The following is a 144,179-nucleotide window of genomic DNA, read 5'->3' as shown; positions in this document are numbered from 1 at the left end:
GAATGAGGTCGCCACCTCTTCTGGGGCAGGGGTTTCTGTACAAAAGTGACGGGTTACACTTGAATCAAAATGAGGTCGCCACCTCTTCTGGGGCAGGGGGTTCAGTACAAAAGTGACGGGTTACACTTGAATCAAAATGAGGTCGCCACCTCTTCTGGGGCAGGGGTTTCTGTACAAAAGTGCCGGGTTACACTTGAATCAAAATGAGGTCGCCACCTCTTCTGGGGCAGGGGGTTTTGTACAAAAGTGACGGGTTACACTTGAATCAAAATGAGGTCGCCACCTCTTCTGGGGCAGGCGGTTCTGTACAAAAGTGACGGGTTACATTTGAACCAAAATGAGGTCGTCACCTCTTCTGGGGCAGGGGGTTCTGTACAAAAGTGACGGGTTACACTTGAATCAAAATGAGGTCGCCACCTCTTCTGGGGCAGGGGGTTCTGTACAAAAGTGACGGGTTACATTTGAATCAAAATGAGGTCGCCACCTCTTCTGGGGCAGAAGGTTCTGTACAAAAGTGACGGCTTACAGTTGAATCAGAATGAGGTCGCTACCTCTTCTGGGGTAGGGGATTCTGTACATAAGTGACGGGTTATACTTGAATCAGAATGAGGTCGCCACCTCTTCTGGGGCAGGGGGTTCTGTACAAAAGTGACGGGTTACACCTGAATCAAAATGAGGTCGCCACCTCTTCTGGGGCAGGGGGTTCTGTTCAAAAGTGACGGGTTACACTTGAATCAGAATGAGGTCGCCATCTCTTCTGGGGCAGGGGGTTCTGTACAAAAGTGACGGGTTACACTTGAATCAGAATGAGGTCGCCACCTCTTCTGGGGCAGGGGGTTCTGTACAAAAGTGACGGGTTACACTTGAATCAAAATGAGGTCGCCACCTCTTCTGGGGCAGGGGGTTCTGTGCAAAAGTGACGGGTTATACTTGAATCAAATTGAGGTCGCCACCTCACCTGGGGCAGGGGGTTCTGTACAAAAGTGACGGGTTACACTTGAATCAAAATGAGGTCGCCACCTCTTCTGGGGCAGGGGGTTCTGTACAAAAGTGACGGGTTACACTTGAATCAAAATGAGGTCGCCACCTCTTCTGGGGCAGGGGGTTCTGTACAAAAGTGACGGGTTACACTTGAATCAAAATGAGGACGCCACCTCTTCTGGAGCAGAGGGTTCTGTACAAAAGTGACGGGTTACACTTGAATCAGAATGAGGTCGCCACCTCTTCTGGGGTAGGGGATTCTGTACAAAAGTGACGTTTACATTTGAATCAGAATGAGGTCGCCAGCTCTTCTGGGGCAGGGGGTTCTGTACAAAAGTGACGGGTTACACTTGAATCAAAATGAGGTCGCAACCTCTTCTGGGGCAGAGGGTTCTGTACAAAAGTGACGGGTTATACTTGAATCAGAATGAGGTCGCCACCTCTTCTGGGGTAGGGGGTTCTGTACAAAAGTGACGGGTTACACTTGAATCAGAATGAGGTCGCCACCTCTTCTGGGGTAGGTGGTTCTGTACAAAAGTGACGGATTACACTTGAATCAGAATGAGGTCGCCACCTCTTCTGGGGTAGGGGGTTCTGTACTAAAGTGACGTGTTACACTTGAATCAAAATGAGGTCGCCACCTCTTCTGGGGTTGGGGGTTCTGTACAAAAGTGACGGGTTATACTTGATTCAGAATGAGGTCGCCACCTCTTCTGGGGCAGGGGTTTCTGTACAAAAGTGACGGGTTACACTTGAATCAGAATGAGGTCGCCACCTCTTCTGGGGTAGGGGATTCTGTACAAAAGTGACGTTTACACTTGAATCAGAATGAGGTCGCCAGCTCTTCTGGGGCAGGGGGTTCTGTACAAAAGTGACGGGTTACACTTGAATCAAAATGAGGTCGCAACCTCTTCTGGGGCAGAGGGTTCTGTACAAAAGTGACGGGTTATACTTGAATCAGAATGAGGTCGCCACCTCTTCTGGGGTAGGGGGTTCTGTACAAAAGTGACGGGTTACACTTGAATCAGAATGAGGTCGCCACCTCTTCTGGGGTAGGTGGTTCTGTACAAAAGTGACGGATTACACTTGAATCAGAATGAGGTCGCCACCTCTTCTGGGGTAGGGGGTTCTGTACTAAAGTGACGTGTTACACTTGAATCAAAATGAGGTCGCCACCTCTTCTGGGGTTGGGGGTTCTGTACAAAAGTGACGGGTTATACTTGATTCAGAATGAGGTCGCCACCTCTTCTGGGGCAGGGGTTTCTGTACAAAAGTGACGGGTTACACTTGAATCAGAATGAGGTCGCCACCTCTTTTGGGGCAGTGGGTTCTGTACAAAAGTGACGGGTTACACTTGAATCAGAATGAGGTTGCCACCTCTTCTGGGGCAGAGGGTTCTGTCCAAAATGACGGGTTACACTTGAATCAGAATGAGATCGCCACCTCTTCTGGGGTAGGGGGTTCTGTACAAAAGTGACGGGTTATACTTGAATCAGAATGAGGTCGCCACCTCTTCTGGGGCAGGGGGTTCTGTACAAAAGTGACGGGTTACACTTGAATCAAAATGAGGTCGCCACCTCTTCTGGGGCAGGGGGTTCTATACAAAAGTGACGGGTTACACTTGAATCAGAATGAGGTCGCCACCTCTTCTGGGGCAGAGGGTTCTGTACAAAAGTGACGGGTTACACTTGAATCAGAATGAGATCGCCACCTCTTCTGGGGTAGGGGGTTCTGTACAAAAGTGACGGGTTACACTTGAATCAGAATGAGGTCGCCACCTCTTCTGGGGTAGGTGGTTCTGTACAAAAGTGACGGATTACACTTGAATCAGAATGAGGTCGCCACCTCTTCTGGGGTAGGGGGTTCTGTACTAAAGTGACGTGTTACACTTGAATCAAAATGAGGTCGCCACCTCTTCTGGGGTTGGGGGTTCTGTACAAAAGTGACGGGTTATACTTGATTCAGAATGAGGTCGCCACCTCTTCTGGGGCAGGGGTTTCTGTACAAAAGTGACGGGTTACACTTGAATCAGAATGAGGTCGCCACCTCTTTTGGGGCAGTGGGTTCTGTACAAAAGTGACGGGTTACACTTGAATCAGAATGAGGTTGCCACCTCTTCTGGGGCAGAGGGTTCTGTCCAAAATGACGGGTTACACTTGAATCAGAATGAGATCGCCACCTCTTCTGGGGTAGGGGGTTCTGTACAAAAGTGACGGGTTATACTTGAATCAGAATGAGGTCGCCACCTCTTCTGGGGCAGGGGGTTCTGTACAAAAGTGACGGGTTACACTTGAATCAAAATGAGGTCGCCACCTCTTCTGGGGCAGGGGGTTCTATACAAAAGTGACGGGTTACACTTGAATCAGAATGAGGTCGCCACCTCTTCTGGGGCAGAGGGTTCTGTACAAAAGTGACGGGTTACACTTGAATCAGAATGAGATCGCCACCTCTTCTGGGGTAGGGGGTTCTGTACAAAAGTGACGGGTTACACTTGAATCAGAATTAGGTCGCCACCTCTTCTGGGGTAGGGGGTTCTGTACAAAAGTGACGGGTTACACCTGAATCAGAATGAGGTCGCCACCTCTTCTGGGGTAGGGGGTTCTGTACAAAAGTGACGGGTTACACTTGAATCAGAATGAGGTCGCCACCTCTTCTGGGGCAGGTTGTTCTGTACAAAAGTGAAGGGTTACACCTGAATCAGAATGAGGTCGCCACCTCTTCTGGGGCAGGGGGTTCTGTACAAAAGTGACGGGTTACATTTGAATCAGAATGAGGTCGCCACTTCTTCTGGGGCAGGGGGTTCTGTACAAAAGTGACGGGTTACATTTGAATCAGAATGAGGTCGCCACCTCTTCTGGGGCAGGGGGTTCTGTACAAAAGTGACGGGTTACACTTGAATCAGAATGAGGTCGCCACCTCTTCTGGGGCAGGGGGTTCTGTACAAAAGTGACGGGTTACACTTGAATCACAATGAGGTCGCCACCTCTTCTGGGGCAGGGGGTTCTGTACAAAGTGACGGGTTACACTTGAATCAAAATGAGGTCGCCACCTCTTCTGGGGCAGGGGGTTCTGTGCAAAAGTGACGGGTTACACTTGAATCAGAATGAGGTCGCCACCTCTTCTGGGGCAGGGGGTTCTGTACAAAAGTGACGGGTTACACCTGAATCAGAATGAGGTCGCCACCTCTTCTGGGGCAGGGGGTTCTGTACAAAAGTGACGGGTTACACTTGAATCATAATGAGGTCGCCACCTCTTCTGGGGCAGGGGTTTCTGTACAAAAGTGACGGGTTACACTTGAATCAGAATGAGGTCGCCACCTCTTCTGGGGCAGGGGGTTCTGTACAAAAGTGACGGGTTACACTTGAATCATAATGAGGTCGCCACCTCTTCTGGGGCAGGGGTTTCTGTACAAAAGTGACGGGTTACACTTGAATCAGAATGAGGTCGCCACCTCTTCTGGGGCAGGGGGTTCTGTACAAAAGTGACGTGTTACACTTGAATCAAAATGAGGTCGCCACCTCTTCTGGGGCAGGGGGTTCTGTACAAAAGTGACGGGTTACACTTGAATCAAAATGAGGTCGCCACCTCTTCTGGGGCAGGGGGTTCTGTGCAAAAGTGACGGGTTACACTTGAATCAGAATGAGGTCGCCACCTCTTCTGGGGCAGGGGGTTCTGTACAAAAGTGACGGGTTACACCTGAATCAGAATGAGGTCGCCACCTCTTCTGGGGCAGGGGGTTCTGTACAAAAGTGACGGGTTACACTTGAATCATAATGAGGTCGCCACCTCTTCTGGGGCAGGGGTTTCTGTACAAAAGTGACGGGTTACACTAGAATCAGAATGAGGTCGCCACCTCTTCTGGGGTAGGGGGTTCTGTACAAAAGTGACGGGTTACAATTGAATCAGAATGAGGTCGCCACCTCTTCTGGGGCAGGGGTTTCAGTACAAAAGTGACGGGTTACACTTGAATCAAAATGAGGTCGCCACCTCTTCTGGGGTAGTGGGTTCTGTACAAAAGTGACGGCTTACACTTGAATCAAAATGAGGTCGCCACCTCTTCTGGGGCAGGGGGTTCTGTGCAAAAGTGACGGGTTACACTTGAATCAAATTGAGGTCGCCACCTCTTCTGGGGCAGGGGGTTCTGTACAAAAGTGACGGGTTACACTTGAATCAAAATGAGGTCGCCACCTCTTCTGGGGCAGGGGGTTCTGTACAAAAGTGACGGGTTACACTTGAATCAAAATGAGGTCGCCACCTCTTCTGGGGCAGGGGGTTCTGTACAAAAGTGACGGGTTACACTTGAATCAAAATGAGGACGCCACCTCTTCTGGAGCAGAGGGTTCTGTACAAAAGTGACGGGTTACACTTGAATCAGAATGAGGTCGCCACCTCTTCTGGGGTAGGGGATTCTGTACAAAAGTGACGGGTTACACTTGAATCAGAATGAGGTCGCCACCTCTTCTGGGGCAGGGGGTTCTGTACAAAAGTGACGGGTTACACTTGAATCAAAATGAGGTCGCAACCTCTTCTGGGGCAGAGGGTTCTGTACAAAAGTGACGGGTTATACTTGAAACAGAATGAGGTCGCCACCTCTTCTGGGGTAGGGGGTTCTGTACAAAAGTGACGGGTTACACTTGAATCAGAATGAGGTCGCCACCTCTTCTGGGGTAGGGGGTTCTGTACAAAAGTGACGGATTACACTTGAATCAGAATGAGGTCGCCACCTCTTCTGGGGTAGGGGGTTCTGTACTAAAGTGACGGGTTACACTTGAATCAAAATGAGGTCGCCACCTCTTCTGGGGTTGGGGGTTCTGTACAAAAGTGACGGGTTACATTTGAATCATAATGAGGTCGCCACCTCTTCTGGGGCAGGGGTTTCTGTACAAAAGTGACGGGTTACATTTGAATCATAATGAGGTCGCCACCTCTTCTGGGGCAGGGGTTTCTGTACAAAAGTGACGGGTTACACTTGAATCAGAATGAGGTCGCCACCTCTTTTGGGGCAGGGGGTTCTGTACAAAAGTGACGGGTTACACTTGAATCAGAATGAGGTTGCCACCTCTTCTGGGGCAGAGGGTTCTGTCCAAAATGACGGGTTACACTTGAATCAGAATGAGATCGCCACCTCTTCTGGGGTAGGGGGTTCTGTACAAAAGTGACGGGTTATACTTGAATCAAAATGAGGTCGCCACCTCTTCTGGGGCAGGGGGTTCTGTACAAAAGTGACGGGTTACACTTGAATCAAAATGAGGTCGCCACCTCTTCTGGGGCAGGGGGTTCTGTACAAAAGTGACGGGTTACACTTGAATCAGAATGAGGTCGCCACCTCTTCTGGGGCAGAGGGTTCTGTACAAAAGTGACGGGTTACACTTGAATCAGAATGAGATCGCCACCTCTTCTGGGGTAGGGGGTTCTGTACAAAAGTGACGTGTTATACTTGAATCAGAATGAGGTCGCCACCTCTTCTGGGGCAGGGGGTTCTGTACAAAAGTGACGGGTTACACTTGAATCAAAATAAGGTCGCCACCTCTTCTGGGGCAGGGGGTTCTGTAGAAAAGTGACGGGTTACACTTGAATCAGAATTAGGTCGCCACCTCTTCTGGGGTAGGGGGTTCTGTACAAAAGTGACGGGTTACACTTGAATCAGAATGAGGTCGCCACCTCTTCTGGGGTAGGGGGTTCTGTACAAAAGTGACGGGTTACACTTGAATCAGAATGAGGTCGCCACCTCTTCTCGGGCAGGTTGTTCTGTACAAAAGTGACGGGTTACACCTGAATCAGAATGAGGTCGCCACCTCTTCTGGGGCAGGGGGTTCTGTACAAAAGTGACGGGTTACATTTGAATCAGAATTTGGTCGACACCTCTTCTGGGGCAGGGGGTTCTGTACAAAATGACGGGTTACATTTGAATCAGAATGAGGTCGCCAGCTCTTCTGGGGCAGGGGGTTCTGTACAAAAGTGGCGGGTTACACTTGAATCAGAATGAGGTCGCCACCTCTTCTTGGGCAGGGGGTTCTGTGCAAAAGTGACGGGTTAAACTTGAATCAAAATGAGGTCGCCACCTCTTCTGGGGCAGGGGGTTCTGTACAAAAGTGACGGGTTACACTTGAATCAAAATGAGGTCGCCACCTCTTCTGGGGCAGGGGGTTCTGTACAAAAGTGACGGGTTACATATGAATCAAAATGAGGTCGCCACCTCTTCTGGGGCAGAGGGTTCTGTACAAAAGTGACGGGTTACACTTGAATCAAAATGAGGTCGCCACCTCTTCTGGGGCAGGGGGTTCTGTACAAAAGTGACGGGTTACACTTGAATCAGAATGAGGTCGCCACCTCTTTTGGGGCAGGGGGTTCTGTACAAAAGTGACGGGTTACACTTGAATCAGAATGAGGTTGCCACCTCTTCTGGGGCAGAGGGTTCTGTCCAAAATGACGGGTTACACTTGAATCAGAATGAGATCGCCACCTCTTCTGGGGTAGGGGGTTCTGTACAAAAGTGACGGGTTATACTTGAATCAGAATGAGGTCGCCACCTCTTCTGGGGCAGGGGGTTCTGTACAAAAGTGACGGGTTACACTTGAATCAAAATGAGGTCGCCACCTCTTCTGGGGCAGGGGGTTCTGTACAAAAGTGACGGGTTACACTTGAATCAGAATGAGGTCGCCACCTCTTCTGGGGCAGAGGGTTCTGTACAAAAGTGACGGGTTACACTTGAATCAGAATGAGATCGCCACCTCTTCTGGGGTAGGGGGTTCTGTACAAAAGTGACGTGTTATACTTGAATCAGAATGAGGTCGCCACCTCTTCTGGGGCAGGGGGTTCTGTACAAAAGTGACGGGTTACACTTGAATCAGAATGACGTCGCCACCTCTTCTGGGGCAGAGGGTTCTGTACAAAAGTGACGGGTTACACTTGAATCAGAATGAGATCGCCACCTCTTCTGGGGTAGGGGGTTCTGTACAAAAGTGACGGGTTACATTTGAATCAGAATTTGGTCGACACCTCTTCTGGGGCAGGGGGTTCTGTACAAAAGTGACGGGTTACACTTGAATCAGAATGAGGTCGCCACCTCTTCTGGGGCAGAGGGTTCTGTACAAAAGTGACGGGTTACACTTGAATCAGAATGAGATCGCCACCTCTTCTGGGGTAGGGGGTTCTGTACAAAAGTGACGTGTTATACTTGAATCAGAATGAGGTCGCCACCTCTTCTGGGGCAGGCGGTTCTGTACAAAAGTGACGGGTTACACTTGAATCAGAATGAGGTCGCCACCTCTTCTGGGGCAGAGGGTTCTGTACAAAAGTGACGGGTTACACTTGAATCAGAATGAGATCGCCACCTCTTCTGGGGTAGGGGGTTCTGTACAAAAGTGACGGGTTACATTTGAATCAGAATTTGGTCGACACCTCTTCTGGGGCAGGGGGTTCTGTACAAAATGACGGGTTACATTTGAATCAGAATGAGGTCGCCAGCTCTTCTGGGGCAGGGGGTTCTGTACAAAAGTGGCGGGTTACACTTGAATCAGAATGAGGTCGCCACCTCTTCTGGGGCAGGGGGTTCTGTACAAAAGTGACGGGTTACACTTGTATCAAAATGAGGTCGCCACCTCTTCTGGGGCAGGGGGTTCTGTACAAAAGTGACGGGTTACACTTGAATCAGAATGAGGTCGCCACCTCTTCTGGGGCAGGGGGTTCTGTACAAAAGTGACGGGTTACACTTGAATCATAATGAGGTCGCCACCTCTTCTTGGGCAGGGGGTTCTGTGCAAAAGTGACGGGTTAAACTTGAATCAAAATGAGGTCGCCACCTCTTCTGGGGCAGGGGGTTCTGTACAAAAGTGACGGGTTACACTTGAATCAGAATGAGGTCGCCACCTCTTCTGGGGCAGGGGGTTCTGTACAAAAGTGACGGGTTACATATGAATCAAAATGAGGTCGCCACCTCTTCTGGGGCAGAGGGTTCTGTACAAAAGTGACGGGTTACACTTGAATCAAAATGAGGTCGCCACCTCTTCTGGGGCAGGGGGTTCTGTACAAAAGTGACGGGTTACACTTGAATCAGAATGAGGTCGCCACCTCTTTTGGGGCAGGGGGTTCTGTACAAAAGTGACGGGTTACACTTGAAACAGAATGAGGTTGCCACCTCTTCTGGGGCAGAGGGTTCTGTCCAAAATGACGGGTTACACTTGAATCAGAATGAGATCGCCACCTCTTCTGGGGTAGGGGGTTCTGTACAAAAGTGACGGGTTATACTTGAATCAGAATGAGGTCGCCACCTCTTCTGGGGCAGGGGGTTCTGTACAAAAGTGACGGGTTACACTTGAATCAAAATGAGGTCGCCACCTCTTCTGGGGCAGGGGGTTCTGTACAAAAGTCACGGGTTACACTTGAATCAGAATGAGGTCGCCACCTCTTCTGGGGCAGAGGGTTCTGTACAAAAGTGACGGGTTACACTTGAATCAGAATGAGATCGCCACCTCTTCTGGGGTAGGGGGTTCTGTACAAAAGTGACGTGTTATACTTGAATCAGAATGAGGTCGCCACCTCTTCTGGGGCAGGGGGTTCTGTACAAAAGTGACGGGTTACACTTGAATCAAAATGAGGTCGCCACCTCTTCTGGGGCAGGGGGTTCTGTACAAAAGTGACGGGTTACACTTGAATCAGAATTAGGTCGCAACCTCTTCTGGGGTAGGGGGTTCTGTACAAAAGTGACGGGTTACACTTGAATCAGAATGAGGTCGCCACCTCTTCTGGGGTAGGGGGTTCTGTACAAAAGTGACGGGTTACTCTTGAATCAGAATGAGGTCGCCACCTCTTCTGGGGCAGGTTGTTCTGTACAAAAGTGACGGGTTACACCTGAATCAGAATGAGGTCGCCACCTCTTCTGGGGCAGGGGGTTCTGTACAAAAGTGAAGGGTTACATTTGAATCAGAATTAGGTCGCCACCTCTTCTGGGGCAGGGGGTTCTGTACAAAAGTGACGGGTTCCATTTGAATCAGAATGAGGTCGCCACCTTTTCTGGGGCAGGGGGTTCTGTACAAAAGTGACGGGTTACACTTGAATCAGAATGAGGTCGCCACCTCTTCTGGGGCAGGGTGTTCTGTACAAAAGTGACGTGTTACACTTGAATCAAAATGAGGTCGCCACCTCTTCTGGGGCAGGGGGTTCTGTACAAAAGTGACGGGTTACACTTGAATCAAAATGAGGTCGCCACCTCTTCTGGGGCAGGGGATTCTGTGCAAAAGTGACGGGTTACACTTGAATCAGAATGAGGTCGCCACCTCTTCTGGGGCAGGGGGTTCTGTACAAAAGTGACGGGTTACACCTGAATCAGAATCAGGTCGCCACCTCTTCTGGGGCAGGGGGTTCTGTACAAAAGTGACGGGTTACACTGGAATCATAATGAGGTCGCCACCTCTTCTTGGGCAGGGGGTTCTGTGCAAAAGTGACGGGTTACACTGGAATCAAAATGAGGTCGCCACTTCTTCTGGGGCAGGGGGTTCTGTACAAAAGTGACGGGTTACACTTGAATCAAAATGAGGTCGCCACCTCTTCTGGGGCAGGGGGTTCTGTACAAAAGTGACGGGTTACATATGAATCAAAATGAGGTCGCCACCTCTTCTGGGGCAGAGGGTCCTGTACAAAAGTGACGGGTTACACTTGAATCAAAATGAGGTCGCCACCTCTTCTGGGGCAGGGGGTTCTGTACAAAAGTGACGGGTTACACTTGAATCAAAATGAGGTCGCCACCTCTTCTGGGGCAGGGGGTTCTGTACAAAAGTGACGGGTTACATTTGAATCAGAATGAGGTCGCCACCTCTTCTGGGGCAGGGGGTTCTGTACAAAAGTGACGGTTTACACTTGAATCAGAATGAGGTCGCCACCTCTTCTGGGGCAGGGGGTTCTGTACAAAAGTGACGGGTTACACTTGAATCACAATGAGGTCGCCACCTCTTCTGGGGCAGGGGGTTCTGTACAAAGTGACGGGTTACACTTGAATCAAAATGAGGTCGCCACCTCTTCTGGGGCAGGGGGTTCTGTGCAAAAGTGACGGGTTACACTTGAATCAGAATGAGGTCGCCACCTCTTCTGGGGCAGGGGGTTCTGTACAAAAGTGACGGGTTACACCTGAATCAGAATGAGGTCGCCACCTCTTCTGGGGCAGGGGGTTCTGTACAAAAGTGACGGGTTACACTTGAATCATAATGAGGTCGCCACCTCTTCTGGGGCAGGGGTTTCTGTACAAAAGTGACGGGTTACACTTGAATCAGAATGAGGTCGCCACCTCTTCTGGGGCAGGGGGTTCTGTGCAAAAGTGACGGGTTACACTTGAATCAGAATGAGGTCGCCACCTCTTCTGGGGCAGGGGGTTCTGTACAAAAGTGACGGGTTACACCTGAATCAGAATGAGGTCGCCACCTCTTCTGGGGCAGGGGGTTCTGTACAAAAGTGACGGGTTACACTTGAATCATAATGAGGTCGCCACCTCTTCTGGGGCAGGGGTTTCTGTACAAAAGTGACGGGTTACACTTGAATCAGAATGAGGTCGCCACCTCTTCTGGGGCAGGGAGTTCTGTACAAAAGTGACGGGTTACAATTGAATCAGAATGAGGTCGCCACCTCTTCTGGGGCAGGGGTTTCAGTACAAAAGTGACGGGTTACACTTGAATCAGAATGAGGTCGCCACCTCTTCTGGGGTAGTGGGTTCTGTACAAAAGTGACGGCTTACACTTGAATCAAAATGAGGTCGCCACCTCTTCTGGGGCAGGGGGTTCTGTGCAAAAGTGACGGGTTACACTTGAATCAAATTGAGGTCGCCACCTCTTCTGGGGCAGGGGGTTCTGTACAAAAGTGACGGGTTACACTTGAATCAAAATGAGGTCGCCACCTCTTCTGGGGCAGGGGGTTCTGTACAAAAGTGACGGGTTACACTTGAATCAAAATGAGGTCGCCACCTCTTCTGGGGCAGGGGGTTCTGTACAAAAGTGACGTGTTATACTTGAATCAGAATGAGGTCGCCACCTCTTCTGGGGCAGGGGGTTCTGTACAAAAGTGACGGGTTACACTTGAATCAGAATGACGTCGCCACCTCTTCTGGGGCAGAGGGTTCTGTACAAAAGTGACGGGTTACACTTGAATCAGAATGAGATCGCCACCTCTTCTGGGGTAGGGGGTTCTGTACAAAAGTGACGGGTTACATTTGAATCAGAATTTGGTCGACACCTCTTCTGGGGCAGGGGGTTCTGTACAAAAGTGACGGGTTACACTTGAATCAGAATGAGGTCGCCACCTCTTCTGGGGCAGAGGGTTCTGTACAAAAGTGACGGGTTACACTTGAATCAGAATGAGATCGCCACCTCTTCTGGGGTAGGGGGTTCTGTACAAAAGTGACGTGTTATACTTGAATCAGAATGAGGTCGCCACCTCTTCTGGGGCAGGCGGTTCTGTACAAAAGTGACGGGTTACACTTGAATCAGAATGAGGTCGCCACCTCTTCTGGGGCAGAGGGTTCTGTACAAAAGTGACGGGTTACACTTGAATCAGAATGAGATCGCCACCTCTTCTGGGGTAGGGGGTTCTGTACAAAAGTGACGGGTTACATTTGAATCAGAATTTGGTCGACACCTCTTCTGGGGCAGGGGGTTCTGTACAAAATGACGGGTTACATTTGAATCAGAATGAGGTCGCCAGCTCTTCTGGGGCAGGGGGTTCTGTACAAAAGTGGCGGGTTACACTTGAATCAGAATGAGGTCGCCACCTCTTCTGGGGCAGGGGGTTCTGTACAAAAGTGACGGGTTACACTTGTATCAAAATGAGGTCGCCACCTCTTCTGGGGCAGGGGGTTCTGTACAAAAGTGACGGGTTACACTTGAATCAGAATGAGGTCGCCACCTCTTCTGGGGCAGGGGGTTCTGTACAAAAGTGACGGGTTACACTTGAATCATAATGAGGTCGCCACCTCTTCTTGGGCAGGGGGTTCTGTGCAAAAGTGACGGGTTAAACTTGAATCAAAATGAGGTCGCCACCTCTTCTGGGGCAGGGGGTTCTGTACAAAAGTGACGGGTTACACTTGAATCAGAATGAGGTCGCCACCTCTTCTGGGGCAGGGGGTTCTGTACAAAAGTGACGGGTTACATATGAATCAAAATGAGGTCGCCACCTCTTCTGGGGCAGAGGGTTCTGTACAAAAGTGACGGGTTACACTTGAATCAAAATGAGGTCGCCACCTCTTCTGGGGCAGGGGGTTCTGTACAAAAGTGACGGGTTACACTTGAATCAGAATGAGGTCGCCACCTCTTTTGGGGCAGGGGGTTCTGTACAAAAGTGACGGGTTACACTTGAAACAGAATGAGGTTGCCACCTCTTCTGGGGCAGAGGGTTCTGTCCAAAATGACGGGTTACACTTGAATCAGAATGAGATCGCCACCTCTTCTGGGGTAGGGGGTTCTGTACAAAAGTGACGGGTTATACTTGAATCAGAATGAGGTCGCCACCTCTTCTGGGGCAGGGGGTTCTGTACAAAAGTGACGGGTTACACTTGAATCAAAATGAGGTCGCCACCTCTTCTGGGGCAGGGGGTTCTGTACAAAAGTCACGGGTTACACTTGAATCAGAATGAGGTCGCCACCTCTTCTGGGGCAGAGGGTTCTGTACAAAAGTGACGGGTTACACTTGAATCAGAATGAGATCGCCACCTCTTCTGGGGTAGGGGGTTCTGTACAAAAGTGACGTGTTATACTTGAATCAGAATGAGGTCGCCACCTCTTCTGGGGCAGGGGGTTCTGTACAAAAGTGACGGGTTACACTTGAATCAAAATGAGGTCGCCACCTCTTCTGGGGCAGGGGGTTCTGTACAAAAGTGACGGGTTACACTTGAATCAGAATTAGGTCGCAACCTCTTCTGGGGTAGGGGGTTCTGTACAAAAGTGACGGGTTACACTTGAATCAGAATGAGGTCGCCACCTCTTCTGGGGTAGGGGGTTCTGTACAAAAGTGACGGGTTACTCTTGAATCAGAATGAGGTCGCCACCTCTTCTGGGGCAGGTTGTTCTGTACAAAAGTGACGGGTTACACCTGAATCAGAATGAGGTCGCCACCTCTTCTGGGGCAGGGGGTTCTGTACAAAAGTGAAGGGTTACATTTGAATCAGAATTAGGTCGCCACCTCTTCTGGGGCAGGGGGTTCTGTACAAAAGTGACGGGTTCCATTTGAATCAGAATGAGGTCGCCACCTTTTCTGGGGCAGGGGGTTCTGTACAAAAGTGACGGGTTACACTTGAATCAGAATGAGGTCGCCACCTCTTCTGGGGCAGGGTGTTCTGTACAAAAGTGACGTGTTACACTTGAATCAAAATGAGGTCGCCACCTCTTCTGGGGCAGGGGGTTCTGTACAAAAGTGACGGGTTACACTTGAATCAAAATGAGGTCGCCACCTCTTCTGGGGCAGGGGATTCTGTGCAAAAGTGACGGGTTACACTTGAATCAGAATGAGGTCGCCACCTCTTCTGGGGCAGGGGGTTCTGTACAAAAGTGACGGGTTACACCTGAATCAGAATCAGGTCGCCACCTCTTCTGGGGCAGGGGGTTCTGTACAAAAGTGACGGGTTACACTGGAATCATAATGAGGTCGCCACCTCTTCTTGGGCAGGGGGTTCTGTGCAAAAGTGACGGGTTACACTGGAATCAAAATGAGGTCGCCACTTCTTCTGGGGCAGGGGGTTCTGTACAAAAGTGACGGGTTACACTTGAATCAAAATGAGGTCGCCACCTCTTCTGGGGCAGGGGGTTCTGTACAAAAGTGACGGGTTACATATGAATCAAAATGAGGTCGCCACCTCTTCTGGGGCAGAGGGTCCTGTACAAAAGTGACGGGTTACACTTGAATCAAAATGAGGTCGCCACCTCTTCTGGGGCAGGGGGTTCTGTACAAAAGTGACGGGTTACACTTGAATCAAAATGAGGTCGCCACCTCTTCTGGGGCAGGGGGTTCTGTACAAAAGTGACGGGTTACATTTGAATCAGAATGAGGTCGCCACCTCTTCTGGGGCAGGGGGTTCTGTACAAAAGTGACGGTTTACACTTGAATCAGAATGAGGTCGCCACCTCTTCTGGGGCAGGGGGTTCTGTACAAAAGTGACGGGTTACACTTGAATCACAATGAGGTCGCCACCTCTTCTGGGGCAGGGGGTTCTGTACAAAGTGACGGGTTACACTTGAATCAAAATGAGGTCGCCACCTCTTCTGGGGCAGGGGGTTCTGTGCAAAAGTGACGGGTTACACTTGAATCAGAATGAGGTCGCCACCTCTTCTGGGGCAGGGGGTTCTGTACAAAAGTGACGGGTTACACCTGAATCAGAATGAGGTCGCCACCTCTTCTGGGGCAGGGGGTTCTGTACAAAAGTGACGGGTTACACTTGAATCATAATGAGGTCGCCACCTCTTCTGGGGCAGGGGTTTCTGTACAAAAGTGACGGGTTACACTTGAATCAGAATGAGGTCGCCACCTCTTCTGGGGCAGGGGGTTCTGTGCAAAAGTGACGGGTTACACTTGAATCAGAATGAGGTCGCCACCTCTTCTGGGGCAGGGGGTACTGTACAAAAGTGACGGGTTACACCTGAATCAGAATGAGGTCGCCACCTCTTCTGGGGCAGGGGGTTCTGTACAAAAGTGACGGGTTACACTTGAATCATAATGAGGTCGCCACCTCTTCTGGGGCAGGGGTTTCTGTACAAAAGTGACGGGTTACACTTGAATCAGAATGAGGTCGCCACCTCTTCTGGGGCAGGGAGTTCTGTACAAAAGTGACGGGTTACAATTGAATCAGAATGAGGTCGCCACCTCTTCTGGGGCAGGGGTTTCAGTACAAAAGTGACGGGTTACACTTGAATCAGAATGAGGTCGCCACCTCTTCTGGGGTAGTGGGTTCTGTACAAAAGTGACGGCTTACACTTGAATCAAAATGAGGTCGCCACCTCTTCTGGGGCAGGGGGTTCTGTGCAAAAGTGACGGGTTACACTTGAATCAAATTGAGGTCGCCACCTCTTCTGGGGCAGGGGGTTCTGTACAAAAGTGACGGGTTACACTTGAATCAAAATGAGGTCGCCACCTCTTCTGGGGCAGGGGGTTCTGTACAAAAGTGACGGGTTACACTTGAATCAAAATGAGGTCGCCACCTCTTCTGGGGCAGGGGGTTCTGTACAAAAGTGACGGGTTACACTTGAATCAAAATGAGGACGCCACCTCTTCTGGAGCAGAGGGTTCTGTACAAAAGTGACGGGTTACACTTGAATCAGAATGAGGTCGCCACCTCTTCTGGGGTAGGGGATTCTGTACAAAAGTGACGGGTTACACTTGAATCAGAATGAGGTCGCCACCTCTTCTGGGGCAGGGGTTTCTGTACAAAAGTGACGGGTTACACTTGAATCAGAATGAGGTCGCCACCTCTTTTGGGGCAGGGGGTTCTGTACAAAAGTGACGGGTTACACTTGAATCAGAATGAGGTTGCCACCTCTTCTGGGGCAGAGGGTTCTGTCCAAAATGACGGGTTACACTTGAATCAGAATGAGATCGCCACCTCTTCTGGGGTAGGGGGTTCTGTACAAAAGTGACGGGTTATACTTGAATCAGAATGAGGTCGCCACCTCTTCTGGGGCAGGGGGTTCTGTACAAAAGTGACGGGTTACACTTGAATCAAAATGAGGTCGCCACCTCTTCTGGGGCAGGGGGTTCTGTACAAAAGTGACGGGTTACACTTGAATCAGAATGAGGTCGCCACCTCTTCTGGGGCAGAGGGTTCTGTACAAAAGTGACGGGTTACACTTGAATCAGAATGAGATCGCCACCTCTTCTGGGGTAGGGGGTTCTGTACAAAAGTGACGTGTTATACTTGAATCAGAATGAGGTCGCCACCTCTTCTGGGGCAGGGGGTTCTGTACAAAAGTGACGGGTTACACTTGAATCAAAATAAGGTCGCCACCTCTTCTGGGGCAGGGGGTTCTGTAGAAAAGTGACGGGTTACACTTGAATCAGAATTAGGTCGCCACCTCTTCTGGGGTAGGGGGTTCTGTACAAAAGTGACGGGTTACACTTGAATCAGAATGAGGTCGCCACCTCTTCTGGGGTAGGGGGTTCTGTACAAAAGTGACGGGTTACACTTGAATCAGAATGAGGTCGCCACCTCTTCTCGGGCAGGTTGTTCTGTACAAAAGTGACGGGTTACACCTGAATCAGAATGAGGTCGCCACCTCTTCTGGGGCAGGGGGTTCTGTACAAAAGTGACGGGTTACATTTGAATCAGAATTTGGTCGACACCTCTTCTGGGGCAGGGGGTTCTGTACAAAATGACGGGTTACATTTGAATCAGAATGAGGTCGCCAGCTCTTCTGGGGCAGGGGGTTCTGTACAAAAGTGGCGGGTTACACTTGAATCAGAATGAGGTCGCCACCTCTTCTGGGGCAGGGGGTTCTGTACAAAAGTGACGGGTTACACTTGTATCAAAATGAGGTCGCCACCTCTTCTGGGGCAGGGGGTTCTGTACAAAAGTGACGGGTTACACTTGAATCAGAATGAGGTCGCCACCTCTTCTGGGGCAGGGGGTTCTGTACAAAAGTGACGGGTTACACTTGAATCATAATGAGGTCGCCACCTCTTCTGGGGCAGGGGGTTCTGTACAAAAGTGACGGGTTACACTTGAATCAAAATGAGGTCGCCACCTCTTCTGGGGCAGGGGGTTCTGTACAAAAGTGACGGGTTACACTTGAATCAGAATGAGGTCGCCAGCTCTTCTGGGGCAGAGGGTTCTGTACAAAAGTGACGGGTTACACTTGAATCAGAATGAGGTCGCCACCTCTTCTGGGGTAGGGGGTTCTGTACAAAAGTGACGTGTTATACTTGAATCAGAATCTGGTCGCCACCTCTTCTGGGGTAGGGGGTTCTGTACAAAATTGACGGGTTACACTTGAATCAGAATGAGGTCGCCACCTCTTCTGGGGCAGGGTGTTCTGTACAAAAGGGACGGGTTGCACCTGAATCAGAATGAGGTCGCCACCTCTTCTGGTGCAGGGGGTTCTGTACAAAAGTGACGGGTTACATTTGAATCAGAATGAGGTCGCCACCTCTTCTGGGGCAGGGGGTTCTGTACAAAAGTGACGGGTTACACTTGAATCAAAATGAGGTCGCCACCTCTTCTGGGGCAGGGGGTTCTGTACAAAAGTGACGGGTTACACTTGAATCAAAATGAGGTCGCCACCTCTTCTGGGGCAGGGGGTTCTGTACAAAAGTGACGGGTTACATTTGAATCAAAATGAGGTCGCCACCTCTTCTGGGGCAGGGGGTTCTGTACAAAAGTGACGGGTTACATTTGAATCAAAATCAGGTCGCCACCTCTTCTGGGGCAGAGGGTTCTGTACAAAAGTGACGGGTTACACTTGAATCAGAATGAGATCGCCTCCTCTTCTGGGGTAGGGGGTTCTGTACAAAAGTGACGGGTTATACTTGAATCAGAATGAGGTCGCCAACTCTTCTGGGGCAGGGGGTTCTGTACAAAAGTGACGGGTTACACCTGAATCAAAATGAGGTCGCCACCTCTTCTGGGGCAGGGGGTTCTGTTCAAAAGTGACGGGTTACACTTGAATCAGAATGAGGTCGCCACCTATTCTGGGACAGGGGGTTCCGTACAAAAGTGACGGGTTACACTTGAATCAGAATGAGGTCGCCACCTCTTCTGGGGCAGGGGGTTCTGTACAAAAGTGACGGGTTACACTTGAATCAGAATGAGGTCGCCACCTCTTCTGGGGCAGGTGGTTCTGTACAAAAGTGACGGGTTACACTTGAATCAAAATGAGGTCGCCACCTCTTCTGGGGCAGGGGGTTCTGTACAAAAGTGACGGGTTTCATTTGAATCAAAATGAGGTCGCCACCTCTTCTGGGGTAGGGGATTCTGTACAAAAGTGACGGGTTACACTTGAATCAGAATGAGGTCGCCACCTCTTCTGGGGCAGGGGTTTCTGTACAAAAGTGACGGGTTACACTTGAATCAGAATGAGGTTGCCACCTCTTCTGGGGCAGGGGGTTCTGTGCAAATGTGACGGGTTACACTTGAATCAAAATGAGGTCGCCACCTCTTCTGGGGCAGGGGGTTCTGTACAAAAGTGACGGGTTACACTTGAATCAAAATGAGGTCGCCACCTCTTCTGGGGCAGGGGGTTCTGTACAAAAGTGACGGGTTACACTTGAATCAGAATGAGGTCGCCACCTCTTCTGGGGTAGGGGGTTCTGTACAAAAGTGACGGGTTACACTTGAATCAGAATCTGGTCGCCACCTCTTCTGGGGTAGGGGGTTCTGTACAAAATTGACGGGTTACACTTGAATCAGAATGAGGTCGCCACCTCTTCTGGGGCAGGGTGTTCTGTACAAAAGAGACGGGTTGCACCTGAATCAGAATGAGGTCGCCACCTCTTCTGGGGCAGGGGGTTCTGTACAAAAGTGACGGGTTACATTTGAATCAGAATGAGGTCGCCACCTCTTCTGGGGCAGGGGGTTCTGTACAAAAGTGACGGGTTGCACTTGAATCAAAATGAGGTCGCCACCTCTTCTGGGGCAGGGGGTTCTGTACAAAAGTGACGGGTTACATTTGAATCAAAATGAGGTCGCCACCTCTTCTGGGGCAGGGGGTTCTGTACAAAAGTGACGGGTTACACTTGAATCAAAATGAGGTCGCCACCTCTTCTGGGGCAGGGGGTTCTGTACAAAAGTGACGGGTTACATTTGAATCAAAATGAGGTCGCCACCTCTCCTGGGGCAGGGGTTTCTGTACAAAAGTGACGGGTTACACTTGAATCAGAATGAGGTCGCCACCTCTTCTGGGGCAGGGGGTTCTGTACAAAAGTGACGGGTTACACTTGAATCAAAATCAGGTCGCCACCTCTTCTGGGGCAGAGGGTTCTGTACAAAAGTGACGGGTTACACTTGAATCAGAATGAGATCGCCTCCTCTTCTGGGGTAGGGGGTTCTGTACAAAAGTGACGGGTTATACTTGAATCAGAATGAGGTCGCCAACTCTTCTGGGGCAGGGGGTTCTGTACAAAAGTGACGGGTTACACCTGAATCAAAATGAGGTCGCCACCTCTTCTGGGGCAGGGGGTTCTGTTCAAAAGTGACGGGTTACACTTGAATCAGAATGAGGTCGCCACCTATTCTGGGACAGGGGGTTCCGTACAAAAGTGACGGGTTACACTTGAATCAGAATGAGGTCGCCACCTCTTCTGGGGCAGGGGGTTCTGTACAAAAGTGACGGGTTACACTTGAATCAGAATGAGGTCGCCACCTCTTCTGGGGCAGGTCGTTCTGTACAAAAGTGACGGGTTACACTTGAATCAAAATGAGGTCGCCACCTCTTCTGGGGCAGGGGGTTCTGTACAAAAGTGACGGGTTTCATTTGAATCAAAATGAGGTCGCCACCTCTTCTGGGGTAGGGGATTCTGTACAAAAGTGACGGGTTACACTTGAATCAGAATGAGGTCGCCACCTCTTCTGGGGCAGGGGTTTCTGTACAAAAGTGACGGGTTACACTTGAATCAGAATGAGGTTGCCACCTCTTCTGGGGCAGGGGGTTCTGTGCAAATGTGACGGGTTACACTTGAATCAAAATGAGGTCGCCACCTCTTCTGGGGCAGGGGGTTCTGTACAAAAGTGACGGGTTACACTTGAATCAAAATGAGGTCGCCACCTCTTCTGGGGCAGGGGGTTCTGTACAAAAGTGACGGGTTACACTTGAATCAGAATGAGGTCGCCACCTCTTCTGGGGTAGGGGGTTCTGTACAAAAGTGACGGGTTACACTTGAATCAGAATCTGGTCGCCACCTCTTCTGGGGTAGGGGGTTCTGTACAAAATTGACGGGTTACACTTGAATCAGAATGAGGTCGCCACCTCTTCTGGGGCAGGGTGTTCTGTACAAAAGGGACGGGTTGCACCTGAATCAGAATGAGGTCGCCACCTCTTCTGGGGCAGGGGGTTCTGTACAAAAGTGACGGGTTACATTTGAATCAGAATGAGGTCGCCACCTCTTCTGGGGCAGGGGGTTCTGTACAAAAGTGACGGGTTGCACTTGAATCAAAATGAGGTCGCCACCTCTTCTGGGGCAGGGGGTTCTGTACAAAAGTGACGGGTTACATTTGAATCAAAATGAGGTCGCCACCTCTTCTGGGGCAGGGGGTTCTGTACAAAAGTGACGGGTTACACTTGAATCAAAATGAGGTCGCCACCTCTTCTGGGGCAGGGGGTTCTGTACAAAAGTGACGGGTTACATTTGAATCAAAATGAGGTCGCCACCTCTCCTGGGGCAGGGGTTTCTGTACAAAAGTGACGGGTTACACTTGAATCAGAATGAGGTCGCCACCTCTTCTGGGGCAGGGGGTTCTGTACAAAAGTGACGGGTTACACTTGAATCAGAATGAGGTCGCCACCTCTTCTGGGGCAGGTGGTTCTGTACAAAAGTGACGGGTTACACTTGAATCAAAATGAGGTCGCCACCTCTTCTGGGGCAGGGGGTTCTGTACAAAAGTGACGGGTTACACTTGAATCAAAATGAGGTCGCCACCTCTTCTGGGGCAGGGGGTTCTGTACAAAAGTGACGGGTTTCATTTGAATCAAAATGAGGTCGCCACCTCTTCTGGGGTAGGGGATTCTGTACAAAAGTGACGGGTTACACTTGAATCAAAATGAGGTCGCCACCTCTTCTGGGGCAGGGGGTTCTGTACAAAAGTGACGGGTTACACTTGAATCAAAATGAGGTCGCCACCTCTTCTGGGGCAGGGGGTTCTGTACAAAAGTGACGGGTTTCATTTGAATCAAAATGAGGTCGCCACCTCTTCTGGGGTAGGGGATTCTGTACAAAAGTGACGGGTTACACTTGAATCAGAATGAGGTCGCCACCTCTTCTGGGGCAGGGGTTTCTGTACAAAAGTGACGGGTTACACTTGAATCAGAATGAGGTTGCCACCTCTTCTGGGGCAGGGGGTTCTGTGCAAAAGTGACGGGTTACCCTTGAATCAAAATGAGGTCGCCACCTCTTCTGGGGCAGGGGGTTCTGTACAAAAGTGACGGGTTACACTTGAATCAGAATGAGGTCGCCACCTCTTCTGGGGTAGGGGGTTCTGTACAAAAGTGACGGGTTACACTTGAATCAGAATCTGGTCGCCACCTCTTCTTGGGTAGGGGGTTCTGTACAAAATTGACGGGTTACACTTGAATCAGAATGAGGTCGCCACCTCTTCTGGGGCAGGGGGTTCTGTACAAAAGTGACGGGTTGCACTTGAATCAAAATGAGGTCGCCACCTATTCTGGGGCAGGGGGTTCTGTACAAAAGTGACGGGTTACATTTGAATCAAAATGAGGTCGCCACCTCTTCTGGGGCAGGGGGTTCTGTACAAAAGTGACGGGTTACACTTGAATCAAAATGAGGTCGCCACCTCTTCTGGGGCAGGGGGTTCTGTACAAAATTGACGGGTTACATTTGAATCAAAATGAGGTCGCCACCTCTTCTGGGGCAGAGGGTTCTGTACAAAAGTGACGGGTTACACTTGAATCAGAATGAGATCGCCTCCTCTTCTGGGGTAGGGGGTTCTGTACAAAAGTGACGGGTTATACTTGAATCAGAATGAGGTCGCAAACTCTTCTGGGGCAGGGGGTTCTGTACAAAACTGACGGGTTACACCTGAATCAAAATGAGGTCGCCACCTCTTCTGGGGCAGGGGGTTCTGTTCAAAAGTGACGGGTTACACTTGAATCAGAATGAGGTCGCCACCTCTTCTGGGGCAGGGGGTTCTGTACAAAAGTGACGGGTTACACTTGAATCAGAATGAGGTCGCCACCTCTCCTGGGGCAGGGGTTTCTGTACAAAAGTGACGGGTTACACTTGAATCAGAATGAGGTCGCCACCTCTTCTGGGGCAGGGGGTTCTGTACAAAAGTGACGGGTTACACTTGAATCAGAATGAGGTCGCCACCTCTTCTGGGGCAGGTGGTTCTGTACAAAAGTGACGGGTTACACTTGAATCAAAATGAGGTCGCCACCTCTTCTGGGGCAGGGGGTTCTGTTCAAAAGTGACGGGTTACACTTGAATCAAAATGAGGTCGCCACCTCTTCTGGGGCAGGGGGTTCTGTACAAAAGTGACGGGTTACACTTGAATCAAAATGAGGTCGCCACCTCTTCTGGGGCAGGGGGTTCTGTACAAAAGTGACGGGTTTCATTTGAATCAAAATGAGGTCGCCACCTCTTCTGGGGTAGGGGATTCTGTACAAAAGTGACGGGTTACACTTGAATCAAAATGAGGTCGCCACCTCTTCTGGGGCAGGGGGTTCTGTACAAAAGTGACGGGTTACACTTGAATCAAAATGAGGTCGCCACCTCTTCTGGGGCAGGGGGTTCTGTACAAAAGTGACGGGTTTCATTTGAATCAAAATGAGGTCGCCACCTCTTCTGGGGTAGGGGATTCTGTACAAAAGTGACGGGTTACACTTGAATCAGAATGAGGTCGCCACCTCTTCTGGGGCAGGGGTTTCTGTACAAAAGTGACGGGTTACACGTGAATCAGAATGAGGTTGCCACCTCTTCTGGGGCAGGGGGTTCTGTGCAAAAGTGACGGGTTACACTTGAATCAAAATGAGGTCGCCACCTCTTCTGGGGCAGGGGGTTCTGTACAAAAGTGACGGGTTACACTTGAATCAGAATGAGGTCGCCACCTCTTCTGGGGTTGGGGGTTCTGTACAAAAGTGACGGGTTACACTTGAATCAGAATCTGGTCGCCACCTCTTCTTGGGTAGGGGGTTCTGTACAAAATTGACGGGTTACACTTGAATCAGAATGAGGTCGCCACCTCTTCTGGGGCAGGGTGTTCTGTACAAAAGGGACGGGTTGCACCTGAATCAGAATGAGGTCGCCACCTCTTCTGGGGCAGGGGGTTCTGTACAAAACTGACGGGTTACATTTGAATCAGAATGAGGTCGCCACCTCTTCTGGGGCAGGGGGTTCTGTACAAAAGTGACGGGTTACATTTGAATCAGAATGAGGTCGCCACCTCTTCTGGGGCAGGGTGTTCTGTACAAAAGTGACGGGTTACACTTGAATCAGAATGAGGTCGCCACCTCTTCTGGGGCATGGGTTTCTGTACAAAAGTGACCGGTTACACTTGAATCAAAATGAGGTCGCCACCTCTTCTGGGGCAGGGGGTTCTGTACAAAACTGACGGGTTACACTTGAATCAAAATGAGGTCGCCACCTCTTCTGGTGCAGGGGGTTCTGTACAAAAGTGATGGGTTACACCTGAATCAAAATGAGGTCGCCACCTCTTCTGGGGCAGGGGGTTCTGTACAAAAGTGACGGGTTACATTTGAACCAAAATGAGGTCGCCACCTCTTCTGGGGCAGAGGGTTCTGTACAAAAGTGACGGGTTACACTTGAATCAAAATGAGGTCGCCACCTCTTCTGGGGCAGGGGGTTCTGTACAAAAGTGACGGGTTACATTTGAATCAAAATGAGGTCGCCACCTCTTCTGGGGCAGAGGGTTCTGTACAAAAGTGACGGGTTACACTTGAATCAGAATGAGGTCGCTACCTCTTCTGGGGTAGGGGATTCTGTACAAAAGTGACGGGTTACACTTGAATCAGAATGAGGTCGCCACCTCTTCTGGGGTAGGGGATTCTGTACAAAAGTGACGGGTTATACTTGAATCAGAATGAGGTCGCCACCTCTTCTGGGGCAGGGGGTTCTGTACAAAAGTGACGGGTTACACCTGAATCAAAATGAGGTCGCCACCTCTTCTGGGGCAGGGGTTTCTGTTCAAAATTGACGGGTTACACTTGAATCAGAATGAGGTCGCCACCTCTTCTGGGGCAGGGGGTTCTGTACAAAAGTGACGGGTTACACTTGAATCAGAATGAGGTCGCCACCTCTTCTGGGGTAGGGGGTTCTGTACAAAAGTGACGGGTTACACCTGAATCAAAATGAGGTCGACACCTCTTCTGGGGCAGGGGGTTCTGTTCAAAAGTGACGGGTTACACTTGAATCAGAATGAGGTCGCCACCTCTTCTGGGGCAGGGGGTTCTGTACAAAAGTGACGGGTTACACTTGAATCAGAATGAGGTCGCCACCTCTTCTGGGGCAGGTGGTTCTGTACAAAAGTGACGGGTTACACTTGAATCAAAATGAGGTCGCCACCTCTTCTGGGGCAGGGGGTTCTGTACTAAAGTGACGGGTTACACTTGAATCAAAATGAGGTCGCCACCTCTTCTGGGGCAGGGGGTTCTGTACAAAAGTGACGGGTTACACTTGAATCAAAATGAGGTCGCCACCTCTTCTGGGGCAGGGGGTTCTGTACAAAAGTGACGGGTTACATTTGAATCAAAATGAGGTCGCCACCTCTTCTGGGGCAGAGGGTTCTGTACATATTGACGGGTTACACTTGAATCAGAATGAGGTCGCCACCTCTTCTGGTGTAGGGGATTCTGTACAAAAGTGACGGGTTACACTTGAATCAGAATGAGGACGCCACCTCTTCTGGGGCAGGGGGTTCTGTACAAAAGTGACGGGTTACACTTGAATCAGAATGAGGTCGCCACCTCTTCTGGGGCAGGTGGTTCTGTACAAAAGTGACGGGTTACACTTGAATCAAAATGAGGTCGCCACCTCTTCTGGGGCAGGGGGTTCTGTACAAAAGTGACGGGTTACACTTGAATCAAAATGAGGTCGCCACCTCTTCTGGGGCAGGGGGTTCTGTACAAAAGTGACGGGTTACACTTGAATCAAAATGAGGTCGCCACCTCTTCTGGGGCAGGGGGTTCTGTACAAAAGTGACGGGTTACATTTGAATCAAAATGAGGTCGCCACCTCTTCTGGGGCAGAGGGTTCTGTACAAAAGTGACGGGTTACACTTGAATCAGAATGAGGTCGCCACCTCTTCTGGTGTAGGGGATTCTGTACAAAAGTGACGGGTTACACTTGAATCAGAATGAGGACGCCACCTCTTCAGGGGCAGGGGGTTCTGTACAAAAGTGACGGTTTACACCTGAATCAGAATGAGGTCGCCACCTCTTCTGGGGCAGGGGGTTCTGTTCAAAAGTGACGGGTTACACTTGAATCAAAATGAGGTCGCCACCTCTTCTGGGGCATGTGGTTCTGTACAAAAGTGACGGGTTACACTTGAATCAGAATGAGGACGCCACCTCTTCTGGGGCAGGGGGTTCTCTACAAAAGTGACGGGTTACACTTGAATCAGAATGAGGTCGCCACCTCTTCTGCGGCAGGGGGTTCTGTACAAAAGTGACGGGTTACACTTGAATCAGAATGTGGTCGCCACCTCTTCTGGGGCAGGGACTTCTGTACAAAAGTGACGGGTTACACTTGAATCAGAATGAGGTCGCCACCTCTTCTGCGGCAGGGGGTTCTGTACAAAAGTGACGGGTTACACTTGAATCAGAATGTGGTCGCCACCTCTTCTGGGGTAGGGGGTTCTGTACAAAAGTGACGGGTTACACTTGAATCAGAATGAGGTCGCCACCTCTTCTGGGGCAGGGGGTTCTGTACAAAAGTGACGGGTTACACCTGAATCAGAATGAGGTCGCCACCTCTTCTGGGGCAGGGGGTTCTGTACAAAAGTGACGGGTTACAATTGAATCAAAATGAGGTCGCCACCTCTTCTGGGGCAGGGGGTTCTGTACAAAAGTGACGGGTTACACTTGAATCAAAATAAGGTCGCCACCTCTTCTGGGGCAGGGGGTTTTGTACAAAAGTGACGGGTTACATTTGAATCAAAATGAGGTCGCCACCTCTTCTGGGGCAGAGGGTTCTGTACAAAAGTGTCGGGTTACACTTGAATCATAATGAGGTCGCCACCTCTTCTTGGGCAGGGGGTTCTGTACAAAAGTGACGGGTTACACTTGAATCAGAAAGAGGTCGCCACATCCTCTGGGGCAGAGAGTTCTGTACAAAAGTGACAGGTTACACTTGAATCAGAATGAGGTCGCCACCTCTTCTGGGGCAGGGGGTTCTGTGCAAAAGTGACGGGTTACACTTGAATCAGAATGAGGTCGCCACCTCTTCTGGGGCAGGGGGTTCTGTACAAAAGTGACCGGTTACACTTGAATGAGGTCGCCACCTCTTCTGGGGCAAGGGGTTCTGTACTAAAGTGACGGGTTACACTTGAATCAAAATGAGGTCGCCACCTCTTCTGGGGCAGGGGGTTCTGTACAAAAGTGACGGGTTACACTTGAATCAAAATGAGGTCGCCACCTCTTCTGGGGCAGGGGGTTCTGTACAAAAGTGACGGGTTACACTTGAATCAAAATGAGGTCGCCACCTCTTCTGGGGCAGGGGGTTCTGTACAAAAGTCACGGGTTACACTTGAATCAGAATGAGGTCGCCACGTCTTCTGGGGCAGGGGGTTCTGTACAAAAGTGACGGGTTACACTTGAATCAAAATGAGGTCGCCACCTCTTCTGGGGCAGGGGGTTCTGTACAAAAGTGACGGGTTACACTTGAATCAGAATGAGGTCGCCACGTCTTCTGGGGCAGGGGGTTCTGTACAAAAGTGACGGGTTACACTTGAATCAGAATGAGGTCGCCACCTCTTCTGGGGCAGGGGGTTCTGTACAAAAGTGACGGGGTACACTTGAATCAGAATGAGGTCGCCACCTCTTCTGGGGCAGGGGGTTCTGTACAAAAGTGACGGGGTACACTTGAATCAGAATGAGGTCGCCACCTCTTCTGGGGCAGGGGGTTCTGTACAAAAGTGACGGGTTATACTTGAATCAGAGGTGGACGAATATTCCTGGGGGCAGATGTTTCTGGAGCTGCTCGGAGTGGTTTAAACTAATATGGCACGGCGACGGGAACCAGTATAACAGAGCTGAGGATGTGTCAGCAAGTGGATGACGGGTGTCACGTGAATGTCAGGAAGGACAAGCCAATGGTTGGGCACAAATGCAGATCGAGCAAACTGTTCAATTGGACCACAGAGACAAAACTCAAACGGGCGGAGAATGCAGGACTGAAGGTGCTGTATTTAAACGCGCGCAGCAATCCCATTCAGGAGCACGAACTCGTGGCTCAATTAATATTGCTCGATGTGACATTGTGGGCATCACGGAGCCGTGGCCGAAAAAAAAGGCCCTAGTTGGGAGCTTAACATCAAGGGATAGACTTTTGTATCGAAAGTACAAGCGGGACAGCACAGGCAGTGATGTGATTCTGTTGGTTAAAGGTAGAATTATATCTTTGAAAAGTGGCGATATAAGATCAGAGAATGCTGTCTCTTTGTGGGCGGAGATATGAAACTGCAAAGCTGAAAAACCATTATGGGATCATATATATAGGCCTTCAAATAGTAGCCTGGATATGGGATTGAGACTGTAAATGGTGCTGGAAAGGACATGTAATGTGGGAAATGACACAGTTGTAATGGGTGACTGCAATCTGGAAGGCGACTGGGAAAATCCAGTTGGTGTCGGAACGGAAGAGGGGGAGTTTGCTGAATGCCTACGTGGTGGCTTTTGAGAGTAGCTTCTTTCTGAGCCTACTCAGGGAAAGGCTATCTCAGATTGTGTAGTGACCCAGATTTGATTAGTCCGCTTAATGCAAAGACACCCTGAGGGGGCAGTGGTCATAATATGATGGAATTCATACTGAGAGGGAGAGGCATAACTCACATGTATCGGCATCGCAATGGAATAGAGGGAATTACAGAGGCATGAGAGAGGCGCTTGCCCAGGTGAATGAGAGGGGAAGAGTGGCCGGGATGACGGCGGAACAGGGATGGCAGAAGTTTCTGGAAATCGTTCACGAGGCGCAGGATCGAGATGTCCCACAGAAGCAGCAGTTCTCAAGGGGCAGGGGTAGGCAACCGTGGCTGACAGGGGGAGGCTAACGACTGGATACAAGCCAGGGAAAGGGCATTCAAGGTGGCAAACGTGAGTGGGAAGCTGGATGATTGGGAAGCATTTAAAATCCAACAAAAGGCAACTGAAAAAAACTACATGAAAGGAAAAGATGAAATACGAGGGCGGACTAGACAATTACATAAAGCAAGATATCAGGTTTTTTTCAGATATATAAGGAGTAAAAGAGAGGTGAGGGTTGACGTATTATCATTGGAAAATGATGCTGGTGAAGCAGTAATGGGGTGCAAAGAAATGGAAGATGAACTGCATAGGCACTTTGTGTCAGTCTTCACTGGGGAGGCCTCCAGCTGCCAGTGGTCGGTCAGTATCAGGGACCAGGGCAGGAAGTGCCATTGCTATTACGAAGGAGAACCTGTGACGCAAACCGAAAGGTCTTCCGGCGGGTAAGTCACCTGGACCAGTCGGACTGCATCCCAGAGTCCGGGGAGTGGTTGCAATGACGCGATAACTGATACATTGTTCGTGACCATTCAAGAATTACTTGATACCGTCATGGTCCAGGAGAAGTGGAAGTTTGCAAATCTCAGTCCACACTTCAAGAAGGGGGGAAAGAGAAAAGAGAGGAAATTATCGCCCAGTTAGCCTATCCTCAGTGGTTGGGGACGTGTTGGAGTTCATTATCGAGGACGACGTTTCGGGCTACCTGGACACGAAAGATCAATGAAGACAAAGTCAGCCTGCTTTCTGAATATGGAAACCTGTTAGAATTCCTCGAGGAAATAACAAGGATGGGCAAAGGAGAGCCGGAGGATGTCATTTATTTCAGTTTAATAAAACATGCGAGAAGCTGCCTCAGATGAGGCTGCTTAACAGGAATAAAGTCCATGGTGTAACAGCAAATGTGCTGGACGGATAGAGGATTGGCTGATAGGCAGCGAGTGGGTAGAAAGGGGGCTTTTTGTGTTTGGCTGCCGGTGTCTCGTGGTGTTCCTCAGGGGTCAGCATTGAGACCGCTACTCTTTATGTTGCTTGTCGATGATTTAGATGGGGGATTGACGGCTTTGTGGCAAAGTTTGCGAAATAATACCGTTGCAGCGGGACAAATTGGTAGAAAGGGCAAAAAAAAGTGGCAGATGGAATAGTGTTGGGAAATTTATGGTAATGCATCTTGGTAAAAGGCAGAGTAGAGCAGATTATTGTCTGAATGGGAAGAGAATTCAAACATCACAGGTACAAAACGTCTTCGGAGTCCTCGTGCCAGACTCGCAGAGGGTTAATTCACGGGCTGAGTCTGTGGTGAAGCAGGCAAATGAAATGTTGGCATTGATTTCAAGTGGAACAGAAGGTCAGAGCCCGGAGGTAACGCTGAACCTTCATGAGACATTAGTCAGGCCGCCCTTGGAGTATTGTCAACAGTTTCGGGCCCCACACCTCAGAGAGGGAGTGTGGTCTTTGGGCTGAGTCACACACCTCAAGGAAAAGTTAATCACCAACATAATTTCCAAGAAAAACACATTCGTTTGAAACGGGTTGACCGGAGCGTGGGCCAGGCTGCAGTTACACTGAATTTCCATTCATGAGATCGACAGGCACAAGAGGGATGATTAAAACGTTAACCCCGGCATAATTCCGAGCCATGGTTCTTCGTCACGGACTAGCTGAGCCAAATGACCCATTTCTATTCAGTAGTGTTCTCCGCCTGAATGATTAAAACTATTTAGCACGAAAGAAATGGGACAACAAGGAATGAGAAGTTTAAAGATAGGCTGGAAATGCGGAACACAACCGATGCCAGGATCTGCACCCACGCAGAACAGATAGGTTAATGATGAACGTCGATTCCAAGAAAATCAGGCACCGTTGAAGTAGTTTGCAGAAAGATGTGGGCATTTCGAGACATACACAATTCTGAAACAATAACCCGTCCCAATCTCATGGTGCATACTATTTATTATAAATTACTACAAATTGCACATTGCACATTTAGACGGAAACGTAACGTGAAGATTTTTACACCACAGTATGTGAAGGATCAGGGTAATAAAGTCAATTCAATTTACTTCTCGCCCTCCACAAGCCTATGACAACAAATGCCAGCCCTCACACACTTCATAAGATCAATGATTAGTAATGACAAATACCAAGAAAGTTTTTAAAAATGTTATAAGTTTTCAACTTTACATCCTTGCTTTCATATCCTGGACATCTTGTCATGAATGCTAACATCACATTTGCCTTCATCCGCCTGCAAATTGACCTTTTGGGAATCCCGCAAAAGGACTCCAAAGTCCGTTTGCACCTCAGTATTTTGTTTAAAATATCTTCACTCCATTCAGAAAATCGTCAGCACAAGGGGACCGAATTTTCTCCAGTTGCGGCCAAACACAATTTTTCTGAAGGAGCAACATTACTTTCTGACCTTTGAACTCAACGCATCGACTGATAAAGAGAAGGATCGGTTCTTAACCACACTGTCGGCGGGTGTCGGCTGTCTTTTAAGTTCTGCAAACACTGTCGGGAATGAGGACTTTAGCCCAGGTGAGCAATTAGCGGACTGGTCTTGTGCCAGAGCGTTGAGGTTCAGGAAAACTTCAGCCACACAGATACGATATGCAGAAACAGACATTCCCAGAAAGACAAACGATTAATCAAACACGTGAATGAAGGTGTGGAGCATTCCAGTGTGGAGTGGTGCGATGACACTGAATTTCCACTGAACAGGTCGACAAAGACAAAACGGATAATTCCGCCGCTGCCCACGTACTGACGCTTTAACCCTATCTATGATCCCAAACACCACCACACAAAACAATTCTCAATTGCAAGCTCCAGTACGGCCAGCAAACCAGCGAACCAAATACCCTCTGACCCTCAGCAACACCCCACGGACTACAAAACCTCCCCGCGCCACGTATCCTCGGACACGTAGACAATTCTAAAGCAATACCCCATCCCGATGTCTCACCCCACCCCCGCCTTGCATTCGCAAATCGCTGCCGACACCTGGCACAACTCATCCTCCTAATAAATCGGGAATGAACAAAGTTAGACACCGAGATCAGGAATGAATAAAGATAGATGCTGGAAAAGGCAGCTGGATTTGATCTGTGCAGTGAGATGGACTGAATCAAGACGGATAATTTCCCCACTGACCATCAGTGATACGCTTCACGCTATCTCGAGCACAAAATACTTACTGGGGAAAAATGTCTATATATATTTATACATGCCACAGACAGAGAGGAGATGGTGAACTCTGCTTAGCTGGAGGGATTTTTGAAAAGAGGATAGCGAAGGGGCAATAGGGGCATTCTGAGGGCCGCACATCGCGGGGTATAATTCAGATAACGGTAGTAGAATCATTTCATGTATGTATAAGGATTTGTCAAATGTTAACACACATTCGACTTCATACATTAAAACAAAATGGGAGAAGGGAGGAGGGATAATTATATCTGAGGAAGAATGGACAATAATATGGAGATATCAATGGAAGTGTATCAGTTCACAGAAATGGAGGGAGTTCGGATGGAAAAACTTGATATCTTATTTAATTAAGATATGTTATTACACATTCTCAGAACTCCCATTATGATTGTAACCTCCCTGTTTGCTGGAGAAATTGTGGAAATCAAAATGCAAATCATTATCATATTTTTTGGGACAGCCCTGATATCAAAGACTATTGGAGGGGAATACACAATGCCCTACAAGACATCTTTAATACCCTTAGAGAGTAAGACCATATATTTTGGGTATATACCTCAAGAATGTTTGAAAAGAGATAAATACTTAATGAATATCCTTTAGGTGGCTGGTAAAAAGACTTTTACTAGGAAATGGTTAGCACAGGAGAGCCTAACTTTAAATACATGGATGGAAATTACAATGGACATTTCCAAAATGAAGAAGATAACAGCACCTGTTAATTATAAGCTGGAACAATTTGATTCATACTGGGAAAAATGGTTTAACTACATAATGCCTCATATGACTGATTATATTCTCACACATTAATGAACATATTGTAAAAAAAAGATTATTCCATACTTGTATGAAGTTTTGTTTTCATTTTTCTAGTTTTTTCTTTCCACTCTTTTCCATAAGTGTATACCTCAGATAATACAATGTGGAGATTTGTGATATATATGATTATATGATATAAATGTACAATGTCTGAAATACATCTTATGGACATGTTTGATGATGAACTTCAATAAAAAAATAAATTACAAAAGAAAAGAAAGAGATTTGGATTAAAAGCATCATCTGCCGTTAGAATACACTTTGGCATGGTCGGTTAGGGTGACTGTGACAATCTAAGGACTTGAAACGGGCGATAATAATTGCCTTCCTCATTTGAAATAACCTGTGAGAATCGGTGGTTTTCACAGCTTCTTTACTACACAACCAACACGGGTTCAACTCCGACCGCTGATTGCAAGGAGCATGTACGTTCCCCGGCGACCGCGTCGTTCTCCCAACGGTTGGTAGGTTACTAGAACATAAAACATAGAATAGTACAGCACATTACAGACCCTTCGGCCCACAGTGTTGTGCCGACCCTCAAACCCTGCCTCCCATATAACCACCCCCCACTTTAAATTCCTCCATATACCTGTCTAGTATTCTCTTAAACTTCACTAGTGTATCTGCCTCCACCACTGACTCAGGCAGTGCATTCCACGCACCAAACACACACTGAGTGAAAAACATGCCTCTAATATCCCCCTTGAACTTCCCTCCCCTTAAGGTAAGGGGCCATATTCTCTTGTACTGAGCAGTGGTGCCCTGGGGAAGAGGCGCTGGCTGTCCACTCTGTCTCTTCCTCGTAATATCTTCTACACCTCTGTCATGTCTCCGCTCATCCGCCTTCTCTCCAAAGAATAAAGTCCTAGCTCCCTTCATCTCTGATCATAATCCATACACCAAACAAGGCAGCATCTTGTTAATCCATACACCAAACAAGGCAGCATCTTGTTAAGTCCCCTTTCCAATGCTTCCACATCCTTCCTATAGCGAGGCAATCAGAACTCGAAACAGTACTCCAAGTGTAGCGTAACCAGAGTTTAAGACAGCTGCATCATTACACCGCGTCATCTAAACTCTATCCCTCGACTTATGAAAGCTAACACCCCATAAGCTTTCTTAACTACTCTATCTACCTGTGAGGCAACTTTCAGTGATCTGTGGACATGTACACCCAGATCCCTCTGCTCCTCCAAACTACCAAGTATCCTGCCATTTTTTTTTTACTCTGCCTTGGAGTTTGTTCTTCCAAAGTGTACCACCTCACACTTTCCCGGGTTGAACTCCATCTGCCACTTCTCAGCCCACTTCTGCATCCTATCAATGTCTCTCTGCAATCTTCGACAATCCTCTACACTATCTACAACAACACCAAAATTTGTGCCGTCTGCAAATTGCCAGCCCACCCTTCTACCCCCACATCCAGGTCGTTAATAAAAATCACAAAAAGTAGAGGTCCCAGAACAGATCCTTGCGGGACACCACTGAATCCACCTGGCCAAACTTCCCTGGATCCCATGGCCTTCTGACTTTCTGAATAAGCCTCACGAGTGGAACCTTGTCAAATTCCTTATTAAAATCCAAATAGATCACATCCACTGCACTATCCTCATCTTTATGCCTGGTCACCTCCTCAAAGAACTCTATCAGGCTTGTTCGACACGATCTGCCCTTCACAAAGCCATGCTGACTGTCCCTGATCAGACCATGATACTCTAAATGCCCATAGATCCTATCTGAGTACGAGATCGCGGTAAACGTAATAAAATCAGTTAAAAATAAGATCGAATTAAAACAATAACCAAATCTGTGAAACGTACTAAGAGCTCCCACCTGAATAAATCATTTTCATTTTTAGAATCTTTTCATTGGTACATGATCTTCTACAGCTGTAAAATGTTACAAAACATCAAAAGATTAATATGTATACAATTAATAAAGCTGAAGAAAAATAAAAGCTGATCGTAGTATATAAAAATGGAATATATACATTTCGGAAAAAGATTGAAAAAAAGAACCCCGTCTCGCCATCGTCTCAGTTTTATAAAATTAATGAAAGCATCAGACAGAAATGCCGCCATTGTAAGGTGATTGAGAATAGGCTGAAATCCAGAGAATTCCTGAGGGTGAGTGAAAACCGGGAATATGTAATTTGGAGATAAGACCGTGAGGTCAGTTTCATCAACAGTGGGCAGATGAAAAGGCGAGTACAGACGTTTACTGATCGGTTGGGAAAGAAACGCAAAAGCCCACGACGCGCTGCAAAACCAGCAGCATTGAGCCAGTACAGAGCCCAGAGAGCAGGTCGCTGCATTCACCGAACGAGCAAAAGACAAACATTATGATTACAATTCAATCGAAGTGAACTGTGCGGAGCTCCGAAGCAAACTGAATGATTATGAAAAGAAAACTAAGCAGGGACTTCAAAGCGGCGGGGGCCTGCATCACAGGTACAAACCGTCTTCGGAGTCCTCGTGCCAGACTCGCAGAGGGTTAATTCACGGGCTGAGTCTGTGGTGAAGCAGGCAAATGAAATGTTGGCATTGATTTCAAGTGGAACAGAAGGTCAGAGCCCGGAGGTAACGCTGAACCTTCATGAGACATTAGTCAGGCCGCCCTTGGAGTATTGTCAACAGTTTCGGGCCCCACACCTCAGAGAGGGAGTGTGGTCTTTGGGCTGAGTCACACACCTCAAGGAAAAGTTAATTACCAACATAATTTCCAAGAAAAACACATTCGTTTGAAACAGGTTGACCGGAGCGTGGGCCAGGCTGCAGTTACACTGAACTTCCATTCATGAGATCGACAGGCACAAGAGGGATGATTAAAACGTTAACCCCGGCATAATTCCGAGCCATGGTTCTTCGTCACGGTCTAGCTGAGCCAAATGACCCATTTCTATTCAGTAGTGTTCTCCGCCTGAATGATTAAAACTATTTAGCACGAAAGAAATGGGACAACAAGGAATGAGAAGTTTAAAGATAGGCTGGAAATGCGGAACATAACCGATGCCAGGATCTGCACCCACGCAGAACAGATAGGTTAATGATGAACGTCGATTCCAAGAAAATCAGGCACCGTTGAAGCAGTTTGCAGAAAGATGTGGGCATTTCGAGACATACACAATTCTAAAACAATAACCCGTCCCAATCTCATGCTGCATACTATTTATTATAAATTACTACAAATTGCACATTGCACATTTAGACGGAAACGTAACGTGAAGATTTTTACACCACAGTATGTGAAGGATCAGGGTAATAAAGTCAATTCAATTTACTTCTCGCCCTCCACAAGCCTATGACAACAAATGCCAGCCCTCAAACACTTCATAAGATCAATGATTAATAATGACAAATACCAAGAAAGTTTTTAAAAATGTTATAAGTTTTCAACTTTACATCCTTGCTTTTATATCCTGGACATCTTGTCATGAATGCTAACATCACATTTGCCTTCATCCGCCTGCAAATTGACCTTTTGGGAATCCCGCAAAAGGACTCCAAAGTCCGCTTGCACCTCAGTATTTTGTTTAAAATATCTTCACTCCATTCAGAAAATCGTCAGCACAAGGGGACCGAATTTTCTCCAGTTGCGGCCAAACTCAATTTTTCTGAAGGTGCAACATTACTTTCTGACCTTTGAACTCAACGCATCGACTGATAAAGAGAAGGATCCGTTCTTAACCACACTGTCGGCGGGTGTCGGCTGTCTTTTAAGTTCTGCAAACACTGTCGGGAATGAGGACTTTAGCCCAGGTGAGCAATTAGCGGACTGGTCTTGTGCCAGAGAGTTGAGGTTCAGGAAAACTTCACCCACACAGATACGATATGCAGAAACAGACATTCCCAGAAAGACAAACGATTAATCAAACACGTGAATGAAGGTGTGGAGCATTCCAGTGTGGAGTGGTGCGATGACACTGAATTTCCACTGAACAGGTCGACAAAGACAAAACGGATTATTCCGCCGCTGCCCACGTACTGACGCTTTAACCCTATCTGTAATCCCAAACACAACCACAGAAAACAAGTCTCAATTGCAAGCTCCAGTACGGCCAGCAAACCAGCGAACCAAATACCCTCTGACCCTCAGCAACACCCCACGGACTACAAAACCTCCCCGCGCCACGTATCCTCGGACACGTAGACAATTCTAAAGCAATACCCCATCCCGATGTCTCACCCCACCCCCGCCTTGCATTCGCAAATCGCTGCCGACACCTGGCACAACTCATCCTCCTAATAAATCGGGAATGAACAAAGTTAGACACCGAGATCAGGAATGAATAAAGATAGATGCTGGAAAAGGCAGCTGGATTTGATCTGTGCAGTGAGATCGACTGAATCAAGACGGATAATTTCCCCACTGACCATCAGTAATACGCTTCACGCTATCTCGAGCACAAAATACTTACTGGGAAACAATGTCTATATATATATATACATGCCACAGACAGAGAGGAGATGGTGAACTCTGCTCAGCTGGAGGGATTTTTGAAAAGAAGATAGCGAAGGGGCAATAGGGGCATTCTGAGGGCCGCACATCGCGGGGTATAATTCAGATAACGGTAGTAGAATCATTTCATGCATGTATAAGGATTTGTCAAATGTTAACACACATTCGACTTCATACATTAAAACAAAATGGGAGAAGGAAGGAGGGATAATTATATCTGCATCCTATCAATGTCTCTCTGCAATCTTCGACAATCCTCTACACTATCTACAACAACACCAACATTTGTGCCGTCTGCAAATTGCCAGCCCACCCTTCTACCCCCACATCCAGGTCGTTAATAAAAATCACAAAAAGTAGAGGTCCCAGAACAGATCCTTGCGGGACACCACTGAATCCACCTGGTCAAACTTTCCTGGATCCCATGGCCTTCTGACTTTCTGAATAAGCCTCACGAGTGGAACCTTGTCAAATTCCTTATTAAAATCCAAATAGATCACATCCACTGCACTATCCTCATCTTTATGCCTGGTCACCTTCTCAAAGAACTCTATCAGGCTTGTTCGACACGATCTGCCCTTCACAAAGCCATGCTGACTGTCCCTGATCAGACCATGATACTCTAAATGCCCATAGATCCTATCTCAGTACGAGATCGCGGTAAACGTAATAAAATCAGTTAAAAATAAGATCGAATTAAAACAATAACCAAATCTGTGAAACGTACTAAGAGCTCCCACCTGAATAAATCATTTTCATTTTTAGAATCTTTTCATTGGTACATGATCTTCTACAGCTGTAAAATGTTACAAAACATCAACAGATTAATATGTAGACAATTAATAAAGCTGAAGAAAAAGAAAATCTGATCGTAGTACATACAAATGGAATATATATTTTTCGGAAAAAGATTGAAAAAAAGAACCCCGTATAACCATCGTCTCAGTTTTATAAAAATTAATGAAAGCAGAAGACAGAAATGCCGCCATTGTAAGGTTATTAAGAATAGGCTGAAATCCAGAGAATTCCTGAGGGTGAGTGAAAACCGGGAATATGTAATTTGGAGATAAGACCGTGAGGTCAGTTTCATCAACAGTGGGCAGATGAAGAGGCGAGTGAAGAGACTGATCAGTTGGGAAAGAAGCGCAAAAGCCTGCGACGCGCTGCAAAACCAGCAGCATTGAGCCAGTACAGAGCCCAGAGAGCAGGTCGCTGCATTCACCGAACGAGCGAAAGACAAACATTATGATTACAATTCAATCGAAGTGAACTGTGCTGAGCTCCGAAGCAAACTGAATGATTATGAAAAGAAAACTAAGCAGGGACTTCAAAGGGGCGGGGTCCTGCCGGTGACGCTTATAGTGACGCCACTTTGAAGCTCCAGCCTGGGAATCACCCGACCCCGCCCCCCCCCCCCCGACCCCACCGTCGCCGGTCCCGTCCGAAATTCCGAATTATTTCAGCCCACACTTGGGCAGTCTCCCGAGACAGTGACACCATCCGAACTCAGAGGAATTGCAGTCCAGACATGACGTGGGCACTACAGCGACCCCTAGCGCGTCAGGTGAGGAGGACAGCGATAATACAATAAGACTAACAAACGTGACACAGCTTGCTTGAATACAGACCAAGAGAGAGAACACGCCCAGGATTGAAGGTGAAACTATTGTCAATCAATGTATTAACAAGCTAACACCAGTGGTGGCAGTTCTAACAGCAATTGGCTAGATGATTGGCAATCTCCTGAGAGACTTTCAGTGCTCAGCCGACTCTGTGGCTGTAAATGAAGAACTGAAAGTGTTTCAAACATCAAAACTGTCATTGTCTGCACCTGAATTAAGTTTCGCTGCTACAAATAAACTATTTATCCGAGATGTTAACGATAAACACATGATGGAAGTCACGCATGAAAATATAGTCTAAGACCCTGTGTCTATGTATGTTGCAGAAATCTACAGTCTAACACAATATCACTTGCTCTCTCCCTGAACGAACAGTAGGGGGCAGCATCAACCCGTCCTTTGACGGCGCATCTCAGATTCTCCCGGGGTTGCGGACCAAACCTATGGCAGTTTCTTCTTCTGCCAGGGATTTGATTCTGCAAAGCTGATGGTCCCTCAATGATTGGAAAGGCAATTCCGATGGCTGGAGTGGGCTGTTGTTCCCGGACGTGAAATACTGACATCAGGAAGCGTGGTTCCCGTTACCTCAGCGAAACGGGCAGAACTAAAGACTCGGTAGGAACCCCAATCAAGAACGGCCAAGCGGGACAAGAACTCATAAGTGACACAAAACTGCCGTCAGAAATTGACAGTCAAAAGCCACTCCAAAAAGAATAATGCGGAGTGGCGTGGGAATGCCTCCGCGGGTAAGGGTGAGAAACGTGTAGCACGGGGAGGGGTAAACGATGGTAGGGTCCTCTTTATTAACTGCATGTTAACTGCATATATAAAATGGCTTCTCTGCAGGGTTATAATGAAGTGTTTTTTTTTGTGGGTAACTGATGAGGTAATGCTCTGTTTAGTTGGAATGCTTGGGTTATATTTCTTGATAATAGAGCAACGAACCGACGGTAACAAAGTTGTTCCATTGCCAACACCCCATAAGCTTTCTTAACTACCCTGTCTACCTGGGAGGTAACTTTCAAGGATCTGTGGGCATGTACACTCCCGGTCCTCCACACTACCTGGTAGCCCGCCATTTACGTTGCACTCTGCCTTGGAGTTTGTCCTTCCGAACTGCACACCTCACACTTCCCCGGGTTGAACTCGGGTCCCCCTTTGATCAACTACTGTTGGTGAAGCTGCGTGCGAGGATTCGCAGGGCAGCGGGAAGATCGACGACACCTGTTTACTGGCGTTCCCCCTGTCGTGGATTTCGCCTTGGGTTACAAATATCTCCCTCAACACAACAGAATCAGCTCTGCATTGGAACTGAACCGAACTTTCTAACATCCCATCGTCAGACTGTAACTATTACCAGCTGAGCTTGTCTTTGTTTGGCGAACTTTATCTGTACTCCTATGTCCGCATAATGCTGCTAACCTTTGATTACCTGGTTAATTTACTATATTTAGCAGTTACTAATAAAATAGTGACTGTTAACCGCAAAATAAAGTGCGTCCTATTGCTGCTGATAGTTTTACAGGGTTGCGAGCATGTAACAGGTACTCTCCCCAGGGTTGCGTGTACCTAACACCACGCAAACCACCGCCGCCGCGCTTGGCACAGCCTTCCTTTAACTTGCTCCAGCTAACCAATCCCAGAGGCCGGCTGATCGCTGGTCGGAGCTCTTCTTCGTGAATTGCCCCGAAAATCTGCCTTTGAAAATCTCGATCGCCGCCCCGATTGAAAAGTGTCCCTCTTACGCGCTCCCTGCCGCAGATTGTACAACACGAACCGCTCTCTCCACTCGCCCCCTCTCTCCACTGACTGCGACCTCTCCTCCCGCAAACTCCGCCCCTCGTCCCTAACGCGCCCCCTCCTCCCACGAACCCCGCCCTCTATTTCCTCTCATCCCGCCCACCTCACACACCCCGCCCTCTCATCCCACTGACACCATCCACACCTCGCAGTGATTCCCCTCCACACGCCACCTCGAACCGCGCCCCCTCCCCTTGTCTCCGTGACCGCCTCCCTCCGATTGGATCTCCGTCAGACTGTAGTTCAGCGGCCCGCGGACTTCCGAAATTATACATTCCCCCTCCGACATCCGCACTAGCTGCCCCGCAGCGTTGCCCCCGCCCCCAGCATCCGAAAGAGGGGATGGTTATAGACGACCAGACGACCAATCGGATCAACGCGTTTTATTAGCGAAAAGCTTGTGCGTCGAACAGCTGACGGTTCAGGTGGCCTCAGCGAGCTGGAGAGGTGGGTCTGCTGGTATTCCGGGAGCGCGGGACGTGTCGGTGAGTTGGCGGGGGGGAGGTGGGTGTGTAGGGTCTGGGGGAGGTGGGAGTGTGTCTGGGATCTGTGGACAGGAAGAACCAAACCCCGCATTAAACTGTGGGTTGCTGAAGGGTGTCCCAACTACCCCGTGTGACGAGCTTTGTAGGGAGGGATGGGAATATTCCCGAGGGGTGGGCCGCAAGCACAGCGAGGGGTTGGCATCGGTCAGGAAACTCTCGTTTCTCAGACCAAGGGTTCCAGCGGAGCGCAGTTACTGAAGTTTTCCTGGATCGCCACCAGAACTGGCAGTTTGTTACTGGGTACGAACACCTCCATGTGGACGAAGTTGTTGGGGTTTCCAATATCGACCTGTGGGCAGGGTCACTCGGTTAGTCATGGGAGTCCCGTCCGCTAACCCCCTTCCCACTGCCACCTCCGTGACCCGCGCTCTCGCGAGACTTCCCTCCACATCCCCGCCACTTCATCCCTCGCAGCTCCCCTCTCCGACTCCTTCAAGCCCTCCTCCACTACACACCTCCCCGACTCCACCGCTTCCTCCCCTACACCCCTCCCCGTCTCTATCACCCCTCCCTACCCTACACTACCGCCCCGTTTTAATCGTCCCTTCCTCCTCCACATCCCTCACCGTCTTTGATAATCCTAACCTCCCTTACACCTCTCCCCGTCTCCGTCACCCCCTCCCTCCCATAAACCCCTCTCCGACACCGACACACGCTCCGTCCCCTGCACTTCTCCCCGTCTCTGACCCACCCCGTCCACTTCACTGTCATCCCGTCTCTCCCCTCTAACCCTCCCGGTCTCCGTCACCCCCTCCCTCCCCTAAACCACTGCTCGTCTCCGTCACCCTCTCCCTCCCCTAAACCCCTCTCCGACACCGTCACACGCTCCGTCCCCTGCACTTCGCCCCGTCTCTGACCCACCCCGTCCACTTCACTGTCATCCCCATCACTCCCCTCTAACCCTCCCGGTCTCCGTCACCTCCTACCTCCCCTGAACCACTGCTCGTCTCCGTCATCCCCTCCCTCCCCTAAACCCCTCTCCGACACCGTCACACGCTCCGTCCCCTGCAATTCTCCCCGTCTCTGACCCACCCCGTCCACTTCACTGTCATCCCCCTCTCTCCCCTCTAACCCTCCCGGTCTCCGTCACCTCCTACCTCCCCTGAACCTCTCCTCGTCTCGTCACCCACTCCAGCTCCTACATCTCCTGAAATCTCCGTCATGCACTCGCTCCCCTACGTCCGTCCCCATCTCCATCTTACTCTCATTCCCCATCCCCATCTACGTCCCTGGCAGACCTCCTGGTCTCCATTCCCCTCCCACACCCTCCTGGTCTCCATTCCCTTCCCACCCATCCCCGTCTCCATTCCCCTCCCACACCCTCCTGGTCTCCATTCCCCTCCCACCCCTCCCCGTCTCCATTCCCCTGCCACACCCTCCTGGTCTCCATACCCCTCCCACCCATCCCCGTCTCCATTCCCCTCCCACACCCTCCTGGTCTCCATTCTCCTCCCACCCCTCCCCGTCTCTTATCCCCTCCTAGACCCTTCCGATTTCTATTCCCCTCCCACCCCTCCCCGTCTCCATTCCCCTCCCACCCCTCCCGTCTCCATTCCCCTGCCAGAGCTGCTCCCTTCCCGTCTCTGTTAATCCTAACCTGCCCTACACCTCTCCCCTCCCTCCCCCTCCCGGACTCCATTCCTCTCCCAGCTCCTCCGGGCCTCCATTTCCCTCCCAACCCCTCCTGTCTTCATTCCCCTCCCACCCTCTCCCGGTCTCCATTCCCCTCCCACCCTCTCCCGGTCTCCTTTCCCCTCCCAACCCCTCCCGGTCTCCTTTCCCCTCCCACCCTCTCCCGGTCTCCATTCCCCTCCCACTGTCTGCCGGTCTGCTTTCCCCTCCCACACCCTCCCGGTCTCCTTTCCCCTCCCAGCCTCTCCCGGACTCCATTCCCCTCCCACACTCTCCCGGTCTCCATTCCCCTCCCAACCTCTCCCGGTCTCCTTTCCCCTCCCACCCCCTCCTGGTCTCCTTTCCCCTCCCACCGTCTCCCGGTCTCCTTTCCCCTCACACCCTCTCCCAGTCTCCTTTCCCCTCCCACCCTCTCCCGGTCTCCATTCCCCTCCCACTGTCTCCCGGTCTGCTTTCCCCTCCCACACCCTCCCGGTCTCCTTTCCCCTCCCAGCCTCTCCCGGACTCCATTCCCCTCCCACACTCTCCCGGTCTCCATTCCCCTCCCAACCTCTCCCGGTCTCCATTCCCCTCCCACCGTCTCCCGGTCTCCATCCCCCTCCCACCCTCTCCCGGTCTCCATTCCCCTCCGACCCTCTCCCGGACTCCATTCCCCTCCCACCCTCTCCCGGTCTCTATTCCCCTCCCACCGTCTCCCGGTCTCCTTTCCCCTCACACCCTCTCCCAGTCTCCATTCCCCTCCCACCCTCTCCCGGTCAGCATTCCCCTCCCACCCTCTCCCGGTCTCCTTTCCCCTCCCAACCCCTCCCGGTCTCCATTCCCCTCCCACCGTCTCCCGGTATCCATTCCCCTCGCACTCTCTTCTGGTCTCCATTCCCCTCCCACCCTCTCCCGGTCTCCTTTCCCCTCCGACCCCCTCCCGGTCTCCATTCCCCTCCCACCCTCTCCCGGTCTCCATTCCCCTCCCACCCCCTCCCGGTCTCCATTCCCCTCCCACCCTCTCCCGGTCTCCTTTCCCCTCCAACCCACTCCCGGTCTCCATTCCCCTCGCACTCTCTCCCGGTCTCCTTTCCCCTCCCACCCCCTCCAGGTCTCAATTCCCCTCCCACCCCCTCCCGGTCTCCATTCCCCTCCCACCCTCTCCCGGTCTCCTTTCCCCTCCCACCCCCTCCCGGTCTCCATTCCCCTCCCACCCTCTCCCGGTCTCCTTTCCCCTCCAACCCACTCCCGGTCTCCATTCCCCTCCCATCCTCTCCCGGTCTCCATTCCCCTCGCACTCTCTCCCGGTCTCCATTCCCCTCCCACCCTCTCCCGGTCTCTATTCCCCTCCCACCGTCTCCCGGTCTCCTTTCCCCTCACACCCTCTCCCAGTCTCCATTCCCCTCCCACCCCCTCCCGGTCTCCTTTCCCCTCCCACCCGGTCTCTATTCCCCTCCCAGCCTCTCCCGGTCTCCATTCCCCTCCCACCCTCTCCCGGTCTCTATTCCCCTCCGACCCTCTCCCGGTCTCCATCCCCCTCCCACCCCCTCCCGGTCTCCTTTCCCCTCCCACCCCCTCCCGGTCTCCATTCCCCTCCCACCCCTGCTCCCTTCCGGCTTCTGTGTGAATACTCGACCTTGATCAGCAGAAGTTTCCCCAGCATGATGGTCTGGTCCTGCTCACGGTACGTTTTCGCGACGAATATCTGCTCTAAGGCGTGGATGTGACTCTCCGCGTCGGATTTCACCTGGACAGGAACAACACAAACTTCTGTATCTCCCGGGGAGGACAGAGCGGGACGAGGAAGGGTGTCCGGAAGCAAGGGGCGGTACCATTTCTTTTTTACTTCTCCCCACTCCATTTCTCCGCTTTTCCTCGTTCCGTCTCTCGCCTTTCCCCACCTCGTACCCGTACTCCCCACTCTTCCTCGTCTCTCTCTGATCTATCATTTTATCCTCACTCCGTCTCCCTCTTCCCCCTCTCAGCCTCCCCTGCTCTCTCACCCCCCTCACCGTCTCCCTCTTCCTCCTCTCTCCACCTCCCCTGCTCTCTCACCCCCCTCACCGTCTCTCTCTCCTACCGCTCTCTCCCCCACCCCTGCTCTTTCCCCCTCTTTCTGTGTGCCTCTATAATCTTTACCCTGGCCAGGCTTTTCTACATCTCTGTCGCTTCGTCACTAATCTTTCTCCCCTTCTCCTGCCCTGTCCTTCGCCTCACTCTCTGCTCCCTCATTCCACATTCCCTGCTCGTTCTCATACTTTTCCCGTCTCGCTCTCACTCTTCTCCCTCTCCCCGTCTGTATCCCTCTACAATCTCTCCAATTCCCCTGCTGGAACTCTCACCTTTCATCCGTGTCTCTACCTTCTTTCTCTCCCTCTCACTCTCCCTCTCTCGCTCGCGCACTCTACTTCTCGCTCTTTCCTTCTCTCTCCCTCTCCGTGCTCGAAAATTCCTCTGCCCTCCTTCCCCTATCTCGCCTGGAGATATATATATATCACTATTTTATTCACTTTCTCACCCCGCCTCTCTCTTCCTTCCCCCCGAGGAGGGCAGTTTAAGGGGTGTGGGAGTGGGGAGGACTGCGCTCCTGGTTCTGGAAGAGTTTGGAACAAACCTCATCTGCGACCTTATGGACCTCTGTCGTGGCCGGCTGTTCTTTTGTCCACACTGGTGCCATCTCTCTCTCTCTGTTGTACTTGTTCGTTCGCTGACACTCTCTCTCTCTCTCTCTCGCCACTTGTCACGGCCGCTTTTAAAGATCTGGCCCCTCCCCCACCCCTCCGACATGCCCCTCCTCCCTCTCAGCTATTCCCCCGCCCCGTTTTGCCCTCTCTCGGGCTCTTGCCCTCCGCTTGGGGCATGGAACCTGACCCCGGCCCCTTACGGATGTGACCTACTTACGGGAAAGGTGCACAGAGCATAGGGAACATTCACAGAGATGCTCCTGGGTCTGCGGGGCCTCTGGTTTCAGGAAACATTGAATGGGACAGGATTCTAATGAACGTAGAAGATTGAGAGGGGATTTGATGGAGGTTCACTGGCTTTATCCGCTGTGGTTGGGTGGGACTGCAAACAGTGATCAAAGGTTAAGGGTGAAAGGTGAGAAGTTTAAGGGAATTATGAGGGGGAACGCCTTCACTCAGAAGGTCGTGAGAGTGTGGAATGATCTGCGAGCACGACTGGTCCGTGCGAGCTCGATTCCAACGTTTAGGCGATGTTTGCACGGGTACACGGATAGGGGGCTTCTGGGGGTCTATGATCCAGCTGCAGCGGGCTGGGATAATGCAGCTAAAATGGTTTCCGCATGGGCTAGATGGGCCGAAGGGCGCCCCTGTAAGTCGTGTTTCTCTGTGACTCTATGAGTAGAGTCCCAGAGCCACCAAGCGCCTCTCCTCTGCAAACTTTGCATCAAAGCCATCGATCCCATCATCCAAATCACTGGCATTATGACGTGAAACAAATCGGTCCCAACAGAGACCCCCCTGGAACAACCCGAGTCACCGGCAGCCAACCAGAAGAAGTTCCCTTTCTCCCCCACACTCTGCCTCCTGCCAATCAGCCAGTATTTGTCCCGTGCCGGTACCTTTCCTGTAAAACCACCGGGTCTTAACTTGTTATGCAGCCTCCTGTGCGGCACCTTGTCAAGGGCCTTCTGAAAATTCAACCACACAACATCCGCCGACTCCCCAGTGTCTATCATGCTTGTTATTTCTTCAAATAATTCCAAAAGATACGTCAGGCAGGGTTTTCCCTCGAGGAAACCATGCTGACAGAGACCTATTATATCACGCGCCCCCAAGTACACGGAGACCAGCTACTCCGAAACCACCTACTTAACAACGGAGTCATAGAACATAGAACACAGAATAGTACAGCACATTACAATGGTGCCCACTCTCAAACCCTGCCTCCCATATAACCAACCGCCTTAAATTCTTCCAGATACCTGTCCAGTAGTCTCTTAAACTTCACTAGTGTATCTGCCTCCACCACTGTCTCAAGCAGTGCATTCCACGTACCAACCACTCTCTGAGTGAAAAACCTTCCTCTAATATCCCCCTTGAAATTCCCTCCCCTTACCTTAAAGCCACGTCCTCTTGTACTGAGCAGTGGTGCCCCGGGGAAGAGGCGCCGGCTGTCCACTCTGTGTATTCCTCATAATATCTTGTACACCTCTATCATGTCTCCTCTCATCCTCCTTCTCTCCAAAGAGTAAAGCGGTAGTGAGGCGACCAGAACTGGACACAGTACTCCACGTGTGGCCTAACCATAGTTTTATGGAGCTGCAATATTACAGCGCGTCTCTTAAACTCTATCCCTTGACTTATGAAAGCTAACACCCCATCAGCTTTCTTAACAGGTCCTTCGGCCCACAATGTTGTGCCGACCCTCAAACCCTGCCTCCCATATAAACCCTCACCTTAAGTTCCTCCAGATACCTGTCCAGTAGTCCAAACACTGAGGTCAAACTAAATAGCCTGTAATTTTCTTTCTTCAATATCACCAAAGTGTGCTCACCGAAGGAGGGTGCAGAGGGTGTAGATAGATGCCTGAAGGTTTTTATTCTCCACTCGGTGTGGGTCAGCCCAGAAGCAGAGGAAAGGGCTAAAGGGGAAGATTGGAAGATATACGGGCAACGTGACGTGGGAATTCCCCATTAAAAGGGCAGGACGGGCTGCCAGGGCGAAGTGGTGACTCTGGGCTCGGTGTCGATCGTTCACGGACACGGATGGTTCAGCCGAAGAATCTTTGATATCCTTTTTTTTAATAAAAAAAAAAGGTAACCGAAACTGAAACTAGGAATACGTTGGTTCATCACAAGCTGGAATGCAGAACACGATATCTGCCAGAAAGATAAGTGCAGGTGAAACAGTTTGAAGAAGTTGCGGGTCATTCCACAGTGGGATGCTAAAGGGGGCACTGAATTTCCGTTTTACAGACCGACAAACACAAGGCGGATAATTTTACCACTGACCACCTATTAACGCCGCCACTCTATCATAGCCCCAAACCGAACTACACATCGACAATTCCCAACCTCATGCCCCTACACCGCCCCCCACCCCAATTCCGGGCAACGCACCCGGTTATACTGAACTTCCCCGCCCCTGACCCTCAGCAACACCGAATGATCTTCAGGACCCTGACCCACTCCGCAAATGTTCCAACACATATGTGTAAAGAGGGTTTCTTCTTTTTTGTTAACTAGCAGGAATGCTAATTTGCTGATAACGAGAATGGTATTCCTTTGTAAACCAAATGGGGATTAATGTTCTTTCTTCTGAGTCTGTAAGCTTTTGTTGACGGGCTTTTGGGCAGATCGGCGCGAGGGGGTCGAGAGAGAGGACGCAATGCTCTAAGCTGGGCGAGGATCGGACCCCAAAGGGGGGTCCGAGGCCGGGAGATTCTCCGAGGGGGGGGGGGGGGTTGAAGCTAGATGTGCTTGGTTGACCACTCGGAGGGTCCTGAGCTGTTTGGAGAGTCGAGGAGTTCGGAGGGTCCTGAGCTGTTTGGAGAGTCGAGGAATTCGGAGGGTCCTGAGCTGCGAGTCGAGGAGTTCGGAGGGGATCGAATGGTGGCCAGAAGACTTCAGTAATTGAGCTCCAACGGTTGTGCACGAAGTGGTTTGGACTTTGATAAGTTTGGCGCCTTTTCTTTAATTTTCTCTTCATATATACTGTATCGTTATTAATCACTTAGTTATAGTAACCTTTATAAATTGTACTCATTTAATCGCATATGGTGTGCTGTCTGTTTTTGGGCGAGGCGGGGACATCACACAGCATCCACACCAGCTGATTACCCAGTTTGGCGGGGCTGAAGGCTGCTCCCCCTAGACGAAACGAGCTGAGCGAGCCTGAGGCGACCCAGGGAGTTACATTGTGGGGGCTCGTCCGGGATTGATTTCTGTGGAAGCTGTGTGATCACCCTCTTTAAATTGTGTCTGCGGCGAAGAGCTGGTGTGCCTTTGTGGGTGTGCGATTGCTGGTTATCGCGGTGTGTGTGTTGGGTGGGGTGGTTGCTTTTGGCTGACGAAATGGTGGTGGGACCATGGGCTGTCCGTACTGTTTGGAGATTGAGGAGTGACAGGTTGGGATGTTTCAGCAGTGGTGAGCTCCGCCCGGTTATTGGAATAATGTCCAACCCTAAAGGGGCGGAAGCGTGGGCGGAGCGGACCCCTCAGTTATTGGGTGAGTGGCAGTGCTTGGCTGAGGAAAAGCGACAGGGACAGGTTGAAAGTTTGAGTAGGCGGGCTGGTGACTTTGTTAGAACTGTCGGGCGCAATTACCTCGAAGTGACCGCTGCCAGTTCTGGGAAAGTGTGGGAAAATGCGTGTGGTTCGACTGGAAGTCAAATGCCGCAGCTGGGGGGCTTATCATATCCGTGGCAGGAGATTGGTGGGAAGTTTTTAGGGTATCCTTTTTTGCCTAGGGGGCAGATAAATTGCTTGTGGTGCCAAGGGGATCTGTCAAGGGGATCAGTTGTTCCGTTGATTCGAGAGGTGTCGGGAAACTTAGAGGAGGCCCAGTGGGGGAACGGCTTGGGGTCTCTGGGGGAGCACGTTCCCAGCAATGTACCAAGGAACTCCCGAAAGGAGCAGACTCTATTCCTGAAGGCTTAGAGGGGCCATGCGCACAGGTGTTGTTACGGATGGATGGAAGTCAAGTTAAAGCCATCCTCAGCACCGGGGCGCCGGTGAAGTTGCTGTACAGTTTGTTTCATAACCGTTATTGGAAGCATTTACCCTTGACAACATTGAGGACACTGGAGATTCGGGGTACCAGTGTCGGTGATTATCCAGACAACGGTTGTTGGTCAGTGAAAATGGAGTTCTTAGAGGCAAATGTGGAGGAGACTGAGGTTCATGAATCGTTAATGCTGATGTGTCCGGACCCTGTTGAGACGGGCAGCGTTTCTGTTCTAGAGAGAACCAATATCCTGCTGGTGCGCTTGGGAGCCTGCCCGGAGGAGGCGGGTGAGCGCTGTTTGGAGGCATTGTCGATGCACCCAGGGTTTCGAGCTGCTTGTGCGGACGTGTGTAGCAGCATTGGGCTGATAACGAATTCAAACAAGAGCCAGTGGTGGTACGGCCTGGGGGAAGTATCTGATGGTGAGACCCTCTTCGTGGACGCTGCGAAATACCACAAGGGAGGGGAGTTGACTGCTGAAGACACCTCGGAGAGAGAGAGGTTGCGGCGACTGGCCCCTGAAGCCGTGGAAGACGTAGGCAGCGTGTGTGTGGATTATATTGCGTTGAAGAGGCGCACTGTCAGTGACCAGAATATGGCCCTAGAAGAGGCGATGGCCTGTCTGAGTGGTGCGAAGTGGTTTAAGGTGCTGGATCTGAGGAGTGGATGTTGCCAGATCCCGATGAGTGAGGCCGACAAGGAGAAGACGGCCGTTATAAATTCCCTAGGAGTCTTCGGGTCCGAAAAGATGCCACAGGGCATATCTGGAGCCCTTGCAACCTTCCTGCTGGGCAGGTGGAAGACCATAGGGGATGTGGAGGCGTTTGGAGTTTTGGTGTATGTGGATGATCTCTTGGTGTTTGGATTTGCCTCAGGAGAATATGAAGTGAGGTCGTTGCAGGAGCAGCTGAGAACTACCGAGTTAAAGTGTTTTCGGGACACGTGCCAGGGCTGGCGAAGGTCGCAGCTCGTGAGTGACTGTCTCTACGGAATCAAGTTTGAAATGAAGACGGAGAGACTGGAGAAAGTGATCTGGAACCATTCGGAAGACTTACAAGTTGGAGAGAATGAAGAAAGTTGTCTGACTGAGGGTAATAGCAAACTGAGAACCCGGAGAGGGGAGTTTGCGGAGGTGAAGAAATTACAGACGAATCTCAGCAGAGAGAAGCGGAAGCTTGAAGGGAACCTGAAGATGACCATCGACAGTTCAAAAGAAGTGCAAAACCTGAAAGTTGATCTGGAATAAGTCATGAGGAAGAAAAAGCTGGAGAGAAGTGCAGTGAATACTGAACAGGAGGCTGAAGAGACTGCAGGAGCAGTGCAGGCCACGTGTTTCCGTTTGGAGAAGATCAAACAGCAGCTACCGATCACAGGAATGAGGAAGAATACAGATTCGATGGATGATGTGCTGGATGTGTGGTACATGCTGCCTTTTGCTGACTTTCCCTCGATTGAGGAAGAGACCTTTGGCCCTTCTCCCATTGAGTCAGGTGTAGCGGGGAGGGTTAGCTGTGTGCAGTGTGGGGCATGAGTGAGAGGTTGAGAGAGGAGTTGGTAGTGGGCCCAAGGTATCCCCAGTTGTGTCCGAGCCTGAAGGGTTTAGGTGAGGGGGTACGGAGGCCTCAGAAGGGTTAGGGAACTCCAGATAGTTGGCCTAAGTAGCGCCTGAGGAACAGGGCGTGAGGGTTACTGTGTGGGGAGGAGATGTCACTGCTTGTGCTTGGGTTACGGTGTGTTGGCAGGAAAGGTGGCGAGTTATTTAGTAGTCATGAGGACATGACTTTTATTTGGTGGAGGGAGAGTGTAAAGAGGGTTTCTTCTTTTTTGTTAACTAGCAGGAATGCTAATTTGCTGATAACGAGAATGGTATTCCTTTGTAAACCAAATGGGGATTAATGTTCTTTCTTCTGAGTCTGTAAGCTTTTGTTGACGGGCTTTTGGGCAGATCGGCGCGAGGGGGTCGAGAGAGAGGACGCAATGCTCTAAGCTGGGCGAGGATCGGACCCCAAAGGGGGGTCCGAGGCCGGGAGATTCTCCGAGGGGGGGGGGGTTGAAGCTAGATGTGCTTGGTTGACCACTCGGAGGGTCCTGAGCTGTTTGGAGAGTCGAGGAGTTCGGAGGGTCCTGAGCTGTTTGGAGAGTCGAGGAATTCGGAGGGTCCTGAGCTGCGAGTCGAGGAGTTCGGAGGGGATCGAATGGTGGCCAGAAGACTTCAGTAATTGAGCTCCAACGGTTGTGCACGAAGTGGTTTGGACTTTGATAAGTTTGGCGCCTTTTCTTTAATTTTCTCTTCATATATACTGTATCGTTATTAATCACTTAGTTATAGTAACCTTTATAAATTGTACTCATTTAATCGCATATGGTGTGCTGTCTGTTTTTGGGCGAGGCGGGGACATCACACAGCATCCACACCAGCTGATTACCCAGTTTGGCGGGGCTGAAGGCTGCTCCCCCTAGACGAAACGAGCTGAGCGAGCCTGAGGCGACCCAGGGAGTTACATATGTAATTCCAACACAAAGCCAGACCCGATCCCTCCCCCACCCTCGCCTTGTACACACAAGCCTATGACGGCACCTGGCACCCCGCACACTCTTAATCATTTTAAGAATTAATGAGGAGAGGTCACAGGAAAGGCAAATGGGTTTGAACTATGTACTCAGATCGACACGCACGCGAGGGCTAATTTCCCCCACTGACCAGGAAACAGAAATGTCCAGAATTGACCCAGTGTACAAAAATGCGTATGGAAAAAGATCCACACACAACGGGTAGAGCGGAGCGTTACATTCTGCGTAGCGGGAATGATATTCCGAAGGAACATTTCATTCCGTGCACCGGAGATCGCGGCGTAATAAGGCAATTGGCAAGGGACAAGAAGGAGAAGTTCGGTTCAAAGTTCAAAGTACATTTTGGTATCAGAGTGCATACATGACATCACAGGCAAGCTTAAGATTCTCTCCTCTTGGGCATATAACCATATAACAATTACAGCTCAGAAACAAGCCATCTCGGCCCTTCTAGTCCGTGCCGAACGCTTACTCTCACCTAGTCCCACCGACCTGCACTCAGACAATAACCTCCATTCCTTTCCTGTCCATATGCCTATCCAATTTTACTTAAAATGACAATACCGAACCTGCCTCTACCACTTCTACTGGAAGCTCATTCCACACAGCTACCACTCTCTGAGTAAAGAAGTTCCACCTCGTGTTACCCTTAAACTTTTGCCCCCTAACTTTCAACACATGTCCTCTTGTTTGAATCTCCCCTACGCTCAAAGGAAAAAACCCTATCCATCCAACTCTATCTATCACGCTCATAATTTTAAATATCTCTATCAAATCCCCCCTCAACCTTCTGCGTTCCAAAGAATAAAGACCTAACTTGTTCAACCTTTCCCAATAACTTCGGTGCTGAAACCCAGGTAACATTCTAGTAAATATTCGCTGTACTCTGTCTATTTTGTTGACATCTTTCCTATATTTCGGTGACCAGAACTGTACACAATTCTCCAAATCCGGCCTTACCAATGCCTTCTAGAATTTCTCTCCCTCTCTCCCTCTCTCCCTCTCTCTCTCTCTCTCTCTCTCTCTCTCTCTCTCTCTCTCTCTCTCTCTCTCTCTCTCTCTCTCTCTCTCTCTCTCTCTCTCTCTCTCTCTCTCTCTCTCTCTCTCTCTCTCTCGCTCTCTCCCCCCTCTCCCTCTCTCCCTCTCCCCCTCCCTCTCTCTCTCCCAACGGTGGTGTCATCAGCGATCTTGTCTCTGGTGTTGGTGTTGTACTTAGCCGCACAGTTGTTGTTTCCTGGCAAACGTGCTCTTGATAACTGAGGAACTTTCGAAAGCAGGAACAGACCATAAGACCGTAACACAAAGGAGCAGAAGTCGGCCATTCGGCCCATCGACTCTGCTTCGCCATTTGACTATGCGCTGATCCAATCTCCCCTTCAGTCCCATTCTCCCCGCCATCTCACCATAACCTTTGATGCCCTAGAGCGTGTACATGTTTATCTCAGAATAAATACGAAGGGTAGCGGGTTCAGAGAACCGTGGTCTTCGACGGGCGTTTAGGGCTCAGGTGAGGACGATGAAGGAGGCGCAGAGGAATCATGGGTAGAAAGAAGTGGAAGAGGCGCTTCGGCTGGAGTAGTGAGAGCGGTTTGGAGCCTCTTATACAAGAAAGGTTGTATCGACACTGGACAGGGTTCAAAGGGCGTCTCCGAAATTGATTCAGGGTTTGTCAGGCTTAAGATATGATGGCAGTTGTTTTTTTTTTGTTGTGGGCCTGTACTTACTGGAATACAGAAGGAGGGCGGCGTCTCATTGAAACACATCGGATGTTGAAAGACAAAAAAAAGAGTAGAACAGTTGAGGATGTGGGGACAGCACATGCCTGATCTGCAACTGCTCTCAAAATTTCACATTTGAATGCCTCTCTCCCACAAAGCACAACTTTGCTAAGGAACAGCACACCCCATTCCACACACCAGCCAGGTCCTTACTGACCTGAAATGAGATGAGTCGAGGGATAGCTTTTCAGAGTCGCGGGGTAATGATGCTGCTCAATAAAACTCTGGTCAGGCCACACTTGGAGTAATGTGTCCAGTTCTGGTCGCCTCACTAGAGGAAGAACGTGGAAGCATTGGAAAGGGTACAGAGGAGATTTACCAGGATGCTACCTGGTTCAGAGAGTATGGATTATGATCAGAGATTAAGGGAGCTAGGGTTTTACTCTTTGGAGAGAAGGAGGCTGAGAGGAGACATGATTGAGGTGTACAAGATATTAAGAGGAATAGACAGAGTGGACACCCAGCGCCTCTTCCCCAGGGCACCACTGCTCAGTACAAGAGGACATGGCTTTCAGGTAACGGGAGGGAAGTTCAAGGGGGATATGAGAGGAAGGTTTTTCACTCAGAGAGTGGTTGGTGCGTGGAATGGACAGCCTCAGTCAGTGATGGAGGCAGACACACTAGTGAAGTTTAAGAGACTACAAGACAGGTATATGGAGGAATTTACGATGGAGTGTTATATGGGAGGCCGGGTTTGAGGGTCGGCACAACATTGTGGGCCGAAGGGCCTGTAATGTGCTGTACTATTCTATGTTCTATGTTCTATGACCCCCATCAAAACTGGCCTTTGTCCTAATTGGAATCTCAATCCGAGGACTAGACCTGCCTTTTTCGCATATTATTATTATTGCAACTAATGGTATCGTAATTACTGGATGCAAGGAGTCCCTCTGCATCAACTTCCGTCACCAGCCCTGTCGTATTACCGAAAAGCAGATCAAGTCAGCACGCTCCCTCCTTGGAACTTCTGTGTTCTAATTAAGAAAGTTTCCCTAAATTCATCTGACAAACTCTGTCCCAGCTAGGTAGTTTACAAGTTGGGAGTCCCAATCAATTTGAGGAAAGTCAAAATCATCCGCTACCACGAACTTATTTTTTTCCGGAACACTCTGAGATCCCTCCCCCTAATTGTTCTCCTAAATAAAGCGGACTGCCGGTTGACGGAATGTGTGATGGGACGGTGAGGAGGGAGCTTCACTCTGTGTCTGACCCCGGGAGTGTGTGATCGGACGGTGGGGAGGGAGATTCACTCTGTGTCTGACCCCGGGAGTGTGTGATGGGACCGTGTGGAGGGAGGTTCACTCTGTGTCTGACCCCGGGAGTGTGTGATTGGACGGTGTGGAGGGAGATTCACTCGGTGTCTGAACCCGGGAGTGTGTGATGGGTCGATGTGGAGGGAGATTCACTCTGGGTCTGACCCCGGGAGTGTATGATGGGACGGTGTGGAGGGAGATTCACTCTATGTCTGACCCCGGGAGTGTGTGATGGGACGTTGTGGAGGGAGATTCACTCTGTGTCTGACCCCGGGAGTGTGTGATGGGACGGTGTGGAGGGAGATTCACTCTGTGTCTGACCCCGGGAGTGTGTGATGGGACGGTGCGGAGGGAGATTCACTCTGTGTCTGACCCCGGGAGTGTGTGATGGGACGGTGTGGAGGGAGGTTCACTCTGTGTCTGACCCGGGGAGTGTGTGATGGGAGGTGAGGAGGGAGATTCACTCTGTGTCTGACCTCGGGAGTGTGTGATAGGACGATGTGGAGGGAGATTCACTCTGTGTCTGACTCAGGGAGTGTGTGATGGGACAGTGTGGAGGGAGATTCACTCTGTGACTGACCCCGGGAGTGTGTGATGGGACGGTGTGGAGGGAGATTCACTCTGTGTCTGACCCCGGGAGTGTGTGATGGGTCGGTGTGGAGGGAGATTCACTCTGTGTCTGACCCCGGGAGTGTGTGATGTGACGGTGAGGAGGGACATTCACTCTGTGTCTGACCCCGGGAGTGTGTGATCCGACGGTGTGGTGGGAGATTCACTCTGTGTCTGACCCCGGGAGTGTGTAATGGGACGGTGAGGAGGGAGATTCACTCTGTGTCTGACCCCGGGAGTGTGTGATCGGACGGTGAGGAGGGAGATTCACTCTCTGTCTGACCCCGGGAGTGTGTGATGGGACGGTGTGGAGGGAGGTTCACTCTGTGTCTGACCCCGGGAGTGTGTGATAGGACGGTGAGGAGGGAGATTCACTCTGTGTCTGACCTCGGGAGTGTGTGATGGGACGAAGTGGAGGGAGGTTCACTCTGTGTCTGACCCCGGGAGAGTATGATGGGACGGTGTGGATGGAGATTCACTCTGTGTCTGACCCCGGGAGTGTGTGATCTGACGGTGTGGAGGGAGATTCACTCTGTGTCTGACCCAGGGAGTGTGTGATGGGACGGTGAGGAGGGAGCTTCACTCTGTGTCTGACCCAGGGAGAGTGTGATGGGACGGTGTATAGGGAGATTCACTCTGTGTCTGACCCCGGGAGTGTGTGATGGGACGGTGTGGAGGGAGATTCACTCTGTGTCTGACCCCGGGAGTGTGTGATGGGACGGTGCGGAGGGAGATTCACTCTGTGTCTGACCCCGGGAGTGTGTGATGGGACGGTGCGCAGGGAGATTCACTCCGTGTCTGACCCCGGGAGTGTGTGATTGGACGGTGTGGAGGGAGATTCACTCGGTGTCTGAACCCGGGAGTGTGTGATGGGTCGATGTGGAGGGAGATTCACTCTGGGTCTGACCCCGGGAGTGTGTGATGGGACGGTGTGGAGGGAGATTCACTCTGTGTCTGACCCCGGGAGTGTGTGATGGGACGTTGTGGAGGGAGATTCACTCTGTGTCTGACCCCGGCAGTGTGTGATGGGACGGAGTGGAGGGAGATTCACTCTGTGTCTGACCCCGGGAATGTGTGATGGGACGGTGCGGAGGGAGATTCACTCCGTGTCTGACCCCAGGAGTGTATGATTGGACGGTGTGGAGGGAGATTCACTCGGTGTCTGACCCCGGCAGTGTGTGATGGGACGGTGTGGAGGGAGATTCACTCTGTGTCCGACCCCGGGAGTGTGTGATGGGACGGTGTGGAGGGAGGTTCACACTGTGTCTGACCCCTTCATTTTTCCTGACCCTTTTTTTTATTGCAAAATCCTTTATTACAAATATCGGTGCTATACAATATATACAAAACAGTGGGAAACACAACTACTGCACTACAAATGGACAATAGACATTACACCAGAATGTTGCCCGGGGAGATCTTCCCGCCACCCCTTTCCAAGTCCCTCGGATGGCGGATTTCGCCAGCCCCAGGAGCAAGTTGACTAGGACATCCTCATCCCTCCATGCCCCCTTCCTTACTGGATGACCATATATAAACAGGGTGGGACTAAAATGCAGCTAGAAGGCGAGAGGCAGCCCACGCAAATATGCAAAAAGAGGCTGCAGCCTCTCACACTCCATGTACATGTGGTATACAGTCTCTTCCAGCCCGCAGAAGTGGCATGCGGGTCGGAGATCCATGTACAAACTGAAAATCTTATTGCAGGGCACCGCTCAATGCAGCACCCTCCATCCGAGATGCCCCTTGTGCATGGGAAGAACCCCCTTGTAAGGGGACTTCCAGTGGGGACCCTCCTCATCTCCGGGTGGAAAGACCGACGGCCATGGCGTGTCGGGACGGTGGACAAGGGCAAGGAAGTGGAGGATGTGGAGTAGCAGCCCATACAGATACCTCCTACTTGCATCCCTGAATGGGACTGTGGGTATCGAGGCGAGACGGCTCAAGTTGTGTGGACACGGCTCCCGGAGAAGATTGCGGGGTCTGGGCCCGACCAGCAGCTCGGCCTGAGTCGCACCGACAGCCACTGAGGTAGGGCAGGGCCGGCCAGGACCCCGCCCTCCGCCGGAGGAGGGGATTCCCGGCCTGAGGCGACCATGTTCCAGACTCTCAGTAGGTCCTGATAGAAGCCGGGCAGACTCCGCAAAGCAGTACGGCTGACACCCGCCGGTGGTAGCCGCATGTCTTCATGAAGACAGCAGCCCCTCCTGAGGAAGAAAGTCGCCAACACGTGCCACCTGGGAAGGTACTCGGCGTACAGGAATCTCTGCAGAGTCCTGAGGTGGAGAGCCGCCAGCTGCGTTCGGACGCACACCAGCGACTGTCCGCCCTCTCCCACTGGGAGACTCAAGACCGCTGCAGAGACCCAGTGTTTCCTGTTGCCCCAGAAGAAGTCCACTAACTTCCTCTGTAGTCTAGCAATAAACGGGCAGGAGGGGCCAAGGTGACCATCCGATACCACAACATGGAGGCCACCAGCTGGTTTATGACCACCAACCTGCCTCGATAGGAAAGCACCCTGAGAAGGCCTGACCAGCGCCCCAGCCGGGCCACGACTTTCATCTCCAGGTCCTGCCAGTTCGCCAGCCAGGTCTCCCCAGAAGGACTCAGGTAGACTCCCAGATAGAGGAGACGCCGAGTACTCCACTCAAAAGCTCTCATCTCCTCCGGCAGGGAGCCCACCTGCCACTGACCAACTAAGTGTCCGGAACATTTCGCCCAGTTGATCCTGGCGGAGGATGCTGCCGAGAAAATGTCTTGGCACTCGCGCATCCTCCGCAGGTCATTGGGATCTGTGATCATGAGGAGTACATCATCGGCGTAGGCCGAGAGGACGACCTCCATGTCCGGTTCACGCAGAACCAGACCTGTCAGTCTTCGCCGTAGGAGGCTCAGGAATGGCTCGACACAGATCGCATACAATTGACCGGACATGGGGCATCCCTGACGTAATCCTCTCCTGAAGGGAATGGGTGCTGCCAGTGATCCATTGACCTTAACAAGGCACTCTGCGGCAGAGTAGAGGAGCCGAACTCGGGCCACAAAGTGTGGTCCGAGCCCAAAGGCCTGCAGAGTGCCCACCAGGAAACTGTGGTCTACCCGGTCAAACGCCTTCTCCTGGTCAAGAGAAAGAAACGCTGCCGGGGTCCCAGTCTTCTGGTGCAGGTGGATCAGGTCCCATACTAGGTGGACATTGTCCTGGATGGAGCGGCCCGGGACTGTGTAAGATTGGTCAGGATGAATCACCTGTCTCAGTACTGAACCAAGACGGTTGGCCATTGCCCGGGCGAAGATTTTGTAGTCCGCGCACAAGAGGGAGACCGGGCGTCAGTTCTTTAGCAGGCGAAGGTCTCCCTTCTTGGGCAGCAGGACCACGACAGCTCTCCGCCATGAGAGGGGCATTTCCCCGGTGGCTAGGCTCTCCCCTAGAACAAGGCTGTAATCGACCCCCAGGACATCCCAAAAAGCCTGATAAAACTCCACACTCAGACCATCTAAGCCAGGGGATTTACCCCTCCGGAGTTGCCGAAGGGCAGCAGACAGCTCCTCCCCAGTCAGGGAGGCGTCCAGACGCGCTGCGTCATCAGGGCTGACCTTTGGCAAATCTCCCCAGACCTCACTGCACGCCCCCGCATTTGACGGATCCGGTGAGAATAAGGACCGATAGAAAGTGCGGACTTCTTCGATAATTTCGTCAGGATCCGTGATGGAGGAGCCATCAGCAGCCAATAGCTCCACCAGCTGCTTTTGAACTCCCCGCCACTTCTCCAACGAGTAGAAGAAGGGTGAGCCGCGGTCCAAATCTTGCAGCATTCGGATCCGCGACCTCACATATGCACCTCGGGACTGCTGAAGCTGCAGATTCCTGAGTGCGTCCTTCTTCTCCTGGTGTTCCTGCCACGTTTGATGGTCTCCACCGGTCGAACCAAGACGGGTCTCCAGGTCAAGCAACGCTCTCTCAAGCCGCTCAATCTCAGAGTCCCGCCTCTTTGTCGACCCCCTAGTGTACTCCCGACATAAAAACCGGATGTGGGCCTTGCCCACATCCCACCACAGCCGTAGGGAGCAGAACTCTCTCCGTCTCTCTCTCCAGGCGGCCCAGAACGCTCGGAATGAATCATGGAATCGGCTGTCCTCCAGCAGCCGGTTGTTAAAGTGCCAATACCCGGATCCCACCCGAGGGTGCAGAGGAGTAAATTCCATCCACACAAGGTGATGATCCGAGCACGACACCGGCCGCATGGAGGAAGCCGACACGCGGGAGACATAAGCCCGAGAGATATACAGGCGGTCTATCCGAGAACCCCCCTCTCTAGATCTTCTGGAGAAGGCGCTAGAGTCAGGGTGAAGATTCCGCCAGCTGTCCACCAAGTCAAAGGAGCTGATGCCGGGTCGCGTTGGAGGCCCGAGCGGTCCTCCACCTCGAGGGTACAGTTGAAGTCTCCCCCGAGGACGACGCAGTCCCCCGGGTCGATGGAACTCAGCAAGGTGGACAGCTGACAGAATAGGCGCGTCTGCATCACCCCGCGCCTCGGAGCGTACACGTTGATAAAATGTAACGGTACTCCATCCAGGCGCACAGCCAGGTGGAGCAGACGGCCGGGCACAACATCTTGGACTCCTACCATTTCTGGCCGAAAGGTTGGGGCCAACAGGATCGCCACCCCACTAGAGTTGGAGCTAAGGTGACTCATGTAGACCCCGCCCTGCCACTCCAGGAGCCAAGCGGACTCGTCCCTCGGGGTGGTATGGCTTTCCTGCAGGAAACTCACCGCGTATCTCCCGTCCCTGAGGACTGAGAGATTGTTATACCTGCGGAGAGAGCCCCTGCTACCGTTTACTTTGAGACTAGCTATGGTAAGCTTCATGTTGGAAGCACACTAGGCCTCAGCACCAGTACCCTTCCCATTGAGAGCGATGGCGCCCTCAGCCGCACTCTCCCGAAGAAAACCGAGAATATCCTTTGCTTTCCGGGCCCGACTGCTACCATCGCTACCCTGTGACCCACCATCTCCCGAAGGAGCGAGGCTGCTTTTCATCCTGATGTCCCGCACCAGGTCATCCAGGAAGGATTTCAGCTGCCGCCTGTCATTCCCTGACACAGCATTCCTCTTCCCCTTCCCCTTCCGTCTGAGGATGACCCTCAGGGACTTCACCAGCCTCGGCATGCTAGGCCAGCGAAGCGAGGCTAGTTTAGGCCGATGCTTTGCACCAACGGAGGAGTGTATAAACTCTCTGATCTCCTCCACAGGTATCAATGGGGACTTCACTGGAGGGGTGAGGATGTCCATTGTCTCGCTGTCAAATGAATCCCCCTCCAACCCCTCACTGCAGACAGATCCCCCACCGTCCTCCTCAGGTGGAGTATAAGGTGGCTGCCCCTGTAACCTACACTGCACAGTGGGTACCTCCCCCATACCTTCCCGCTCCACCGTCGCAGCAGTCTTACCCACAGTTGCGACGATGGAGGGAAAATCCCAAGGGACTCCCTGCAGGCCATTAGTTGATGGGGTCGGCATGCAGGTTACATCACCCTCCCCAGGAGACAGGCATGAAGGGGACCCCAGGAGCTCTGGCCCAATGGATTCACTGGCAGCCTGATGCTGACTGTGAGAGAGCCTGGTCTCCTCTCCACCTGTACTACTTAATACATTTGCCTCCAGGGAGGCGCTGACTGCTAAGTCCTGGGTGGAGGGCTCCAGGTCTGTTTTAGGCGTGCAAACAGGCCCAGCACTAGCTTCATGCATAACCACACCACCCACCCCAGGACTGGTGTCTACATCTGGGGATTCAGGGTTAGACACAACTCCCACCTGGATACCCACCCCTTTCTGGGACTCCCCCTCATCTGCATTCTCTGCTCTCTTGGGGGAACAATCCCATCTCCTCTTCAAGCCGGAGGAGCATACAGGTGCGGAATTCACCGACAGCGCGGTACTCTCCGCTCCTATCGCCCCGTCCAACCGTACGCTTCCCCGAGCCTCCCTCTCCACCTCAGGGCAAATGGGCGTGAGCTCTGCGGTCTCGGGGGCCGACTTCTTCACGTGTTTCGACTTCTTCCTCGCTTTCTTGCCCCGCCCGGACTCCACCCCGTCCCTCGCCTGAACCTCCCCACACGTAGCCCCAGGATCACCCGCCTGAACCACAGGGGTAGGAGCAGACGTAGGAATAGGGGCAGGGTTAGAGACAGGGTCAGGGGCAGGAGCAGGGGTCGGCACAGGTGTTGGCGCAGGGATGGGATCAGGGGCAGAGGTAGCTGGGGCACAAGTTCCTGAAGTGGACTCCCTGGGTTTTCGGGTGCTAGGACAGTCCCTCCGAAAGTGCCCCACCTCCCCGCACGCATGGCACCGTGGGCGCTCAGAGCTCCAATACACCTGATAATCTACCCCCTCGTGCCGGAGAGTAAACAGGTCCTCAACTTCATCCTCCCTTTCCAGTTTCATGAATACCTGTCGCCGGAAAGAGATTACGGTCCGGAAGCTGCGCCTCCTGAATTTGTGCCTGATGGCAGTTATCTCTGACCGTACTTGCCCCAAGCGGGCCAATGCGTCCTCGTTGGGGATGAAAGGCTGTACGTGACCGAGGACGATGCGTTGTGTGGGAGCTGTCACTAGCTCCATCTGTAAAAAGGTGTTCTCCACCGTGATCCCACTACAGAGGGCCCGATGCACCAACTCATCATTCCTCAGGTAAAACACCGCCTTCCCGAATTCCTTCTCAGCGGCCAAAACACCATCTCTCCCCAACAAGTCCTCCATGGCCTCCGCGCACTTTTCCAGGGTAGTTCCAGTTCGCAAAATACATTGCACCCCGCGTTCAACTTTCACCGTCCGAAACAGGGCGTTGTCCGAGGCCGGAGAGGCATAACTCCCCGCAGGCCTGCGACTCCCTGTAGACTGGTCCGGCATGTTACTTGTGTGTCCGAACCGAGAATGATACGGTGGTGCTGGTTTTAAAGTCGGAGTGAGTTGAGTAACTGGCGGGAAAAGTTTGTACTCGACGGTACCTTGCTGGCCCAATGCCAGAAATTCCAACGCCAGGAAAGGCTCTGTTAGTCCTGTAGAAACTTCCAGGCCGTGAGAGGTCGAGACGTCCCAAATGACGGTTCGGCTCCAACACCGAACGAGAATCCTGACGACAGAGGAGAAAGGAGGTTGCCCCGATGTCAGTGGGGACAAACAACGTCGTTTGCCTCCGGTTTTGGGAGCGAACCTGCTTCACGGCGAGTTGCCAGCCGCCACAGCAGAGTGCTACGCAGTTCGAAGCCGTCAACGAACCCGGTCCAAACTGGCAGAAAAACTCCAAACGAAGCTTCCACTCTAAACCAGCCGCTCACTTAGAAGTTCAAGGGACGATGGAAACCAATTTCCAAGCAATTCAAGACCTTCATAAAGTAGATCTCCCCGATTTCTCCCAGCGCAATCAGAACAGCTCCACTCTGTGTCTGACCCCGGGAGAGTGTGATCGGACGGTGAGGAGGGAGATTCACTCTGTGTCCGACCCCGGGAGTGTGTGATAGGATGGTGTGGAGGGAGATTCACTCTGTGTCTGAACCCGGGAGTGTGTGATGGGACGGTGCGGAGGGAGATTCACTCTGTGTCCGACCCCGGGAGTGTGTGATAGGATGGAGTGGAGAAAGATTCACTCTGTGTCTGACCCCGGAGTATGTGATGGGACGGTGAGGAGGGAGATTCACTCTGTGACCGACCCCGGGAGAGTGTGATGGGACGGTGTGGAGGGAGATTCACTCTGTGTCTGACCCCGGGAGTGTGTGATGGGACGGTGTGGAGGGAGATTCACTCTGTGTCTGACCCCGGGAGTGTGTGATGGGACGGTGTGGAGGCAGATTCACTCTGTGTCTGACCCCGGGAGTGTCTGATGGGACAGTGTGGAGGGAGATTCACTCTGTGTCCGACCCGGGAGAGTGTGATGGGACGGTGTGGAGGGAGATTCACTCTGTGTCTGACCCCGGGAGAGTGTGATGGGACGGTGTGGAGGGAGATTCACTCTGTGTCTGACCCCGGGAGTGTGTGATGGGACGGTGAGGGAGGGAGATTCACTCTGTGTCTGACCCCGGAGTGTGTGATGGGACGGTGTGGAGGTAGATTCACTCTGTGTCTGACGCCGGGAGTGTGTGATAGGATGGTGTGGAGAAAGATTCACTCTGTGTCTGACCCCGGGAGTATGTGATGGGACGGTGAGGAGGTAGATTCACTCTGTGTCTGACGCCGGGAGTGTGTGATAGGATGGTGTGGGAGAAAGATTCACTCTGTGTCTGACCCCGGGAGTATGTGATGGAACGGTGAGGAGGGAGATTCACTCTGTGTCCGACCCCGGGAGAGTGTGATGGGACAGTGTGGAGGGAGATTCACTCTGTGTCCGACCCCGGGAGAGTGTGATGGGACGGTGTGGAGGGAGATTCACTCTGTGTCTGACCCCGGGAGAGTGTGATGGGACGGTGTGGAGGGAGATGCACTCTGTGTCTGACCCCGGGAGTGTGTGATGGGACGGTGAGGAGGGAGATTCACTCTGTGTCTGACCCCGGGAGTGTGTGATGGGACGATGTGGAGGTAGATTCACTCTGTGTCTGACGCTGGGAGTGTGTGATCGGACGGTGTGGAGGGAGATTCACTCTGTTTCTGACCCGGGAGTGTGTGATAGGACGGTGTGGAGGGAGATTCACTCTGTGTCTGACCCCGGGAGTGTGTGATGGGACGGTGTGGAGGGAGATTCACTCTGTGTCTGACCCCAGGAGTGTGTGATGGTTGGTGCGGAGGGAGATTCACTCTGTGTCTGACCCCGGGAGTGTGTGATGGGACGGTGTGGAGGGAGATTCACTCTGTGTCTGACCCCGGGAGTGTGTGATGGGACGGTGTGGAGGGAGATTCACTCTGTGTCTGACCCCGGGAGTGTGTGATGGGACGGTGTGTAGGGAGATTCACTCTGTGTCTGACCCCGGGAGTGTGTGATGGGACGGTGTGGAGGCAGATTCACTCTGTGTCTGACCCCGGGAGTGTGTGATGGACGGTGTGGAGGGAGATTCACTCTGTGTCTGACCCCGGAGTGTGTGATGGGACGGTGTGGAGGGAGATTCACTCTGTGTCTGACCCCAGGAGTGTGTGATTGGACGGTGTGGAGGGAGATTCACTCTGTGTCTGACACCGGGGGACAGGCGGTGGTCAATTTGCCAGAAATGAGCTTTGGTGGAGATGAGATCCGGGGCTCAAGACTCTGCTTGTCCAACCTCCCTCAGCCTGGAGCTGAGAGGCTACTGTGTCAGTGTGAGGAGCTCCGACCCACTGTTGCAGTGCACAGGGTGTGGAGGGCAACGGAAACCTCAAATAAATCTCGAGTCCGACACAAGACAGGAAGATACATTGGTTTATTGATTTTTTATGAGATATATCAATGAAACAATGTGTGAGCTGCTAACGTGCGGTAATAAATAATCTGCTGACAGTCACACACAATTAACTGACCAGCGACAAGGGGTGACTGGTTGAATAATAACCAGTCCCGTTTCTCACCGTCACTCTGCATCGGGGAACTGATTATAAAATTATAAAACTGATTATAAAATCACACTTCAGGGCCGTGTCCGGGATCGCTGCAGATCCAGGGTCACTGCCGAGGGATTTGTCCATTTAACATCATTATATCGGCCAGGCTGCCAAATGCACCGTCCTCAGCAAAGGGGGCAAAAGGATTCTCTCCCGGGACCATCCCCCCCACCCCGGGACACCGGTGTCCCAGACTGAGCCCCGGACCCCGGGCTCTTCCTGTCCGGGTAATTCCCCGGGTAGCCACGTGGGGAGTCTCGTACACGCACTTCCGGCGGAAGCTGCCCCGCCGGACAACAGGCGGAAACACGTCACTGCGGGACCGCTGCGAGCGACGCACACAGCGCGAGGCCCGAGCCGGTTCCGTTAAAACCGTTGGGAATCAGCCCCGGCGCGCGGCCGTTAAAGGTAAGGGCGGGAGTTAAAGGGGAGGGCGGGGAGTCGGCCAAATGTCCCCATCCCGCGGGCGGGGATGTTCACAAATTCAGATCCACCATCAGTCCGGGTCTGGGTTCCAGGTAAGATCAAGGTTAAAGGCTAAATGTCCACAGATCCACTGTCAGTCCGGGTCTGGGTTCCTGTAGAGATCTCAGTTCCTTCATCCCGGTCTCACTGAACCGATTCCCCACATTCAGATGTTCACAGATCCACCATCAGTCCGGGTCTGGGTTCCTGTAGAGATCTCAGTTCCTTCATCCCGGTCTCACTGAACCGATTCACCACATTCAGATGTTCACAGATCCACCATCAGTCCGGGTCTGGGTTCCTGTAGAGATCTCAGTTCCTTCATCCCGGTCTCACTGAACCGATTCCCCACATTCAGATGTTCACAGATCCACTCTCAGTCCGGGTCTGGGTTCCTGTTCCTGTAGAGATCTCAGTTCCTTCATCCCGGTCTCACTGAACCGATTCACCACATTCAGATGTTCACAGATCCACCATCAGTCCGTGTCTGGGTTCCTGTAGAGATCTCAGTTCCTTCATCCCGGTCTCACTGAACCGATTCACCACATTCAGATGTTCACAGATCCACCATCAGTCCGGGTCTGGGTTCCTGTAGAGATCTCAGTTCCTTCATCCCGGTCCCACTGAACTGATTCCCCACATTCAGATGTTCAGATCCACTCTCAGTCCGGGTCTGGGTTCCTGTAGAGATCTCAGTTCCTTCCCCCCGGTCTCACTGAACCGATTCACCACATTCAGATGTTCACAGATCCACTCTCAGTCCGGGTCTGGGTTCCTGCAGAGATCTCAGTTCCTTCATCCCGGTCTCACTGAACCGATTCCCCACATTCAGATGTTCACAGATCCACTCTCAGTCCGGGTCTGGGTTCCTGTAGAGATCTCAGTTCCTTCCTCCCGGTCCGACTGAACCGATTTACCACATTCAGATGTTCACACCACCACTCTCAGTCCGGGTCTGGGTTCCTGTAGAGATCTCAGTTCCTTCCTCCCGGTCTCACTGAACCGATTCCCCACATTCAGATGTTCACAGATCCACCATCAGTCCGGGTCTGGGTTCCTGCAGAGATCTCAGTTCCTTCATCCCGGTCTCACTGAACCGATTCCCCCCCAGCCTGAACAGATGGGAGAATAAAGATGAAATAAACAGATCACACAACAGTGTCAGTAACAGGGGACCGGGGTTAATTTTTCAACAACACTAACAGACAAATATCACCAGAAAACCCGCGGATCCGCTGATATTTTATCACATTGAACATTAACACAAAACACTCACCAGATCAGCTTCAGACTCCGGAGGGTCAGTATGAGGCGGCGGAGAGCGGGGACAGATCGGTCTGTCAGAGAGTTTGATGTCAGGTTCAGCCCCGTCAGTGATGGGTTTGTACTGAGAGCGGAGACGAGATCCTCGGCACCAGAATCTGTGAGACCGACATTGTCCAGCCTGGAGATGAGAGAGAGTGAGGGTGAAGGACACAGAGAGACAGGAGACGGTACAAATCCCCAGTGTTTATCAGGAACACAATTACTGATTTTTTTATTCAGCACGACTGGGCAAGTCGGCCAGTGAGAACAGCGAGAAGAGTTTAAAAGGAAGACAGATTTACAGAGCGAGCGTCAGAGGAACGGGAGACAGAGTAGGAAGGCTTTGACTCAACGGGGCTTCGGCGATAAAGTGTCGAGGCGAGGTAGGTTATCTGTTTACAATACAGACAGAGAGTATGTGTGTGAGGCTGGTTTTATGTGCTCGGTGTCAGATGTGGGAGATCCTGGAGACTCCCAGCCTCCCGGACGGCAACATCTGCACCCGGTGTGTCGAGCTGCAGCTCCTTAGGGACCGAGTTAGGGAACTGGAGATGCAGCTCGATGACCTTCGTCTGGTCAGGGAGAGCGAGGAGGTGATAGAGAGGAGTTACAGGCAGGTGGTCACACCGGGGCCACGGGAGACTGAAGAAGTGGGTCACTGTCAGGAGAAGAGGAAGGTACTAGAGAGTACCCCTGTGGCTATTCCCCTTGACGATAAGTACCCCTGGTCAAGTACTGCTGGAGAGGGGTGGGGACAGCCCACCTGGTGGAGGCAACAGTGGCCCTGTGGGTCAGAAGGGCAGGGAAAGGAAGAGGAAGACAGCAGTGAGAGGTGGCTCTGTCGTTTGAGGGCCAGATAGACGACTCTGTGGACGCAGGAAAGAAACGCGGACGGTCGTTTGCCTCCCAGGTGCCAGGGTCCGGGATGTTTCAGAACGCGTCCAAGATATCCTGCGGTGGGAGGAAGAACAGCCAGAGGTCGTGGTACATATTGGTACCGGTGACATAGGTAGGAAAAGGGAAGAGGTCCTGAAAACAGACGACAGGGAGTTGGGAAGGAAGTTGAGAAGCAGGACCGGCAGAGGTAGTAATCCCGGGATTACTGCCTGTGCCATGTGACAGTGAGTACAGGAACAGACCGAGGTGGAGGATGAATGCGTGGCTGAGGGATTGGAGTAGGAGGCAGGGATTCAGATTTCTGGATCACTGGGACCTCCTTTGGAGCATCTGTGACTTGCAAAAAGAGGACGGGTTGCACTTGAATGCCAGGGAAACCGATATCCTGGTGGAAAGGTTTGCTGAGGCTATTGGGGAGAAATTAAACTAGAATTGCTGGGAGGGGTGGGAACTGAAATGAAGTGATGGCGGAGAGTGAGGTTGGCTCATAAATAGAGAAGACTTGGAGGAAGCGCTGGTGGGAGCATAGGCAGGTGATAGAGAAGGGACGCTCTCAGACCGATGGTTTGTGGTGTGTCTATTTTAATGCAAGGAGTGTTGTGAACAAAGCAGATGAGCTTAGAGCGTGGATCAGTACTTGGAGATATGATGTGGTGGCCATTACAGAGACTTGGATGGTGCAGGGACAGGAATGTTTATTTCGAGTGCCAGGCTTTAGATGTTGCAGAAAGGACAGGGAGGGAGGCCACAGAGGTGGGGACATGGCACTGTTGATCAGAAACAGAGTCACGGCTACAGAAAAGGAGGACATCATGGAGAGGTTGGAGATAGTGATCACAATTCTATCTCTTTTACCATAGCATTAGAGAGGGATAGGAACAGGCAAGCTAGGGAAACCTCTAACTGGAGGAAGGAGAACTATGAGCCTATCAGACTGGAACTTGTAAGCATAAATTGGAAACAGATGTTCTCAAGGAAAGGTACTGAAGAAATGTAGAAAATGTTCAGGGGATGTTTGCGTGGGGTTCTGAGTAGGTACGTTCCAATGAGACATGGAAAGGATGGTAGGGTACAAGATCCCTGCTGCACAAAGACTGTTGTAAATCTAGTCAAGAAGAAAAGAAGAGCTTCCAAAATGTTCAAAAACTAGGTAATGATATGAATCTGGAAGATTATAAGGCTCGTCTGTCAGCGAGTTTGATATCAGGTCCAGATCCGTCAGTGATGGGTTTGTACTGAGAGCGGAGACGAGATCCTCGGCACCAGAATCTGTGAGACCGACATCCCACAGCCTGGAGATGAGAGAGAGTGAGGGTGAAGGACACAGAGAGACAGGAGACGGTACAAATCCCCAGTGTTTATCAGTAACACAATTACTGATCAAATTAATGTTCAGTGTCAGACACCCAGTGACTGTAAACACAATCTCCCACAGTCTGGTACTTACCACAGTCTCTGTATTTTACACTCCGGGTTCCTCAGAGCCGCAGACACCAGTTTCACTCCTGAATCCCCCAGTTTATTATTGTTCAGTCTAAACACAAACAGACAAATTGATGAACATTGTGATTAAAATCGTCCGTCTGAGGGCATTTCTCTCACCCGGATATTTCAGGAAACATTAAACCCTTCAGTAATTCACTGATCGTAGATCCCATCACTGTCAATGTCCCTCACTGCCCAGCTCCAATGAATTCACCAAATGTCAGTAATTTCGTCTGTCGGTGTGACACTGTAAATTCCACATATTCTCTCTCATTCCCTAATGGTTAGAAAAGTGTTCCTGACGTGAGACAGTCGGAAAGGGCAGGTGTGAAGGGGAGAAGTCAAACAGTGAGGAAGATTTGAGAATTGGGAAATGTCGATGGGAGATGCAGGAAGAGACATCACCTAAGGTAAAGGATGGAAAGACACAGAAGGAAGCGGATGTGGAAGAAAGATCCCAGTAGAGGAGGGAGATGAGGAAGAGAGATCCCACAGGAGGATGGGGGATGGGTCAGAGAGATCCCACACGAGGAAGGGGGACGGGGAAGAGAGATCCCACAGGAGGAAGGGGGACGGGGGAGGGAGATCCCAAAGGAAAAAGCGGCACGGGGGAGGAAGATCCCACAGGAGGAAGGGGGACGGGGGAGGGAGATCCAACAGGTGGACGGGGGACGGGGCAGAGAGTTCCCACAGGAGGAAGGGGGACGTGGGAGGGAGATCCCACAGGAGGAAGGGGGACACGGGAGTCAGATCCCATAGGGGGAAGGAGGACGGTAGAGAGGGATCCCACAGGGGGGAAGGGGGAGGCGGGGGGGGTGAACCCACAGGAGGGAAGGGGGACGGGGGAGCGAGATCCCTCGGGGGGAAGGGGGTCTGGGGAGGGAGATCCCACAGGAGGATGGGGGACGGGTAAGAGAGATCCCACAGGAGGAAGGGGTACGGGGAAGAGAGATCCCACAGGAGGAAGGGGGACGGTGTAGAGAGATCCCACAGGAGGAAGGGGGACGGGGGAGTGAGATCCCACAGGAGGAAGGGGGAAGGGGAAGAGAAATCCCACAGGGGGGAAGGTGGATGGGGGAGGTAGATCCCACAGGAGGAAGGGGGACACGGGGGTCAGATCCCACACGGTGATGGGGGACGGTGGAGAGGGATTCCACAGGGGGGAAGGGGGAGGCAGGAGGGAGAACCCACAGTGGGGAAGGGGGACGGGGGTGCGAGATCCCACAGGGGAAGGGGAACGGGGGAGGGAGATCCCACAGGAGGAAGGGGGATGGGTAAGAGAGATCCCACAGGAGGAAGGGGGACGGGGGAGTGAGATCCCACAGGAGGATGGGGGACGGGGGAGAGAAATCCCACAGGGGGGAAGGTGGACGTCGCAGAGAGATCCAACAGGTGGACGGAGGACGGGGCAGAGAGATCCCACAGGAAGAACGGGGACGTGGGAGTGAGATCCCACAGGGGGAAGGGGACGGGGGAGCGAGATCCCACAGGGGTGAAGGGAGACACGGGAGGGAGATCCCACGGGGTAAGGTGGACGGGGGAATGAGATCCCACAGGAGGAAGGGGAACACAGGAGTCAGATCCCACAGGGGGAAGGGGTACGGGGAAGAGAGATCCCACAGGAGGAAGGGGGACGGGGGAAGAGAGATCCCACAGGAGGAAGGGGGACGGTGTAGAGAGATCCCACAGGGGGAAGGGGGAGTGAGATCCCCCAGGAGGAAGGGGGATGGGGAAGAGTAATCCCACAAGGGGGAAGGTGGACGGGGGAGGTAGATCCCAAAGGAAGAAGGGGGACGTGGGAGGCAGATCCCACAGGGGGAAGGAGGACGGTAGGGAGGGATCCCACAGAGGGGAAAGGGGAGGCGGGAGGGAGAACCCACAGTGGGGAAGGGGCACGGAGGTGCGAGATCCCACAGGAGAAGGGGAACGGGGAAGAGAGATCCCACAGGAGGAAAGGGGACAGTGCAGAGAGATCCCACAGGAGGAAGGGGGACGGGGGAGTGAGATCCCACAGGAGGATGGGGGACGGGGGAGAGAAATCCCACAGGGGGGAAGGTGGACGTGGCAGAGAGATCCAACAGGTGGACGGAGGACGGGGCAGAGAGATCCCACAGGTAGAACGGGGACGTGGGTGGGAGATCCCACGGGGGGGGGGGGGGACGGGGGAGCGAGATCCCACAGGGGTGAAGGGGGACACGGGAGGGAAATCCCACGGGGGAAGGTGGACGGGGGAATGAGATCCCACAGGGGGAAGGGGACAGTGGAGAGGGATCCCACAGGGGTGAAGAGGGACGCGGGAGGGAGATTCCACAGGGGGGAAGGGGGATCCCAAAAGCTGGAAGTGAGATGGGGAAGAGTGATCCCACAGGGGGAAGGGGGACGAAGGAGCGAGATCCCACTGGGGGAAGGGGGACGGTGGAGGGATCCCACAGGGGTGAAGGGGGACGGTGGAGAGGGATCCCACAGGGGGATGGGGGATGGGGATCCCAAGGGAGTAAGGGGGACGGGAGGGAGATCCCACACGGGGGAAGGGGGACGGGGCAGAGAGAGCCCACAGGAGGTTGGGGGACGGGGACGAGAGATCCCACAGGAGGAAGGGGGACGGGGCAGAGAGATGCCACAGGAGAATGGGGGACGGGGAAGAGAGATCCCACGGTAGGAAGGGGGATGTGGTAGAGAGATATCACAGGAGGAAGGGGGACAGGGAGGGAGATCACACAGGAAGAAGGGGGACATGGGAGGGAGATCCCACATTGGGAAGGAGGACGGTGGAGAGGGATCCCACAGGGGGGAAGGTGACGGGGGAGAGAGATCCCACAGGGGGGAAGGGGACGGGGGAGCGAGATCCCACAGGGGTGAAGGGGGTCACGGGAGGGAGATTCCACAGGGGGAAGGTGGACGGGGGAATGAGATCCCACAGTGGGAAGGGGGACGGTGGAGAGGGATCCCACAGGGGGGAAGAGGGACGCGGGAGGGAGATTCCTCGGGGGGATCCCAAAAGCGGGAAGTGAGATGAGGAAGAGTGATCCCTCAGGAGGGAAGGGGGACGGTGGAGAGGGATCCCACAGGGGTGAAGGGGGACGGGGGAGGGAGATCCGACAGGAGGGAGGGGTAGGGGGATCCCACAGGGGGGAAGGTGGACGGGGGAGGGGGATCCCACAGGGTGGAAGGGTGACGGGGAAGAGAGATCCCACAGGGGGTAGGGGAGGGGGATCCCACAGGAGTAAGTGGGACGGGGGAGGAAAATCTCACTGTCGGAAGGGGGACGGGGAGGGAGATCCCACAGGTGGACGGGGGAGTGGGCAGAGAGATCCCACAGGAGGAAGGGGGACATGGGAGGGCGATCCCACAGGTGAATGGGGACTCGGGGGTCAGATCGCACAGGGGGATGGGGGACGGTGGAGAGGGATCCCACAGGGGGGAAGGGGGAGGCAGGAGGGAGAACCCACAGTGGGGAAGGGGGACGGGGGAGTGAGATCCCACAGGAGAAAGGGGGAAGGGGGAGTGAGATCCCCCAGGAGGAAGTGGGATGGGGAAGAGAAATCCCACAAGGGGGAAGGTGGACGGGGGAGGTAGATCCCAAAGGAAGAAGGGGGACGTGGGAGGCAGATCCCACAGGGGGAAGGAGGACGGTAGGGAGGGATCCCACAGAGGGGAAAGGGGAGGCGGGAGGGAGAACCCACAGTGGGGAAGGGGCACGGGGGTGCTAGATCCCACAGGGGAAGGGGAACGGGGAAGAGAGATCCCATAGGAGGAAAGGGGACAGTGCAGAGAGATCCCACAGGAGGAAGGAGGACGGGGGAGTGAGATCCCACAGGAGGATGGGGGACGGGGGAGAGAAATCCCACAGGGGGGAAGGTGGACGTGGCAGAGAGATCCAACAGGTGGACGGAGGACGGGGCAGAGAGATCCCACAGGTAGAACGGGGACGTGGGTGGGAGATCCCACGGGGGGGGACGGGGGAGCGAGATCCCACAGGGGTGAAGGGGGACACGGGAGGGAAATCCCACGGGGGAAGGTGGACGGGGGAATGAGATCCCACAGGGGGAAGGGGACAGTGGAGAGGGATCCCACAGGAGTGAAGAGGGACGCGGGAGGGAGATTCCACAGGGGGGAAGGGGGATCCCAAAAGCTGGAAGTGAGATGGGGAATAGTGATCCCACAGGGGGGAAGGGGGACGAAGGAGCGAGATCCCACTGGGGGAATGGGGACGGTGGAGGGATCCCACAGGGGTGAAGGGGGACGGTGGAGAGGGATCCCACAGGGGGATGTGGGATGGGGATCCCAAGGGAGTAAGCGGGACGGGAGGGAGATCCCACACGGGGGAAGGGGGACGGGGACGAGAGATCCCACAGGAGGAAGGGGGACGGGGCAGAGAGATGCCACAGGAGAATGTGGGACGGGGAAGAGAGATCCCACGGTAGGAAGGGGGATGTGGTAGAGAGATATCACAGGAGGAAGGGGGACAGGGAGGGAGATCACACAGGAAGAAGGGGGACATGGGAGGGAGATCCCACATTGGGAAGGAGGACGGTGCAGAGGGATCCCACAGGGGGGAAGGGGGAGGCGGGGGGAGAACCCACAGGAGGTGGGGGAGGGGGATCCCACGGGAGTAAGTGGGACGGGGGAGGAAAATCTCACTGTCGGAAGGGGGACGGGGGAGTGGGCAGAGAGATCCCACAGGAGGAAGGGGGACGTGGGAGGGCGATCCCACAGGTGAAAGGGGGACTCGGGGGTCAGATCGCACAGGGGGAAGGGGGACGGTGGAGAGGGATCCCACAGGGGGGAAGGGGGAGGCAGGAGGGAGAACCCACAGTGGGGAAGGGGGACGGGGGAGAGAGATCCCACAGGGGAAGGGGAAAGGGGGAGGGATATCCCACGGTCGGAATGTGGACGGGGGAGGGGGATCCCACGGGGGGAAGGGGGACGGGGGAGTGTGAGCCCTCAGGAGGGTAGCGGGACGGGGAAGAGAGATCCCACGGTAGGAAGGGGGATGTGGCAGAGAGATCCCACAGGAGGATGGGGGACGGGGGAGAGAAATCCCACAGGGGGGAAGGTGGACGTGGCAGAGAGATCACACAGGAAGAAGGGGGACATGGGAGGGAGATCCCACACTGTGAAGGGGGACGGTGGAGAGGGATCCCACAGGGGGGAATTGGGAGGCGGGTGTGAGAACCCACAGTGGGGAAGGGGTACGGGGGAGGCAAGATCCCACAAGGGGAAGGGGGACGGTGGAGAGGGATTCCACAGTGGGGAAGGTGGATGGGGGAGGGGTATCCCACATGTGGATGTGGTACGGGGATGAGAGATCCCACGGTCGGAATGGGGAATGTGGCAGAGAGATCCCACAGGAGAGAAGGGGGACTTTGGTAGGGAGATCCCACAGGAGGGAAGGGGGGCAGGGGAGAGGGAACCCACAGGGGGAAGAGGGACGGGGGAGGGGTATCCCACAGGGGGGAAGGTGGACGGGGGAGGGGGCTCCTTCAGGGGGGAAGTGGGACGAGGGTGGTGGGTCCCACTGGGGGAAGGGGGACGGCGCCGAGGGATCCCACATGAGGAAGTGGGGCACGGGGGAGGAAGATCTCACAGGTGGACGGGGGACCAGGCAGAGAGTTCCCACAGGAGGAAGGAGGACACGGGGGTCAGATCCCACAGGCGGATGGGGGACGTGGGAGGGCGATCCCACAGGTGAAAGGGGGACTCGGGGGTCAGATCCCACAGGGGGATTGGGGTCGTTGGAGAGGGATCCCACAGGGGGGGAAGCGGGAGGCGGGAGGGAGGACCCACGGGGGGGAAGGGGGATGGGGAAGAGAGATACTACAGAAAGAAGTGGGATAGGGGAGAGAGATCCCACAGGAGGTTGGGGGACGGAGACGAGAGATCCCACAGGAGAAAGGGGGACGGGGCAGAGAGATCCCACAGGAGGATGGGGGACGGGGAAGAGAGATCCCACGGTAGGAAGGGGGATGTGGCAGAGAGATCCCACAGGAGGTTGGGGTACGGGGACGAGAGATCCCACAGGAGAAAAGGGGACGGGGCAGAGAGATGCCACAGGAGAATGGGGGACGGGGAACAGAGATCCCACGGAAGGAAGGGGGGTGTGGCAGAGAGATCCCACAGGAGGAAGGGGGACGGGGAAGAGAGATCCCACGGTAGGAAGGGGGATGTGGCAGAGTGATCCCACAGGAGGAAGGGGGACAGGGGAGGCAAATCCCACAGGGGGAAGGGGGACGGGGAGAGGAATCCCACGGTAGGAAGGGGGATGTGGCAGAGAGATATCTCAGGGGGAAGGGGGACAGGGGAGGCAGATCCCACAGTGGGAAGTGGGACGGGGGAGAGGGATCCCACAGGGGGGATGGGGGACGGCGGAGTGTGAGCCCGCAGGTGGGAAGGGGGAGAGAGATCCCACGGTAGGAAGGGGGATGTGGCAGAGAGATATCACAGGAGGAAGGGGGACAGGAGAGGCTGATCCCACAGTGGGAAGGTGGACGGGGGAGGGGGCTCCCTCAGGGGGGAAGTGGGACGAGGGAGGTGGGTCCGACAGGAGGGAAATGTGGACGGGGGAGGGGGCTCCTTCAGGGGGGGAAGTGGGACGAGGGTGGTGGGTCCCACTGGGGGAAGGGGGACGGCGCCGAGGGATCCCACATGGGGAAGTGGGGCACGGGGGAGGAAGATCTCACAGGTGGACGGGGGACCAGGCAGAGAGTTCCCACAGGAGGAAGGAGGACACTGGGGTCAGATCCCACAGGGGGATGGGGGACGTGGGAGGGCGATCCCACAGGTGAAAGGGGGACTCGGGGGTCAGATCCCACAGGGGGATTGGGGACGTTGGAGAGGGATCCCACAGGGGGGAAGCGGGAGGCGGGAGGGAGGACCCACAGGGGGGAAGGGGGATGGGGAAGAGAGATACTACAGAAAGAAGTGGGATGGGGAGAGAGATCCCACAGGAGGTTGGGGGACGGAGACGAGAGATCCCACAGGAGAAAGGGGTACGGGGCAGAGAGATCCCACAGGAGGATGGGGGACGGGGGAGAGAAATCCCACAGGGGGGAAGGTGGACGTGGCAGAGAGATCACACAGGAAGAAGGGGGACATGGGAGGGAGATCCCACACTGTGAAGGGGGACGGTGGAGAGGGATCCCACAGGGGGGAATTGGGAGGCGGGTGTGAGAACCCACAGTGGGGAAGGGGTACGGGGGAGGCAAGATCCCACAAGGGGAAGGGGGACGGTGGAGAGGGATTCCACAGTGGGGAAGGTGGATGGGGGAGGGGTATCCCACATGTGGATGTGGTACGGGGATGAGAGATCCCACGGTCGGAATGGGGAATGTGGCAGAGAGATCCCACAGGAGAGAAGGGGGACTTTGGTAGGGAGATCCCACAGGAGGGAAGGGGGGCAGGGGAGAGGGAACCCACAGGGGGAAGAGGGACGGGGGAGGGGTATCCCACAGGGGGGAAGGTGGACGGGGGAGGGGGCTCCTTCAGGGGGGAAGTGGGACGAGGGTGGTGGGTCCCACTGGGGGAAGGGGGACGGCGCCGAGGGATCCCACATGAGGAAGTGGGGCACGGGGGAGGAAGATCTCACAGGTGGACGGGGGACCAGGCAGAGAGTTCCCACAGGAGGAAGGAGGACACGGGGGTCAGATCCCACAGGCGGATGGGGGACGTGGGAGGGCGATCCCACAGGTGAAAGGGGGACTCGGGGGTCAGATCCCACAGGGGGATTGGGGTCGTTGGAGAGGGATCCCACAGGGGGGAAGCGGGAGGCGGGAGGGAGGACCCACGGGGGGGAAGGGGGATGGGGAAGAGAGATACTACAGAAAGAAGTGGGATAGGGGAGAGAGATCCCACAGGAGGTTGGGGGACGGAGACGAGAGATCCCACAGGAGAAAGGGGGACGGGGCAGAGAGATCCCACAGGAGGATGGGGGACGGGGAAGAGAGATCCCACGGTAGGAAGGGGGATGTGGCAGAGAGATCCCACAGGAGGTTGGGGTACGGGGACGAGAGATCCCACAGGAGAAAAGGGGACGGGGCAGAGAGATGCCACAGGAGAATGGGGGACGGGGAACAGAGATCCCACGGAAGGAAGGGGGGTGTGGCAGAGAGATCCCACAGGAGGAAGGGGGACGGGGAAGAGAGATCCCACGGTAGGAAGGGGGATGTGGCAGAGTGATCCCACAGGAGGAAGGGGGACAGGGGAGGCAAATCCCACAGGGGGAAGGGGGACGGGGAGAGGAATCCCACGGTAGGAAGGGGGATGTGGCAGAGAGATATCTCAGGGGGAAGGGGGACAGGGGAGGCAGATCCCACAGTGGGAAGTGGGACGGGGGAGAGGGATCCCACAGGGGGGATGGGGGACGGCGGAGTGTGAGCCCGCAGGTGGGAAGGGGGAGAGAGATCCCACGGTAGGAAGGGGGATGTGGCAGAGAGATATCACAGGAGGAAGGGGGACAGGAGAGGCTGATCCCACAGTGGGAAGGTGGACGGGGGAGGGGGCTCCCTCAGGGGGGAAGTGGGACGAGGGAGGTGGGTCCGACAGGAGGGAAATGTGGACGGGGGAGGGGGCTCCTTCAGGGGGGGAAGTGGGACGAGGGTGGTGGGTCCCACTGGGGGAAGGGGGACGGCGCCGAGGGATCCCACATGGGGAAGTGGGGCACGGGGGAGGAAGATCTCACAGGTGGACGGGGGACCAGGCAGAGAGTTCCCACAGGAGGAAGGAGGACACTGGGGTCAGATCCCACAGGGGGATGGGGGACGTGGGAGGGCGATCCCACAGGTGAAAGGGGGACTCGGGGGTCAGATCCCACAGGGGGATTGGGGACGTTGGAGAGGGATCCCACAGGGGGGAAGCGGGAGGCGGGAGGGAGGACCCACAGGGGGGAAGGGGGATGGGGAAGAGAGATACTACAGAAAGAAGTGGGATGGGGGAGAGAGATCCCACAGGAGGTTGGGGGACGGAGACGAGAGATCCCACAGGAGAAAGGGGTACGGGGCAGAGAGATCCCACAGGAGGATGGGGGACGGGGGAGAGAAATCCCACAGGGGGGAAGGTGGACGTGGCAGAGAGATCACACAGGAAGAAGGGGGACATGGGAGGGAGATCCCACACTGTGAAGGGGGACGGTGGAGAGGGATCCCACAGGGGGGAATTGGGAGGCGGGTGTGAGAACCCACAGTGGGGAAGGGGTACGGGGGAGGCAAGATCCCACAAGGGGAAGGGGGACGGTGGAGAGGGATTCCACAGTGGGGAAGGTGGATGGGGGAGGGGTATCCCACATGTGGATGTGGTACGGGGATGAGAGATCCCACGGTCGGAATGGGGAATGTGGCAGAGAGATCCCACAGGAGAGAAGGGGGACTTTGGTAGGGAGATCCCACAGGAGGGAAGGGGGGCAGGGGAGAGGGAACCCACAGGGGGAAGAGGGACGGGGGAGGGGTATCCCACAGGGGGGAAGGTGGACGGGGGAGGGGGCTCCTTCAGGGGGGAAGTGGGACGAGGGTGGTGGGTCCCACTGGGGGAAGGGGGACGGCGCCGAGGGATCCCACATGAGGAAGTGGGGCACGGGGGAGGAAGATCTCACAGGTGGACGGGGGACCAGGCAGAGAGTTCCCACAGGAGGAAGGAGGACACGGGGGTCAGATCCCACAGGCGGATGGGGGACGTGGGAGGGCGATCCCACAGGTGAAAGGGGGACTCGGGGGTCAGATCCCACAGGGGGATTGGGGTCGTTGGAGAGGGATCCCACAGGGGGGAAGCGGGAGGCGGGAGGGAGGACCCACGGGGGGGAAGGGGGATGGGGAAGAGAGATACTACAGAAAGAAGTGGGATAGGGGAGAGAGATCCCACAGGAGGTTGGGGGACGGAGACGAGAGATCCCACAGGAGAAAGGGGGACGGGGCAGAGAGATCCCACAGGAGGATGGGGGACGGGGAAGAGAGATCCCACGGTAGGAAGGGGGATGTGGCAGAGAGATCCCACAGGAGGTTGGGGTACGGGGACGAGAGATCCCACAGGAGAAAAGGGGACGGGGCAGAGAGATGCCACAGGAGAATGGGGGACGGGGAACAGAGATCCCACGGAAGGAAGGGGGGTGTGGCAGAGAGATCCCACAGGAGGAAGGGGGACGGGGAAGAGAGATCCCACGGTAGGAAGGGGGATGTGGCAGAGTGATCCCACAGGAGGAAGGGGGACAGGGGAGGCAAATCCCACAGGGGGAAGGGGGACGGGGAGAGGAATCCCACGGTAGGAAGGGGGATGTGGCAGAGAGATATCTCAGGGGGAAGGGGGACAGGGGAGGCAGATCCCACAGTGGGAAGTGGGACGGGGGAGAGGGATCCCACAGGGGGGATGGGGGACGGCGGAGTGTGAGCCCGCAGGTGGGAAGGGGGAGAGAGATCCCACGGTAGGAAGGGGGATGTGGCAGAGAGATATCACAGGAGGAAGGGGGACAGGAGAGGCTGATCCCACAGTGGGAAGGTGGACGGGGGAGGGGGCTCCCTCAGGGGGGAAGTGGGACGAGGGAGGTGGGTCCGACAGGAGGGAAATGTGGACGGGGGAGGGGGCTCCTTCAGGGGGGAAGTGGGACGAGGGTGGTGGGTCCCACTGGGGGAAGGGGGACGGCGCCGAGGGATCCCACATGGGGAAGTGGGGCACGGGGGAGGAAGATCTCACAGGTGGACGGGGGACCAGGCAGAGAGTTCCCACAGGAGGAAGGAGGACACTGGGGTCAGATCCCACAGGGGGATGGGGGACGTGGGAGGGCGATCCCACAGGTGAAAGGGGGACTCGGGGGTCAGATCCCACAGGGGGATTGGGGACGTTGGAGAGGGATCCCACAGGGGGGAATCGGGAGGCGGGAGGGAGGACCCACAGGGGGGAAGGGGGATGGGGAAGAGAGATACTACAGAAAGAAGTGGGATGGGGGAGAGAGATCCCACAGGAGGTTGGGGGACGGAGACGAGAGATCCCACAGGAGAAAGGGGTACGGGGCAGAGAGATCCCACAGGAGGATGGGGGACGGGGCAGAGAGATGCCACAGGAGAATGGTGGACGGGGAAGAGAGATCCCACGGTAGGAAGGGGGATGTGGCAGAGAGACCCGACAGGAGGAAGGGGGACGGGGGAGGCAGATCCCACAGTGGGTAGGGGGACGGTGGAGAGGGATCCCACAGGGGGGAAGGTGGACGGGGGACGGAGTGTCCGCAGGTGGGAAGGGGGAGAGAGATCCCACTGGAGGAAGGGTGTCACGGGAGAGGAATCCCACAGGGGGGAAGGTGGATGGGGGAGAGGGATCCCACAGGGGGGAAGGTGGACCCGGGAGGGTTATCCCACGGGGTGAAGGTGGAAGGGGTAGGGGGATCCCTCAGGGGGGAAGGGGGAAGAGGGAGGTTGGTCCCACAGGGGGAAGGGGGACGGGGAGGAAGATCTCACAGTCGGAAGGGGGACGGGGGAGGGAGATCCCACAGGAGGAAGGGGGACGTGGGAGGGAGATCCCACGGGAGGAAGGGGGACACGGGATTCCGATGCCACACGGGGATGGGGGACGGTGGGGAGGGATCCCACAGGGGGGAAGGGGGAGGCGGGAGGGAGAACACACAGGGAGGAAGAGGGACGGGGGAGCAAGATCCCTCAGGGGGAAGGGGGGCGGTGGAGAGGGATTCCACAGGGGTGAAGGGGGACACGGGAGGGAGATCACACAGGGGGGAAGGGTGAGGCAGGAGGGAGAACCCAGAGGGGGGAAGTGGGATTGTGGAGAGGGATTCCACAGGGGTGAAGGGGGACACGGGAGGAGATCCCACAGGGGGGAAGGGGGAGGGAGGAGGGCGAACCCAAAGGGGGGAAGTGGGACGGAGGAGCAAGATCCCACAGGGGGAAGGGGGACAGTAGAGATGGATTCCACAGGGGAGATTGGGGACGGGGATCACAAAATGGGAAAGGGGAAAGGGGGAGGGATATCCCACGGTGGGAATGTGGACGGAGGAGGGGGATCCCACAGGGGGGACGGGGGACGGGGCAGAGAGATCCCACAGGAGGAAGGGGGACGGGGGAGTGAGATCCCACAGGAGGATGGGGGACGGGGGAGAGAAATCCCACAGGGGGGAAGGTGGACGTGGCAGAGAGATCCAACAGGTGGACGGAGGACTGGGCAGAGAGATCACACAGGAAGAAGGGGGACATGGGAGGGAGATCCCACATTGGGGAGGATGGTGGAGAGGGATCCCACAGGGGGGAAGGGGACGGGGGAGAGAGATCTCACAGGGGGAAGGGGGACGGTGGAGAGGGATCCCACAGGGGTGAAGAGGGACGCGGGAGGGAGATTCCTCGGGGCGAAGGGGGATCCCAAAAGCGGGAAGTGAGATGAGGAAGAGTGATCCCTCAGGGGGGAAGGGGGACGGAGGAGAGGGATACCACAGGGGTGAAGGTGGACAGTGGAGAGGGATCCCACAGGGGTGAAGGGGGACGGGGGAGGGAGATCCGACAGGAGGAAGGGGGAGGGGGATCCCACAGGGTGGAAGGGGGACGGGGAAGTGAGATCCCACAGGGGGGTGGGGGAGGGGGATCCCACTGGAGTAAGGGGGTCGGGGGTGGGAGATCCCACAGGGGGAAGGGGTACGGTGGAGAGGGATTCCACAGGGGTGAAGGGGGACACGGGAGGGTGATCCCACAGGGGGGATGGGGGACAAGGATTCTAAAATGGGTAAGGAGGAAGGGGAGGGGGATCCCACAGGGGGGAAGGTGGACGGGGGAGGGGGAACCCACACGGGGGTAGGGGGATGTGGCAGAGAGATCCGACAGGAGGAAGGGGGACGGGGGAGGCAGATCCCACAGTGGGAAGGGGGACGGTGGAGAGGGATCCCACAGGGGGGAAGGTGGACGGGGGACGGAGTGTCCGCAGGTGGGAAGGGGGAGAGAGATCCCACTGGAGGATGGGTGTCACGGGAGAGGAATCCCACAGGGGGGAAGGTGGATGGTGGAGAGGGATCCCACAGGGGGGAAGGTGGACCCGGGAGGGTTATCCCACGGGGTGAAGGTGGAAGGGGTAGGGGGGATCCCTCAGGGGGGAAGGGGGACGAGGGAGGTTGGTCCCAGAGGGGGAAGGGGGACTGGGAGGAAGATCCCACAGGAGGAAGGGGGACACGGGATTCCGATGCCACACGGGGATGGGGGACGGTGGGGAGGGATCCCACAGGGGGGAAGGGGGAGGCGGGAGGGAGAACCCACAGGGAGGAAGAGGGACGGGGGAGCAAGATCCCTCAGGGGGAAGGGGGGCGGTGGAGAGGGATTCCACAGGGGTGAAGGGGGACACGGGAGGAGATCCCACAGGGGGGAAGGGTGAGGCAGGAGGGAGAACCCAGAGGGGGGAAGTGGGATTGTGGAGAGGGATTCCACAGTGGTGAAGGGGGACATGGGAGGAGATCCCACAGGGGGGAAGGGGGAGGGAGGAGGGCGAACCCAGAGGGGGGAAGTGGGACGGAGTAGCAAGATCCCACAGGGGGAAGGGGGACAGTAGAGATGGATTCCACAGGAGAGATTGGGGACGGGGATCACAAAATGGGAAAGGGGAAAGGGGGAGGGATATCCCACGGTGGGAATGTGGACGGAGGAGGGGGATCCCACAGGGGGGAAGGGGGACGGGGCAGAGAGATCCCACAGGAGGAAGGGGGACGGGGGAGTGAGATCCCACAGGGGGGAATGTGGACGTGGCAGAGAGATCCAACAGGTGGACGGAGGACTGGGCAGAGAGATCACACAGGAAGAAGGGGGACATGGGAGGGAGATTCCACATTGGGGAGGATGGTGGAGAGGGATCCCACAGGGAGGAAGGGGACGGGGGAGAGAGATCCCACAGGGGGGAAGGGGACGGGGGAGCGAGATCCCACAGGTGTGAAGGGGGTCACGGGAGGATCCCACAGGGGGAAGGTGGACGGGGGAATAAGATCCCACAGGGGGAAGGGGGACGGTGGAGAGGGATCCCACAGGGGTGAAGAGGGACGCGGGAGGGAGATTCCTCGGGGCGAAGGGGGATCCCAAAAGCGGGAAGTGAGATGCGGAAGAGTGATCCCTCAGGGGGGAAGGGGGACGGAGGAGAGGGATACCACAGGGGTGAAGGGGGACAGTGGAGAGGGATACCACAGGGGTGAAGGGGGACGGTGGAGAGGGATCCCACAGGGGTGAAGGGGGACGGGGCAGGGAGATCCGACAGGAGGAAGGGGGAGGGGGATCCCACAGGGTGGGGGGACGGGGAAGAGAGATCCAACAGGGGTGTGGGGGAGGGGGATCCCACTGGAGTAAGGGGGTCGGGGGTGGGAGATCCCACAGGGGGAAGGGGGACGGTGGAGAGGGATTCCACAGGGGTGAAGGGGAACACGGGAGGTTGATCCCACAGGGGGGATGGGGGACAAGGATTCTAAAATGGGTAAGGGGGAAGGGGAGGGGGATCCCACAGGGGGGAAGGTGGACGGGGGAGGGGGATCCCACACGGGGGAAGGGGGACGGGGCAGAGAGATCCCACAGGAGAAAGTGGGACGGGGCAGAGAGATCCCACAGGAGGAAGAGGGACGGGGGAGAGAGATCCCACAGGGGGGAAGGTTGACGTGGAGGGGGATCACACATGGGTGATGTTGATCGGGGGAGAGAGATCCCACAAGAGGAACGGGGACGTAGGAGGGAGATCCCACAGGAGGAAGGGGGACACGGGAGAGGGATCCCACAGGGGGGAAGGTGGACGGGGGAGGGTGATCCCACGGGGGGATTGTGGACGGGGGACGGGGCTCCCTAAGGGGGGAAGTGGGACGAGGGAGGTGGGTCCCACAGGGGGAATGGGGACGGTGGAGAGGGATTCCACAGGGGTGAATGGGACATGGGAGGGAGATACCACAGGGGGGAAGGGGGAGGCGGGGGAGAGAACCCAGAGGGGGGAAGTGGGACGGGGGAGCAATATTCCACAGGGGGAAGGGGGACAGTAGAGATGGATTCCACAGGGGTGATTGGGGACGTGGATCACAAAATGGGAAAGGGGAAAGGGGGAGGGATATCCCACGGGGGGAATGTGGACGGGGGAGGGGGATCCCACAGGGTGGAAGGGGAACGGGGCCGAGAAATCCCACAGGAGGAAGGGGGACGGGGCAGAGAGATCCCACAGGAGGAAGGGGGACGGGGCAGAGAAATCCCACAGGAGGATGGGGGACGGGGAAGAGAGATCCCACAGGAGGAAGGGGGACAGGGGAGGGAGTTCCCACGGTAGGAAGGGGGATGTGGCAGAGAGATCACACAGGAGAAAGGGGGACGGGGCAGAGAGATCCCACGGTAGGAAGGGGGATGTGTCAGAGAGATATCGCAGGAGGATGGGGGACAGGGGAGGCAGATCCCACAGGGGGAAGGGGGACGGCGCCGAGGGATCCCACATGAGGAAGTGGGGCACGGGGGAGGAAGATCTCACAGGTGGACGGGGGACCGGGCAAAGAGTTCCCAGAGGAGGAAGGGGGACACGGGGGTCAGATCCCACAGGGGGATGGGGGACGTGGGAGGGAGATACCACAGGTGAAAGGGGGACACCGGAGTCAGATCACACAGGGGATGGGGGACGGTGGAGTGGGATCCCACAGGGGGGAAGGGGGAGGCGGGAGGGTGATCCCACAGGGGGGAAGGGGGACGGGGATCCCAAAATGGGGAAGGGGGAATGGGAGGGGGATCCCACAGGGGGGAAGGTGGATGGGGGAGGTGGGTCCCACAGGGGGAATGGGGACGGTGGAGAGGGATTCCACAGGGGTGAATGGGACACGGGATGGAGATCCCACAGGGCGGAGGGGGGAGGCGGGAGTGAGAACCCAGAGGGGGGAAGTGGGACGGGGGAGCAAGATCCCACGGGGGAAGGGGGACAGTAGAAATGGATTCCACAGGGGTGATTGGGGACGTGGATCACAAAATGGGAAAGGGGAAAGGGGGAGGGATATCCCACGGGGGGAAGGTGGACGGGGTTGGGGGATCCCACAGCGGGGAAGGGGTACGGGGCAGAGAGATCCCACAGGAAGAAGGGGGACGGGGAAGAGAGATCCCACAGGAGGAAGGGAGATGGGGCAGAGAGATCCCACAGGTGGATGTGGGACGGGGATGAGAGATCCAACGGTAGGAATGGGGAATGTGGCAGAGAGATCCCACAGGAGAGAAGGGGGACTTTGCTAGGGAGATCCCACAGGAGGGAAGGGGGAATGAGGGAGAGAGATCCCACAGGAGAGAAGGGTGACTTTGGTAGGGAGATCCCACAGGAGGAAGGAGTACGGGGGAGGGAGATCCCACAGGAGGGAAGGGGGACGGGGGAGGGAGATCCCACAGGTGGAAGGAGTACGGGGGAGGGAGATCCCACAGAAGGGGGCGGTGTAGTGTGATCCCCCAGGAGTGAAGAGGGACGGGGGAGGGGTTCCCACAGGTGGGAAGGGGGACAGGGTGGGAGACACACAGGAGGAAGGGGGACGGGGGAGGGAGAGCCCACAGGAAGGACGGGTGACCGGGGAGGGAGAGCCCGCCAGAGGGAAGGGGTTCGGGGGAAGAGAGATCCCAGTGGAGGGAAGGGATACGGGGGAGGGTGAGCCCCCAGGAGGGAAGAGGTACGGGGGAGAGAGATCCCACGGGGGGAAGGGGGATGGGGGAGAGGGATTTCACAAGGGTGAAGGGTGACACAGGAGGGAGATCCCACAAGGGGGAAGGAGGACGTGGATCCCAAAATGGGGAAGGGGGATGGGGGAGGGGGATCCCACAGGGGTGAAGGTGGACGGGGTTGGGGGATCCCACAGGAGGAAGGGGGACGGGTGAGTGAGATCCCCCAGGAGGAAGGGGGACGGGGAAGAGAAATCCCACAGGGGGGAAGGTGGATGCGGGAGGGTGATCCCACAGGAGTAAGGGGGAATGGGAAGAGAAATCTCACAGGAGGAAGTGGGATGGGGGAAAGAGATCCCACAGGAGGAAGGGGGATGGGGAAGAGATCCCACAGGAGGAAGGGGGTGGGGAAGAGAGATACCTCAGGATGAATGTGTATGGAAAAGACAGATCCCACAGGAGGAAGGGGGATGGGGGAAGGGAGATCCGACAGGAGGAGGGGGCAAAGGAGCTGAGGACTCACAGGAGGGTTAGGAAAGAGAGATCCCTCGGAAGGAAGGGGGATCGGGAAGAGAGATCCCACTAGAGGAAGGGTGATTGGGAACAGAGGCCCAACAGCAGGAAGCTGGATGCGGAAGAGAGATACCTCAGGATGAATGTGTATGGAAAAGACAGATCCCACAGGAGGAAGGGGGTGGGGGAGAGCGATCCCACAGGAGGAAGGTGGTTGTGGAAGAGAGAACACACATGTGTGATTGGGATGTGGAAGAGGGATCCCACAGGAGGAAGAGGGATGTGGAAGAGAGATCCCACAGGATGAATGTGTATGGAAAAGTCAGATCAGATCCCACAGGAGGAAGGGTGGAGCTGAGGAACGGGAAAGCTGTGACCACACTAATAGGGTATTATTATATACGGCCCAATCGGAGGAGCAAGTCTGTTGAGAGTTAGCACACCAATGTAAGAAACAGAAATTTGTAATCGTAGGGGATTTTAACTTACCACATATTGACCTGGACTCCCACTCTGTGAAAGGGTTAGATGGTGTGGAGTTTGTCAAATGTGTTCAGGAAAGTTTTCTAAATCAATATATTGAGGTAGCAACAAGGGAGGGTGCAGTACCTGATCTATTAGGGAATCAGACAGGTCAGGTGACAGAAGTATGTGTCAGCGAACATTTTGGGTCCAGTGACCATAATGTCATTAGTTTCAAGATAATTATGGATAAGGATAGGACTGGTCCACCAGTTAAGGTTCTGAATTGGAGAAGGGCCAATTTGGTGGAAATGAGAGAGGATCTGGGAAGAGTGGATTGGGATAAGTTGTTTTCTGGCAATGATGTATTCAGTAAGTGGAGTTACTGAACTGCGCTTACATCCAGAGTTTGCATGTTCCTGCCAGGATTAAAGGCAAAGTTAACAGGGATAGGGAACCTTGTTTTTCAAGGGATATTGGCGATCTGGTTAAGTACGTGTTTAGCAGGTACAGGCAACAAGGAACAAATGAAATATTTGAAGAGTATAGAGAATGTAAGGGAATACTAAAGAAGGAAATCAGGAAGGCAAAAAGAAGACATGAGGTTGTGTTGGCAGATAATGTGAAGGTAAACCTGAAGGGTTTCTACAAGTATATTAAGAGTAAAAGGATAGTAAAGGACAAAATTGGTCCCCTAGAAGATCAGAGTGGTTGTCTGTGTGTGGAGCATCACGAGATGGGGAAGATCTTAAACAGTTTTTTGCGTCAGTGTCTACTTAGAAAACTGGCATAGTGGATATGGAATTAAAGGAAACAAACAGTAGTGTCATGGAACGCGGCCAGTGAGTGAGTGGGCCAGTGAAGGAGTGGAAATATGAGGCTTTGACTTGAGAGATTCTGGCAGTTTTGGCAATTGGACTGTGCAAATCAAGACAACGAAGATTTGAATAGCTCAGACTCAGCAGAAAGCAGCTGATTGACCAAGCAGTTTGAAAAGCTCGAACAAATAAATAGAGGGGTAGCTCAAGCTGAGCGGCCCGTGGAAAGCGGCCAGTGAGAGAGTGGTGATTTGAGGCTTTGACAGGTCTTTACAATGCCTCCTGAGACGGTGATGTGCCTCTCCTGTGAGATGAGGCAGTCTTGGGGGAACTCCCCTCTCCCGCAGAGTCACATCTGCCAGAAGTGCTTGCGGCTGGGCGATCTGGAAGACCGTGTGAGGAATCTGGAGCAGCAGCTGGATGACCTTCGACTCATAAGGGAGAATGAGGCTGCCATAGATGAGAGCTACAGGGGGGTAGTCACACCTAGGCTGCCGGAAGCAGGTCGTTGGGTGACAGTCCAAGGGGGGAAAGCGAAGGAGAGTAGACAGGTAGTGCAGAACACCCCTGTAGCCATTCCCCTGAATAATAAGTTTACCGTCCTGGATACTGTTGGTGAGAACGTCCGACCAGGTGTGAGCCACGGTGGCAGGGCCTCTGGCACTGAGTCTTGACCCTGTGGTGCAGAAGGGTGGGACGGAGTGGAGGAGAGCTGTCGTCATTGGAGACTCTATAGTCAGGGGAGCAGACACGAGATTTTGTGGACGTGAGAAGGAAACCCGCATGGTTTGTTGCCTCTCGGGTGCCAGGGTCCGGGATGTGTCTGACCGGGTACATGACATTCTGGTACGAGAGGGAAAGCAACCAGAAGTCGTGATACATATTGGTACCAACGACATAGGCAGGAAGTGGGGTGAGGTCCTGAAGTGTGAGTTTCGGGAACTAGGCTGAAGGCTGAAGAACAGGACCTCAAGGGTGGTGTTCTCAGGATTGCTGCCGGTGCTACGTGATAGTGATGGTAAGAATTGGAGGAGATGGCAGTTGAGGAGTTGGTGCAGGGGGCAGGGTTTTAGAATTTTGGACAACTGGGATCTCTTCTGGGGAAAGTGGGACCTATACAGATTGGATGGGTTGCACCGGAACTCAAGGGGGAGCAATATCCTTGCAGGTAGGTTTGCTAGCATGTTTCGGGAGGGTTTAAACTAATTTGCAAGGGGGATGGGACCCGGAGTGATAAAGTAGTGAAAGAATTGTATGGAGTAAGGCCAGATCTGACACATAGAGAGGCTTTGAGGAAAGGGCAGCAGAATAAAGGGTATAAAGGCAGTAACGTAGAAGGGTTAAAGTGTGTGTACTTCAATGCAAGAAGCATCAGGAACAAAGGTGATGAACTGAGAGCTTGGATACATACATGGAATTATGATGTAGTGGCCATTACAGAGACTTGGCTGGCACCAGGACGGGAATGGATTCTCAATATTCCTGGATTTCAGTGCTTTCAAAGGGATAGAGGGGGGGGGAAAGGGGAGGACGGGTGGCATTACTGATCAGGGATACTATTACAGCTACAGAAAGGGTGGGTAATATAGCAGGATCCTCTTTTGAGTCAGTATGGGTGGAAGGCAGGAGCAGGAAGGGAGCAGTTACTCTACCGGGGGTATTCTATAGGCCCCCTGGTTCCAGCAGAGATACCGAGGAGCAGATTGGGAGGCAGATTTGTGCCAAAATAACATGGTTGTTATAATGGGTGACTTTAACCTCCCTAATATTGATTGGCACTTGATTAGTTCTAAGGGTTTAGATGGGGCAGAGTTTGTTAAGTGTGTCCAGGATGGATTCCTGTCACAGTATGTTGACAGGCCGACTAGGGGGAATGCCATACTAGATCTAGTATTAGGTAACGAACCGAGTCAGGTCACAGATCTGTCAGTGGTTGAGCATCTGAGGGACAGTGATCAGCGTTATCATGGAAAGGGATAGAATCAGAGAGGACAGGAATATTTTTAATTGGGGAAGGGGAAATTCTGAGGCTATAAGACGAGAACTTGCGGGTGTGAATTGGGATGATGTTTTTGCAGGGAAATGTACTATGGACATGTGGTCGATGTTTAAGGATCTCTTGTCGGATGTTAGGGATTAATTTGTCCCGCTGAGGAAGATTAAGAATGGTAGGGTGAAGGAACCATGGGTGACAAGTGAAGTGGAAAATCTAGTCAGGTGGAAGAAGGCAGCGTACACGAGGTTTAGGAAGCAAGGATCAGATGGGTCTATTGAGGAATATAGGGTAGCAAGAAAGGAGCTTAAGAAGGGGCTGCGAAGAGCAAGAAGGGGGATGAGAAGGCCTTGGCAAGTAGGGTAAAGGAAAACCCCAAGGCATTCTTCAATTATGTGAGGAACAATAGGATGACAGGAGTGAAGGCAGGACCGATTGGAGATAAGAGTGGGAAGGAGTCCCTAGAGGCTGTGGAAGTGAGCGAGGTCCTCAGTGATTACTTCTGTTCGGTATTCACCACTGAGAGGGAACTTGATGACGGTGTGGACAATGTGAGTGAGGTTGATGTTCTGGAGCATGTGGATATTAAGCTAGAGGAGGTGTTGGAGTTGTTGGGATGGATAAGTCCCCGGGGCCTGTCGGAATATTCCCCTGGCTGCTCCACGAGGCAACGGAAGAGATTGCTGAAACTCTGGCTAGGATCTTTATGTTCTTGTTGTCCACGGGAATGGTACGGGAGGATTGGAGGGAGGCAAATGCTGTCCCCTTGTTCAGAAAAGGTAGTAGGGGTAGTCCGGGTATTTATAGACCAGTGAGCCTTACATCTGTGATGGGAAAGCTGTTGGAAAAGATTCTTAAAGATAGGATCTATGGGCATTTAGAGCATCATGGTCTGATCAGGGACAGTCAGCATGGATTTGTGAAGGGCAGATTGTGCCTAACAAGCCTGATAGAGTTCTTTGAGGAGGTGACCAGGCATATAGATGAGGGTAGTGCAGTGGATGTGATCTACAAGGAGGTTAGTAAGGCATTGCACAAGGTTCCACATGGTAGGCTTATTCAGAAAGTCAGAAGGCATAGGATCCAGGGAAGTTTGACATGCGGATTCAGAATTGGCTTGCCTGCAGAAGGCAGAGGGCCGTGGTGGAGGTAGAACAATCAGATTGGAGGGTTGTGACTAGTGGCATCCCACTAGGATCTGTTCTGGGACCTCTACTTTTTGTGATTTTTATTAACGACCTGGATGTGGGGGTAGAAGGGTGGGTTGGCAAGTTTGCAGACGACACAAAGTTTGGTGGTGTTGTAGGTAGTGTAGAGGATTGTCGACGATTACAGAGAGACATTGATAGGATGCAGAAGTGGGCTGAGAAGTGGCAGATGGAGTTCAACCCGGGGAAGTGTGAGGTGGTACACTTTGGAAGGACAAACTCCAAGGCAGAGTACAAAGTAAATGGCAGGATAGTTGGTAGTGTGGAGGAGCAGAGGGATCTGCGGGTACATGTCCACAGATCCCTGAAAGTTGCCTCACAGGTAGATAGGGTAGTTAAGAAAGCTTATGTGGTGTTAGCTTTCATGAGTCAAGGGATAGAGTTTAAGAGACGCGATGTAATGATGCAGCTCTATAAAACTCTAGTTAGGCCATACTTGGAGTACTGTGTCCAGTTCTGGTCACCTCACTATAGGAAGGATGTGGAAGCATTGGAAAGGGTACAGAGGAGATTTACCAGGATTCTGCCTGGTTTAGAGAGTATGGATTATGATCAGAGATGAAGGGAGCTAGGGCTTTACTCTTTGGAGAGAAGGAGGATGAGAGGAGACATGATAGAGGTGTACAAGATATTAAGAGGCATAGACAGAGTGGACAGCCAGCGCCTCTTCCCCAGGGCACCACTGCTCAGTACAAGAGGACATGGCTTTAAGGTGAGGGGAGGGAAGTTCAAGGGGGATATGAGAGGAAGGTTTTTCACTCAGAGAGTGGTTGGTGCGTGGAATGCACTGCCTGAGTCAGTGGTGGAGGCAGATACACTAGTGAAGTTTAAGAGACTACTAGACAGGCATATGGAGGAATTTAAAGTGGGGGTTTATATCGCAGGCAGAGTTTGAGGGTCGGCACAACATTGTGGGCCGAAGGGCCTGGAATGTGCTGTACTATTCTATGTTTTATGGAACATATAGAGATTAAAGAGGAGGAGGTGCTTACTGCCTTACAGCAAATAAGGGTAAATAAATCCTCCAGGCCTGACATGATATTTTCTTGGACCTTGAGAGAGACTAGTGTAGAAATTGCAGGGGTCCTGGCAGAAATATTTAAAATGTATTTTGCCACAAGTGCGGTACCAGAGGATTGGAGGGTAGCTCATGTTGTTCTGTTGTTTGAAAAAGGCTCCAAAAGTGCACCAGGTAATTACAGGCCAGTGAGCCTGACATCGGTATTAGGTAAATTATTGGAAGGTGTTCTGAGAGATCGGATATAATAGGATTTGGACAACCAAGGGCTGATTAAAGATAGTCAGCATGGCTTTGTTCATGGCAGATCGTGTTTCATGAATCCTGTAGTGTTTCTCGAGTAGGTTACCAAGAATACACATGAAGGAAAGGCTGGGGATATTGTCTACATGAACTTTAGTAAGGCTTTTGACAAGGTCCCACATGGGAGGTTAGTTCAGAAGATTCAGACAGTAGGTATCCATGGAAAGGTTGTAGATTGGATTCCAAATTGGCTGTGTGGGAGAAGACAGAGAGTGGTAGTGGATGATTGCTTCTCAGACTGGAGGCCTGTGACTAGTGGTGAGTCTCCGGGATCTGTGCTGGGACTATTGTTGTTTGTTGTCTATATCAATGATCTAGATGATAGTGTGATAAATTGGATCAGCAAGTTTGCTGATGACACTAAGATTGGAGGCGTTGCGGACAGCGAGGAAGACTTTCAAAGCATGCAGAGGGATCTGGACCAACTGGCAACATGGGCCAGAAAATGGCAGATGGAATTTAATGCAGACAAGTGTGAGGTGCTCCATTTTGTAAGGACAAATCAAGGTAGGACTTACACAGTAAATGGTAGGGCACTGAGGAGTGCGCAGGCGTGACAGGGAGACAGGGTTGTAAAGAAGGCTTTTGGCAACCTGGCATTCATAAATCAAAGTTGAGTATTGGAGTTGGAATGTTATGGTGAGGTGGTATAAGACATTAGTGAGGCCAAATTTGTAGTATTGTGTGCAGTTCTGGTCACTGAACTATAGGACGGATATCAGGAAGACTGAAAGTGTGCAGAAAAGATCTGCGAGGATGTTGCCGGCTATTCAGGAGTTGAGTTACAGGGAAAGATTGAACAGGTTAGGACTTTATTCCTTGGAGTGCAGAAGAATGAGGGGAGATTTGATAGGTTTACACAATTACGAGGTATAGACAGGGTAGATGCGAATGGGCTCTTTCCACACGGATTAGGAGAGATAAATTACAAAAGCACTTTGCTTCAGGGTGAAAGGGGAAAGGTTTAGGGGGAACGTCCTCACTCAGAGAGTTGTGAGAGTGTGGAACGAGCTGCCATCTGATGTGGAAAATGCGGACACACTCTTTGGTCTTAAGAATAAATCTGATAAATGCATGGATGGGAGAGGTCTGGAGGGTTATGGACTGGTTGTAGGTCATTGGGACTAGCTGAATAAAGTTTTGGCACAGAGCAGAGAATGGCTTGTTTTCTTTGCTGTAGTGTTCGGTGATTTTACGATTCTATGAATATGGGGAGGTCAGTTCCCACAGGAAGAAGGGGGATGGGGAAGAGATCCCACAGGAGGAAGGGGAATGGGGAGGAGAGGTCCAACAGGAGGGAGAGGGATGGGGAAGTGAGATCACACAAGCGGAAGGCGGATGTGGAAGTGAGATCCCACAGGAGGAAGGGGGATGGGGTAGAGAGATCCGACAGGAGGTAGGAGAATGGGGAAGATAGATCCCACAGGATGAAAGGGGCATGGGGAAGAGAGATCCCTCAGGCGGATGGGGGATGGGGAAAATAGATCTGACAGGAGGAGGGGGGGATGGGAAGGGATAACACTGGACGGAAGGGAATGGGGAAGAGAGAACCCACACGAGGAAGAGGAATGGGGAAGAAAGATCCAGCAGGAAGGGGGTGGGGAAAAGACATTCCACTGAAGGATGAGGAAAGGGTAATAGAGAGCCCACAGGAGGAACGGGGATGGGGACGAGACCCCTAAGAATCGAACGGGGATTGGGATAAAAAGTCCCACAGGAGGATTCCAAGGGTAAACGATAATCCTGCAAGACGAGAGGATGCAGAAAATCTTTGTACGTGTGTGTTGGGTCTAAACAGAGACCCAGAGGAGATGCACCCTTACTCTCTGTGTATCTGCTAGTGAGGAACGTCACACATTATCAAGGACAGGGGAGGACAACCTCACAATGGTATTTCTTTCCTTCTCACTGGGACAGTCTGCAGACGGCCTCTTGTCCCTCACCGGGAAGGGGGTGTGAATCTCTGACCCACCTCCTGCAGTCAGTGTCGGTCTGGGTGTCAGTAACAGTGAGAAGGAACATTGTCAATGGACGTGTCACAGGCAGCAGGAAACACGGCCATTCCTGTGATTTACTACCATTAAACCAATGGTCGTTGTTCACTGATCTGAGGAAGTCTCCAACATCCCTTCACAAGGAGCCACAGAACCCTCCTGTCCTTGGGGAATTACTGACCGATCCCCTGGGCATTTGTCACAATTCTTCACAATCTGATTTATCACAGTTTAACCCAAATCTCTTTACATTGAAATGACACAATAGAACAGTTTAACAGTTCAGAGTAGGAGATAAATCAAGTTACCTCAACTCCTGGCACTTGTGCAGCCCGGGACCCAGCCGCTGGATTCCTTCCCACTGAATGTGGCAGTCCTGCAGGTCGAGGTGTTTTATTGTATCACAGAGTCCGATGGCATGAGACAGGACCACGCAGTCAATCGGGGTCAATGTCACTCCACTGAATGAAAGTGTTTCCACAGATCCCAGTGTTTCCTTAGCCAGTCCACGATTCTGAGACTCAAACAGGTAGTGCAATGTGTTCAGTAGGCTCCTTTGACCAGCTTCACTCCATGTGTTTCCAATCTGACGTTTAACCTCCTCCTTCACCCAGTCAATCACCCGGCAGGTTGTTTCATGTGGAAATGGACCCAGAATCTCCACCAGGCCCCGAACTGTCATTGGACAGGAGAGACCAGCAACAAAACGGAGAAATACCTCAAATCGCCCATCTGTCGTGTTGTGGGTTTCAGTGAGGAGTTTCTTAATATCTCTGCCATCTGGGATCAGGAATTGTGTCACTGCAGCTACAAACTCTTGGATGGTGAGGTGTGGGAATGTGTACACCACGCTCTGGGCAGAATCCTCTCTCTCCAAAAGCTCCATCAGGAACCCGGACAGGAACTGGGAAGGCTGAAGATTGTACTTGATCAAATCTCCATCTGTAAACACAATCTTCTTCTCGGACACTCCTCTGAATGCCATCTGACCAACCCTAAGTAACACATCACGGGGTCTCTCAATCTCACGGCCGTGGTTTTTCAGGATGTTGTAAATATAGTAGGAGTACAGTTGGGTGATGGTCTTGGGAACTCGCTGTGGGTCCTTGACTCTTTGTGTGAAGAAGGGACCCAGTGCCAGAGCGAGGATCCAGCAGTAGGAGGGGTTGTAGCTCATGGTGTACAGGATCTCGTTCTCCTTCACATAATTGAAAACAGCTTCCGCCACCGTCTGATCTTCAAAATGTCTGATGAAATATTCCTTCCGTTCCTCATCAACAAATCCCAGGATTTCAGCCCAGACACTGATATCCGCCTTTTCCAATAAATGCAACGCAGTGGGGCGGGTGGTCACCAGCACTGAACACCCTGGGAGCAGCTTGCCCTGGATTAAACTGTACACAATGTCAGACACTTCACACCTCCACTCGGGATCTGGGCACTGGTGCTTTGGTTCTGTATCTCTCCGACTGTCTGCAAAATCGATTTTGTGTTTGAATTCATCTAAACCATCGAAAATAAACAGTAATCCCTCTGCGTTCTTCCAGACTTCTCTCAGGAAATTCCCAAAGTAAGGATACTGATACAGAATCAGTTCCCTCAGGTTTATTCTACAATTAATGGTGTTTAAATCTCGGAATTTGAAACTGAAGACAAACTGGAACTGTTGGTATATTTTCCCCATGGCCCAGTCATAAACAATCTTTTGTACCATCGTTGTTTTCCCGATCCCCGGGACACCGGCCACTGCTGCTGAACTCCCAGATTTGGATTTACTCCGGGAAAAGCTGCTGTGGAATAACTGATCAGTATGGATTTTTTCCAGCTGTCTGCGGAGTTGTTTCTCTCTATAATCCTCATGGTCTCTGCCTCTTGCCAGCAGCTCATGTTCCACCAGTGTCCGATCTCGAACAGTAGAAATGACCGTGAGCTCAGCGTATCGATCAGCCAGCTGGAAAACCTTCACCTTCTCCGTCATCAGGATCGTGTTCACTCTCAATGTTTCAGTTCGTGTCCGCAGAGTCTCCTTGTGTTTCTGTTGGACATCTTCCATGGGAACAGAGAACATATTCAAAACGTTAAACGGCTCATCTGACAAAGAAATTTATAACGGTATTTCAGCATTCAGTGTTTGAGATTACATGAATAAATTCAATGCTTCCATGGATATTAGGACAGAAGGTAAAATTCTGTTCGCAGACACGGAATTGACAGCAATGGATATCCCTGAAAATGTCCAATCCTCATGTTCTGGTTCTAGTAATTTGTGAAGGTGAACATTCCCCTGATTGCACTTTCTGAGGATGCTTAAACAAGCATCACTTCCCAATAACATCTTAACTACATTCTACAGAGGCGTGGTGAGAGTGTGCTGACCTTTTGCATCACAACCTGGTACTCCAGCTGCAGTGCTGCCGACAAAAAAGCCTTGCAGGGGGTGGTTAGGGGAGCAGAGAAGGTTATTGGGGTCTCCCTACCTTCTTCCAAGACCTCTTTCAACGTCAATGCCTCCATTAGACACGGTACATCATTAACAACCCCTCACACCCTCTCCATGAACTGTTTGTTCTTCTGCCATCAGGTAAACGTTACAGGAGCATCAAAACTAAAACCACAAGGCTACTAAACAGCTTCCTCCCACCGGCAGTCAGACTGCTAAATAGCTGCTCTACCTGACTCTGCTTTGGACACTTTTAACTTGCACCGGACACTTATAACTCGATTTAAAGCGACATGTGGCTGTTGTGTTTTATTATTTATTGTTGTGTTTATTATTTAGTGTTGCGTTTGTTATGTTATGATTGCACTGCTCCTGGGAACCGCTGTCTCATTCTACCCTGCAGAGCTGATGTACGGTTGGAACGACAATAAAGTTTTTGAATCTTGAATACCCTATTGCAATCCTGACTGCACTCCCGTTACAAGAACATTTCACTATATTTAAAGCATTGTTTGCCTCATTAACAGACGCTGTTAATGTTGATCTGTTGTGGAACTATGGAGAGCAGGTCACTGTGCATTTTGGCAAGGCTGCACACTGAGGAGTCACAGGTGTCCACTGCTCTTGCATCAAAACAGGAGCAGAATACGCGGGAAATACTCAAGTCGGGCAGCGTCTGGGGGAGAATCACAGTGAAGTTGTGGATCGATAACCCATCGGAATGACCGAGATGAAAATGGGTAGTTTTCAATCGCAGTGATGGAGGATTGGTGGAAAGATGGAATCTCTGTTAATGGAAGAAGCCACAAGGGTCTGTCTCAGTGATGTACATTGTGTCTGTGGGAGAGGGTGGTGAAGTCTTGGCAACTGCTACTCATCAATCTTGCTGTGGGGGTATGGGGCTCTGTCTAATGAGGCCTCCATCTGTCAGAGTCGACCATGGATGTCCTGCCCCTGCAAGCCGGGACACTCCGATATGGAGAGGAAGCTTCTGCCGATGTAGCAAGCTCCCTCTCTCCATGCATCTGAAGTACACAAAGGAACGGCAGAGACTGACACAGCTTGGCACCAGAGGTGTCGCAGGAGATGCCAGTCTGCGTTGAACACCATTTAACACTGACTCAGGGACTCCAGCTCCAGGCTTTCCCACTGGGTTTACTCCCAAACTCTTCCCCATGTGGGGTTACAGTTTCAAGGCAGTGGAGTTCTGAGATCAGAGTTTTCCTACTCCTGGGTGAGCTGCCAATCACAGCCGACAAGCCCCATCTGCCCAAAGCGACTGGTTGTAAGGCACCAGTAACCCACCTCTGCCCCTTCTCCTGTGGGAAGAAACGCTTCCACCGGGATTAGTGGCTAAACCGCACGTGAAGGCCAAGAGCTGGACAGAGGCTACTCGCCAATGGGAGCATTTAATAGGTCATGGCAGCTCATCCGCACTGTCACCCCCCCCTACCCCCCGGTTATAACAATCTTAAGCAACCGAGGGGCGATGTAGTATTGACAATGAATCGGTAAATTGGTTTATTATTGTGACATGCACCACTGTAAATTGGAAAACTTTTCTGCATGCGATCCAAATAGATCATTACATCACATCGGTGCAATGAGGTTGTACAAGGAAAAATGGAACAGAATAGTTCAGGGAAACAGTGTTTCAGTTGCTGAGAAAATGCAGTGCAGGCAGACGATAAGGTAGAAGGCCAAAGGATCATTGGGAGGTCAGAGTTGAGTTTTTTTGAGACTATGTTCCTAAAGTGTAGAATTCAACAGCTTAAACTACAGTACTGTGCAGAAGTCTGAGGTGTATATTAGGACTGACACATTCTGTCTTTTATTTTCTAGTTTGCACTTTATCCCGTTGTGATGCAGTTTGAACGGCATCGTCTGGATGAAAGGTGCTTTATAAATAAGTCATTATTATTATTATTATTATTATTATTATTATTATTATCTTAGCCTAAACTGGTAAAACTTCAGGTACAGCATAGCCAAGCACACACATGTCTCAATTGATAGGAGATTTCAGACTATTCTCGTGGTGTATAGTGTTACGGGTTTTCGAAGATTTACACAAGTATCGCCGTGTGGGCCTAATTTATTAATACTATTCTGTAAAGCCTTTAGGATGATACCAGTTATCGATATTACGATTGGGATAAATAATACCCTGTTCGTGTTCCATAGTCTTTCATTTTGCCCTTTCAATTCAACATATTTCTGGTTTTGTTTTTACTAATTCATTTCCGTAAGTTATGTGTGTTTGGAATGGCTATATATATTTAAAAGGTTGCTTTTGCTTGTTTATCCTGTAAAATTACATCCGAACGCATATCATGAATTATCCGACCTGAAATCACGATTGGACGCAGTATGATATGAAGTACTCTAACTCTAAAAGTGGAGCAGGCTTGTACTTATTGTAGGTTATCGTGTTTTTCATCAGTTGTAGTTCAAGCAAGATTTTTGGGAATGTTTTCCACCACTTGATTGTGCTTGTGCAAGTCATGAGATTCAGTTAAATTACTGCAGGATGCTGTAAAGTGTTGGATTGTTTCTGGTTTCTCTTGTAATTTTCAGCATTCATCATCCTGAATCTATTGGTCCTTTATTCTGTATTATTGATAACTACATGTGTCAACAACCTTGTCCTGTATTGCCACAATGAGCCCTTCTGTTTCTGGGAAGAGGTCTCCAACTCTGAGCCAGGGGCTCGACGCTTCCTTGTCGGCATCTAATCGGCTCAGATCGTGTGGATGTCCTCCGTGGGGAGTCAGACTCTTCCATTGGTTAACGTTTTCTACTATTATGACAGTTTCTTCATTTTTATGGGTTATGCTTTCACTTACGGTCAGTGATATGTACCCTTTATCAGAATTGCATATGCGTGTATGGAGTGCTGAATCCTGCTTGCGTTATGAAAGTATGTCAATAGAGCTAATTGTGGATTTCAGAAAAGGCAAGATGAGGGAGCACGACACACCAGTCCTCACAGAGGGATTTGATGTGGAAAGAGTGAGCAATTCCAAATTCCTGGCTGTCAATATCTCCGAGTATCTAACCTGGACCCAATATATCGATGCAGCTACAGAGAAGGCACAACAGTGGCAATATTTCATCAGGAGTTTTCAACATCACTTGAATATTTCTACAGATGTAACTTGCAGCGCATTGTAACTGGCTGCATCACCGTCTGGTTCAAGAGGAACGGAGTAAGGCGCACACTCAACGATTCAGGAGCAACTTCTCCTCTGCCATTCAGTTTCCGAATGGACATTGAACCCATCGATACTGCCTCACTAATCTCTTTTTAAATTTCTATCTCTGCACTGCATATTTAGTTTAATATTTCATATAATCACACAGACATGCACAGCTATATATGTTCAACTTCCAGGCCCTGAAGCCTCTTCGCTGCTCAGCCAGATCCACCGTCTGACAGGCCACATGTCTCGCATGGACAACTCCAGGTTACCGAAAGCAGTACTCTACGGAGAACTCTCTCAGGATCGTCGTGCCCCGCGCAGGAGGTACAAGGACCAAATTAAGCAGAGGCTCTCTCAGGTAAATATGGAGGTCAATGAGTGGCAGCCGCTGATCCACGGAAAAGCCAGGAATTCTGAGGAACCCAGAAGAGCGAGTGCTGAAAAGAAGAGGGGATGCAAGAAGGATCCAACTACCCAAGCGCCTGCATCCCAGCTGTCCCTCTGTCCCAACTGCTCCCGAGTCCACAGATCCAGAATTGGCCTCTACCGTCACCAACAATCGTGTCGTCATCCAGTACCACCACCTCCCCCTCACAGACACACACACACACACACACACACACACACACACCTATTTGGGAAGAGAACAGGATTTAGGGTATGTTTCATGATCATTAATGCTTGGTGGAACCCCGCAATGTTCATGCCCTCAAACCCTTTTGTTCCCCAGATCTGGAGTACCTGGTGCTGCTGTGTAAACCTTTCCGGCTGCCAAGGGAGTTCCCGGCTGTTATTATCACAGCTGTGTAATAACAACATCCCCCAGTTGTGTGTTATTGTCACAGAGGGGAGATGATTTCCTTCAGAAATCGGTCAGGACTTTCCAAACCACAAAATTTGTACCAACAGTTCCGTGTGAACAGCACTTGCCATGAGACCGACTGCTTACATTGCCGGTGATCAGCAGGAGCTCACGAAATTCAGCTCCGATCTGTGCAAAGTCATCCAGGCAGCGAAACGACAATACAGAGATCGTATTCAGGCACAGCTCTCCACCAACAACACACACAGCTTATGGCAAGCTCTGCACCCCAATGCAGACTTCAGAGCTAAGTGCAATGGTGCTGCCAACATCGCTGCCTGTCTCCCAGAGGATCTAAGTCTCTTTACGCTGGGTTCGATATCGCCAACACTGAGACCCCGGGGAGAGCCGACAAAGCGACCTGCACATTGGTCATCTCTGAGGCTGAAGTTCGCAGGTGTTTCCAAAGAGTGGACAGTCGCAAGCCTGCGGGACCGGACGGCGTCCCATTACGGGTACTCAGGATGCGCGCGGCACAACTGGCAGGTGTATTTACGGATATTTTTAATCTCACCCTCTCCCAGTGTAGAGTTCCCTCCTGCTTCAAATCATCAACCATTGCTCCTGTACCTAAAACAACTAAGGCAACGTGTCTGAACGTCTGGCGTCCTGTCGCACTCACCTCAATAATAAGCAAATGCTTTGAGAGACTGGTCAACGACTGCATCTGCAGCTTGTTACCACCCACACTGGACCCCCTACAATCCACCTACTGACACAACCTATCAACAGATGACACAACAGCCACTGCTCTGCACACCGTCCTTAAACATCTGGAGAAGAGGGATGCTTGTGTGAGAATGATGTTATTAGACTACAGTTCAGCATTCAATACCATCATTCCCTCCAGGCTTGACAAGAAGCTCAGAGACCTCGGCCTTCACCCTGCCTTGTGCAGCTGGGTCCTGGACTTCCTGTCAGATCACCAGCAATTGGTTAGAGTGGGCTCCCTCACCTCTGCCCCTCTGACCCACAACACAGGAGCCCCTCAGGGCTGTGTCCTAAGCTCCCTCCTTTACTCTCTGTATGTGCACGACTGTGTCGCCACCCACAACTCCAATCTGCTAATTAAATTTGCTGAGGATACTATATTTATTGGCCAAATCTCAAATAATAACGAGGCAGCCTACACAGAAGAAGTCATCACCCTGACACAGTGGTGACAAGAAAACAACTTCTCCCTCAATGTCGCTAAAACAAAGGAGCTGGATGCAATGTTGCACAGACAAGAGGAATGGAGACGGGCCAACCCTTATTGACATCAATAGATCTGGGGTTGATTGACATCAATGGATCTGGGGTTGAGAGAGTGAACAGCTTCAAGTTCCTTGGCATTCACATCACTGAGGATCTCACGTGGTCTGTACACACCAATTGTGTTGTGATAAAAAGCACAACAGCACCTTTTTCACCTCAGACAGAACCGTAGAACATTACGGCACAGAAACAGGCCTTTTGGCCCTTCTTGGCTGTGCCGAACCATTTTTCTGCCTAGTCCCACTGACCTGCACCTGGGCCATATCCCTCCAAACCCCTCTCATCCATATACCTGTCCAAGCTTTTCTTAAATGTCAAAAGTGAGACCGCATTCACCACTTCATCTGACAGCTCATTGCACACTCCCACCACTCTCTGTGTGAAGAAGCCCCCCCCCATGTTCCCTTTAAACTTTTCCCCCTTCACCCTTAACCCATGACCTCTGATTTCTTTTCTCCCCTAGCCTCACTGGACTGCTTGTATTCCCTCTATCTATACCCATCATAATTTTATACACCTCTATCAAATCACCTCTCATTCTCCTATATGCAAGGGGATAAAGTCCTAACCTATTCAAACTTTCCCTGCAAATTAATTTCTCAAGTCCCGGCAACATCTTTGTAAACCTTCTCTGCACTCTTTCAACCTTATTAATATCTTTCCTCTAATTAGGTGACCAAAACTGCATACAATACTCCGCATTCAGTCTCAACAATGTCTTATACAACCTCACCATTACATTCCAACTCTTATACTCAGTACTTTGATTTATAAAGGCCAATGTACTAAAAGCTCTCTTTACGACCCTATCTACTTGTGACGCCACTTTTAGGGAATTATGTATCTATACTCCCAGATCCCTCTGTTCTACTGCCCTCCCCAGTGTCCTAACATTTACCTTCTATGTTCTAACTTGGTTTGACCTTCCGAAGTGCAATACCTCACACTTGTCCGTATTAAACTCCATCTGCCGTTTATCAGCCCATTCCTCCAACTGGTCCAAATCCCTCTGCAAGCTTTGAAAACCTTCCTCACTGTCCACTACACCAATCTTTTTATCATCAGTGAATTTGCTGATCCAATTTGCCACATTCTCATCCAGATCATTCAGATAGATGACAAATAACAATGGACCCAGCACTGATCCCCATGACACATCACTAGTCACAGGCCTCCACTCAGAGTAGCAATCCTCCACTACCACTCTCTGGCTTCTTCCATTGAGCCAATGTCTAATCCAATTTACTACCTCTCCATGTATAGCGACTGAATCTTCCCTACTAACCTCCCATGTGAGACCTTCTCAAAGGCCTTACTGAAGTCCATGTAGACAACATCCACTACCTTCCCTTAATCCACTTTCCTGGTAACTTCCTCAATAAACTCTAATAGATTGGTTAAACATGACCTACCATGCACAAAGCCATGCTGACTGTTTCTAATAAGTCCCTATCTATCCAAATACCTGGAGATCCTATCTCTTAGTATTCCTTCCAATAATTTACCTACTACCGATGTCAAACTTCCCGGCCTATAATTTCATGACTTACTTTTTGAGCCTTTTTTAAGCAACGGAACTACATGAGCTATTCTCCAATCCTCTGGCACCCGATCCATGGATATCGACATAATATTTATGCCAGGGTCACTGCAATTTCAACATTAGTCTCCTTCAAGGACCGAGGGAATACCCTATCAGGTCCTGGGGATTTATCTACTCTGATTTGCCTCAAGACAGCAAGCACCTCCTCCTCTTTATCTGTAAAAGTTCCATGACCTCCCTACTTGTTTGCCTTGTTTCCTTAAGACTCCATTCCAGTTTCCTTATTAAATAAAGATTCAAAATACCCATTTAATATCTCTCCCATTTCTTCCGGTTCCATGCATAGCCGACCACACTGATCTTCAAGAGGACCAATTTTATCCCTTACTATCCTTTTGCTCTTCACATACATGTCGAAGCTCTTCAAATTATAGTTCACCCTGACTGCCAAAGCAACCTCATGTCTTCTTTTAGCCCTCCTGATTTCTTTCTTAAGTATTTTCTTACTCTTTTTATACTCCTCAAGCATCTTATTTCCTCCCTGTTGCTATACATGTTATACATCTCTCTCTTCTTCTTTATCAGATTGCCAATATCCCTCGATAGCCAAGGCTCCTTATTCTTATTCATTTTGCCTTTAACCCTGACAGGAACATACAAACTCTGCACTCTCAAAATTTCTCCTTTGAAGGTCTCCCACTTACCAATCATATCCTTGCCAGAGAACAACCTGTCCCATTATATGATTTTTAGATCCCTTCTCATTTCTTCAAATTTGGCCCTTTTCAGGTTTAGAACGTCAACCCGAGGGCCAGATCTATCTTTATCCCTGATCAAGTTAAAACTAATGACATTATGATCACTGGAACGAATGTGTTCCCCTACACACACTTCCGTCACCTGCCCTAACTCATTTCCTAATAGGAGATCTAATATTGCATCTTCCCTAGTTGGTACATCTATATACTGATTTAGAAAACATACCTGAACACATTTTACAAACTCTAACCCATCTAGACGTTTAACAGTATGGGAGTCCCAATCAATGTGTGGAAAATTAAAATCCTCTACAATCACAAATTTCTGTCTCCTGCAGTTGTCTGTTATCTCTTTGCAGAATTGCTCCTCCAATTCTCGCTGACTATTGGGTAGTCCATAATACAACCCTATTAATGTGGTCATACCTTCCTTTTTCTCAGCTCCGCCCATATGGCCTCAGTAGACAAGCCATCTAATCTATCCTGCCGAAGCACTGCTGTAATATTTTCCCGGACTAGCAAAGCCAGCACCCACCCTTCATCCCTCTCTCTATCACGTCTGAAATATTGGAACCCTGGAACACTGAGCTGCCAGTCCTGCCCCTCCTGTAGCCAAGGTTCAGTAATGGCTATGATGTCATAACTCCATGTGTCAATCCAGGCCCTCAGCTCGTCTGCCTTTCCCACAATACTCCACGCTTTGAAATATACACACCTCAGAAGATTATTACCACCACACACAACCTTGCTATTTGTGACTTTGCATGAACTACCAACGTCATTTATTTTTACCCCCGTTCCACTATCTACTCTGGCACTCTGGTTCCCATCTAGTTTAAACCCTCCCCAAAAAAACTAGCAAACGTCCCTGCAAGTATATTGGTCCCTTGTAGTTCAGGTGTAACCCGTCTCTCTTGTACAGGTCCCCCCTGCCCCTGAAGAAGTCCCGATGATCTAGAAATCTGAAACCCTGCCCCCTACACCAGTTTCTCAACCACGTGTTCATCTGCCAGAGCATCGCACTCTTACCCTCACTGGCACGTGGCACAGGCAGCAATCCGGAGATTACTACCCTCTATGTCCTGTTTTTCAAGCTCTCTGTACTCACGCTTCAGGACATCCTGAATCTTTCTACCTATGTCATTGGTATCGATGTGTACCACAACATCTATCTGATCACCCTCCCACCTCAGAATGCTGTGCAGGCAATCAGAGATATCCCTGACCATGGCACCTGGGAGGCAACAAACCATCTGGGAGTCTCTGTCACAACCACAGTATCTCCTGTATGTACCCCTGACTCTGGAGTCCCCTATAACTACCGCTCTCCTCTTCCTCCTCCCTCCGTTCTGCACTGCAGAACCAGACTCAGTGCCAGAGATCTGGCTGCCGCAGCTTGTCCCAGGTAAGCCTCCCACCCAACAGTGGATTTGAAATAGAATTAGATAATCTGTTATCTGTTGTTCAAACCCGAACGGTATTCTGTCTGCTCTCCTGTGAGTATATTGTGATTATCTAAGTTGTTATCTCAGTTGTTATTAGTTACGAGTTGTACGATGCTATAATTTTAGATATAAAATTGTCTTATTATTATTAAGAGCCAATAATATCATAGTAGGTGACCATTTAGTAGTCTTATAAATGCAGAATAAAGCTGTCGTTGAGGCTGGTGGTACATACCTTCAGCCTTTTATATGTTCTCCCCCATGGGAGTATGACAGAGAGGATGTATGAGGTGGTTTGGGGTTCAGTAGCAAGGCTTTGGTTCGGGTTTGTGTCTTGCCAGCTTGATTGAGTTCCTCCAGGAGGTGACAAAGGTGATGCATGCAGTGACACATGGATATTGTCTACTTGTATATTGGTAGAGTGTTTGACAAACTCCCACATGGGAGGCTCATACAGAATATTAACATGCTTGAGAACTGTGGGGAATTGTCCTGTCTGCCGGGTACACAAACTGGGAGAAATGTCTTGGCTGGCGGGTGGTGAATCTGTGAAATTATTGTCATAGACGGCTGAGGAAGACACTTCATTGGATATAGACAATAGACAATAGGTGCAGAAGTAGACCATTCGGCCCCTCGAGTCTGCACCGCCATTCTGAGATCATGGCTGATCACTCACTATCAATACCCAGTCCCTGCCTTGTCCCCATATCCCTTGATTCCCCTATCCATCAGATATCTATCTAGCTCCTTCTTGAAAGCATCCAGAGAATTGGCCTCCACCGTCTTCCGAGGCAGTGCATTCCACACCTCCACAACTCTCTGGGAGAAGAAGTTTTTCCTCAACTCTGCTTTAAATAACTAACCTCTTATTCTCAATCCATGCCCTCTGGTACTGGACTCTCCCAACATCTGGAACATATTTCCTGCCTCGATCCTATCAAACCCTTTAATTATCTTAAACGTTTCAATCAGATCCCCTCTCAATCTCCTCAGTTCCAGTGTGTACAAGCCCAATCTCTCCAATCTCTCTCCGTAAGACAGCCCTGCCATCCCAGGAATCAACCTAATGAATCTACGCTGCACTTCCTCAATTGCCAGAATGTCCTTCCGTAAACCTGGAGACCAAAACTGTACACAATATTCCAGGTGTGGTCTCAACAGGGCCCTGTACAAATGCAAAAGGACATCCTTGCTCTTGTACTCAAATCCCCTTGTAATAAAGGCCAACATTCCATTTGCCCTCTTCACTGCCTGTTGCACTTGCTCATTCACCTTCATTGACTGATGAACTAGGACTTCTAGGTCTCTTTGCATTTCTCCCTTACCTAACTCTACACCGTTCAGACAATACTCTGCCCTCTTGTTCCTGGTTCCATAGTGGATAACTTCATATTTATTCACATTGAATGACATCTGCCAAGTATCTGCCCATTCACCCAGCCTATCCAAGTCTCCCTGTATTCTCCTAACGTCCTCTTCGTATGTCACACTGCCACCCAGTTTAGTATCGTCAGCAAACTTGCTGATATAGTTTTCAATGCCCTCATCTAAATCGTTGACATAAATCGTAAAGTGATTTTATATATATATATATTTAAAATGCATGTCGATATGTTCCTGATTAGGAAGAGCGTCAACGTTTACTGGGATAATGGGGTAGAGAGGAATTGAAAAGCAAATTTACTGAGCCGAATGGCTTAATTCTGCTACTAGGTCTTATGGTTTTAGGGAGCATCTGGAGTATTGTGTTCACTTCTGATTGTCCAGCTCTTGGAAGGATTGGAGAGGGTGCAGAACAGGTTCATCAGGATGTTGCCTGGATTCGGTGACATGTGCTACAAGTAGAGGTTTGAGAAACTTGGTTTGTTTATTCTGGAATTAGAATAGAGATCTGACTGAGGTGTACAAGTTTGAGAGATAAGAGTTTGGGTCGACAGCCTGTATTTTGTTTGTTATTTTTTTACATATGACTGGTGTCTAATACCAGAGGGCATTTGGTTAAGGTGAGATGGGGTAAATTTACAGCAATTGAGGGTAGTTTTTTAAAAGAGTTCTGGGTGCCTGGAATTTACTGTCTGGGTCAACATGGCTTTGTGAAGGGAAGGTCGTGCCTCACGAGGCTAATTGAGTTTTTTGAAGAGGTAACAAAAAGCAATTGACAGAGGTACGGTAGTAGATGTGGTCTACATGGATTTTAGCAAGGCATTTGACAAGGTCCTTCACGAGAGACTCATCCAGAAAATCATGAGCACGGGATAAGTGGAACCTTTGCTGTTTGGATAAATAATTGGCTTACAGGAAGAAAGCAGAGAGTCGTAGTGGAAGGAAAGTATTCTGCCTGGAGGTCGGTGACTAGTGGAGTGCCGCAGGGATCTGTGCTGGGACCTCTGCTATTTGTGATTTTTATAAATGACCTGGATGTAGAGGTGGAAGAATGGGTGAGTAAATTTGTGGATGACATGAAGATTGGAGGAGTTGTGGATGGAGCTGTAGGTTGTCGAAGGTTACAAGAGGATATAGATAGGGTGTAGATTTGGGCAGAAAAGTGGCAGATGGGGTTCAAACTGGATAAGTGTGAGGTGATGCATTTTGGAAGGACAAACCAGAATGCTGAGTACAAGTTTCATCGTTGGTTACTTAAGAGTGTGAATGAACAGAGGGAGCTTGGTGTTCAAATCCATACATCCCTTAAGGTCGCTGCACGGGTTGATAGGATGGTTAAGAACTGCCATTGGATGCTATGCTTCATTAATAGGGGGATTGTGTTCAAGAGTAGAGAGGCCAAGTTGCAAATCTACAAATCTCTGGTGAGACCGCACTTAGAGTATTGTGTTCAATTCTGGTCACCTCATTATAGGAAGGATGTGGAAGCTATGGAGAGGGTGCAGAGGTGATTTACCAGGATGTTGCCTGGTTTGGAGAACAAGTCATGTGAAGCAAGGTTAGCAGAGCTGGGACTTTTCTCTTTGGAGCGTAGAAGGATGAGAGGGCACTTGATAGAGGTCTAAAAAATTATGAGAGGCATAGATGGGGTGGATTGCTAGAACCTGTTTCCCAGGGCACCAATAGCAAACACTAGAGGGCATATGTACAAAGCTAAGGGAGGGAAGCTTGGGGGAGACATCAGGGGTAAGTTTTTTTACGAAGTGTTGTGGGTGCCTGGAACAACTTGCCAGGGATGGTGGTGGAGGCTAAAACATTAAGGGTATTTAAGAACCTCTTGGACAGGCACATGGATGAAAGAAAAATAGATGGTCACGGTGTATTGTGGGTTTAGTACTCTTTTTAAAGGAATACATGGGTCAGCACAACATCCAGGGCGGAAGAGCCTGTACTGTGCTGTAGTATTCTAGTGTCTAGAGTCTAGTGTCTAGGGTCATGTCGGAAGCAACTATGTTATAGATGCTACTAGTTATACATGAATGTGCAGGAAATGCAAGGAAATTATCAATAATATAAGAAAGGATACCAAAGTATATATTTTCTCTTTCCCGGATATATAAAGAGTGAAAAAACGGAGAGGGTCGATATCGGACCACTAGAAACTGCTGTTGTAGTTGCAGTAACGGGTGAAAAGGAAATGCCAGACAAGCTCTGTGCAAGTGACCGGCAGAATTCCAAAAGGTAAAGAACATCAGCGAACAGAATTGCATGTAGTGCTATTACAAAGGAAAAGGGGCTTGGAAGATGAAAGGTCTGAAGATAGAAAAGTCACCTGGACTGGGTCATACAGTGTATCAGGAGTCTGCCTAAGGTGTGTTGGGATTCCCAGAGTGTGAGGATCTGGAGTGGAGGCTTCAGCAGAACCAACAGCTGGATTAATAGAAAAATATATTGTAGAATATTCAGGCTGCAAAGAGAGATTCGTTGAATTGTTACTTGAATCCAGAGATCAGCGAATGATTAATGGTGAATTTTGATTCCCAGGTTTTGCCAAGTCACAGACTAACACTTGAGATGTGGTTTGAACTGTGCATTTGATCACTCACCTATCAGCTGAGTGGGTAATTCAGTTAAACCTTGGCCGATGTTCATGTATTCTTGTGGATCAGGACCTGTTTAAATATGAAAAAAAATCCATGGAAACAGAGCTAAAATAATTAAAATAACTAAAATGTTTATCTCAATGTGCCTTTGTGTTCAGAGCGTGGTTTTAACATACCGAGTTCCTGTATTTCCCTCAGTATTCTGTCCAACTTCGGTAACTCAGTCCTCCACATCAGGAAGTATTCCCACATCGCCCTCCGGGCCCGGGAGCCTTTGCCATTCACCAGACTGAGGAAGAGTCTGGAACTCTCTGCCCGGTTTCCCTTCTCTGTCAGCTCAGTGACTTTCTACAAATGGAAACAATGGACTTATTGTGGAGCAGACAGACAGACATGGAGAATGTGCAGGAAAGTATCTGTTCATGGCACCAGTAGCTTCAGAACAGATGCAGTCACTGGGCTGCTGCCTCATCCTCCCTGGGTTCAGTCATTAACAGAGAAACAGTAACTGAAGGAAATTCTAAATCAATATTGTGTAAGAATAAGGATTTACTGGCACCCTGCAGTAGATGCAATGTGATTAATTTCCTTGATCTGTCAATGTGCAGCATTACATCAACAAGATGTGACAACAAGAACGGGAGAGAGGGGAGAGAGAGAGCAAAAACAAATGGATGGCGGGCATCACTGAATCGTGGCTGACAAAATTTTATAGTTGGGTGCTTAAACCCAAGGATAAATATTGAATCGAAAGGATACGCAGGTAGGTGAAAGTGTTGGGTCGAAGCTGCTGTCATTAAAAATGAAAAGTCCTGAGAAAGAGGTGATGTCGGATTAGACGACGTGGATGTTAAGAAACTGCGTAGGTAAAATGACCCTGATGGAAATTATACACAGGCGTGTTAACAGTAGCCAGGATGTGGGCTACAAATTACAACGGGGGAGAGAAGTGGCATGGAACATAGTCAATGCTAAAATTGTCACGGGGAGTTTCAATATCCAGGTAGCTTTGGAAAATCAGGTCGGTGCTGAATCCCAAGTGAGGGAATTTGTAGAATGCCTATGAGATGGCTTTTGAGAGAAGCCTGTGGTTGAGCCCACTATAGGAAAGGCGGATCTGGATTCTGTGTTGTGTATTGAACCAGATTTGATCAGGGAGCTTCAGCTAAATAAACCCTTCAGAGGCACTGATCATAAAATAGCAAAACTCAGCCAGCAGGTTGAAAGGGAGAAGGTAAAGTTAGAGGTATCAGTGCTATAGTAGAATAAAGGAAATACTTCGGCATGAGAGAGGAACTGAGCAATAATTCATTCGAAAATGACACTAACAGGGACAATGGCAGAGCAGGAATGGTTGAAGTTTCTCGGAGGACAAACAATCACAATGATGAAGAATTATTCTAAACGGAGGATGATCAACCGTGGCTGACGAGGTAGTCAAAGCAGCACAAAAGCAAAGGAGAGGGTACAGAATATTACAAAATATAGCAGAAAGCTGGAGGACTGGGATGTTTTTACAAATCAACAGAAGACAATTCAAAAACCTTAAACAGAGAAAATATGAAATAGGAAGGCAGGCTAGAGAATGATGTAAAATAGCTTACCAAAACGTCCGTCTAATATATGAAGATTGAAAGAGAGGAGAGTGGCTATTGGACCACCGGAAAATGACAGTGGAGAGGTACTGTCAGGGGACAAGGAAATGCCGGAAGATATTGGTCGGCATTTTGCGTCAGTCCTCACTGTAAAAACACTGGAACGTGCCAGATATTTGAGAATGTCAGGTGGCAGAAATGAGTGTATTTGCAGTTATTGCGGAGAAGGCGTTTGGTAAGCTGAAAGTTGTGAAGATAGATGAGTCCAGATCAACTCACCCGATTGCTTCTGAAAGAGGAGGCTGAAGAGATTGTGGAGACATTAGTAATGATCGCTCAAATATCACTAAATGTTGGAATGGTTCCGGAGGACTGATCATTTTAAACTATAGGCCAGTTAGTCTGATCAACGTTTGGGAAGATGTCAGCAGTCGCTAATTGAGGATAAGGTTTCGGGGTATTTGGATGCACATGATAAGAAAAAGGCCAACATCCATGGAAGGGAATCCTGCCTGACAGAACTGTTGGAATTTTTTGAGAGAACAGCATGTTGGGTCGACAACAGAGAGTCAGTGCAAGTTGTTTACTTGGACTTCCCGAGGACCTTCGACCAGGTGTCCCACATGACGCCGTTTAACAAGGGCCGACAGTAGGACAAGAAAGACACTGGCATGGATAGAGGATCCAAGATTTTCTCCGGACAGATTTGTCTGACTGCCAGGAAGCACAGAATAGGAACAAATAGGGCTTTCTCTGGTCGAATGTTGGTGCCCAGTGGTGTTCTGCAGTGGTTGGTTTTGGGACAGTTTCTTTTTCCGTTATGTCAATGATTTGTAGGCTTTATGGCCATTATTGTGGGCATTACGAAGACATGGGGAGGGAGGGGAAGTGTTGAGGAAGCAGGGAATTTGCGGGAGGACATGGACCTATGAAAAAATGGACACTTCAGTGGCAATTGGAATGTAGTATAGTGAGGTACATGGCCATATACTTTAGCAGAAATAATGAAGACGGAACAGCCTCAGATTAGAGGGACGTCCATTTGGAACAGAAATGAGGATATTATTTAGCCGAGGAGTAGTGAATCTGCAGAATCCATTGGAACTGACAGCTGCGGAGACCAGGTCATTGAGTATATTTAAATTAGAGATTGGTATCTTCTTGACTGGTCAGCAAAGTTCACTGGGAGAAGGCAGGTGAGTGGGGTTGAGAGGGATAGTATATCACCCATGATGTAATGGCGGAGCAGAATCGATGGGCCTAATGGCCAATTGTGCTCTGATGCCTTATGGTCTCATGATGTATAAAGACAAAAGAAGATTAAGAAATGTCAGTGCGGCTATCTTATAATGGAGATGGTTACTGCCTGGCACTCATACCGTAAAATGGTAATGACTTCCTGAATGCAGGCATGGGTTTCCTGATTAACTGAGGAATTATGAACAAAACGTTGAATAGTCTTCAAGCAACATACACCTATGCTGGAATTAAGATAACTGAATATGGATGCGCTTAGGACATTGTTCTGAGAAATAAGAGAGGCAGGGTTTAAGGGGAAGCACAACATTGTGGGCCAAAGGGCCTGGACTGTGCTGTACTGAAATAAATCATCATAATTCCCTGATGGTCCACTGCACTGTAAAATAATCCTTCAGTTTCACTGCTACCAGGTCTGATGAGTTACCGTTGTGAAAGAGATTTAACCAGTAAAGCAGACGTCTCCAGATGATGAATTTATAGATCAGCATCATATTTACAGATTATCGCTGATAAACAGATTGACACTGATAAATACAGCAGGTGATACAGGGAAAGGTGATACTAAACCTGCAGTTTCCAGTGCTCCCCACCTTAACAGCTGAAACCAGATCTGCGAGAGACAAGTCAGAGATCAAAGTCTCCATTGCCAAGTCGATCTCCTAAAACTTGCAGAAGATTAATGTTGATCACTATTCCCTCTGATACCAGCAGATCAGTGACAATACACGAACTGCACTCACCTCATTTTCTTCTCTACTGAAATGTCCCTCCTTTGTCAACATCCAACCCAGTCTCTCAACCTTTTCTTCAATTGCTTGTTTGAGTCTGTCCCTGTAGAACTTTGTCAGTTGGTACAGTCGATATTCCTCCCCCTGTGCCAGGAGGTCGGAGATTGTAAACTCTGGCGCTGTGAATATAAAAAAGAAAATGTAGGCTTGAACTCAGAGATCCCTCGTCTCCACCGCTCTCACCCAACTCAACAAAACAAACCGTGTCTTGAACCTGCCTCCAGATAGAAAACTTGATTAATTCTCCATCTCCAACACCATCACACTGACCACGGAGTCCCCCTACGGCTGTGTGCACAGACCACTGCTGTTCACTCTGCTGACCCACGACTGTGCTGCAACACACAGCAAGAACGACGAGACAGCTTACAGAGAGGAGGTGCAGCAGCTAATGGACGTGCAGAGCCAGCAAACTGTCTCTGAATGTGAACAAAACAAAAGCGATGGTTGTTAACCATTCAGGAGGGCACGGAGTGACCAGTCCCCACTGAAGATCGACGGCTCCTCGGTAGAGATCGTTAAGAACAACAAATTTCTTGGTGTTCATCTAGCGGAGAATCTCACCTGGTCCCTCAACACCAGCTCCATAGCAAAGAAAGCCCAGCAGCGTCTCCACTTTCTGCGAAGGCTGAGGAAAGTCCATCTCCCACCCCCCATCCTCATGACATTCTACAGGGGTTGTATTGAGAACATCCTGAGCAGCTGCGTCACTGCCCGGTTCGGAAATTGCACCATCTCAGATCGCAAGACCCTGCAGCGTATCGTGAGGTCAGCTGAGAAGACCATCGCGGTCTCTCTTCCCGCCATCACAGACATTTACACCACACGCTGCATCCGTAAAGCCAGCAGCATTATAAAGGATCCTTGCACCCCTCATACAATCTCTTCTCCCTCCTGCCATCTGGGAAAATGCACCGAAGCATTCAGGCTCTCACGGCCAGACTATGTAACAGTTTCTTCCCCCAAGCTATCAGAGTCCTCAATACCCAGTGCCTGGCCTGACGCCTTACTGCCCTATTTTCACGTATATTATTTATTGTACTGTCTGCACTGTTTTGTGCACTTTATACAGTCCTAGATAGGTGTGTAGTTTAGTGTAGTTGTTGTGTGTTTTTTTTCTTTTCCTCTGTGTTGTTTTTTTTTCCGTAGTTCAGTCTAGTTTTTGTAATGTGTCATGTAACACCATGGTCCTGAAAAACGACTCACTTTTACTATAACTGTATCAGCAGTTATGGTCGAAATGGCAATATAAATCTGACTTGACATGACTTGAATGTAACACTTGCCTTAAAGCCTACCCAACAATGTTCTAGGCATTACGTAATAGAAGGACCACATTTAATATAAACCAGTCCATCCCCAATCCGACCCATTCACCTATTTCAATTTCCGATGGGTTAAATTTTGGGACCGTTTGTAATATTCCCTTCCCGGAGACACTCTCTCCATCCTGGCGAATACATTTCCCCTGATACACATCCCGGAAACGCTCTCCTCATCTGGACAGCTGAATTTCCTCCAATTCACATCCTGGAAATCCTCAGAGCAGGTAGTACATTTCCTGTGGTGGGGTAACGGCTGCCCAGTGCACCACATGTACCACACCCACACATTTTCCCTCTCCTCTGTCCAACCCTCCAACAAGGTCACACCTTTACCCTCCACCCTGCCGCATTCTGTGAGCACGTCACCCTCATATTTCACTCACCTGCTCCTTCTTGGGGACTTGACAGTTCTGTGTTCAATGAGCTTCCGAGCTGACAGACAGTCACCTCACTTGTGCCGGATCCAGGGTCCGGATCAGTGTCTCTGACGTCACTGTGTCTGGGCTGACAGACAGTCACCTCACTTGTGCCGGTTCCAGGGTCCTGATCGGTGTCTCTGACGTCACTGTCTCTGTGCTGACAGGCAGTCGCCTCACTTGTGCCGGCTCCAGGGTCTTGCTCAGTGTCTCTGACGTCACTGTCTCTGGGCTGACAGGTAGTCGCCTCACTTGTGCCGGTTCCAGTGTCCTGATCAGTGTCTCTGACGTCACTGTCTCTGGGCTGACAGACAGTCACCTCACTTGTGCCGGTTCCAGGGTCCGGATCGGTGTCTCTGACGTCACTGTCTCTAGTCTGACAGACAGTCGCCTCACTTGTGCCGGTACCAGGGTCCGGGTCAGTGTCTCTGACGTCACTGTCTCTGGGCTGACAGATAGTCGCCTCCCTTGTGCCGGTTCCAGGGTCCTGATCAGTGTCTCTGACGCCACTGTCTCTGGGCTGACAGACAGTCGCCTCACTTGTGCCGGTTCCAGGGTCCTGATCGGTGTCTCTGACGCCACTGTCTCTGGGCTGACAGACAGTCACCTCACTTGTGCCGGTTCCAGGGTCCGGATCGGTGTCTCTGACGTCACTGTCTCTAGTCTGACAGACAGTCGCCTCCCCTGTGCCGGTTCCAGGGTCCGGATCGGTGTCTCTGACGTCACTGTCTCTAGTCTGACAGACAGTCGCCTCCCCTGTGCCGGTTCCAGGGTCCGGATCAGTGTCTCTGACGTCACTGTCTCTGGGCTGACAGACTGTCGCCTCCCCTGTGCCAGTTCCAGGGTCCGGATCAGTGTCTCTGACGTCACTCTCTCTGAGCTGAATTTGCTCCTCCTCCTCTGACGCCGGATTGCATTCCATTGGGACATCGCTCTCAATCTGACCCTGCTTTGGTCCCTTGCTTCCCGTGTCCCGATCATCTTCCCTCGATGATCTGCCTGTAAAAATCCTCTTCAGTACTTTCCTAGCTCGTTTCAATTTCCCACCTGAAATAAGTGATGAATTGCAGGTTATACGAGTATGATTTAGATCTGAGCAAAACTGATTCAGATTGCAATGGAGCCGAGACTCTGGCTGGCCAGATTTGGAGTGGAACTGTGCTGGTTAATGTGAACCGTACATCCTGTCAGGTGCCCATCCTGATAAGCCGGTGACTGGACACATTTACTCCCAGTAAAATAGCACGACAGGCACCGTGATACTAATCACAGCAGTTGAACACACGGATGACCACGGGATCATAATGCACCGGTGTCCGGTGATACTGGGAAATATCACTGTGATTATCTTCCACGAACTAAAATCTCCCTCGGTCACTAACTGTCCAGTAGTCTGTGTCACAAAAAGACCAGCAACGGGATTACACATGGTCCAGTCTGCTGGATCACACATTCTCCAGTTGCTTTGTCACACAAGGAGCTGGAGACTGGACAAGGGGACTGGAGTTGCTTTCTCCAGTCCCCTTGGTCACCGACTGACCATTCCCTTGAGGCGGACGTCGTCCGGTCCCCTGGGTCGCAGGCTGACCATTCCCTTGAGATCTATGCTGACCTCTCCCATGGTTCCCATCTTATCCCCTACCTGCTGATCATCATGTAACAACTATGCATGTCATTGGCAAAGTCTTGGTTCTAGAGCTTTGTGTGTAGTTGCAGTTGCTAATCTATAGGATGGAGGTGATGAAGCTGGAAAGTGTGAAGTGAAGAATGAACACTACGGTACTGGGCTAAGGTGTCTTTCGTGTTAGACAATAGACAATAGACAATAGGTGCAGAAGTAGACCATTCGGCCCCTCGAGTCTGCACCGCCATTCTGAGATCATGGCTGATCATTCACTATCAATACCCAGTACCTGCCTTGTCCCCATATCCCTTGATTCCCCTATCCATCAGATATCTATCTAGCTCCTTCTTGAAAGCATCCAGAGAATTGGCCTCCACAGTCTACCGATGCAGTGCATTCCACACCTCCACAACTCTCTGGGAGAAGAAGCTCTTCCTCAACTCTGTTTTAAATAACTGACCTCTTATTCTCAATGCATGCCCTCTGGTACTGGACTCTCCCAACATCTGGAACATATTTCCTGCCTCAATCCTATCAAATCCTTTAATTATCTTAAACGTTTCAATCAGATCCCCTCTCAATCTCCTCAATTCCAGCGTGTACAAGCCCAATCTCTCCAATCTCTCTGCGTAAGACAGCCCTGCCATCCCAGGAATCAACCTAGTGAATCTACGCTGCACTTCCTCAACTGCCAGAATGTCCTTCCTTAAACCTGGAGACCAAAACTGTACACAATATTCCAGGTGTGGTCTCACCAGGGCCCTGTACAAATGCAAAAGGACATCCTTGCTCTTGTATTCAATTCCCCTTGTAACAAAGGCCAACATTCCATTTGCCCTCTTCACTGCCTGTTGCACTTGCTCATTCACCTTCATTGACTGGTGAACTAGGACTCCTAGGTCTCTTTGCATTTCTCCCTTACCTAACTCTACACCGTTCAGACAATACTCTGCCCTCTTGTTCCTGCTTCCAAAGTGGATAACTTCACATTTATTCACATTGAATGACATCTGCCAAGTATCTGCCCACTCACCCAGCCTATCCAAGTCTCCCTGTATTCTCCTAAAGTCCTCTTCGCATGTCACACTGCCACCCAGTTTAGTACCCCACTAGTCACCTCCAGCCAGTCCGAGAAACACCCATTCACTGCTACCCTTTGCTTTCTATCTGCCAACCAGTTTTCTATCCATGTTGAAACCCTGCCCCCAATACCATGAGCTCTGATTTTACTCACCAATCTCCTATGTGGCACCTTATCGAATGCCTTCTGAAAATCTAGGTATACAACATCCACTGGCTTACCCTCGTGTAACATCCTTGTTACACCCTCAAAAAACTCCAACAGATTGGTCAAGCATGATTTGCCCTTGGTAAATCCATGCTGGCTCGGCCTAATCCTATTTCTGTCATCTAGATGTGCCACTATTTCGTCCTTAATAATGGACTCAAGCATCTTCCCCACGACTGACGTTAGGCTAACTGGGCGATAGTTCTCCGTTTTCTCCTTCCCTCCCTTCCTGAAAAGTGGGACAACATTAGCCACTCTCCAATCTTCAGGAACTGATCCTGAATCTAAGGAACATTGGAAAATGATTGCCAATGCATCCGCAATTTCCTGAGCTACCTCTTTTAGAACCCTCGGATGCAGACCATCTGGACCCGGGGATTTATTAGCCTTCAGTCCTACCAGTCTACTCATCACAGTTTCTTTCCTAATGTCAATCTGTCTCAATTCCTCTGATATCTTATGACCCTGGCCCATCCATACATCTGGGAGATTGCTTGTGTCCTCCCTGGTGAAGACAGATCTAAAGTATGCATTAAATTCTGTTGCCATTTCCCTGTTTCCCATAACAATTTCTCCCAATTCATTCTTCAAGGGGCCAACATTGTTCTTAACTATCTTCTTTCTCTTCACATAGCTAAAAAAGCTTTTGCTATCCCCTTTTATATTCCTGGCTAGACTGAGCTCAAACCTGATTTTTTCTCTCCGTATTGCTTTTTTAGTTATGATCTGCTGCTCCTTAAAACTTTCCCAATCATCTGTATTCCCACTCATCTTAGCCCTGTCATACTTCTTTTTCTTTAATGCTATACAATCTCTGACTTCCTTTGTCAACCACTGTGGCCCCTTCCCCCTCTTTGAATCCTTCCTTCTCATTGGAATGAACTGCTTTTGTATCTTTTGTATTATGCCCAAGAATGTCTGCCACTGCTGATCCACTGTCTTTCCTGCCAGGGCATCCGCCCATTTAACTTTGGCCAGCTCTTCCCTCATGGCTCCGTAGTTTCCTTTATTTAATTGCAACACTGACACCTCTGATCTGCCCTTATCCCTCTCAAATTGTAGATAACTTATCATGTTATGATCACTACTTCCTAATGGCTCCTTTACTTCAAGATCACTTATCAATTCCTGTTCATTACACATCACCAAGTCCAAAATTACCTCGTTCCTGGTTGGCTCAAGCACAAGCTGTTCCAAAAATACATCCCTTAGACACTCCACAAACTCCCTATCCTGGGGTCCAGCACCCACCTGATTCTCCCAGTTCACCTGCATGTTGAAATCTCCCATAACGACTACATTAACTTTAGCACATGCCAATGTTAACTCCCTAATCAACTTGTACCCAATATCCACGCTACTGTTTGGGCTGTTATATGGTTGGGCTGGGACAGCTTGCCCTGGAGCTCAGGAGCTTGAAGGCAAACCTTACACACACACACACACAGTAGTCAGGGGTGCAGATAGGGTAGATGGTCACAGTCTTTTTCCGCGGGTAGGGGAGTCTGAGACTCGAGGGCAGAGATTTAAAAGGGACCAAAGGGGCATTTTTTCACGTGGTGGCTGATGGGTATAAAGTACATGCATCCGGAGGAGGCCACAAGCACAAATAAAATTACAAAATTGAGAGCATGTGTGCAGGAAAAAGGGGAGAAGAAGTTTAGGAGGGAAATTTGGGAAAAGTGCAGGAAAATGGGACATTTAGATCAGCATGAATTATATGGGCCGAAGGACCCGATTCCAGGCTGGAGCATCGTTTTTATTCCAGCTGGATTCTCGGATTTGAGCACAATCACAATGTCTACAGGTGACTCAGACATTTGGTCATTGGGTATGCCGGGTTTCCCAGCCAAAATCCTAGGAATTTATATTCATGTGCAAGATCATATCAAGAGGGAAATATTTAGAAACTCAGGTTCACCATTTCTCCACAGCCCACACATTCACCGGGGTGTTAAAACTCCGAAGCAGATCACAAATGTATCTACAATGAGCTGCCTCCTGATCCTCAGCCATTCCCAGCACCGGCAATGATCTCCGCTCCGCTGCCGAAAACAGATTTCGGTGACACCCCTCCTCCTTTGCGTAGCAGGCAAGAAAAACCAGGGGGGAGTTGGTAGCTTTCCTTCCAAAACCTGAAATGCTGTGTTATCATAGAATCTCGGTAATCCCTGAAATGCTCCTATCATCTGGTTCTGAATTTTATAAATGAAAGTTGACTATGTCTTACACATCAGGGCCTGTCTGGAGGTGAAATGGACCCTGACCCTGAACATTTACATAAACCACAAGATCGCTGTCACATTCCTGTCTCTGTTTCACTCACGATCACCTGATTCAGGAGCCCCTGTTCCTTTCACTCAGCTGAAGGTTTGTGTGGTGAGCGGAGTGATTCGACCATTACTGGTGTCAGGTCCCTGCGCTGGAACTGTTGGGTTGATCAATTACTCAAGGCCGCTTTACCAGTGGGATAAATGACACTGCTGGATGAAACTTTTCTATGCCCTGTTAACACCTGTGTCAGTTTTTTCATCTGAACTATTGTGTACAAACGCGATAAAAGTTTCATTCAAAGATCCCGGTAATCATACCTTTGTCCATTCTGATTCTGACTGACGATTGTTGATTGTCGTCGTCTTGTTCACACTTTGGTCGCTCTGCAGGACAGCTCCACCTGCTGGTGAGGCTCTAAATTTCACAACAAGCAGACAGTGAGTCGGAGAGTACGACTACTTTGCAAATATGACAGTATTTCCATCCCCTGTAGCATTTGGCATTGGAACCAAACATTCCCTGTTAGTAACCACTTCCACACCACATCTGTCCACTGATACCTGGGGCATCTACTGACAGAGTCACAGAGCAATAAAATGCAAATTCAGAGCGTTCAGCCCAACGAGACAATGACGACCACAGTGCCCATTGAGATGGTCACAATTTCCTGTGATGGGGCCATCTCCCTTCTGGCCTCTTCACTCCATCTACACACCCCGACTGCTTTTTGATTTATGGAACTGCACCTGCCTCATCCACTTCCTCTGGCTGTTTCATCCACATGATCCCCAACATCTGCATGAATCCGCTGCTGATCAGATTCGGTTTGCAATCTCTTTAACAGCCCCTGTCCATTTAGATCCCCTCGATGCTACGATAATCTTCTCTGTGAACGGCAACTACTAACGTTGTGCATTCTGCGAACTTACCCGTCAAGTAATCCTTGTGCAACCGCATCCAAATCGCTGCTATAAAATAACGAATATCAAAGGTGCCAACTTGTAGCCACACGACACAGCACTAGTTACTCGCCTCCATTGCGAGGAGAAAACTTCAGCCACCACTCTTTGCTTGATGCTAATTTTGAATACATCCAATTTGCTCTCTCCGGACAGCATGGAACCTGATCATCGAGACCAAGCTGTCATGTGACACCTTGTCAAAGGCTTTACTGAAGTCCCATGCACAACATCCATGGGAACATAACTTTGAATTTCCACCTCTGCTTAATGCCACGTTCACAGGATCTTCCGGCTCTGGGGATGGCGAAACGAAAGAGATGCCTTCCTAGCACTGGCAGGCAGAGCAGCAGCATTAATGCCCCACGGTGTTACTTGGTCCCAGGGACTGGGCAGAGCTCTTTGAAGTTCCATATCCTCCACTGTTAGTATGGAAGCACAATTCTAGAATTTCCACCTCCATTTCATTAATTCCATGGCTCCTTTACGGGGGGGGGGGGGGGGTGGCGGGGGAAGCAGTGAATGTAAAATCATTCAGTTTTGCTCGGCTTTCAAATACTGTTTAACAATTACAGCTCGGTATTTAACACCACCATCATTTCTAAACTAATCAGTCTACTCCAGGAACCGGGCCTCAATACTGCCTTGTGAAGTTGGATCCTGGTTCTTCTCGCTTGTACTCTTCAGTCATTTCGATTTGGTAACAAAAAAAAACGTCTGTTGGTACGAACATCGGGGGATGCTGACATTGCCCGCTCCTCTATTCACTATCCACCTTGGACTGAGTACAGCTCCAACACCATTTACAAGGGGGATGCTGACATTGCCCGCTCCTCTATTCACTATACACCTTGGACTAAGTACAGCTCCAACACCATTTACTAGGGGGATGCTGACATTGCCCGCTCCTCTATTCACTATACACCTTGGACTGAGTACAGCTCCAACACCATTTACAAGGGGGATGCTGACATTGCCCGCTCCTCTATTCACTATACACCTTGGACTGAGTACAGCTCCAACACCATTTACAAGGGGGATGCTGACATTGCCCGCTCCTCTATTCACTATACACCTTGGACTGAGTACAGCTCCAACACCATTTACAAGGGGGATGCTGACATTGTCCGCTCCTCTATTCACTATCCACCTTGGACTGAGTACAGCTCCAACACCATTTACAAGGGGGATGCTGACATTGCCCGCTCCTCTATTCACTATCCACCTTGGACTGAGTACAGCTCCAACACCATTTACAAGGGGGATGCTGACATTGCCCGCTCCTCTATTCACTATACACCTTGGACTGAGTACAGCTCCAACACCATTTACAAGGGGGATGCTGACATTGCCCGCTCCTCTATTCACTATACACCTTGGACTGAGTACAGCTCCAACACCATTTACAAGGGGGATGCTGACATTGCCCGCTCCTCTATTCACTATACACCTTGTACAGCTCCAACACCATTTACAAGGGGAATGCTGACATTGTCCGCTCCTCTATTCACTATCCACCTTGGACTGAATACAGCTCCAACACCATTTACAAGGGGGATGCTGACATTGCCCGCTCCTCTATTCACTATACACCTTGGACTAAGTACAGCACCAACACCATTTTCAAGGGGGATGCTGACATTGCCCGCTCCTCTATTCACTATACACCTTGGACTGAGTACAGCTCCAACACCATTTACAAGGGGGATGCTGACATTGCCCGCTCCTCTATTCACTATACACCGTGGACTGAGTACAGCTCCAACACCATTTACAAGGGGGATGCTGACAATGCCCGCTCCTCTATTCACTATACACCTTGGACTGAGTACAACTCCAACACCAATTACAAGGGGGATGCTGACATTGCCCGCTCCTCTATTCACTATACACCTTGGACTGAGTACAGCTCCAACACCATTTACAAGGGGGATGCTGACATTGCCCGCTCCTCTATTCACTATCCACCTTGGACTGAGTACAGCTCCAACACCATGTACAAGGGGGATGCTGACATTGCCCGCTCCTCTATTCACTATCCACCTTGGACTGAATACAGCTCCAACACCATTTACAAGGGGGATGCTGACAATGCCCGCTCCTCTATTCACTATACACCTTGGACTAAGTACAGCACCAACACCATTTTCAAGGGGGATGCTGACATTGCCCGCTCCTCTATTCACTATACACCTTGGACTGAGTACAGCTCCAACACCATTTACAAGGGGGATGCTGACATTGCCCGCTCCTCTATTAACTATACACCTTGGACTGAGTACAGCTCCAACAGCATTTACAAGGGGGATGCTGACATTGCCCGCTCCTCTATTCACTATACACCTTGGACTGAGTACAGCTCCAACACCATGTACAAGGGGGATGCTGACATTGCCCGCTCCTCTATTCACTATACACCTTGGACTGAGTACAGCTCCAACACCATTTACAAGGGGGATGCTGACCTTGCCCTCTCCTCTATTCACTATACACCTTGGACTGAGTACAGCTCCAAAACCATTTACAAGGGGGATGCTGACATTGCCCGCTCCTCTATTCACTATCCACCTTGGACTGAGTACAGCTCCAACACCATTTACAAGGGGGATGCTGACATTCCCGCTCCTCTATTCACTATCCACCTTGGACTGAGTACAGCTCCAACACCGTGTACAAGGGGGATGCTGACAATGCCCACTCCTCTATTCACTATACACTTTGGACTAAGTACAGCTCCAACACCAGTACAAGGGGGATGCTGACATTGCCCGCTCCTCTATTCACTATCCACCTTGGACTGAGTACAGCTCCAACACCATGTACAAGGGGGATGCTGACATTGCCCGCTCCTCTATTCACTATACACCTTGGACTGAGTACAGCTCCAACTCCATTTACAAGGGGGATGCTGACATTGCCCGCTCCTCTATTCACTATCCACCTTGGACTAAGTACAGCTCCAACTCCATTTACAAGGGGGATGCTGACATTCCCCGCTCCTCTATTAACTATACACCTTGGACTGAGTACAGCTCCAACACCAGTACAAGGGGGATGCTGACATTGCCCGCTCCTCTATTCACTATACACCTTGGACTGAGTACAGCTCCAACACCATTTACAAGGGGGATGCTGACATTGCCCGCTCCTCTATTCACTATACACCTTGGACTGAGTACAGCTCCAACACCATTTACAAGGAGGACGCTGACATTGCCCGCTCCTCTATTCACTATACACCTTGGACTGAGTACAGCTCCAAAACCATTTACAAGGGGGATGCTGACATTGCCCGCTCCTCTATTCACTATACACCTTGGACTGAGTACAGCTCCAACACCATTTACAAGGGGGATGCTGACATTGCCCGCTCCTCTATTCACTATCCACCTTGGACTGAGTACAGCTCCAACACCATGTACAAGGAGGATGCTGACATTGCCCGCTCCTCTATTCACTATACACCTTGGACTGAGTACAGCTCCAAAACCATTTACAAGGGGGATGCTGACATTGCCCGCTCCTCTATTCACTATCCACCTTGGACTGAGTACAGCTCCAACACCATTTACAAGGGGGATGCTGACATTGCCCGCTCCTCTATTCACTATACACCTTGGACTGAGTACAGCTCCAACACCATTTACTAGGGGGATGCTGACATTGCCCGCTCCTCTATTCACTATACACCTTGTACAGCTCCAACACCATTTACTAGGGGGATGCTGACATTGCCCGCTCCTCTATTCACTATACACCTTGGACTGAGTACAGCTCCAACACCATTTACATGGGGATGCTGACATTGCCCGCTCCTCTATTCACTATACACCTTGGACTGAGTACAGCTCCAACACCATTTACAAGGAGGATGCTGACATTGCCCGCTCCTCTATTCACTATACACCTTGGACTGAGTACAGCTCCAACACCATTTACAAGGGGGATGCTGACATTGCCCGCTCCTCTATTCACTATACACCTTGGACTAAGTACAGCACCAACACCATTTACAAGGGGGATGCTGACATTGCCCGCTCCTCTATTCACTATCCACCTTGGACTGAGTACAGCTCCAACACCATTTACAAGGGGGATGCTGACATTGCCCGCTCCTCTATTCACTATCCACCTTGGACTGAGTCCAGCTCCAACACGATGTACAAGGGGGAAGCCGACATTGCCCGCTCCTCTATTCACTATCCACCTTGGACTGAGTACAGCTCCAACACCATGTACAAGGGGGATGCTGACATTGCCCGCTCCTCTATTCACTGTACATCTTGGACTAAGTACAGCTCCAACACCATTTACAAGGGGGGTGCTGACATTGCCCGCTCCTCTAATAACTATACACCTTGGACTGAGTACAGCTCCAACACCATTTACAAGGGGGATGCTGACATTGCCCGCTCCTCTATTCACTATCCACCTTGGACTGAGTACAGCTCCAACACCATTTACAAGGGGGATGCTGACATTGCCCGCTCCTCTATTCACTATCCACCTTGGACTGAGTACAGCTCCAACACCATTTACAAGGTTGATGAAGACATTGCCCGCTCCTCTATTCACTATACACCTTGGACTGAGTACAGCTCCAGTACCATTTACTAGGGGGATGCTGACATTGCCCGCTCCTGTATTCACTATCCACCTTGGACTGAGTACAGCTCCAACACCATTTACAAGGGGGATGCTGACATTGCCCGCTCCTCTATTCACTATACACCTTGGACTGAGTACAGCTCCAACACCATTTACAAGGGGGATGCTGACATTCCCGCTCCTCTATTCACTATACACTTTGGACTAAGTACAGCTCCAACACCATGTACAAGGGGGATGCTGACATTGCCCGCTCCTCTATTCACTATCCACCTTGGACTGAATACAGCTCCAACACCATTTACAAGGGGGATGCTGACAATGCCCGCTCCTCTATTCACTATACACCTTGGACTAAGTACAGCTCCAACACCGTGTACAAGAGGGATGCTGACATTGCCCGCTCCTCTATTCACTATACACCTTGGACTGAGTACAGCTCCAACTCCATTTACAAGGGGGATGCTGACATTGCCCGCTCCTCTATTCACTATCCACCTTGGACTGAGTACAGCTCCAACACCATTTACAAGGGGGATGCTGACATTGCCCGCTCCTCTATTCACTATACACCTTGGACTGAGTACAGCTCCAACACCATTTACAAGGGGGATGCTGACATTGCCTGCTCCTCTATTCACTATACACCTTGGACTAAGTACAGCTCCAACACCGTGTACAAGGGGGATGCTGACATTGCCCGCTCCTCTATTCACTATACACCTTGGACTGAGTACAGCTCCAACTCCATTTACAAGGGGGATGCTGACATTGCCCGCTCCTCTATTCACTATCCACCTTGGACTAAGTACAGCTCCAACACCATGTACAAGGAGGATGCTGACATTGCCCGCTCCTCTATTCACTATCCACCTTGGACTGAGTACAGCTCCAACACCATTTACAAGGGGGATGCTGACATTGCCCGCTCCTCTATTCACTATCCACCTTGGACTGAGTACAGCTCCAACACCATTTACAAGGAGGATGCTGACATTGCCCGCTCCTCTATTCACTATACACCTTGGACTGAGTACAGCTCCAACACCATTTACAAGGGGGATGCTGACATTGCCCGCTCCTCTATTCACTATACACCTTGGACTAAGTACAGCTCCAACACCATTTACAAGGGGGATGCTGACATTGCCCGCTCCTCTATTCACTATACACCTTGGACTGAGTACAGCTCCAACACCATTTACAAGGGGGATGCTGACATTGCCCGCTCCTCTATTCACTATACACCTTGTACAGCTCCAACACCATTTACTAGGGGGATGCTGACATTGCCCGCTCCTCTATTCACTATCCACCTTGGACTGAGTACAGCTCCAACACCATTTACAAGGGGGATGCTGACATTGCCCGCTCCTCTATTCACTATCCACCTTGGACTGAGTACAGCTCCAACACCATTTACAAGGGGGATGCTGACATTCCCGCTCCTCTATTCACTATACACCTTGGACTAAGTACAGCTCCAACACCAGTACAAGGGGGATGCTGACAATGCCCGCTCCTCTATTCACTATACTCCTTGGACTGAGTACAGCTCCAACACCATGTACAAGGGGGATGCTGACATTGCCCACTCCTCTATTCACTATACACCTTGGACTGAATACAGCTCCAACACCATTGACAAGGGGGATGCTGACATTGCCCGCTCCTCTATTCACTATACACCTTGGACTAAGTACAGCTCCAACACCATTTACAAGGGGGATGCTGACAATGCCCGCTCCTCTATTCACTATCCACCTTGGACTGAGTACAGCTCCAACACCGTGTACAAGGGGGATGCTGACATTGCCCGCTCCTCTATTCACTATACACCTTGGACTAAGTACAGCTCCAACACCGTGTACAAGGGAATGCTGACATTGCCCGCTCCTCTATTCACTATCCACCTTGGACTGAGTACAGCTCCAACTCCATTTACAAGGGGGATGCTGACATTCCCGCTCCTCTATTCACTATACACCTTGGACTGAGTACAGCTCCAACACCATGTACAAGGGGGATGCTGACATTGCCCGCTCCTCTATTCACTATACACCTTGGACTGAGTACAGCTCCAACACCATTTACAAGGGGGATGCTGACATTCCCGCTCCTCTATTCACTATCCACCTTGGACTGAGTACAGCTCCAACACCATGTACAAGGGGGATGCTGACATTGCCCGCTCCTCTATTCACTATACACCTTGGACTGAGTACAGCTCCAACACCATGTACAAGGGGGATGCTGACATTGCCCGCTCCTCTATTCACTATACACCTTGGACTGAGTACAGCTCCAACACCATTTACAAGGGGGATGCTGACATTGCCCGCTCCTCTATTCACTATACACCTTGGACTGAGTACAGCTCCAACACCATTTACAAGGGGGATGCTGACATTGCCCGCTCCTCTATTCACTATACACCTTGGACTGAGTACAGCTCCAACACCATTTACAAGGGGGATGCTGACATTGCCCGCTCCTCTATTCACTATACACCTTGGACTAATTACAGCTCCAACACCATTTACAAGGGGGATGCTGACATTGCCCGCTCCTCTATTCACTATCCACCTTGGACTGAGTACAGCTCCAACACCATTTACAAGGGGGATGCTGACATTGCCCGCTCCTCTATTCACTATACACCTTGGACTGAGTACAGCTCCAACACCATGTACAAGGGGGATGCTGACATTGCCCGCTCCTCTATTCACTATACACCTTGGACTGAGTACAGCTCCAACACCATTTACAAGGGGGATGCTGACATTCCCGCTCCTCTATTCACTATACACCTTGGACTAAGTACAGCTCCAACACCATGTACAAGGGGGATGCTGACATTGCCCGCTCCTCTATTCACTATCCACCTTGGACTGAATACAGCTCCAACACCATTTACAAGGGGGATGCTGACAATGCCCGCTCCTCTATTCACTATACACCTTGGACTAAGTACAGCTCCAACACCGTGTACAAGGGGGATGCTGACATTGCCCGCTCCTCTATTCACTATCCACCTTGGACTGAATACAGCTCCAACACCATTTACAAGGGGGATGCTGACATTGCCCGCTCCTCTATTCACTATACACCTTGGACTGAGTACAGCTCCAACACCATTTACAAGGGGGATGCTGACCTTGCCCGCTCCTCTATTCACTATCCACCTTGGACTGAGTACAGCTCCAACACCATTTACAAGGGGGATGCTGACATTGCCCGCTCCTCTATTCACTATCCACCTTGGACTAAGTACAGCTCCAACACCATTTACAAGGGGGATGCTGACATTGCCCGCTCCTCTATTCACTATCCACCTTGGACTGAGTACAGCTCCAACACCATTTACATGGGGATGCTGACATTGCCCGCTCCTCTATTCACTATCCACCTTGGACTGAGTACAGCTCCAACACCATGTACAAGGGGGATGCTGACATTGCCCGCTCCTCTATTCACTGTACATCTTGGACTAAGTACAGCTCCAACACCATTTACAAGGGGGGTGCTGACATTGCCCGCTCCTCTAATAACTATACACCTTGGACTGAGTACAGCTCCAACACCATTTACAAGGGGGATGCTGACATTGCCCGCTCCTCTATTCACTATCCACCTTGGACTGAGTACAGCTCCAACACCATTTACAAGGGGGATGCTGACATTGCCCGCTCCTCTATTCACTATCCACCTTGGACTGAGTACAGCTCCAACACCATTTACAAGGTTGATGAAGACATTGCCCGCTCCTCTATTCACTATACACCTTGGACTGAGTACAGCTCCAGTACCATTTACTAGGGGGATGCTGACATTGCCCGCTCCTGTATTCACTATCCACCTTGGACTGAGTACAGCTCCAACACCATTTACAAGGGGGATGCTGACATTGCCCGCTCCTCTATTCACTATACACCTTGGACTGAGTACAGCTCCAACACCATTTACAAGGGGGATGCTGACATTCCCGCTCCTCTATTCACTATACACTTTGGACTAAGTACAGCTCCAACACCATGTACAAGGGGGATGCTGACATTGCCCGCTCCTCTATTCACTATCCACCTTGGACTGAATACAGCTCCAACACCATTTACAAGGGGGATGCTGACAATGCCCGCTCCTCTATTCACTATACACCTTGGACTAAGTACAGCTCCAACACCGTGTACAAGAGGGATGCTGACATTGCCCGCTCCTCTATTCACTATACACCTTGGACTGAGTACAGCTCCAACTCCATTTACAAGGGGGATGCTGACATTGCCCGCTCCTCTATTCACTATCCACCTTGGACTGAGTACAGCTCCAACACCATTTACAAGGGGGATGCTGACATTGCCCGCTCCTCTATTCACTATACACCTTGGACTGAGTACAGCTCCAACACCATTTACAAGGGGGATGCTGACATTGCCTGCTCCTCTATTCACTATACACCTTGGACTAAGTACAGCTCCAACACCGTGTACAAGGGGGATGCTGACATTGCCCGCTCCTCTATTCACTATACACCTTGGACTGAGTACAGCTCCAACTCCATTTACAAGGGGGATGCTGACATTGCCCGCTCCTCTATTCACTATCCACCTTGGACTAAGTACAGCTCCAACACCATGTACAAGGAGGATGCTGACATTGCCCGCTCCTCTATTCACTATCCACCTTGGACTGAGTACAGCTCCAACACCATTTACAAGGGGGATGCTGACATTGCCCGCTCCTCTATTCACTATCCACCTTGGACTGAGTACAGCTCCAACACCATTTACAAGGAGGATGCTGACATTGCCCGCTCCTCTATTCACTATACACCTTGGACTGAGTACAGCTCCAACACCATTTACAAGGGGGATGCTGACATTGCCCGCTCCTCTATTCACTATACACCTTGGACTAAGTACAGCTCCAACACCATTTACAAGGGGGATGCTGACATTGCCCGCTCCTCTATTCACTATACACCTTGGACTGAGTACAGCTCCAACACCATTTACAAGGGGAAGGCTGACATTGCCCGCTCCTCTATTCACTATACACCTTGTACAGCTCCAACACCATTTACTAGGGGGATGCTGACATTGCCCGCTCCTCTATTCACTATACACCTTGGACTGAATACAGCTCCAACACCATTGACAAGGGGGATGCTGACATTGCCCGCTCCTCTATTCACTATACACCTTGGACTAAGTACAGCTCCAACACCATTTACAAGGGGGATGCTGACAATGCCCGCTCCTCTATTCACTATCCACCTTGGACTGAGTACAGCTCCAACACCGTGTACAAGGGGGATGCTGACATTGCCCGCTCCTCTATTCACTATACACCTTGGACTAAGTACAGCTCCAACACCGTGTACAAGGGAATGCTGACATTGCCCGCTCCTCTATTCACTATCCACCTTGGACTGAGTACAGCTCCAACTCCATTTACAAGGGGGATGCTGACATTCCCGCTCCTCTATTCACTATCCACCTTGGACTGAGTACAGCTCCAACACCATGTACAAGGGGGATGCTGACATTGCCCGCTCCTCTATTCACTATACACCTTGGACTGAGTACAGCTCCAACACCATTTACAAGGGGGATGCTGACATTGCCCGCTCCTCTATTCACTATACACCTTGGACTGAGTACAGCTCCAACACCATTTACAAGGGGGATGCTGACATTGCCCGCTCCTCTATTCACTATACACCTTGGACTGAGTACAGCTCCAACACCATTTACAAGGGGGATGCTGACATTGCCCGCTCCTCTATTCACTATACACCTTGGACTAATTACAGCTCCAACACCATTTACAAGGGGGATGCTGACATTGCCCGCTCCTCTATTCACTATCCACCTTGGACTGAGTACAGCTCCAACACCATTTACAAGGGGGATGCTGACATTGCCCGCTCCTCTATTCACTATACACCTTGGACTGAGTACAGCTCCAACACCATGTACAAGGGGGATGCTGACATTGCCCGCTCCTCTATTCACTATACACCTTGGACTGAGTACAGCTCCAACACCATTTACAAGGGGGATGCTGACATTCCCGCTCCTCTATTCACTATACACCTTGGACTAAGTACAGCTCCAACACCATGTACAAGGGGGATGCTGACATTGCCCGCTCCTCTATTCACTATCCACCTTGGACTGAATACAGCTCCAACACCATTTACAAGGGGGATGCTGACAATGCCCGCTCCTCTATTCACTATACACCTTGGACTAAGTACAGCTCCAACACCGTGTACAAGGGGGATGCTGACATTGCCCGCTCCTCTATTCACTATCCACCTTGGACTGAATACAGCTCCAACACCATTTACAAGGGGGATGCTGACATTGCCCGCTCCTCTATTCACTATACACCTTGGACTGAGTACAGCTCCAACACCATTTACAAGGGGGATGCTGACCTTGCCCGCTCCTCTATTCACTATCCACCTTGGACTGAGTACAGCTCCAACACCATTTACAAGGGGGATGCTGACATTGCCCGCTCCTCTATTCACTATCCACCTTGGACTAAGTACAGCTCCAACACCATTTACAAGGGGGATGCTGACATTGCCCGCTCCTCTATTCACTATCCACCTTGGACTGAGTACAGCTCCAACACCATTTACATGGGGATGCTGACATTGCCCGCTCCTCTATTCACTATACACCTTGGACTGAGTACAGCTCCAACACCATTTACAAGGTTGATGAAGACATTGCCCGCTCCTCTATTCACTATACACCTTGGACTGAGTACAGCTCCAACACCATTTACAAGGGGGATGCTGACATTGCCCGCTCCTCTATTCACTATACTCCTTGGACTGAGTACAGCTCCAACACCATTTACAAGGGGGATGCTGACATTCCCTCTCCTCTATTCACTATACACCTTGGACTGAGTACAGCTCCAACACCATGTACAAGGGGGATGCTGACATTGCCCGCTCCTCTATTCACTATCCACCTTGGACTGAGTACAGCTCCAACACCATTTACAAGGGGGATGCTGACATTGCCCGCTCCTCTATTCACTATACACCGTGGACTGAATACAGCTCCAACACCATTTACAAGGGGGATGCTGACAATGCCCGCTCCTCTATTCACTATACACCTTGTACTGAGTACAGCTCCAACACCATTTACAAGGGGGATGCTGACATTGCCCGCTCCTCTATTCACTATACACCTTGGACTAAGTACAGCTCCAACACCGTGTACAAGGGGGATGCTGACATTGCCCGCTCCTCTATTCACTATACACCTTGGACTAAGTACAGCTCCAACACCATTTACAAGGGGGATGCTGACAATGCCCGCTCCTCTATTCACTATCCACCTTGGACTAAGTACAGCTCCAACACCATTTACTAGGGGGATGCTGACATTACCCGCTCCTCTATTCACTATACACCTTGGACTGAGTACAGCTCCAACACCATTTACTAGGGGGATGCTGACCTTGCCCGCTCCTCTATTCACTATCCACCTTGGACTGAGTACAGCTCCAACACCATTTACAAGGGGGATGCTGACATTGCCCGCTCCTCTATTCACTATCCACCTTGGACTGAATACAGCTCCAACACCATTTACAAGGGGGATGCTGACAATGCCCGCTCCTCTATTCACTATACACCTTGGACTGAGTACAGCTCCAACACCGTGTACAAGGGGGATGCTGACATTGCCCGCTCCTCTATTCACTATACACCTTGGACTGAGTACAGCTCCAACACCGTGTACAAGGGGGATGCTGACATTGCCCGCTCCTCTATTCACTATCCACCTTGGACTGAGTACAGCTCCAACACCATTTACATGGGGATGCTGACATTGCCCGCTCCTCTATTCACTATACACCTTGGACTGAGTACAGCTCCAACACCATTTACAAGGTTGATGAAGACATTGCCCGCTCCTCTATTCACTATACACCTTGGACTGAGTACAGCTCCAACACCATTTACAAGGGGGATGCTGACATTGCCCGCTCCTCTATTCACTATACACCTTGGACTGAGTACAGCTCCAACACCATTTACAAGGGGGATGCTGACATTGCCCGCTCCTCTATTCACTATACACCTTGGACTGAGTACAGCTCCAACACCATTTACAAGGGGGATGCTGACATTCCCTCTCCTCTATTCACTATACACCTTGGACTGAGTACAGCTCCAACACCATGTACAAGGGGGATGCTGACATTGCCCGCTCCTCTATTCACTATCCACCTTGGACTGAATACAGCTCCAACACCATTTACAAGGGGGATGCTGACAATGCCCGCTCCTCTATTCACTATACACCTTGGACTAAGTACAGCTCCAACACCATGTACAAGGGGGATGCTGACATTGCCCGCTCCTCTATTCACTATCCACCTTGGACTGAGTACAGCTCCAACACCATTTACAAGGGGGATGCTGACATTGCCCGCTCCTCTATTCACTATACACCTTGGACTGAGTACAGCTCCAACACCATTTACAAGGGGGATGCTGACATTGCCCGCTCCTCTATTCACTATCCACCTTGGACTGAGTACAGCTCCAACACCATTTACAAGGGGGATGCTGACAATGCCCGCTCCTCTATTCACTATCCACCTTGGACTAAGTACAGCTCCAACACCATGTACAAGGGGGATGCTGACATTACCCGCTCCTCTATTCACTATACACCTTGGACTGAGTACAGCTCCAACACCATTTACTAGGGGGATGCTGACCTTGCCCGCTCCTCTATTCACTATCCACCTTGGACTGAGTACAGCTCCAACACCATTTACAAGGGGGATGCTGACATTGCCCGCTCCTCTATTCACTATCCACCTTGGACTGAATACAGCTCCAACACCATTTACAAGGGGGATGCTGACAATGCCCGCTCCTCTATTCACTATACACCTTGGACTGAGTACAGCTCCAACACCGTGTACAAGGGGGATGCTGACATTGCCCGCTCCTCTATTCACTATACACCTTGGACTGAGTACAGCTCCAACACCGTGTACAAGGGGGATGCTGACATTGCCCGCTCCTCTATTCACTATACACCTTGGACTGAGTACAGCTCCAACACCATTTACAAGGGGGATGCTGACATTCCCGCTCCTCTATTCACTATACACCTTGGACTAAGTACAGCTCCAACACCATGTACAAGGGGGATGCTGACATTGCCCGCTCCTCTATTCACTATACACCTTGGACTGAGTACAGCTCCAACACCATTTACAAGGGGGATGCTGACATTGCCCGCTCCTCTATTCACTATACACCTTGGACTGAGTACAGCTCCAACACCATTTACAAGGGGGATGCTGACATTGCCCGCTCCTCTATTCACTATACACCTTGGACTGAGTACAGCTCCAACACCATTTACAAGGGGGATGCTGACATTGCCCGCTCCTCTATTCACTATCCACCTTGGACTAAGTACAGCTCCAACACCATGTACAAAGGGAATGCTGACATTGCCCGCTCCTCTATTAACTATACACCTTGGACTGAGTACAGCTCCAACACCATTTACAAGGGGGATGTTGACATTGCCCGCTCCTCTATTCACTATCCACCTTGGACTGAGTACAGCTCCAACACCATGTACAAGGGGGATGCTGACATTGCCCGCTCCTCTATTCACTATACACCTTGGACTGAGTACAGCTCCAACACCATTTACAAGGGGGATGCTGACATTGCCCGCTCCTCTATTCACTATACACCTTGGACTGAGTACAGCTCCAACACCATTTACAAGGGGGATGCTGACATTGCCCGCTCCTCTATTCACTATACACCTTGGACTGAGTACAGCTCCAACACCATTTACAAGGGGGATGCTGACCTTGCCCGCTCCTCTATTCACTATCCACCTTGGACTGAGTACAGCTCCAACACCATTTACAAGGGGGATGCTGACATTGCCCGCTCCTCTATTCACTATACACCTTGGACTGAGTACAGCTCCGACACCATTTACAAGGGGGATGCTGACATTGCCCGCTCCTCTATTCACTATACACCTTGGACTGAGTACAGCTCCAACACCATGTACAAGGAGGATGCTGACATTGCCCGCTCCTCTATTCACTATACACCTTGGACTGAGTACAGCTCCAACACCATTTACAAGGTTGCTGATGACACCACTGTCATGGCTGTATGAAAAGAAGGTGCTGATTCAGCAGGCAGGAGGGAGATTGAATATTGGCTGAGTGGTGAAACAGCAACAACTTCTCTCTCAATGTAAGTAAGACCACAGGAGTCATAGCAAAGTACGGGAGAGGGAACCGGTGTAATGGGATAGAGATAGATAGAGACAGACGGACAGAAGGAAAAGTGAAACTTGAGACAATTCACACATTGCCCATTCCGCAGGTGTCCATTGGTTCGGCCAGACACTGTCTAATCCTGCACTACTCTAGCATTAAATTCATCGGGATACACTCCCAGAAGCCGTGGTCGGTTTGCGGTTCACCAGAAGCCCGCTGACACAGTCCCAACCGACAGAGCCTGATCACGCACCAGTCGCAGAAAACCTTTCACAGTTTTTGCTATGGATCCTTCTTTGTTTCCCGATATGTTTGCAACATCCTCTAAGAAGTATTGTGCGAGATTCCGCCATTTGTGCTAGCCTTGGCAACTGGCTCGTCTGTCAATATGTAGATCCAAACCTTCAAGTGATATTTACATTCACCGAATCGAGAGATATTTGTGACATTTGTTCCAGAGTCTGTGACACTGTTCCTAAAACAACCACAAAATGTTGGAAGACAGCAAAACGTCAGGTAGCATCTATGGAGAGGGGTAAACAGTTCACGTTCGGGGCTGAGAGAGACCTCTCGAGAAAGTTTAGCTGACTTGCTGTGTTCCACCAGAATTTCGTGTGTCTTACTCTTTATTTCCCATATCTGCAGACTCTCACGGGTTTTCTCTATCCAGAGGTGACTTTTCATATTGAAATTTAACCCCATTCTGCATTACTGCCGCCTCTACGTCGAGACTCAACAACATTCGGATTGCTTACGTATCACCCACGCTGCCTCTATCCGTTTGACCTGTTCATTTACAGCATCGTGTCATCTGTAGTAATGAGCCCCCAAAGCCGGTCATCTTACAGACAAATATCCGGAACAGCGATCAGGCCGGACTCAAAGGTGATGCTGCCGGAACAGTAAACAAAATCTATGGAGGTTTTCAAATTGGCAACTATGGCAAGACAAAGTACAGCACAGCGGACAGCTGACAGTGGAGAAAAATAGTCTTTGGGAGGATTTTGTTTTTGAGAACAAACGCTGAATGAAAAACAGAGATTAAAGCACTGAATAATGTGTGAGAGGGGGGTGAATGGGGGAAAGGAGGGGAACACGGGGCCAGATCATAATAATGCTCATGGGACTGAGAGTCGCGATACCCGCTCACCGTTACTCCCGGTACAGTCTCTCCATCGCTCTCCCGCACCAGCTGTCCAGCTCACCGAGAGAGTAACACGTTCGTTGACCAACACAGACGGGGAACAGAAATAACGCACCACACTGGGTGTAAATCCTTTATCAACGTAATATTTGTTGTCAGGTCAACCATATAAATAACAACATACACGAGGAAACCTGCAGATTCTGGAAATTCAGACAACACACACAAATTGCTGGTGGAACACAGCAGGCCGGGCAGCATCTATAGGGAGAAGCACTGTCGACGTTTCGGGCCGAGACCCTTCGTCAGGACTAACTGAAAGCAAAGATACTAAGAGATTTGAGGGAAGGGAAAATGCGAAATGATAGGAGAAGACCGGAGGGAGTGGGATGAAGCTAAGAGCTGGAAAGGTGATTGGCGAACAGATACAGAGCTGGAGAAGGGAAAGGATCACAGAACGGGAGGTCTCGGGAGAAAGGTCTCGGGGGAGGGGAGCACCAGAGGGAGATGGAGAACAGGCAGAGTGATGGGCAGAGAGAGAGAGAAAAAAAAAACAAAACAACTAAATATGTCAGGGATGAGATAAGAAGGGGAAGAGTGACATTAACGGAAATTAGAGAAGGCAATGTTCATGCCATCATCTAACATCATATGTGCCTTTGTATGCGGTATGCCTTGTATTGTTTTAAACGTTCAATTGTCAGACGTTTCTTAGTCAGCATAACAAATGCTCATAAATGGGCCACTCAGCCCTCCGAAACTGTTGCTCCAGACAATGGTATCAAGGCTAATCTGATTTTATTTTCGATCATTTAATCAACCATGTCCATCCCTGTAACAATTCAATTGCTAATCAGGAATCTGGGCCTTGAATAGAATGAAAGACGTTGCCTCCAGTGGCGATACAGGTGAGAGTTAAAAACAACCTCAAACAACGCAGGGAAATCGGATGTACATATCTGATATTTTTATTTTTTTTAATCCGAAAAAAAGGGGCAGAAACATTAGCCCATGTTCCTGAACTGTTCTTAATCTTCACCTAGGTTGTTGAAAATCTGAATCTTGTAAACAAGAAACCGTAGGAACACAAGCAGTACCACAGCCAGACGTGGCTTAAGACAAGAGGGAAAGACTCCTTGATCACTTATCTAAAACATAGCCAAGGCGTTAGATGGAAATAACGATCCGATTTCACTGTCAAAACCGAAGAATTCTCTTCTTAATTCCCCAAGAAAATTCTGAGAATGTGCATATGAATTCAATATCCATGGATGTATCAACATCCAGCAGATCATTTGTTCAGCGGACTCCGCCCACTGCCCCACACGCGGTGGTGTGTAACCATGGCAACACAGAAAACGGTAGAAGAATACGGCAGGACTGGCAGGACTCGTGGAGGGAAATAAACAGTCGACATTTCGGGCCGAGATAATTAATCAGGACCGGAAAGGAATGTGGAGGGGCCACATGACTGATTGTGTGTGTTGCTGTTTCATACGACTCGGAGCTCTCAGTCCGTGCAAAATTCCCCACACACGCAGTGGTCTTTCTGCCGAAAATAAATCCAATTTATCTGACAAATGACTCTCAGTCGGCTGTGGTCAAAGTCTCTTTAACCCTTTCTACTGCAGGGAAAACCGATAAAACGCATAACTTGCTAGAGGAGTCACCACACCCATCTGCTGTTGTAACCAGACGGCATTCGGTGAGGCCCCGGATAATACAGTCTGACTTCCCGGGTGATCGGTAATGGACCTAGATCAGTGTGCTTAACCTGCACGGTCAGTTCAGTCTGAGATGGTTCTCAAATGGACATTTTCTGGGGGCTAAGTAACTCGCACATCACCTGCCGATAGTTGTCTGGCGGATGACGGGCGCGCAAGGTTTGCCAAATGGTCTCAGCGTGAACCCGGGAGCGCGAGGGTAACGAGATCCGCGGGAGCGCGCGTGTCCGGCAGTAGGCGGGGCGGGCGGCGAGCTGGAGCATGAGAGCCCCCGGGAGTCTGCAGAGGGATTAACAGGGAACGGGGAGCGTGTCCCTCGGTCCGATACCGTGCTGTCCAGCACTCCGAGTTAATCGAAAATCCCATCCCCTTACACAGCCGGGGCACATAACTTAAGCACAAATCTGCATGTAAATCATTTATCGATTTAATGTTTGCATTCACCTCAAACGTAAAAGTAAAATCCTATCTCCCTTCGCATGCAGACATTATAAATTGTACCCAGGGCCCCTTGAGACTGCTACTGCAGATAATGTGATCACCGCTGAACGGATCTAAAATGTCATTACGCATTCCGCCATGTCCATCCCTGCAGCTGTTTATCAATAACCTCGGCTTTATACAGAATCAGAGACTTTCTTTCACTGGCCATTGAGGAGGAAAAAATCAAAACAGTCTCCATCGGCACAGTAACAACAGCAGCATTCTTCTGAAATAAGAAATTCTGAAAACGGAACGGGTGTTTGTTGTACAGATCTCGCTCCCTTGCTTTGAAATAGGTGCCCATTGTTCCAGAGTTTTTCTTATTTTTTACTTAACCTGAGGATAATGTAAACCATGTAAACAGGATGCGGTAGAAGCACAAAAAAAAACCACTACAGCCAGAAGTGTCTTCAGAGTAAATATCTCCTTGAGCATTGATCCAATGGACAGACAACCGGTGGTTTGGAAATGAAGATTCGAAATAAACATCAGAAGTTGAATTGTTCTCACCTTAATTCGCCAAGAGTACTATGAGAGTGGGGATACGGTGTATCGTTTCTTACCAGTAAGTCCGCCCTCTGGCCCACACCGATCTCTCGCAACCATGGCAACACACACAGTGCTGGAGGAACACAGCAGGTCCGGCAGCGTCAGTGGCCTGGTGTAAACAGTCGACATTGCGGATCGAGTAGCTTCAACAGGACTGGAATGGAAAGGGGGGGACGGTAGATGATCGACTGGTTTGGAAGGTGCGGGTTGTTGTTCTGTGAGACTCGGTGTGTCAGCAGCAGCCTGTCCGTGCGCATTCCTCAGAACAGGGAGCGGCCGTTCCACTGCAATGAAATCCAAACCGGTTTGGCAAGACACTGCTGTTCAAAAGTGAAGAAAATTTAACCCTTTCCGCAACAGGAAGACCGATAGAACCAATGAGTTGACGTAAAGTACATCAGCTGACGTCTCGAAGGTCGACTGTTTTTATCTCTAACATTTTGTGCGAGTTGCTCGGATTTTCAGCATCTGCTGATGCTCCCTTGTGTGAGAGAGATCTGTTAAGGCTCACAGCCCCGTGGGATGTTTCAAATGTCACTACCGGGGTGAAAGATGCCTTCTGTTCACACTCAGTAGAAACCACCCTGCAGAGTAATTCTGGTTGACGGCACCGAAATCATTTCTCTGAATCCATTTGGACAGCAATTGACTAGTTAAAATGAACATGTAAGGGCCCCGTCCTCCCACTATATTCACTCCCGATCCCAATCAAAGCCGAGCCTCGCTGTAAACGCTGAATAATTGTGCAGAATCATAGACAACGCTTACCTCTGATGTTGTAACCGGACGGCGTTCAGTGTGGTCCCGGGAAACCACAGTCTGACTACCCGGGTGACCGACAGCGGCCCTGCACCGGTGTGCTCACCCTGTACGGAGAGTTGAGTCTGAGCTGCTGCTCCCGAGGCCACTCGGCTGTGATGTGTCCGCCGCTCATTACAGATGGACAGGGCCGGGTGAGCCGGGGTGGAGCGGGACTGCCGCAGTCCGGGTCACACTAACTCTCACCGGCTCAGGACGGGTCTGACAGCGGGAGGAGGCGGGAGTGGGGTCAATGTAGCAACCCTAAAGAGGCTGCGTTCACCTTTCCCTCCGGATTTCCGTGTGGATTTCGCATTTTTCTTTCAACGTAACCATTGGGGCGGAGTCTCTCTGTTTGGCTCAGCGAGTCCCAGGCTGCGAATTTGATCCAACCCCGGTTCTGGGCGGGTCTGAGCTCCGCCCCGTGTGTAAACAGGACTGCCCGACGTATGTATAGTTTCAGCTTCTAAGTCCCTCACCTACCCAGGTACGGGGAGTTGTCTTTGAGCTGAAATTAAACCAAACAAATTCACACCCATCTGCAATAAATATAGACATTTTTTCTCTCCGCGACCCTCGATTTAGTCGAATTTACTAACATTCATTAATTAACTATCATTGAAAGATTATTGCATTTACACACGAACAAATGCTGTCACTGGAACCCACTCGCCCACGGTTAACAGCGGGATCCCATTTCAGAAGCAGAGATTGTTAATCCACACCCCGTCGGAAATACTTGAGAATTTGTTTCCCTTAAAACTCAACTGTTCCAGAAGGCCAGAAGTTTTACTGGGGGAGGGAGTGATGGGCTGAATGAAAATGGGCGCATCCACAGGAAGTGATGCAAAAATTTAAGTAAGTCTGTTGTCAGAATGGTCGCCTGGGAGGGAGTGAATTACTGATCAGAAATTAGCGCCAGCGAGGGTATTGTGTGTTGTTTAAAAAGGGGGCGTCACTCCCCTCTACTCTCTGACACAAGCCTCACTCCCCCCATCCCTCTACCCCATTCACCCCATCTATCATCATCATCTTCAGGTACCATGCCCAGTTTGAGCTTTGACCGCCATGGCCCACCTACTCCTGTTTCGGCTCCCCATCTATACACCTCGTGATTTTGTAGACCTCCATCAAATCTCCCCCAAATCTGCTGCATTCCAAAGAACAAAGTCGTAATCTATTCATCATTCCCCTCTAACTCAGGTTCTCCAATCTCGGGGAGTTCCTTGTACATTTTCATAGTACTTTCCCCACCTTATTTCGATCTTTCCTATGGGTAGGTGACGCAGACTGCACTCAATACTCCAAATTAAGCCTCATAAACTTCTTAAGAAACTTTAACATAACATACAGTGTCCTGTACTGAATAATTTATGAAGGCCAATGTGCCAAAATATTTATTTCCTACCTTATCAAGGTGAGCCGCCGCTTGCAATGAACTATGGACCTGTATTCCAGACGCCTTTGCTGTCCTGCACTCCGCAATACCCGACCGCTCACTGTGTAAGACCCACCTTAGTTGATCCTACAGAAGCGCAACTCTTTAGACTTGTCTGCATTAAATTCTATCTGCCGTTTTCAGCCCATTTTCCCAGCTGGTTCAAATACCACTGGAAGACAACAGTCTTCTTCGGTGTTAACTACCACCCCATCTTTGGGTGACTGCAAACGTGCTGATTCAATTAACCATATTGACATCCACACTATTGATATACGTGACTTACAGCAACGGACCTGCAGCGATCCCTGCTGTATTCCACTAGTCACAGGTCTACATAGGAGAGGCAGCCATCCGTTATCGCTCTCTGCCAATGTCTACTCTAATTCATTATCTCACTCCGACTACCAAACGAATTAATTTTCCTGATCAACCTGTCAAGCGGGAACGTGTCAAACGCCAAGGAGACAACATCAACTGCTTTGCCTTCATCAACAATCTTGGTGAAATTCACGTACCTTCGTCAAGCAAATCTGTAAGATGGCCTGGAAAGCACAGAGTCATGCTGACCATTCCAAATCTGTCCTTAAATATTCAAATACTCATATACCCAATCCTATCAGTAACTTTCCCACTGCTGATGTCAGGCACACCAAGCCAGAAATTCCTGCTTAATATTTTGGAACATTTCCAAAAACAGAGGATCAAAAATTAGCTTTCATCCAATCCTCTGGTACCTCACCCGTCGCTGAACATAATTTAAATATGTTGGCTACGTCCCTGCAATGTCCATACTTGCCTCTCTTGGAGTCTGGGGTCCCCAGTCGGAGGAGATTTATCCACTCTAATTTCCCTCAAGTCAGCAACCACGTCCTCCTTTGTAATCTCTGTCACGTTCGTTACCTACTTCTGCTTTCTCTCACCTGTCTATATTTTATCCACTTCCCGAAAAAAATACAAATGTGAAAACTCCATTTAATATCTCTCTAATCTATTTTGTTCCCACGCCTTAATTGCCATTCTGAAAATCAAGAAGGCAAATTTTGTCTCTTGCAATACCTTTGCTGAGAAATATCTGTGGAATCCCACAGAATTTCCGTCACCTACTCTGCTGGGAATAACTCGTACCTTCTTATAGCCATCTTTGTTTCTTTCTTAAGTGTTCTCTGGAATTTTCTATACTCCATCAGTACCTCATTTATTCCAACCTGCCTCAACGTGCCTCACAACACAATTTAACAGGGTTCAGTATCTCTTGAAAATGAAGATTCCCCGAAACTGGTACATTTACTTTTTGTTCAGACAGGCACATACAAGCTTCGAAATCTGAAAATTTCACCTCTGATGTTCTCCCCCTGACACAGTACACCTTTGCCATTAAACTACCTGTTCCGATCCACACTTTCTGATGCCGTCAAAATTGTCCTATCTGCAATTTGAAACCTCAACTCACGAAGCAAAGTATCCTTTTCTATACTTCCTCTGGATCAAAGGACAAAGTGATCAGCAGAAACAAAGGGGTCCCCTACATATGCCTCTGTCACGTGACCTACCATTCCCGAATAAGAGATCAATTATATCTCTCATTGGGACTTCAAAGTGCTGATTAAAGAAATGTTCTTGAACACCTTTGACAAACTCTA

General features: G+C 51.0%; 2 protein-coding genes and 1 long non-coding RNA gene across 3 annotated transcripts; all 3 read right to left on the bottom strand.

Annotated features, from left to right (window-relative positions):
- Positions 1-31,538: 31,538 nt before the first annotated feature.
- Positions 31,539-34,810, bottom strand: LOC132388595 (uncharacterized). The gene is made up of 3 exons (XR_009510279.1): positions 34,731-34,810; positions 33,238-33,366; positions 31,539-31,649 (listed from the first exon to the last, which is right to left on the bottom strand). It is a non-coding gene; the product is annotated as an uncharacterized LOC132388595 (long non-coding RNA).
- Positions 34,811-41,400: 6,590 nt separating this feature from the next.
- Positions 41,401-45,639, bottom strand: LOC132388594 (cystatin-B-like). The gene is made up of 3 exons (XM_059960969.1): positions 45,548-45,639; positions 44,570-44,680; positions 41,401-41,611 (listed from the first exon to the last, which is right to left on the bottom strand). Exons 1-3 carry the CDS (start codon positions 45,608-45,610, stop codon positions 41,486-41,488), a joined length of 300 nt encoding a protein of 99 aa, XP_059816952.1. The 5' UTR covers positions 45,611-45,639; the 3' UTR covers positions 41,401-41,485.
- Positions 45,640-67,130: 21,491 nt separating this feature from the next.
- Positions 67,131-141,139, bottom strand: LOC132388596 (NACHT, LRR and PYD domains-containing protein 3-like). The gene is made up of 9 exons (XM_059960970.1): positions 141,069-141,139; positions 120,834-120,930; positions 115,298-116,377; positions 113,542-113,708; positions 110,123-110,294; positions 109,950-110,015; positions 94,758-96,495; positions 69,508-69,594; positions 67,131-67,302 (listed from the first exon to the last, which is right to left on the bottom strand). The coding sequence occupies exons 2-9, from the start codon at positions 120,841-120,843 to the stop codon at positions 67,131-67,133; spliced, it is 3,492 nt and encodes a 1,163-aa protein (XP_059816953.1). The 5' UTR covers positions 120,844-120,930; positions 141,069-141,139.
- Between the last annotated feature and the right edge of the window lie 3,040 nt (positions 141,140-144,179).

This window comes from Hypanus sabinus, unplaced genomic scaffold (assembly GCF_030144855.1).
Source record: "Hypanus sabinus isolate sHypSab1 unplaced genomic scaffold, sHypSab1.hap1 scaffold_358, whole genome shotgun sequence".
Lineage (NCBI taxonomy): Eukaryota > Metazoa > Chordata > Chondrichthyes > Myliobatiformes > Dasyatidae > Hypanus > Hypanus sabinus.
This window is presented reverse-complemented; position numbering and strand designations above follow the sequence as displayed.

Coding starts and splice junctions, on each gene's coding strand:
- LOC132388596 (XM_059960970.1), bottom strand. Junction 110,016..110,122: donor GAGGGAAATACAGGAACTCG/GTATGTTAAAAC, acceptor ATATTTAAACAG/GTCCTGATCCACAAGAATAC. Junction 67,303..69,507: donor TGTAAAATACAGAGACTGTG/GTAAGTACCAGA, acceptor TCTCATCTCCAG/GCTGGACAATGTCGGTCTCA.
- LOC132388594 (XM_059960969.1), bottom strand. CDS start 45,610: ATGGCACCAGTGTGGACAAAAGAACAGCCGGCCACGACAGAGGTCCAT. Junction 44,681..45,547: donor TCCATAAGGTCGCAGATGAG/GTTTGTTCCAAA, acceptor GTTCCTGTCCAG/GTGAAATCCGACGCGGAGAG. Junction 41,612..44,569: donor GGAAACTTCTGCTGATCAAG/GTCGAGTATTCA, acceptor CCCTGCCCACAG/GTCGATATTGGAAACCCCAA.